This window comes from Schistocerca piceifrons, chromosome 1, assembly GCF_021461385.2.
Source record: "Schistocerca piceifrons isolate TAMUIC-IGC-003096 chromosome 1, iqSchPice1.1, whole genome shotgun sequence".
NCBI classification, from domain to species: Eukaryota; Metazoa; Arthropoda; class Insecta; order Orthoptera; family Acrididae; genus Schistocerca; species Schistocerca piceifrons.
Window position 1 is genome coordinate 241,927,140 of NC_060138.1, and position 144,179 is coordinate 242,071,318.

A 144,179-nucleotide genomic window follows, 5' to 3' on the forward strand; every position below is an offset into this window, starting at 1 on the left:
CTCTAGCTTGGTAGTAAAGGATTTGTGGGCAACATTGGCTCGATTTCAAATAGTACAGTGCACGACCTAAGTTCATGGCTTGTAGAAAATAAATTAACGCTAAATCACAGTAAGACTCCATTTTTACAGTTTCTAACACACAATTCAACAAAACCTGACGTAGTAATTTTAAAGAATGGGCATATGATTAGTGGAACTAAACAGTTCAAATTTCGAGGTGTTCAGATAGATAGTAATCTGACGTAGTAATTTTAAAGAATGGGAATATAATTAGTGGAACTGAACAGTTCAAATTTCGAGGTGTTCAGATAGATAGTAACCTGTCGTGGAAAGCCCACGTTCAGGATCTTTTTCAAAGACTTAATACTGCCATATTTACTGTCCGAAAACTATCTGAAGTTACTGATCGTTCGACACGAAAATGTCTACCTCGCTTATTTTCATTCGCTTATGTCGTATGGAATTATATTGTGGGTAATTCTTCCCATTCTAAAAGGATATTTTTGGCTCAGAAACTGTCGGTTTGAGCAATAAGTGGTGTAACTTCACAAGTTCACAAACCTCTTGTCGATCCCAGTTCACGAGTCTGGGTATATTGACACTGGCCTCTCTCTCCCTCTCTCTTTCTTGTATGTATAATGTACATATAATGTATAATGCCATTTCTTGTTAACAATATTAGCTTATTCCCAAGAATAAGTAGTTTTCACTCAATTAATATTTGGCTGAAATCAAATCTGCATTTGGATCAGACTTTCTTCTCTTGTGCAGAAAGGTGTGCAGTATACTGCTGCATCCATTTTCAATAAGCTACCACTCTAATTAAAAAATCTTAGCAGTAATCCATGCGGTTTCTTATCTAAACTGAAGACTTTCCTCATGGGCCACTCCTATTCTGGCGAGGAATTCCTTGAAAAATCAAGCTGATTCTTGTTGTATTGTTGATTGCATTTACTTACACTTATGGACTGACTTTTTTCGGGTTTATAAACATTTTATTTTTATCAGTTACTAGTTTTATGTTGTAATTTCATGTATTGACACGTTCCATGACCTTGGAGATTTTATCCTCAATTCGGTACTACGGAACATGACAAGTACATAAGTATTTAAGGAAGGTCTGTAGATGCTGAACATGTCTATTATGCGGCGGTCCACCTCTGCCACTTAAGAAAAGAGTTATTCGGCTTGGCATTTTCTCACAGACGTGTTGCCTGTCCTTATGAGGGATATCACTCCAAATTCTATCCAATTGGCGTGTTAGCTCGTCGTAATTCCCAGGGCTCTGCTCATAGTACTCCTAATGTCCTCTTTTTTAGGAGAGATCCGAAGATCTTGTGGGCCAAGGAAGGGTTTGGCACGCACATGGACACACTCTCCCCTAATGAGGGCGGGCATTTTCTTATTGAAATCTAAGCTCGATATAGCTTCACATGAAGGGCAACAAATCGGAACGTAGAATATAGTCGAAGAACAGCTGTGCTTTAAGGGTGCGACGGATGACGAGCAAAGGGCTATCTTCTGTCGGGCCAAAAGGGTGGGAGGGGGGTACATCTACCCTACATGGATACTCTGCAAATCACATTTTAGTGCCTGGCAGAGGGTTCATAGAACCACCTTCACAATTCTCTGATTTCTCTCATTTTATCGTGGTGATCATTCCTCCCTATATAGGTCGGTGTGGACAAAATATTTTCGCATTCGGAGGAAGAATTTGGTGATTTGAATTTCGTGAGAAGGTTCCGTCACGACGAAGAACACTTTTCTTTTATTGATGTCCAGCCCATATCCTGTATCATTTCTGTGACACTGTCTCCCATATTTCGCGATAATACAAAGCGTGTTGCCTTTCTTTGAACTTTTTCGATGTACTCCGTCAGTCCTGTCTGGTAAGGATCCCACACCACGCAGCAGTATTCTGAAAGAGGACGGACAAGCGTAGTGCAGGCCGTCTCCATATTAGATCAGTTATATTTTCTAAGTGTCTTGCCAATGAAACGTAGTCTTTGGTTAGCATTCCCCAAAACATTTTCTATGTGTTCCTTCCAATTTACGTTGTTCGTAATTGTAATACCTAGGTATTTAGTTGAGTTTACGGCTTTTAGATTACACTGATTTATCGCGTAACGGAAGTTTAACGAGTTCCTTTTAGCGCTCATGTGGATGACCTCATACTTTTTGTTATTTAGGGTCAACTGCCATTTTCGCAACAATCAGATATTTTTTCCAAATCGCTTTGCAGAGTGTTTTGATCTTCTGATGACTTTATTAGACGATAAATGACAGTTTCATCGGCAAATAACCGAAGACGGCTGCTAACATTGTCTTCCAAATCGTTTATATAGATGAGGAACCGCAAAGGGCCTATAACACTACCTTGGAGAACGCCATAAATCACTTCTGTTTTACTTGATGACTTTCCGTCAATTGATGTGAACTATAACCCCTCTGACAGGAAATCACAAATCCAGTCACGTAACTGAGACGATATTCCATAAGCACGCAATCTCACTACGAGCCGCGTGTGTGGTACAGTGTCAAAGCCTTCCGGAAAGCCAGAAATACGGAATAGATCTAAAGTCCCTTGCCAATAGCACTCAACACTTCATGTGAATAAAGAGCTAATTGTGCTTCACAGGAATGATGTTTTCTAAACCCTTGTTGACTGTGAGTCAGTAGACCGTTTTCTTCGAGGTAATTCATAATGTTCCAACACAGTATATGTTCCAAAATCCTGCTGCATATCGACGTTATCGATATAGGACTGTAATTTAGTGAATTACTCCTCCTACCTTTCTTGAATATTGGTGTGACCTGTGGAACTTTCCAGTCTTTGGGTACGGATCTTTCGTGTAGCGAACGGTTGTATATGATTAAGTATGGAGCTAATGCATCAGCATACTCAGAATGGAAGCTAACTGGTATACAGTCTGGACCAGAAGACTTGGTTTTATTAAGTGATTTAAGTTGCTTCACTACTCCGATGATATTTATTTCTACGTTACTCATGTTGGCAGCTGTTCTCGATTCGATTTCTGGAATATTTACCTCGTCTTCTTTTGTGAAAGTATTTCGGAAGCTTGTATTTAGTAACTCTGCTTTGGAAGGGCCGTCTTCGATCATATGCCCATTTCTATCGCGCAGAGAAGGCATTGATTGTTTCTTGCCACTAACATACTTCACATACCACCAGAACCTCTTTGCATTTTCTGCCAGGTTTCGAGACAAAGTTTCGTTGTGGAAACTGTTATAAGCATCTCGCATTGAAGTCCGCGCTAAATTTGGAGCTTCTGTAAAAGACCGCCAATCTTGGGGATTTTGCTTCTGTTTAAATTTGGCATGTTTGTTTCGTTGATTCTGCAACAGTGTTCTAACCCGTTTTGTGTACCAAGGAGGATCAGCTCCGTCGTTTGTTAATTTATTTGGTATAAATCTCTCAATTGCTGCCGATACTATTTCTTTGAATTTAAGCCACATCTAGCCTGAACTTACATTATTAATTTGGAATGAGTGGAGATTGTCTCTCAGGAAGGCGTCAAGTGAATTTTTATCTGCTTTTTGAATAGGTATATTTTTCGCTTATTTTTCGAGGATTTGGGGATTACAATATTCAGTCTCGCTACGGCACCCCTGTATTCACTAAACCCTGAATCGGCTTTGATGTTCGTTATTAACTCAGGATTATTTGTTGATAAGAGGTCAAGTGTGTTTTCACAACCGTTTACTATTCGCATGGGCTCATGAACTAACTGCTCGGAATAATTTTCAGATTATGTGTTTATCACAATTTCGGATCATATTTTATGCGTACCTCCAGAATTAAACATCTATTTTAGCCAACATACCGAGAGTAAATTAACGTCACCACCAACTATTATCGTATGAGTCGGGTACGTGTTTGAAATCAAACTCAAGATTTCCTTGAACCTTTCAGCAACTGTATCATCTGAATTGGGAGGTCGGTAGAAGGGTCCTATTATTATTTTATTACGGTTGCCAGCAATGACCTCTGCTCATATTAACTCTCAGGGAGTATCTACTTCAATTTCACGACATGTTAAACTACTTCAAACAGCAAGAGACACGCCAACGCCTATCCTTCGCGAAATCTTCGGGTGAGCTTATATCCGGCTTTAGCCAGCTTTCAGTGCCTATAACGATTTGAGCATCAGTGCTTTTTATCAGCGCTTGGAGCTCTGGAGCTCTGGTACTTTCCCAACACAGCTACGACAATTTACAACTGTTATACCAATGGTTCCCGTACCTACGTTCTTCCTATGTTCAGCCTGCACCCCTTGTCACTGAAGCCCTTCTTGTGTTTTCCCGAGACCCTCTAGCCTCAAATACCGCCCACTCCACGCAACACAGCCAATGTTAGCCGTGTAGCCGCCTCCTGCCTATAGTGGACACCTGACCTGTTCGGCGGAACCCGAAACCCACAGTTAGGTTCGTCTCCGACTGCTGACCAGGTCGTCTCCAGACAAGTCCTCGCTGGTTATCGGGGCTCTTTTCGAAGGAGGACTCATGTTAGGTTCGTCTCCGACTGCTGACCAGGTCGTCTCCAGACAAGTCCTCGCTGGTTATCAGGGCTCTTTTCGAAGGAGGACTCATCACTGAAGACAATTCTACTCCAGTCAGTGAGGTTCCATGCCGAATACGTGCCTGGAGACGTCCTAGTCAGCTGTGGGGTACCAAACGGTCTGTCACCCTTCATACGACCCGACAACCAGGAGTGTGGTGCGCCATTCCTTTTCATAAGATAACCTATTTGGATCTCATCTACAGCACCATTAGAGCACAGCAGTACGTCGGCGATCTTCTATACCCAGTTTTTTGCCGTTCGTGGCTCGCCATTCTAGGCCTACATGTCAGCCAGTTAAAACCCACACAATGCGACTGGTTGTGCTTGCTGAACCCTAATTTGGCCAACAAAATCTCCGGATCTCTTCCCAACAGAGGACTTTGGAGCATTATGGGCAGGGCCTTCCAAGCACCTTGGGATTTTGACGATTTAACACTTCAGTTTTACAATATTTGGCACGATATCCCTCAGGAGGGCATCCAACAACTCTGTCAATCAGTGCAAAGCCGAATAACTGCTTGCTTGAGGGTCAGAATTGGACCAACACGTTACTGACTTGCTCAATTTGTGAAACTCTTTCTCATGAATGAACCATACGATTTACCTGAAACCTTTCTCTGTACATGTACGGCGGATCTACCGATTTCCATCCCATTCGGATAGTTCCTTCATGGTGCATAAACTTGAATTCTGTGCTACGTTTTCGATGATTCTTATCGTATCCTGTACTATCGTGTTTCTATCTTTCTTGGCTGAATGTAGAATGTCATATTCACCCAATATCAACGATTTTATTGTAGAATATATTCAGCAGAAGTTGAACTACTTGTAACTAGCATCCAAATTCTTTAACATTGTGATCGTCAAATTACCAGAAATTAACTGTTCTTGCAATTGATCGAACTCACAACATTTACTGCAGAAGGGCTGATTCGTCTTCAGTAAAATCCCGGATACACTTTTTCTCTTCTCTGTTTCTGCCTTGGTTCTAACTTTCCTCTGAAATCCCGTGTTGGGGCAATACATTTGACGCCACTGTGTCATTCTCTTTAGTACAATCAAGATGTAATTTTGCGAATTTATTATCTGCAGCTTTAAAGCGACTTTAGGTTACACCCATAATATAGGAAGGAACCGTCACAAATAATGCAACGTCATACTGGCTCTTAGTGTAGGAAACTAGCGTACGTTAATTTAGGAGGGTATTTTCCTGTGAAAATGCGGAGACTTTCGACGTTGGTGTGTCTTGTTTGGAGCTAGTAAATCAAAAACTGCACACTGGCTGGAGCATCTAGTGCTATAATTTGTGTCAAATAAGCATCGCAACGTGATGTCATTGGCGAGAACCATAATGAGTTCTTCAAAATTTTCATCATAAAAAGTTTTGTAGGAAAATTACAATCTACCGTAGACCAAATCGATGTTATATCTTAAATGTCCTTTTCAGAAACCCGTTTCCTTAATTTCATCTCTGCGAGAATTGCAGACAGAAATGGAATATCAGCTGCCGATTGGCAGTTGATGTGTGGTACCTTATATCGCTCCTGTCTAGAGCCTGTGTATAAGGAGAATGGCTCGTGTGCACCGTGACAGATGGTATGAAGCGGGTTCAGTCAAGTACGTAGTTGTAATTTTCATTTTCTAGAGGACAGTAGCGAACAGGACTAAACCGAAATAAATATAATGTAGTTACGAATTTGAACACCGGAGTCCAGTAGTGCACAGAGACAGACAATAAACAGGTCAAGATAATGTTTTCTTTGGAATTTTGTTTTTATTTCTTGAAGGTTTTTTTGTGTGTTTATTTATGTTCGTACACTTTTGTATATGATTTCAGTAGTGTGAGTGATGCATGAATGTGGTCTAAACGAAATATGTAACTCATGGTTTGCTTATGAACGCTGTTTGAACTAGTGTGAGAATATCTTAAGACAGTGTGACTGCATATGACGGGGAATTTTGTATCATAATATGTTAAGTAAGTTTATGATAAAAGTAAAGCTAATTCGAGTGCAAGGAAAAAAAGTTAATAAGGTAAGGTATAAACAAAATATCAGAAAGTTAAATATTTATTTCAGGAAAAAATTCATTTCGAAACAGTGTTATTTATTGATGAAAACCGCGGATTATCACAAAAGAATGTTTTTCCATTGGCGTGAAAGAAAACTGACTAATCTACATTAGTTATTTGGAGAGAGTTCATAAGTTGTAGCATGAGGAGGAGCATGCATATCGTAATGTCAGACCACCAAATAATGCAGAACCGCGGGAGAATGCAAACGTTAACAGAAATGGCGTGTACCGTGGAAATAACAGGAGCAGAGGAGCCGGGAGGTGGCGTTATCCAGAAAATGATTGGCGAAATAATGGGGAGCAGGTTTACGGTTATCGACCGTATTTCCCGATGCGAGAGGATGAGGTTGCGCCAAGTTGACAGCAAACGAGGGTACACGTAAGAAATGGTAGAGAACCATAGAACCCGTCAAACTAAATGCCGTCTGCGAAGGGGCCATCATTTACAAGATGGGACGTAGTAAATTGAACCCGCAAGCAGTACGTGTTAGCACTAAACAGACAGGGATTATAAGTGAGGAGTAGAACGAAACGTGGTACATAAAAATCTGTACATTTAATGCAGGTTTAGGAGATGTTTTGGAGACACATAAAAAATGAGTACTGTATTGCAGACTAAATGGGTGATATATTTGCGGAAAATGTGACAGACCCTGATTGCCAGAAAGACATTAGCAACTAAGTTGAAGCCAGCTTTGGGGGAAGGACAAAGTACATATGCTGCAGAATTACGGGAGATAAGTGATGTCGCGTTGAAGAAATACTAGCCTCTGTAAATGAAAACATTAGTGAGGCTATAAGGGACAGACAGGAAAATGGTGACCAAAATGGGGGTCAGTCAATTAATTGTGGAAAAAGGAAGAGAGAGAGAGAAAAGGAAGAATGGCGGAACTCCAAAAAAAATTTTGTGCTGTCATTAGTGAACAGTTATGAGGCTAATTTTGCAAAAATCTGCGTAATACACTCCTGGAAATGGAAAAAAGAACGCATTGACACCGGTGTGTCAGACCCACCATACTTGCTCCGGACACTGCGAGAGGGCTGTACAAGCAATGATCACACGCACGGCACAGCGGACACACCAGGAACCGCGGCGTTGGCCGTCGAATGGCGCTAGCTGCGCAGCATTTGTGCACCGCCGCCGTCAGTGTCAGCCAGTTTGCCGTGGCATACGGAGCTCCATCGCAGTCTTTAACACTGGTAGCATGCCGCGACAGCGTGGACGTGAACCGTATGTGCAGTTGACGGACTTTGAGTGAGGGCGTATAGTGGGCATGCGGGAGGCCGGGTGGACGTACCGCCGAATTGCTCAACATGTGGGGCGTGAGGTCTCCACAGTACATCGATGTTGTCGCCAGTGGTCGGCGGAAGGTGCACGTGCCCGTCGACCTGGGACCGGACCGCAGCGACGCACGGATGCACGCCAAGACCGTAGGATCCTACGCAGTGCCGTAGGGGACCGCACCGCCACTTCCCAGCAAATTAGGGACACTGTTGCTCCTGGGGTATCGGCGAGGACCATTCGCAACCGTCTCCATGAAGCTGGGCTACGGTCCCGCACACCGTTAGGCCGTCTTCCGCTCACGCCCCAACATCGTGCAGCCCGCCTCCAGTGGTGTCGCGACAGGCGTGAATGGAGGGACGAATGGAGACGTGTCATCTTCAGCGATGAGAGTCGCTTCTGCCTTGGTGCCAATGATGGTCGTATGCGTGTTTGGCGCCGTGCAGGTGAGCGCCACAATCAGGACTGCATACGACCGAGGCACACAGGGCCAACACCCGGCATCATGGTGTGGGGAGCGATCTCCTACACTGGCCGTACACCACTGGTGATCGTCGAGGGGACACTGAATAGTGCACGGTACATCCAAACCGTCATCGAACCCATCGTTCTACCATTCCTAGACCGGCAAAGGAACTTGCTGTTCCAACAGGACAATGCACGTCCGCATGTATCCCGTGCCACCCAACGTGCTCTAGAAGGTGTAAGTCAACTACCCTGGCCAGCAAGATCTCCGGATCTGTCCCCCATTGAGCATGTTTGGGACTGGGTGAAGCGTCGTCTCACGCGGTCTGCACGTCCAGCACGAACGCTAGTCCAACTGAGGCGCCAGGTGGAAATGGCATGGCAAGCCGTTCCACAGGACTACATCCAGCATCTCTACGATCGTCTCCATGGGAGAATAGCAGCCTGCATTGCTGCGAAAGGTGGATGTACACTGTACTAGTGCCGACATTGTGCATGCTCTGTTGCCTGCGTCTATGTGCCTGTGGTTCTGTTAGTGTGATCATGTGATGTATCTGACCCCAGGAATGTGTCAATAAAGTTTCCCCTTCCTGGGACAATGAATTCACGGTGTTCTTATTTCAATTTCCAGGAGTGTATCTCGAAACAGAGAAGATTTGTTGGAGGGGGGGGGGGTGAGGGGGTTCTGACCTAGTAGATAGTGTCGGAAGTTCCATGCGGCTTTTCGAGGATGATGCTGTAGTATACAGAGAAGTTGCAGCATTTAAAAATTGCAGCGAAATGCAGGAAGATCTGCAGCGGATAGTCACTTGGTGCAGGGAGTGGCAACTGACCCTTAACATAGACAAATGTGATGTATTGCGAATACATAGAAAGAAGGATCCTTTATTGTATGACTGTATGATAGCGGAACTAACTCTGGCAGCAGTTACTTTTGTAAAATATCTGGTAGTGTGCGTACGGAACAATTTGAAGTGGAATGATCATACAAAATTAATTGTTGGTAAGGCGGGTGCCAGGTTAAGATTCATTGGGAGAGTCGTTAGAAAATGTCGTCCATCAATAAAGGAGGAGGCTTACAAAACGCTCGTTCGACCTATACTTGAGTATTGTTCATCAGTGTGGGATCCGTACCAGGTCTGGTTGACAGAGGAAATAGAGAAGATCCATAGAAGAGCGGCGCGTTTCGTCACAGGGTTATTTGGTAAGCGAGATAGCGTTACGGAGATGTTTAGCAAACTCAAGTGGCAGACTCTCCAAGAGAGGCGCTCTGCATCGTAGTGTAGCTCGTCGTCCAGGTTTCGAAAGGGTGCGTTCCTGGATGAGGTATCGAATATATTGCTTCCCCCTACTTATACCTCCCGAGGAGATCACGAATGTAAAATTAGAGAGATTCGAGCGCGCAAGGAGGCTTTCCGGCAGTCGTTCTTCCCGCGAACCATACGCAACTGGAACAGAAAAGGGAGGTAATGACAGTGGCACGTAAAGAGCCCTCCACCACCACACACCGTTGGGTGGCTTGCGGAGTACAAATCAAGATGTAGATGTAGACACTAGCAATCAAAGGAAGGTGTAGAGTCTGCCAGTAATTAGCCTGCAGGTGTGTAACGAGGAAGTACAGTACAATGAGATTTTCACTCGAACTCGGGACCTGCACCTTTCGCGGGCAAGTGCTCTTCCAAGGGAGAGACAGGAAAATGGTGACAAGGACGGGGGTCCATCAATTAATTGTGGAAAAAAGGAAGAGTGAGCCCTTGCCTGCGAAAGGCAAAGGTCCCGAGTTCGAGTCTCGGTCGAGCACACAGTTTTATTCTTCCAGGAAATTTCAAGAAGTACAGTGTTTAGCAGATAGTGGTAGTGATTTAGGTGCTGTGAGTAAAAGTTGGTTAGAGTCGTTACCGAATAGTAACGAACTTTTTATAATGTTAGCAATGTAGGATCATGTATTTTTAGCTGCAGGAGAAGTTTAAAAACCCGTTAAAATGTTCTGTTGCCAGTGAAAATAATGGTGTGCAAGTACTCCATAACTCCCTTATCATACCTCATCTGTGTATAAAAATGCTAATCGGTATAGATTTCTTTAACCAGTACAAAGGGAGAGTAAATTTTAATGAAAAAGCGATGTTTCGTCGATGTTATTATCATCGTCGTATGCGTCCAAGTGTTTTTAAGGCATGTAAGAGTATTAATATGGCCCCGAGTACTACTGGTGAGGCCCAGATTTTGTCAAGGGCTCATAGGTTGATGGGATATGTTGCAAGGTTTTCTTTGAGGAGTAAAGTTCAGGTTGTAGGTAATGGATGGATTACTATTGCTCTCGTTCGTTCTTCCGATGCCAAGAAATCGTCTTTGGATTCTTTTCCTACACGTGATATAATTTCGTGGAAGACATTTAATATTATTCAACAGTCGAACAAGGATCACGAGGGTCCTATCTGAGCAGTGATGAGCCTATGGTTTTTAGAGAGCTACAATAAGTATTGGGATGATGCAAGGGAAACGTAGATGGTACAAGAAAAAAATAGAACAAAAAGTAAAAGAGGACCCAGACTTTAAGGAGCATCAAAGGGACATATTAAAAGAGGTGTTGCTAGATCACAAAAGTGTTTTCTCTGATCAACTTGGCTTTTATAGACCACCTGGGTAAGGATCTGTAGTTGTAGAGCGCTTCAGACAGAACTCGGAGAATATCATTATTAATTTCCTGATGATACCGTTGTAATAGGGGTGACTTCAATTTGACCGGTATAGGTTGCAAGTGTTATGCCATCAAAACTAGTGCCGGAGACAGGAAATCGTGTGGCATTGTTCTGGATGTCTTGTGCGAAAATTACCTTCAGTTCATAGCTATAGAACCTAATCGTGACGGTAACGTCTTAGACCTCCTGGCAACAAACAGCCTGAACTTATCATATCAGTTAACGTAGAGGAAAATATCAGTGATCATAAGCCTTTGACAGCATATATAACGCCGGGTCCTACAAGGAATGTTAAGAAAGGTATGAGGATATATTTGCTCAGCAAAGGTGACAGGATACAAATTTCAGAATATCTCAGCAGACAGCATCAAATACTCGATGAAGACGACGAGGATATGGAGAACAAATGGAAAAAATTCAAAGGCATCGTTCAATATGCCCTAGACATGTACGTTCGCAGTGAAAGATGCACCATAGTTTAATAGCCGTGTTAGAAAAGTGTTGAGCAAACAGAGAGTACTTCTCATCTCAGATTCAAAAGAAGTAAAAACCTAGCTCAAAAACGAAAGCTGAACAAAGTGAAAATGAGAATAAGGAGAGAAATGAGAGAAGCGTTCAATGATTTTGAAAGTAAAACGTTGTCAACCAATCTGAGTAAAAATCCTAAGAGATTTTGGTCGTATGTAAAATCAGTAAGTGGGTCAAAATCATCTCCTGATTCTCTCAGCGATCACACCGGCACCGAAACGGAAGATAACAGAGAGTAGGACGAAATACTGAATTCGGTCTTCCGAAGTTGTTTCAACGCGGAAGATCGTAACACTGTCCCTCCTTTCAATCGTCGGACGAACATCGGAAAGGCAGATGCTGAGATAACCGATCACGGAATTGAAAAGCAGCTACAGTCGCTTATTAATGGAAAGGGTAGAGAACCCAATGAGATGCCTATAATATTCTATAAAGATTTTTCGAAAGAACATGCTCCCCCTGTAACAGTAATTTATCGTAGAACGCATCAGCAACGAAAGGTAACTAACGGCTGGAAAAACGAGGAGGTCGTTCCTGCTTTTAAGAAAGTTCGAAACACAGATCCACACAACTATATACCTACATCGTTGACGTCAATGTGTTGTGGAATTATGGAACATGTTTTATGCTCAAGAATTACGACATTTTTGGAAAATGAACATCTCCTCTATAAAAATCAACAAGGATTCCGAAAAACAAAGATCTTGCGAAACTCAGCTCGCTCTATTCCTCCATGAAATCCACAGCCCCTGAACAACGGTGCTCAGGTTGATGCCGTGTTCCTTGATTTCAGTAGGGCATTTGACACCGCCCCAAATTGCCGTTTAGCCGGCCGGAGTGCCCGAGCGGTTAAAGGCGCTACAGTCTGGAACCGCACGACCGCTACGGTCGCAGGTTCGAATCCTGCCTCGGGCATGGATGTGTGTGATGTCCTTAGGTTAGTTAGGTTTAAGTAGTTCTAAGTTCAAGGGGACTTATGACCACAGCAGTTGAGTCCCATAGTGCTCAGAGCCATTTGAACCATTTGAACCAAATTGCCGTTTAATGGAAAAAGTACAAACTTACGGAGTATCAGGGCAGACCTGAGATTAGATTAAAGGCTTTCTTGCAGACAGAATTGCACACGTCGCTCTTAACAGAGCTAAATCGACGGATGTAAAGTTAATATCCGGAGCACGACAGGGAAGTGTGACAGAACCGTTGCGGTTTTCAACATATATATATATATATATATATATATATATATATATATATATGGTCAAGTAGAAAGCGTCGGATGGTCTTTAAGGCTATTCGCAGATGCAGATGATACAGTTGTCTACACCAAGGTAGTGACGCCAGAATACAGTAAGAATCTGCAGAACGACCTGCAGAGAATTGATGAATGGTGCAGACTGCGGCAGTTGACCTTAACGTAAATAAATGTAACATATTGCCCATACTTGGGAAAAGAAATCCACTATTGTACAGCTACACTGTTGATGACAAACACCTGGAGACAGCGTCTGCCGTAAAATATTTAGGCGCTCTGGATAGTATAAAACAGAAAGTGGGAAAAGGAGACACCAAAAAACGCAGACACCACACTCAGATTCATCGGAAGAATCTTAAGGAAACGTAACTCATCCATGAAAGAAGTGGCTTATAAGGAGCTTGTTCACCCGAGTCTTGAGTCCTATCTGGGATCCCTGTCAGTTAGGACTGATAGAGAAGATCCAACGAAGAGCGGCGCGTTTCGTCACGGGATCGTTTAGGTTCAGGAATCACAATAGGAGGAGGTCTTCTTGGAAAAGACCGGGTGATACGGGAAGAATCCAGTTAGGTTACATAATGATCAGACAGTGATTCCGAAATCAGATACTGGACTGTAAGGCGTACCCAGGAGGAGATATAGACTCAGATCCCAATATAGAAGTGATGAAGGGTAGGCTGAATTTTAAGATATTTGTCAGGAGGAATGAATACGGAAAGAAGTGGGATACAGAAGTACTAAGGAATGACGAGATACGGTTGAAGTTCTCTAAGGCTATAGATTCAGCGGTAAGGAATTATACAGTAGGCAGTAAAGTTGAAGATGAATGGACCTGTCTAAAGAGGTCCATCATAGAAGTTGGGAAGGAAAACATTGGTACAAAGAACGTAACTGCGAATCAACCATGAGTAACAGAAGAAATACTTCAATTGATAGATGAAAGCAGGAAGAACAAAAATGTTTCGCGAAACTCGGGAATACAGGAAAAAGTCGCTGAGGATTGAAATAAATAGAAAGTGGATTGAAGCAAAGACGAAATGGAAGCAGGAAAAATGTGAAGACATCGAAAAAGAAATGATTGTCGGAAGGAGAGACTCAGCATACAGGAAACTCAAAACAACCTCCAGTTACATTAAAATCAAGGGGGATAACATTAAGAGTGCGACGGTTATTCCACTGAAAAATGCAGAGGAGAGAGCGGATAGGTGGAATGAATACATTGAAAGCCTCTATTAGGTCGAAGATTTGTCTGCTGTGAAAGAAGAAGAAACAGGAGTCGATTTAGAAGAGATAGGGGATCCAGTATTAGAATCAGAATTTAAGAGAGAGCTTCGGAGGAGGTCGAATAATGCAGAAGGGATAGATAAAACTCCATCAAAAATGGTTCAAATGGCTCTGAGCACTATGGGACTCAACTGCTGTGGTCATAAGTCCCCTAGAACTTAGAACTACTTAAACCTAACTAACCTAAGGACAGCACACAACACCCAGCCATCACGAGGCAGAGAAAATCTCTGACCCCGCCGGGAATCGAACCCGGGAACCCGGGCGTGGGAAGCGAGAACGCTACCGCACGACCACGAGATGCGGGCTAAAACTCCATCCGAATTACTAAAATCATTGGGGGAAGTGGCAACAAAACGACTATTCAGTTTGTGTGTAGAATGTATGAGTCTGGAGACATACCATCTGACTTCCGTAAAAGCATCATCTACACAATTCCGACGACGGAAAGAGCTGACAAGAGCGAGAATTATTGCACAATCACCTCAACAGCTCACGAATGGAAAAGAAAATTGAGGGTGCGGTAGGTGAAGATCAGTTTGGCTTTAGGAAAGGTAAAGGCATGAGAGGCAATTCTGACATTCCGGTTGGAATCAGAAGCAAGACTAAAGAAAAATCAAGACACGTTCATACGATCTGTCGAGCTGGAAAATGTCTTAGACAATGTAAAGTGGAGCAAGATGTTGGAAATTCTGAAAATAGTGGGGGTAAGTTATAGGGATAGATGGGTCGTATACAACATGTACAACAGCCAAGAGGGAATAATAAGAGTGAACGACGAAGAACGAAGTGCTCGTATTAAAAAAGGTGTAAGAAAAGGATGTAGTCTTTCGCCCCTACTGTTCAATCAGGAAGGGAGCAATAATGGAAATAAAAGAAAGGTTCAGGAGTGTACTTAAAGTTCAAGGTGAAAGGGTATCAATGATACGATTCGCTGACGATATTGCTGTCCTGAGTGAAAGTGAAGAAGAATTACACGATTTGGTGAACGGAATGAAAAGTCGAATGAGTACACAGTATGGAATGAGAGTAAATTGTAGAAAGACGAAGGTAATGAGAAGCAGTAGAAATGAGAACAGAGAGAAACTTAACATCAGGATTGATGGTAGTGAGGTAGATGAAGTTAAGGAATTCTGCTACCTAAGCAGTAAAATAACCAATGACGGACAGAGCAAGGAGGACGTTAAAAGCAAACCAGTATTGGCAAAAAAAAAAAAAAAAAAATGTTCAAATGGCTCTAAGCACTATGGGTCTTAACAGCTGAGGTCATCAGTCCCCTACTTAAACCTAACTAACCTAAGAAGATCACACACATCCACGCCCGAGGCAGGATTCGAACCTGCGACCGTAGCAGCAGGGCGGTTTCGGACTGAAGCGCCTAGAACCGCTTGGCCACACCGGGCGGCAATGGCACAAAGGGCACTTCTGGACAAGAGAAGTCTACTAATATCAAATATAGGCCTAAATCTCAGGAAGAAGTTTCTGAGAATGTATGTCTGGAGTACATGATTGTATGTTGTGAAACATATACTGTGGGAAAACCGTAGCAGAAAAGAATCGAAGCATTAGGGATGTGGTGGTTCAAACGAATGTTGCAAATTTGGTGGACTGTTAAGGTGAGGATTGAAATTGAGGAGGTTCTGCTTAGAATCTTAGAGGAAAGGACTATATGGGAAACACTGATAAGGAGAAGAGACAGGATGACAGTATATCTGTTAAGACATGACGGAATGACTTCCATGGTACTAGAGGGAGCTGTAGAGAGCAAGAACTGTAAAGGAAGACAGAGATTCGAATACATTCAGCAGATAATTGAGGACGTTGGTACGAGAATTGAATAGCTAATTCACAGGACAAAATTAAAACCGTATAGTCAATTGTGAAGGAAGTGTCTGGTCGGCAGTACATGGTCGACGATTTAAAGTCAGCTCGTAGTGAAAATATTTATGTGAGTGATAAGTCATATATATATGCAGTATTTAACAATCGTTTTCTGAACACTGCTGGCGAATTAAACAAAAATTTGGTTTCTACAGGGAACCATATAACTCTCTTGGAAAATTCCTTTCAAGATTTATGTCTGAAATACTCCTCTGTGATACTGACAAACGGGGAGATTGAGCCAATAATTAAATCTCTGAAGACTACGGACACTCATGGATACGATGGAGTATCTAGCAGAATATTAAAATATTGTGCTGCACACTTTTTCCTTTAAGAATGGTCAGTTTCCTGAACGATTGAAGTGCTCAGTAGTAAAGCTGCTTTACAAAAGGGGAGACAGAGATAATGTAGACAATTTTATGCCATCAGTGATTGCTAAAGTTATCGAAAAGGCTGTGTATGTAAGGATAATTGATTATTTTATTTGCTATCAAATGTACGGTTGGATTTTAGAAATTGTTTAACAACAGAAAATGCAATATTCTCTTCTCTCTATGAGGTACTGGATGTATTAAACAAAATGTTTCGTAAGCTCCGCATGTTTTGTATATTTAACTAAGGCAATTCATTTTGTTGATCACAAAATATTGCTCCTGATTTTGGACATTGTGGAGTAGGGGAAGTACCTCACAATTGGTTCACCTCTTACTTAAACAAGAGACGGCGAAAGGACACATTATTCACAATGTTGAGAATGGCTGTGGTGTGAGGTATGACTGGAGCATGGTGAAATGGGTAGTGCCCAGGGATCAGTGCTGGGGCAACTTCTGTTCCTTATTTATATAAATGAGATGCCTTTTAGTATTACAGGTAATTCTCAAATACCTGTTTGCTGATGACACTAGCTTGGTAGTACGGATGTTATGTGCAACATTGGCTCTGTTTCAAATAGTGCAATTCATGACATACATTCATGGCTCGTAGAAAATAAACTAACGCTGAATCACAGAATATTATACAGTTTCTAACATACAATTCTAGAAAACTCGACGTTTTATTTTCACGGAATGGGCATATGATTAGTGAACTGAATAGTTAGGATTTCTGTGTAGATAGTAGTCTGTCGTGGAGAGCCAATGTTCAGGATCTTGTTCAAGGACTTAATGCTGCCATTACTATTATAACGGTATCTGAAGTAAGTGATCGTTCGACACGAAAATTAGTCTACTTTGCTTATTTTCATTCTCTTATGTCATATGCTATTATACTGTGGGGTAGAGTTACCCATTCTCAAAGGATGTTTTTGGCTCAGAATCGCGAAGTTCGGACAATAAGTGGTGCGAGTCTCGAACCTCTTGTCGACCCTGTTCACTAGTCTGGGCATATACTCCATTTTCGTTTCTTGTTAACAATATTATTATACATCTGGTAAACTGTAGTTTGATCCGAATACATGGCTACAGTTGCAGCAGTACACCGGTAGTGAGATATCGTCGAGAATGTTAACATTCTCTTATTGCCTTAGTACAGTCTAAGGCAGAATTTAGCTGTTATAATTATTTATTTTATGTTCAACGTAACAGTAACACCATTCAGTCATGTTTTGCTCATGATCAGGCGTTTATGCCCATAGTTGGTAGTCACTTAACGATAAATTGTCTTTGCATAGGAGTCTTCTGTTCACTGTTCGCCGCTGTAACGGGGGTTTAGGGAAGCGGTGCCAGTGCGTTACCAGAAAACGATTGCGGTGCGTTCTGTTGGCATGGAGCTGAGTCTCGTTGTTTGTTGTGATTGAAACCCTGGCCTGTGTAAGTTGCGGATAATGTTTCTTCAGCTGCGTGGTGCGATATCATGTGATACAGTTTTTATAAGGTAGTTGTTCAGTTATATCTTCGGCATTCCACACTTTAGCTGCATCCATTGCATACTGGATGAGTGATTTATGACACTACACTGCATCACTGCTTCATTTGACACTCATTTGGACGTAATTATTCCAAACAGTAGCGGTCCTTATACTTACCTGGCATTGAAATAATGAATTATAAAGAAAGAGAAGTTTTCCTTACTGCAAATTATTCACTCGTAAAATGACCACCTTGGCTGCTCTCCCGGTGGTTGTGATGGTATTCTTGACCGAAGCCGCTATTATTCGGTCGAGTAGCTCCTCAATTGGCATCACGAGGCTGAGTGCACCACGAAAAATGGCAACAGCCGATCCAAGTGCCGACCACGCCCAACAGCGCTTAACTTCCATGATCTCACGGGAACCGGTGTATCCACTGCGGCCAACATTTCTGTTGCATAGCAGAACGGAATCTTCGTAAGTAGTTATCTGCACAATTAATGTATTTACCTCCGGCCGGAGTGGCGGAGCGGTTCTAGGCGCTACAGTCTGGAACCACGCGACCGCTACGGTCGCAGGTGCGAATCCTGCCTCGGGCATGGATGTGTGCGATGTCCTTAGGTTAGTTAGGTTTAAGTAGTTCTAAGTTCTAGGGGACTGATGACCTCAGCAGTTAAGTCACATAGTGCTCAGAGCCATTTGAACAAATGTATTTAACATAAAAATTAATTCTGCACCTGCTTAGTACTAATGGAATAGGTACTTCGCATATTGGGCTAAGCAGATTATATGTGTTTACCTTCAAACTTGAAGGGTTTATGGTTCGATTCTCTGCTTGTTCCTGATGGAAACGTGTGGCGGTATAGTAGCGAATGTGTTCTTGTCACAAAGCAGTGCATAGTTTATAGAGTAAAGTGATACAGGCGAAGCCTCATAAGAGCCACTGATCATTAGAAGAGAAGACAACACCACACTACCTTTATTTTTCAGTGCTAGCTTAAGTGCGCTAACATTAATGTCATGCAAAGCCGGTGGACAGCGTGTCAGCGCCCCACTGTCTGAGCATCTATACCATTCTGATTATACTGCTGTCACTGTCATGTATTAGCGATGGTTACAATATAACTGCAGCTGTTGCTTTGCCAAGAAACGTGAAAACCGTCTTAGAGATGAGAATTTACATTTTCAGTGTGTCTCGTTTCTTGCGTATGATCTTAATAAATTGCCGACAGTTTAACACTAACGGGTGCCTTCACCCATAGAATTATGTGTATGGGAATTATCTAAGGGTAACTGCTGGACCACTCGACTGCTTTCTGTAATACTTTATTTTGGGATGAATATCGTTCAGAAATGGACGTTACTTTGATTTTCATTCCATGTTCTGTCGACTTGTTGAATGCCGTGTGAACGATCTGACAATGCGTTGCCTCATGCGTGAATTCTGTAAAGTGTTGTGGTAACTGTAAGTAAGTGCTGCACACAGGCGTTCACAGCTGTAAGGGGGTGAGGGGACTATCCATCCTTACACATCTCCATACCACAATGAGTAAGGTAACACATGGTTCATTCAGAAGAAAAACTCGACGTCAGCAAATCCATAAATAAGAATTTGTGAGCCGTAGTTATGCATAAAAGAAAAAGGCTCTTGGCTCTTAACATATTTCCGATTGGGACTGACATTCGAATCTTGTATTATGTTTCACAAACCTAAAATGTTTCATCACCTCTCACTGAAACGAGAGCTTCGGTGCAACAGAAGTAAATGATATGTATGCGTCTAGAAGAGCAGTAACGTGAACATTGTCCAAAGGTAGTGAGAGTAGCGCAGTGGCCATAGTTCACTGTTGTCCTACTAACGGTACAGGTTCAAATCCAGTTCGTGTACTTTCCTTTTCAATTTCATCGTACGCTATATCTGTCATGCAAAATTAACTCAAAATAGTGGTTTCTGTCATAGTAATTTCATTAATGAAGGAATATGTACCGGAAACGTTCTTCAAATGAGTATTCTATTGTGGTCTATATTTGTTATTCGAAATATTTAGATTACATTCTCTTGATACATGGGGGGGTGCAGACTGTTCAGTTTCGGTTAAAATCTTTTTGATGAAAGAGAAGCAGACACTTGCACTGCAAAAGTTATCCCTCGAACATGTAATCCACTTTGCCAGACCTGTGATATTTTTTTTTTTTTTTTTTTTTTTTTTTTGCAGGCAGGTTAAAAGTTTCACAAAAAAAATTCAAAATGCAACCAACGTTCTAAAGGCTAATATGGAAATTCTTTCGAGGGTAGATTCCATAAAAATATATCCATCAGTGCTGCGCCAGTTAAGTGCCCTGCTTTGACAGTAATGACCTAATATGTGTGGTTCACATCGAAAATGTCGCAGTAATAATAAGGTCCGGAATTCAAGTTAACTGTTTCCCAGTATCACTTCTGAAAAATCTGTGTGCCTGGAAGGCAGTAGCTTTCATCACCTATGCGTGGTACCAATTTGTACTTAAGTTACCTCTACGACAAATACCGTCAGTAATTCTGTACTAGTGCAGCAAGCCATAGTGAGTAAGAAGATTCTGTAATCCATTTCGTAAGAAACGAGTTACACATTTGAAGGCAGTTTCCCGCAATGATTGCTTTATTAATGACGTTACTACGTCTAAAAGGACTATTTTTGGATAACTTTGCGTAACATATACTATTTAATGATATTCTACACGATGAAATAGGAAAAAAGTACTCGGGCAGAATTTGAACCTGATAAACTCGAACTATAGCCGCTGCGCTGCTCTCAGTCGCTTAACTCAGAGATCACGTTACTGGTATAGACAGTGCGTGAAATACTTCAACTACAAGCCGTTGGATGAAAAGCCACTAGCCAGGTATTTAGGACTGTTTCCTTCACAACATGTCTAAGACACATCGGAGTCTGTCTTTATTATGTCCGATGGTTTCCTTGTCAGTTCGATACCACATCGTTTGATCTGATTCAGCCAATCTCTCTCAATCTGGTTTCCCGGCTACAATTCTCATCATATAAGCAACACAGTAACATATGATCGTAATCGGAATGTTTAACTTTCAATAGACATCTGACCTAAGAATGGACTTGAATTCTTAGATACTGTGAAAATCATTCATGCAGTGTGCAAATGACAAGTACGGAACGTTCTTAATAAATAAGTAAATGAAATAATTAGTTACACATTTATTTACAGGATCAAAGCCCCACCCATAAAAAAGCAGGGCCCTTCAGGAATAGTTTCACGGCCAAGACAGAATAAAACTAATGGTATTCGTTCCTCGGTCACAGGACCTCAAACATATTGAGAACATGACAACATGAGGGCGGACGTATCGCGGTCGTTGCCAGTTGGGTCCAGAAATGCAAGCGACCATCGCGAGAATGTAGAAAACACGTGGTGGGAAGTAAATCATCAAAAAATAGACCCATTGGAGAAATCCTACGCAACAATGATGGATGGGTCGGTTACTAGAAGTAAAACCTTAAGTAAAAGCCATGCAATAGCTGTTCTCATTGACAGGCAAGCGTTGCTTTGTAGCATCTTATCGTCATAAGAGTCCATCTTCCAGTTTTCTTCACATAGTTCTTGTACTGCAAGGAAACAAAAATTTTTCTTAGTTGACGGCAATTGACGAATGAATTGGTGCCTATGTTATCGAGCAGACACTGGATGTCTCGTAATGAGGGTAGGCGGAAGTAAAGCAGTGAGGAGGGGTCGTGAGTCGTGCTTGAGTAGCTCAGTCAGTCGCCGTAACAGAAGACACTTAGGTAAGGGATCAACGACGAAATTGAATGGGTGTCTTTCAACGTCCGCCCCAAGCGAATGCAAGGAATAAAATGGATCTAAAAAAAAGTAGATTGAGCATTTACACGTGAGAGGCAAAGGTGCAGAGTTCGAGTCTCAGTCTGTGTGTTTGTGTGTGTGCGTGATTAGAAGACGAGCAACAAAAAATAGCATTAAGTCTCACATTGGCCTGTTTTAATCCGTCGGAAAGCTACAAAATATTTCCCAATCCAAGTTATGCACATTAAGTTAATTAAATTCATGGGACATGTATTACGTATGTAATATATTTAGCAGAACTATTTGAATCAATAGAAGTCACAAGCTTTACACCTCTTTCAGACACATCACAAGACAATGTCAAACGAAAGGATCCCGTTAAAGTCCCATTTCATGTATTGTCTGAAAAACAGTGATATATAAAATACCGGCTGAAATGTATTTGATAACTCAGTGATAGTCGACGGAGTTTCAGGGCTGGAGCTGAATTATCGTACTTCATTAGAATCTTTTTGGAACACCGGTGTCTGAATAATTTGCGGGTGAAACTGAACAGAGCTTTCGAAAATTAACGTTTTCGCCTGGCCTACAAAGTGATCACTTTAGATTAAATTACGTCTGTCGTGATGTACTGTACAGAAAACCATCTTTTTTCTTAATTCATTGTCACTGTGCTGGTTAAGTTTAAGGACTGCGACTGTCTGGAATAATTATGTCCAAATCGGTGCCAAATTAAGCAGTTCAGTGGTGTAATGTCATAAACCACTCATCCAGTATGCCATGGATTCAGATGAAACGTGGGATCCCAAAACTGTATGTGAACAACTGACTTATAAAAACTGTATCACACAATATACCACTACAACAACTGAAGCAACATTATCCGCTACGCGCACACGCCCAGCTCCACAACAACGGAAGGTATCGCTGGCAATCGATTTCTGACCACTCACTGACACTGCTTGCCCTCAAATACTCTGACAGCCACTACAGCGACGAACAGTGAACAAAATAGTTCTATGCTAAGGCAGTTTATCTTTAAGTAACAAACTTGAGTATACGTAAACGCCTGAGACGAGCAAAACGTGATTAAAACAGGATTCTATTACATTAAACGTAAAACAAAATATTAAACTACTCGCCATTAAAATTGCTACACCAAGAAGAAATGCAAATGGTAAACGGGTTTTCATTGGACAAATATATTGTACTAGAACTGACATGTGATTACATTGTCACGCAATTTGGGTGCATAGATCCTGAGAAATCAGTACCCAGAACAACCACCTCTGGCCGTAATAACGGCCTTGATATGCCTGGACATTGAGTCAAACAGAGCTTGGATGGTGTGTACAGGTACAGCTGTCCATGCAGCTTCAACACGATACCACAGTTCATCAAAAGTAGTGACTGGCATAATGTGACAAGCCAGGTGCTCGGCCACCATTGAACAGACGTTTTCAGTTGGTGAGAGGTCTGGAGAATGTGCTAGTCAGGGCAGCAGTCGAACTTTTTCTGTACCCAGAAAGGCCCGTACAGGACCTGCAACATGCGGTCGTACATTATCCTGCTGAAATGTAGGGTTTAGCAGGGATCGAATGGAGGGTAGAGCCACGGGTCGTAACACATCTGAAATGTAACGTCCACTGTTCAAATTGCCGTCAATGCGAACAAGAGGTGCCCGAGACGTGTAAACAATGGCACCCTATACCATCACGCCGGGTGATACCCCAGTATGGCGATGACGAATACACGCTTCCAATGTGCGTTCACTGCGATGTCGCCAAACACGAATGCCACCATCATGATGCTGTAAACAGAACCTGGATTCATCCGAAAAAAAATGAAATTTTGCCATTCGTGCACCCAGGTTCGTCATTGAGTACACCATCGCAGGCTCTCCTGTCTGTGATGCAGCGTCAAGGGTAACAGCAGCCATGGTCTCCGAGCTGATGGTCCATGCTGCTGCAAACGTCGTCGAACTGTTCGTGCAGATAGTTGTTGTCCTGCAAACTTCCCCTTCTGTCGACTGAGGGATCGAGACGTGGCTGCACGATTCGTTACAGCCATGCGGAAAGATGCCTGTCATCTCGACTGCTAGTGATACGAGGCCGTTGGGATCCAGCACAGCGTTCCATATTACCCTCCTGAACCCACCGATTCCATAGTCTGCTAACAGTCATTGGATCTCGACCAACGCGAGCAGCATTATCGAGATACCATAGACCGCAATCGGGCTAAGTTACAATCCGACCTTTATCCTAGTCGGAAACGTGATGGTACGCATCTCTCCTCCTTACACGAGGCATCACAACAACGTTTCACCAGGCAACGCCCGTCAACTGCTGTTTGCGTATGAGAAATTTGTTGGAAACTTTCCTCATGTCAGCGCGTTGTAGGTTTCGCCACCGGCTCTAACCTTGTGTGAATGCTCTTAAAATCTAATCATATCACAGCATCTTCTTCCAGCCAGTTAAATTTTGTGTCTGTAACACGCCATCTTCGTGGTGTAGCAATATTAATGGTCAGTAGTGTATAACAGCTAATTTGTTCCTTAGCCTGTATTAAAGCAATGAGAGAATGTTCACATTCTTGACAACATCTTACTAGCTATATACTGCTGCGACTTTAGCCAATATTCAGATCCCGCTACAAAGGTATGTTTAACGCAAGATACTGCCCCTCTTCTTCTGTTGTAATTGAATACGGCACAACGAAATCAACTACAGGAATCCTATGAAACTCCAGACTTCGTAACTGCCAGTTGACAGAGTTCGGCACACTTTACCAGTTACTACTACAGTATAGTTTAACGGTCATAAACGCTTTTATGCCAGTTTCACTGCTGTTTTAGTGATGGAGATGGAAGAACGGAGACATTGGATGATCACCACAATAAAATCTTACGTACTGATCTTCAGAATAATAGCAGAACAAGCTGACAACAAAAGCTCATAAAGTAGGTATGAATCTGCATACAGAGTCAGATTTTAAGAAACGTAGGCTATGATGTTGTGGTTGGGCAGGGAGGGAGCGTGTGTGTATTGTAGTGTATCAGACTGTAAAACAACTGTTTGCCACTTCGAAATCGAGATGACAGTTACTGCAAAAGCAGAAAAAGGGAAAAAAAGGAGTAAACGACGCTGCCAGAAAGATGCGATCGTATGCCATTCCACTGACAGTAATTGGCATATTACGGGCCTGTGGGGCATACCAAGGTGTGTCAGGCCCGTGTGCAGGCCTGCAACCGCCGTTAAATGGCGATGCCACAGACATAAATACTGGACCAGGTCCATTCGAGGAACAGTGTCAGGACGCATCTGATGAAAGTTACGAGCTATGTTACCGAAATATCGTGTAAGTACGTCGCTGATATCCGACGGAACACCCGACAACTCAAGATGTCATTAGATGACAGGGAAAGCGTGAAGAGTTACAACAGTGGTTATACTTTAATCATTATGAATAGATACTTGTCATTCCATCTGTACCTATAAGTATAATAACAGTTCGTTTGAAGTTGACTTATTCCAGGTATTACTGTAGGCATTTGGTGCTCCCTATTCCTTGTCCTATTGGCAACTGCTTCTTCTTTCAGGTTAGCAGTAATTTGAATAGAACTAACACTACACTGGTGTCAGTTTTTGTAAGACAGAATTCTTAACAAAAACATTTTCAAAGTCTGTAACGATCGAAACATAACGTATCCAGTCCAGCCAATCGAGACGCTCCGAGCATATGTATCGCGTTTGATGGATTAGCTTTTCAGTTTTCAATGTACTTACGGCAGAAAAACAGAAATAACTTTGGCAGTTACTGATTAATGATGTTTAGTCTTTAGTCGGAGCATCTGAGTATTGTTAGTGACTACGCTGTAGTTCAGACACACGAATAAAATCCATTTCACTTTAGTTTTGGTATTGTGGCCTCATTAGCTCTGTCTTTCAGACACAACAAGTGCTAACTTCAGCATCAGGCGTCGCATCGTTTGGTGAAACGAATGCTACCTGCTAATTCTGTCTGCTCGTAGTAAAACTGAAACTCGGTAACAACGTAGAATAGGTTTGACTAAGGTGTGATTGCAAACGTACTTCGTGGATGACATACAGTTATCTTGTCAAATTCACCTGGTATTTGCTTGCAAGTTTTGTTATATAATCCGAGTTATTTTCTATAAAGGTGTGTCATCGGTATATAAAAAAAAATGGTTCAAATGGCTCTGAGCACTATGCGACTTAACTTCTGAGGTCATCAGTCGCCCAGAACTTAGAACTAATTAAACCTAACTAACCTAAGGACATCACACACATCCATGCCCAAGGCAGAATCCGAACCTTCGACCGTAGCGGTCGCTCGGCTCCAGACTGTGCGCCTAGAACCGCACGGCCACTCCGGCCGGCCATCGGTATATCACTTTAAGCTTTTGAGTCGACGGAGATAATTCCACGCGGAAACTGCAACTAATTACGCCTTTTCGTTGCCGTTTATCTGTTATAGTGATCATTGGGACAATAAGGACGAGACACAAACAGCAGTGCTTCAGTACACTGAGGTATCGTGTTTGCTTCTGAAGTGTGGGCTGCTTTTGACCACAGTTCCAGTCTCGCAGATGGCCAGATTTCTTTGCCGTTTCGTGAGAGACGTATAGGCACCCACAAGTAAAATCAGTAAATAAATTATTTCATACGGTGTACGAGGGTGTGTACTTCGCATACCAGTGTCACTCCCTATTTGTTCTGTTACAGTCACGTATGTTCCCAAGAAATGTGAATGCTCGTGAGCCTACGTGTGGGCTCAAATCACTTTAAGTTTATTTTGATGGTCTTTCAACGAGGTATACTTAGGACGCAATATACTAGCTCATTCTTCTGTGAATGCAAACGCTCAAATCGTAAATGGTGATGTAGTGATGTAGTGATTGCGATGCAGGACGCCTCTCATGGAACGTCTGCCACTGGAGTCGGTTGAGCAACTCCGTGACGTTTTCAAACATAGCAAATCATTCGGATATATAAATGAAAATATTCACATGTTTCTCGTGATCACAGAAGTTTAACGACATGTATCACTAGGATTGAACCCATAATTTAAAAAAAAAGTATATTGTAGTAGTTTTGGTTTATTGATTTGTGTATAATAAATGTAATTTCTAATAAAGACCAGTGTTTCCTTTTTTAAGCATGACATTGTTCTGAAAATTTTCTCTTCATATCGATGTACTATTTAGATTTAGGTTATTTCCCGTGTATATTCTAAGTACAAGTCAATATCATTTTAATTCTTCTATATTTATGAAACAGATCATGATGGTTGTCGTTTAACTCACATCCACACGTCGGTCTCACGCACTGCTTCCCGAGGGGGAAGGCGTGCTGGTCCCCGGCACAAATCCGACCGCCGGATTAGTGTCGATGTCCGGTGTGCCGGGTTAAGGCGCTCAGTCCGGAACCGCGTGACTGCTAAGGTCGCAGGTTCGAATCCTGCCTCGGGCATGGATGTGTGTGATGTCCTTAGGTTAGTTAGGTTTAAGTAGTTCTAAGGTCTAGGGGACTGATGACCACAGAAGTTAAGTCCCATAGTGCTCAGAGCCATTTGAACCGGTGTGCCGGCCAGCCTGTGGATCGTTTTTATGGCGGTATTTCATCTACCTCGGGGAATACGGGCTGGTTCCCCTTATTCCGCCTCAGATACACTATGTCGGCGATTGCTATGCAAACACTGTCTCCACATTCGCGTACACCGTAATTACTCTACCACGCAAACATTGGGGTTACACTCATTTGGAATGAGACGTTCAAGGGAATGGGGGTCCACTGGGGGCCGAACCGCACAATAATCCTGGGTTCGGTGTGGGGCACCGGTGTGGACAGCTGTAGGCTGTTATGGGGTTGTGTGCCTCTAAGGGCTACGGCGGGGAGGAAGCCTCTCCATGGTTCTAGGTCCCCAGTTCAATACATACATCCATACAACCTAACATCGGGCGACGAATGCGAACGCGAACATGGTATTGCTATAGCTATAATAAGTGGTGTTACTGTGTTCAAAGTTGGTTAGTTTCTTATATTACGTGCTTGGTACTGTTTCCAAAAAAATGAAAAAAAGCAAGTCTATAGTCAGGCAATTACGACGAGAAAATCGAATCATAAATACGAGCATTCAGATTTAAATTACAAACATGATACAGATTGCACCATAATTTTGATGTTATTGTTTGAAAACCACGTTCTTTGTAAGTCGTTGTCTATATTTAACATACTGCGAGCCTCGTTATTTCTTCTCTCCCTAATATGCCATAAATATTTCTATCCTACAAACGGTACCAAAGTTATGGATTTTAATTATGTATAAAACTGCCTATAATTTTCTGATTTGGACTATATCTTAATGTAGATGCAAATTGTCTTTAATAATGTATTAACAGTTATATGGATTTACATATCTATGTTGCATGCTATGTACAAGATGATAATCCAATCAACTGCCGTAGTGTCACCTAGAGAATACGTTGTGTTTACACCACTTGTCTGGCACTAGCGAGCTAGAGGTGAACATGAACATTTGTAATCAGCATAGTAGTTATGTTACTGTTTGTACACAGTAATTTTATATTTTACATACCGATTTGTAGTGATCTTCATTATACTGAGAAGTGCAATGTGGAACCACTTGCACCACTGATGGACAGTATTTTGTAAATTTTAAAGTGTAAAATATGTCATAGTTTTCCATGGATCGTGTTACAAAATAATTTATCGAGTTATATCATGATGGTAAGTTTCTTTTTTCAATCAATTGCTGTTCATTTTCTTGGAGACCATGTGGTAGCAGAAAAGCTCTATCAAAGCCGGTCATCCCGTAAAAAGGTGTTTTACAGATTGTGGCTTGTGAATTCTTCTTCACTTACGATCCACATTATGGTAAAACGAAAGTTTTGTAAGCTACTTCGTATGTTGTGGACTACATTTTATGATAATACCTCCGATGGATCTCAGCATGGCACCTGTCTTACTCGCGGTTAATTTAACGTGATCGTTCGACTACAAATCACCCCGTACACGTTCTCCTAGATATTTCATGAAAGTAGCTGCTTCCAATCATTATGCTGGAACAGTGTTATCATAAACTAACGGATATTTCTATGTCCTCACAGGAAGTTACATTTCCTAATGGTGAGGGTCAATTGCAAATTGCTGAAACAAGCGTATTCATAAATTTCGCCACAGTTTTCTAGTGTCACGACATCACTATATACAATAGCTTCAGCCTCGAAACGTCTCGTGGAACGTACTAGTAAGCTATTTACTTTCATTTAGCGTCATAGTAAAAATGGATCCAATCGCAATTTATGCACACAATTTAAGTACTTATTGGAATTATCTGTATTCATATTACCAGAGACAAAACGGCCACAACATACAATCACGTTTACTTTTATCTTCATTACAAGGTGGCCGTTTATACCGATTTCCTATGATCATAAGATTTCTGAGTGACACATTGCCAATAATAATAATAATATTAATAGTAATAATAATAACAGTAACGATAAACGTAAAGTAACCAAGTCATGAGGCTGGTGCAAAACGGTTTGTCACAAATTTCATATATCTTCAATAGCTCTAAATAAGTGGTCCTACTGTGCTTCATATAAAAGGAAATGACACCAAAAAGAAGTCAGAAAGAATCGACTGTCATTTTCATGTAGGTCAACCGTTGTCTGACAACAATATTCGGTTCAGTAAATGAAAACCCACAGTAACATTTCTGTACATGATTACATCACTGCCTGTGATTGCTGCTTCAGGATCATCATACTGAAAATAATACAAACAGTTAAATATTTGTAAAGCGGGTCTCTCATATACACACCACGTCATCCAAAAATTACGTAGCACATAAGACAATACCAAAAATACACAAATATATTGCAGTCTTTCAGCTGACAACACAACACAAGTAACTGTAACGATTCTTGCCTATTACAGCGTTTTCCCATAGAGACCCGATTTCACCTTCACAGTGAGCGAAGCAGATGACGCACACAAACGTGGCATTGCGATAGAATTCACAAATATAACTTTAATAATATCTGTCATATGTTTGAAATATCTAGTTTTTGTATTGTTTCATACTACGTAGGTAATTTCACCGCTAAATCAGTTACTACATCACAGGCAAATCATGATTATGACCATCAGCTGAAACCACAGAACCACAGGACATAATAAAAAAGAAAGTTCCAGCGCAAATGTTTCTACGTGATTAATAAAACTCTCATTAACAGGAACTATAGCGGCCACGAACTCTAGCTCTACAGTGTAGCAGTTTGCGACTGTAAAAAGTATGAATGCAGTAAAATCTCATTCGTTATTATATTTCGGCAAGTAAATGCGCTACTTCCGGCAAACACTTTCAGAAACCTCATATGTTCGAAAGACTCTGCAGCTCTCGAAGAGAGAGTTGTAATAAACTGTGTAATTCCATCGATCACCTTACTGAGTGTAGGATATCAAGAAATCTGTACAGAAAGCAACGCAGGACATCCGCTTCAGCAGCGGGAGACCGAGTCGTGGCCCTGTGCCTTAGCACGACTTGCGTCTCTCATCGTATCTCATGGATTGAAATATTAGACAATGGTCTGAACTGTTCCTCTCTTACCTAACTCCAATAACTGATTATATTTATAGGGGTATCTCTGTTTGAATCGTTTTCTTAGTAGCGTGTATCACACCTGATCAACCCAACAGCTTTAGCGACGGATCATTATAATTACTTCTCGAGACACGTTTTACATTGGATAACAGTCCTCGTCTTGGTAACTGACTTCCGGCCACTGCTGACAGAAGCTTTTCACAGCTTTGTATGTATGTATATATGTATTTATTAACCCGGGGAACTAGAAAGGGCAAAGAGGCTTCGTCCCGCCATAGCCCTCAGTGCTTCACAGCCCCAAGCGCCACTACAGGCCACAGCAGTCGACCCACCCCACCGCCGCCCCATACCGAACCCAGGGTTATAGCGCGGTTCGGCCCCCATTGGACACACTCCAGGAACGTCTCGTACCAGACGAGTGTAGCTCCAGATGTTTGCTTGATAGAATGATTATGGTTTACACGTACTTGGAAACTGTGTGTCGCAGTTAAGCACGCCTCCCTAGGTTTTATCTCAGAGCTACACACGAGTAAGGAATTCACCTGACCTGAGGGACTCACAAGCAGCCCCACGTCGGTGCAATGTTCTACAAACAATTCTGACACAATTTGTGGGGTTTAGCGCTGATGTCCCGTCGTGCTGAGAGTTCATATTAGTTAGGAGGCTTCTGTAATGTTAGCCCATTTGAGGTGACATCAGACGTGCCTTCTTTGCATGTCAGAATGATCTTCAAAGCTTCACTATAAAATTACAAAAGTCCATAAAAATTAGAAAATACATTAAAGAGAGATTACAGTTAAACATCTCGTCCACAGCGAAATGTAGACGGAGCACAAATACGATTACGGAAGGATGCGAAAGGAAATGACCATGCCCTTTCCATAGGACCATCCTTGGCAGATAAGCGTTTGAACCAGTGTCCTTCCGAATTAACGTCTAGTGTCAAATTATTAGTGTAGTTCTATATTAGCGAGTTGTAATGCATTTCCGCATGAGTGTCAGTTTTTTTCTCTTTTATGTATGGGCACCATTGTTATGATGTCATGTAGTAGTTCATTTTCCTGTCCACTTACGTCTTCATACAATCTGGCATTATATCTGCTGCTTCTAGTGGCATCTTATGGTACGGTCTTACAAATAAAACAAAGATTAGAAAGTGAACATTTATTGTCTATAATACAAAATACAATCACCTACAATCTTAATCTTACAATTGCCATTACCTACTTCGGCACAAATAAACACATACTTGTCAGAATTAAGCCACTCCTTTTATCTAGCTGAGATGTCAAACGCATTGTCTAGAACCATGGTACCGTAGAGAACATTCGCTAGTAGATTGAGAAAAGTGCGTACGAAATGTCATTCACATCTGTGGGGTGCTGCCCACTCGTCGCTTATAGGGTGCCTAAGAGGATGCTAGATTCTCGAAATGCTATACAATAATTCAAGCAAATCACATTAACAGTTTTTATCACAATAAAGAATATAGACAACACTTAACTTTGAAACTGCAATGGTGCCGCAAGCGAGGGGAGACTTCACAATAATTAGCGCCCTTCGCTACAGACAATCTCCAAGTAAGCAATGGATATGCATAACACGTCACTGCTACCGTAATGCCGCTCTACAACTGTGCTGGTCTGCGAGTCCCGGTCTGGTACTGTCCGAAAACTGTCGGGCCGAGGCTGGCAGGAGCGGCGCTTATATTCTCTTCAGCTAGAGGGCGCTCCTCTCATGGTGCGGTCCTTGACAGCGGGCTATTGGCTGACGACTCACCGCCTTCTTTACTTTTGCGATCTTCGTCTTCGTGCCGGCGCCTGTCGATACGCCGGAACAACGCAGAACGCAAAGTAATTTCGCCATGTCAGAAGTATATTGTATTGGCTTGGTTCAAATGGCTCTGAGCACTATGAGCCTTAACATCTATGGTCATCAGTCCCCTTGAACATAGAACTACTTAAACCCAACTAACCTAAGGACATCACACAACTCCCAGTCATCACGAGGCAGAGAAAATCCCTGATCCCGCCGGGAATCGAACCCGGGAACCCGGGCGCGGGAACCGAGAACGCTACCGCACGACCATGAGCTGCGGACACGCCTGGAGGAACTGCGGCTACTGCAACCATTACGAAATACATGTAATATGTTTGCAGTTACGAATTCACGTCTGTGGGGTCCTCCCCACTCGTCGCTTATAGGGTGCCGATAAGGGATAGGGGGATAAGGGAATGAGGACAGTGAAAATCTGTACCAGACTGAGGCTCGAACCGCTTTACCCGAGCGGCCGCTTAACTGACGTGGAATTTTGGTTCTGGCCGTGAGTTGTGCACAGATAATCAATGCGCTTAATACGACCGCTCGCGTAAAGTGGGAAATCAGGGTTCGAGTCCCAGTCTGACACAGATTTTCACTGTCGTTATTCCTTTATATACCAATTGTTTGTTCGTAGTCACAACTGCGAATGCATTTCATGTATTTATTCCGCGAGTCTTCTGTACAGAAGTTATCTCTGTGGCGTGTCTTGTCATTCAGGCAGCGGTTGCTACCTCAGCCTAATTATCAGCTGCTTGTTCACGTCAGTACACGTGCACTCAAGGCAGTGGTACTTGCCTCAGAAGAAGGCCGTAGCTGGCCCGGCGGCTGTGCTGATGTAAGGTAGAGACGCCTATGGCAGCCACCAGGTTTAGACCACACAGTGTCTGAGAAAAGCAGGCCTTGCGCACCGACGACAAGCGCTGAACTCAGCACTCTTGCAGACTCCTGAAGTGCTGAATGAAGAAACGCTAGAGGAGGTCGTCTCTTGGAGGCCTCAGCTCGACCATGTTAGGAGCAGCAGGCTGTAGACCAGCGACCAGCTTCGCTAACGCTAGGTGAAGTTGAAGCTACTTGGTCCCGCTGTTTCAGCTGTAGTCGGAAGTTCCAGAACTAGTAGAAAAACGAATAAAAGCGCTGTTAGGCGCTGAGATGCGGGTACTTGCAAGCGCTCTTCCCAGCTATGTCGTCACAGATGACCGCTACAGCCCAGTGTTGTGCCACTCTCTCTCCATCCGAACAGGCCTTAAAACGCCCAACAGTACCAACCGACCTCTGAATGATTTCTCACCGACAGGCGTTATTGGATGCTGGTATGGAGGGTCATGTGGTCAGCACACCGCTGTCCCAGCCGTTGTCAGTTTTTGTGAACGGAGCCGTTACTTCTCAATTGGCCGCACCAGGTCTGAGTGCACCCTGTTAGCAAACAGGGATTCACAGACACAAATGGATACCTATACAAGTCCCAGCAACTTCGGTCGTCTGACGGGAACCGGTGTTATTTCTGAAGCAAGGCCTTAATGTTGTGCCAAGGCATGTGAAAATTCAGTCCCCCACTCCTGTGGTATTGCAGCATGCTGTGCCAACAGTATTCCAGCACACAGCGGCAGGATTTCGTAGGCACCTCCCTTGATTACTTCACATCGGGTTACGAAGTCAGAATTATGGTTGTTGGCACGACAACATATCGTGCCATACATGACTACACTCCATACAAATACTTTCAGAAAAGACTTTCTGACACTTAAATCCATACTCGATGTTGACAAATTTCTCTTCTTCGGAGATGTTTCCTTGCAATAGCCAATCTACATTTTATATCCTCTCTACTTCGAACAACATCCGTTATTTTGCTCTCCAAATAACATAACTCATCTACCACTCTAAGTGTCTCAAATATTCAAATATGTGTGAATTTCTAAGGCATCAAACTGCGGAGGCCATCGGTCCCAAAGTTACACACTAGTTAAACTAACTTATGCTAAGAACAACACACACCTACTCATGCCCGAGAGAGGACTCGAACCTCCGGCGGGAGGGGCCTCGCAGTCCGTCGCATGGCGCCTCAGACCGCTCGGCCATATGCACAGCTTAAGTGTCTCATTTCCTAATCTAATCCCCCCCAGCATCACCTGACTTCATTCGACTACCTTCCATTATCCTCGTTTTGCTTTTGTTGATGTTCTTCTTACATCCTCATGTAATGACACTATCCACTCCGTTCAGCTGCTCTTCCGGGTCATTGGCTGTCTCTGACAGAATTACAATGTCATTGGCAAACCTCAAAGTTTTTATTTATTCTCCACGAATTTTAATTCCTGCTCCAAATTTTTCTGTTGTTTCCTTTACTGCTTGCTCAATATACAGCTTGAATAACATCTCTAAGTCTATAAATGTTAGAAACGTAGGTTTGCCTTTCCATAATATAATTCGTAGGGTTAGTATTGTCCCGCGTGTTCCACATTTCTACGGAATCCAAACTCATCATTCCCGAGTTCAGCTTCTACCAGTTTTTCCATTCGTCTGTAAAGAATTCGTGTTAGTATTTTGCAGCTGTGACTTATTAAACTGATAGTTCGGTAATTTTCACATCTGTCGACACCTGCTTTCTTTGGGATTGCAACTATTATATTCTTCTTGAAGTCTGAGGGTATTTCGCCTGTCTCATACAACTTACTAACAAGATGTGAGAGTTTTGTCATTGCTGGCTCTCCCAAGGCTATCAGTCGCGCCAATGGAATGTTGTCTATTCCCGAGGCATTTTATGACTTAGGCATTTCGGTGTTCCGACATATTCTTTATCATATTCTATACGCAGTATCACGTCTCCCATTTCATCTTCATCTACGTCCTCCTCCTTTCCATAATATTGCCCTCAAGTACAGTCGTGGACAAAACGAGCGAGACCCCTCGCCTTTTCGTTATGCAGGTCCGCACAGCTTTAAAGTCTGCTGCACAGCATAACAGGCAAGGCGACGAAGTGCTACCAACATACTATGCAAAGGCGTGACATTGAAAAACTATCCGGGCTTTGTCAGACTGTTTTCAATCATGTGTAATATTAATGGTGACTAGTGTGTTAAACACAACACGTAAATATAAGATATAAATGAAAGAAGAAACGCTAATTAGTATGAACTGTACTAACAAAAATTAATTTCAGCTTATCGAGATAGCATAACTGTTTTAGTAAGACAAAGTACCCCAGATCGTTACGAATTAGCAAAATATTATGCGCATTCGGCCGCGAAACGGTCTGTGTCAACGTTCAGACCAGTCACACTGGATTACCATTGCTGACGTACCGTGAAAGTGTGCAAATTTAGCAATGCGTGAAGATTCATAACGAAATTCAGTTAAAAATCATTCAGCGCCGCATTCAATTCAATTACTGGGGTCATATTGTGGACCGCTTGGTTGCTTGCGCCGTCAGTTCGAATCCTTCCCCTTCCATGGATGTGTGTTAGGTTAGGTAGGACTTTAGCAGTTCTTGTTCTAGGGGAATGATGACCCAAGCAGTTAGGTCACATAGTTCTTAGAGCCATTTTTTGACCTTTCGCGTAAATTTTCTTTCATATACGGCAGTATGTTTAGATTGCGTTGACATAGCTCACTTTTTTACACCACCAAGGGACCGTATACCGCCGAAAGCGCGATACATTTCCGTTTGTTATGTCTGCCCGTACTCGAGGTAAATGGGTTTCAAGGGTTGGGTAGACAGATAGACGGTCAGGAAAGTGAGACTAGCAGGGTTCCGTTTTTACCGATTTAGGTTACGAAATCCTAACAACGAAAATAGGTACGACAGTTACGGAAGATGAGGGCCGCATAAATAATTCCCCCTACTCTTTATTCAAAATGTTCTAGTTGCAGTCGATACATCAGCATATTAATCGTAGCTACGCTTTCGATCCAAATCACGTTTACAGGACTGAACATAAAATCCATTTGCCTATACACGTGGTAATTTAGATCCCAGTATTAATGTCACCGCGTTCTAGAAGTGCGAGCATTTCCATTGCTAGCTAGCTTAAGAAACACTTCGGATAATGAACGTTTTCTGGCTGTGGCGAGTCTAATGGAGAATTCGAAACATTGTAGAATACGTTTGGCAGCTATGTAGCCATTTATTTCCTGGGGTGGTGCAGAATTATCCTACTAAATTTACTCGCTAATAACAGTATTTCGTTATTTCGATAAACATTCCGAATGATTGTCACATAAGCGGTGACATAAAGATAGAAAATTCTTGATTTAGAGTCCAGAAAGCTCTATTCAACAGAAACTGAAGATCATTTTGCCATTTTCATTGCGAAATTGCCGGCTTATTCATGTCGGGGTTAATATTAGAGGGCTGTTTGCCTGGGTTGTCCGCTAGCGTAGTGAAAGATGTTTGCTACTGGAGGGGAGGTCTGGTTTGTTTTCGGTTCTAATCTCGATGGAAGCACAGAGACTATCAGTTAAGCAATTTTAAGAAATTCTTGCACCCCCAATACGTTTTATTGCTACTTTTATTCTGTACCGGCGCCATGTGGATGTAAATAAGAAAATCTTGTAGAATTTCATACTTGTTACTGCCTACATTTCCGTCTCTGTCAGTAACTGAATTGACTTGAGTGCGGCACTGAATATCTTTTAACTGAATTTCTTTATGAATCTTCACGCATTGCTAAATCTGCACACTTTCAGGGTACGTCAGTACCGGTAATCCAGTGTGACTGGTCTGAACGTTGACACAGACCGTTTCGCGGCCGAATGCGCATAATATTTTGCTAATTCATAACGATCTGGGGTCCTTTGTCGTACTAAAACAGTTATGCTATCTCGATAAATTGAAATTCATTTTTCATACTAATTAGCGTTTCTTATATTACTTATATCTTATGTTTACGTGTTGTGTTTAACACAGTAATCAACATTAATATAGTGTTACACATGATTGAAAACAGTCTGAGAAAGTTCGGATAGTTTTTCAATTTCACGCCTGTGCATAGTATGTTGGTAGCACTTCATCGCCTTGCCTGTTATGCTGCGTAGCAGACTTTAAAGCTGTGCGGATCTGCATAACGGAAAGGCGAGGGGTCTCGGTTGTTTTGTCCACGACTGTACATTGCCCTTGTGCAGACCCTGTATATACTCTTTCCATATTTCTACTGTCCCGTATTTGCTTAGGTCTGGTTTTCCATCTGAGCTCTTGATATTCATATACGTGGTTCTCTTTTCTCTAATGGTCTCTTTAATTTTCCTGCAGGCAGTATGTATCTTACCTCCAGTGGTACATGCCTGCACCTCCTTCCTTTTGTCCTCTAGCCATCTCCGCTTAGCCACATTGCACTTCTGGTAGATCTCATTTTTAAGACGTTTGTATTCCTTTTCGCTTGCTTCATTTACTGCATTTTTATATCTCCTCCTTTCATCTATTCAATATCTTTCCTGTTACCCAGGAATTTCTATCACCCCTCGTCTTTATACCTACTTCACCCTCTGCGGCCTGCACAGTTAAATCTCTCAAAGGTACCCATTCATCTTCAATTGTATTTCTTTCCCCAGTTCTTGTCAGTCGTTCCCCAATGCTCTCTCTGAAAATCTCTATAACCTCTGGTTCTTTCAGTTTACCCTAGTCCCATCTCTTTAAATTCCTACCGTTTTGCAGTTTCTTCAGTTTTACTCTGCAGTTCATAACCAATAAATTGTGGTCAGAGTTCACAACTGGCCTTGGAAATGTCTTACAATTTAAAACCTGGTTTCTGAATCTCTGCCTTGCCATTATATAATCTATCTGAAATCTCCAGTGTCACCAGGCCTCTTCCATGTATACAACATTCTATCATGATTCTTAAACCAAGCGTTAGCTATGATTAAGTCACACCCTAAGCAAAATCCGAGCAGGCGGCTTCCTCTTTCATTCCTTGCCCCCAGTCCATATTCACCTACTACTTTTCCTTCTCTTCCTTCGACTACTATCGAATTCCAGTTCCCAAAGACTATTAAAGTTTCATCTCCCTGAACTATTGGAATAATTTCTTTAATCGCATCACATATTTCTTTAATCTCTTCATCATTTATGGAGCTAGTTGGCATATAAACTTGTGCTATTGTGGTATCCGTGGGCTTCGTGTCTATCTTGGCTACAGCAACATGTTCATTATGCTGTTTGTAGTAGCTTATCCATGCTCTGTTGTTTTTTATTCATTATTAAACTTACTTCTGCATTGCCCCTATCTGTATTCATAATCCTGTATTCACCTGAACAGAAGTCTTTTCCCTCCTGCCACCGAACATCACTAATTCCTGCTATATCTAGTTTTAACCTATCCATTTCCCTTTTTAAATTTTCTAACCTACTTGCCCGATTAATGTATATGACATTTCACGCTCCGATCTGTAGAACGCCAGTTTTCTTTCTCCTGAGTAGTCTTCGCCTGGAGATCCAAATGGGGCACTATTTTACCTCTGGAATATTTTACCCAAGAGGAAATCATCATTTAACCATACTGTAAAGCCCCATGCCCTCGTGAAAATTTACAGCTGTAGCTTCCCCCTGCTTTCAGCTGTTCTCAGTACCAGCGCAGAAGGCAGCTTTGGTTAATGTTACAAGGCCAGATCAGTCAATCATCCAGACTGTTGCCCCTGTAACTACTGAAAAGGCTGCTGCCCCTCTTCAGGAACCACACGTTTGTCTGGCCTCTCAACAGATACCCCTCCGTTGTGCTTGCACCTACGGTACGCCTGTGTCACTGAGGCACGCAAGCCTCTCCATCAATGGCGAGATCCAGCTCATGGGGGCAGACGCCCTGTACTAAGTGATACGAATACTAGACGCGTTATTGCTGATATGAGTTAAAGGTCCCAAAAGAGCTAAACTTAAGACATGATACCTATAGGCTTGCTCTTAAAGCAAAGGATATTTTAGAAAAAGAAAAAATTGTATATAATCATGAGATAGCACTTGTTAAAGCAGTCAAGACAAACTTACTAAGTAACAGTCGATAATAATGAATGCGGATGAAGGCCATACTCTCGGTGTAATCACTGTAGGTGACTATATCTGGAAAGTCACAACATTTCTCCGAGAAAATAATATCAATGGAGTAAATAAGCATCCACTTCAAAAATTCCAAGCAAAGATTAGGAAACTAATTGATGAAAATGAAGAATTATTTTCCCCAAAAGAAAAGCAACAACTAAAAATAATGAATCCACAGATGACAAAACTTAGGGCCCAGATAAAGCTTCATAAGAAAGGTTGGCCCACTCGTCCAATAGTGAACTACATTGGTTGTCGCTCATACAATCTCAATAGAAAACTCAATGAAATTTTAAAAGGGTTCTATATTTTTGAACAGAATATCTCCATTAAAAACAGTTACTAACTGGCAGCAAGTATATATAATGTTCCAATCTCTTCAGATGCACTCTTTGTTTCGCTTTACGTAGTAAATCTCTATACAAATATTCCGATAGCTGAAACTATTAATATCACCAGAGAAAATATTGTAAATCACAAGCTGCTTAATCCTGATGAAATCTCCGAAAACATTGACCTTCGAGAGGCATCCTTGAATTTTAATTACTTTTCTTTCAATGATTTAATATTTTTACAAATGAAGTTCTAGCTATGGGGAACTACTTGGCTGGAACCATTGCCGGCATCTTTATCAATCACACTAAATTTTATTTTTTAGAGGTAAACCACATATACATAGAATAATATGCTTCCAAATCTTGTTTTTACTATTGAACATGAACAACAACAACACCATTAACTTTCTGAATATAACAATTTCCAATAATGAAAGGCAACATACTTTTGCCATATACAGAAAACCTACCGCAACTGATGCAATTATACATGCTAAGTCATGTCAGCCAAACAAATATAAAAGAGCTTCTATCTGTTCCACGTTCATTCTATTGAATGAATAAGCTACCTCTCGCGTCAGATCAAAAACCAAAGGAAATTTCTGTTCTCAAACAAATTGCAGTAGCTAATGGTTATGACACTAAAATGGTTGACACTCTTTTTCAGAAGATAAAGTTGGAACAACCGCAAGCAACTAGAAAAAAGTATTTCTCGCAAATGGTCTACTAGGGAACTGCATCTGATAGGATAAACAGGTTATTTAAAAATACTGACATGACGCTCGCTGTCTCTACCACAAATGTACTTGCTGATAAGCGTAAACACAGTACGGGAAATTCCAAATATCGATTCTAAAGATTTGAAGTATATAAAATAACATGCAAGGATTGTCATAAGATTTGTATTGGACAGACTGGTAGGAGTTTTCAAACAAGCTTCAAAGATCATATGGAGGTTTCAGCCCGCAGAAATTCTGCATTTGCACTGCTGACGAGTACTAACCATTCAGAATGTGATATAGAACACGATATGCAAATCCTACATACTGTTCAAAAAGGCTTTCTGTTAGATACCCTGGAAGAACTTAAGATTTTTGTCCGCCAAAGAAACTATCCATCCCTTCTCCTTAACGAACACATAGATTTTCAGGATAAAGCATATTCTGAACTTTTTCAGAAAATCATTTGAACCCAAGGATGCTGCCTTCCCTCTTTTAATTTGCGACTCATGCCATATCTCCTGTCTGATCTTTTTTTGTTTTTAATGAATATTTATCATTATACCTTATTTTATACATGTATCCCAACGCCACTTTGTTATAAACAAGTTTCTTATTTCACATAACATTCATTTTATAGTGTACTTTTAGGCCATCTGAGTTAAAATGTACTGACTCATATCTATCTGTTAGATGTTTTATACTTCGATTCCTGTAAATTAATAGAATAAGATTAATATATCCTAATGCTATTAGCCCTTTACACGATGCCATGTAGGTACTGAAGTTCTTATAAGCCCACGCCATTATAACGTCCACGCACGTTGCTACTCTGTCACTATAGCACCTTGACAGCTACTATCGTGGGTAGTGTATCACCATATCTAGTATCAATAATGACGCTGGAAAATACTAAGTAACCTTTCTACAGCGTTTATTTGAGTCTTCGCCACAAACGTCTTTGATTATACCGATCTGAATCAATACCTTGGCCATTGTCGGCGTACTTCTTTGGTTTGTCGACTGCCACTTCGGCTGTTACGTTATCATGACAGCGGCGTCGTTTTTCAGTACACACTTCTATAATATCATGACGGTCGTCTCAACTTCCACGTTGACTAGGCAACGGCGTCATTTAATTTCCTACCAGAGGCCAATGCCTACTATATATACACGGCGTGTATATATTTTAATGGTTGTCGCTTTAAATATGTTATTACCTCTCATTAGCTATTTATGTAATATCTATGTATATATAATTACCACTCTCTTGTTTAGTCGTTTTATCGACAATAGTTTGTAAGAATGATGTGTTTGTTTTTCACACCAGTGTCAATAGATTACACTGATTCTTCTGTTCCTTTGTAAGTTTTTTTATTTTAACATAAATGATCACTTACCTTTTGCTTGATAATGTTTTATTGTCTTATGCACTCGTATGTGGGCTACGCGAACTTACTGTGCAAATTGCATACAGCTCTTGTGAAGCGTTTATCATTGGCTGGTGATGACTTAAGCCATGTCGGCGCGCGAACTGCACACTTTGTAACCCGACGCTCCACAGCCATCAGCCAGTGTACGATAGCGGTATAGCGAAAAATCTGAGGAGCCGCCAGCACCTGCCATAGGGGTAAACGCTATAACCTTTCTGTTTTTAAGCCATATACAATAGTGCTGTCTGCAATTTTTACTGCAGTTTTTCAGAATATCTTATATTAATACCATATGTAATAGCACAATTTTTAACTTTGCTTTTCGTACCCTTGCAGGGCGAAAAAATTCTGAAGATGGCTTGTAGATAAGCCGAAACTGGTTAATGCAGAAATATTTTTGCGATCTCGACTGTACATTTTTAAATAAATGCAGTAATGAAGAGGTAGTATCTCCTTTCCGCACTCATCTTTTGCCACTAACTGATGGCATAACAGCGACGAAAATACGGTGTGTAGGCGGGACGTCCGACCTTGTGTAACAGATGGTGCCAGGTGCACGACGCTCCTGAAATTCGCCCCTTACAAACTGCGATAGGAATACCAAGTAGCCGCACGGCGGCTAGGAATTTTTCCAAGTCCGCGCTCCTGTTCCAAGTGCCTACCAAATGCAAACTTTAGTTTTCTGAATGTGGCCCGCATCCATTAAGTCGATCCATACACTCACGTACTAGTTCTACCTAGTTATAAGCGGCTAACTATCAAAACGAGTCAGAAGTAAAACATTAAGTAAACCGTTAATACATTTATTCCGTATTAAGACAAAACAATCAATGCCTTTATCGAAACATGTTAACCGCTACCTAGGGAACCATTATTTTATCCATGGGTGCATCTCTTCATCTAAATCAAACCGACAACCAAGAATGTCTTACTTCAGGGCCTCAAAAATACGGGAATCGTATGGGGAGAGAGCGAAATTGCATGTGGGATGTGTAAGAGCTCTTCAGTGTAACTTCTGCTGCAGACCCACATGTTGCCAAGTTTTTTTCGACTACCCAGCAGAGATTTTGCTGTGAAGACCTTACACATCCTCCAAACAGTCCCGATCCCACCCAATGCAATTTACATAATTGTGGAGCCCTGAAGAAACATACTTTGTGCACAACTGGGTTCAATTATGGTTCCGTAGACTACAACAAACATTTTTCCTTGCCGGCCGCGGTGGCCGTGCGGTTCTGTCGCTGCAGTCCGGAACCGCGGGACTGCTACGGTCGCAGGATCGAATCCTGCCTCGGGCATGGGTGTGTGTGTGATGTCCTTAGGTTAGTTAGGTTTAAGTAGTTCTAAGTTCTAGGGGACTTATGACCCAAGATGTTGAGTCCCATAGTGCTCAGAGCCATTTGAACCATTTTTCCGTGGGGGTAATGACCGTCTTATCTCACAGTGTGTTGAATGTATTAACTGTTACGGCGATTACTTTTTTTTACTTACACTTTTTCCTAATACAGTTTATCGACATTTATTATTGTCCGTAACTGCCTGTTCCACCATTAAATATTCTGTACTATCATCAGTACATCATTATCGCTATACTGTAACAAAAACTTCCTTTTTTAGAAGCAACCCTTGTTAGGAAAAAAAAAGCCTCTGACTGAGGTGCTTATTACATCTCTGTTCGTTCCTAAGGTTCCAGGTCCAATGTACAATGAATTATTCATACTTCCAAGTAACAAGCAGATGTACAGAAGCTATCACCTTTGCCTTTCAAGGCTTTCATTGAATCTTTGCCAATGTATCCTCCAACACATACACGCTGTAACGTTACTTTTTCCACAGAGTCACGGCTACGTTTCGTCGTTTCGACCAAATCTATTGTTCAGTACTTCCCTAACACCACGATTTCGTATACACACATTTCTCAAAATTTCTAAAGAACGAATTTTGCTGCAGGCATAAAAGGATCGCATAGGTTAATTATTCCCGAAAGGCGCCGAAACTGATTAATTCTGGTTGTAGCGAAATACATCGTCAACAATATGAGTGAAGTCTCACAAACGTATTCCACACTGAAACGCTCGCGCGGGTAACCTCAGTTCCACTGATGCTAATGAAAGCTAAAAGTTGTATAATAAGCAATGGAACACTTTTGCATGTTGCTAAACATAACAGGAGCGAATCAGTGTTGTCTAATGGCTATCTAGACCCTACTGATCTCAGCAGACACCTATGAATCAAAAAGATAAACGGGCAGCTCGAAAAAAACTCGTTGTCAACGGAACGTGAAACATTAACTTTCCTTCCTGTTCGAAAAAAAAAAAAATAGCAATAGACTGATCTGTAATCGAGTTGCGAATAGATATCGAAGCAATCAGGTGGATGAAAAAGTAGCAAGATATGAAAGAAGCGTTCGGAAGAATGTGTGGTATAGTACCAGAAAGTGTTATTCTCATCCTTTGATATGAAACAGGCAATACCAAGCATCCGAGACGAGAATGAGGTGACCAGTCCTAAAGATCAGTGAGTACATTGTTATGGAGTCGTCTTCAATAGAATGATATCGAACAACATAACTGCACTTTCCACCGACAAATACAGGTTTCCGCAAAAAACGATTCCCACTTTAATTCAGTAATTGCCAGTGAATCTCTCTTCGCAGAAGAGCTTCTGTGAAGTTTGGAAGGAAGGAGACGAGGTACCGATAGAACTGAAGCTGTGAGGACGGGTCGTGAGTCGTGCTTGGCTAGCTCAGATGGTAGAGCACTTGCCCCGGAAAGGCAAAGGTCCCGAGTTCGAGCCTCGGTCTGGTACAAAGTTTTCATCTGCCAGGAAATTTCATAGCAGCGCACACTCCGCTGCAGAGTGAAAATCTCATTCTGGTATCCCTCTTCTTTGCGCACAGTTTCTTCCTGACTAGTGCCCGTAGACTACATGAAACGTGGGTGCGGCAACTCAGAAGATGAGAAAACCAGAGGCTTCATCAAACTACTGAATGCAAAAATGATCACCATAAGATCTAATTTATTACAAGTGCCTGTAGACTTGAGATTAAACACAAGGGACACGAAAACAGGGAACCGTTTGGTAAAGAGTGGGTAATGGGTCTGAGGTAGATACGTCGGAGTCAGCACAACATTTGGAGAATCAACTGTTCACAGAATTCGCTCAGTGATTGCCGAATCTTAGACAGAGAGGAAAGAAAAAGCTACTAAAGGAATCATGCATGAGGCATCAATTATCTAGATTGAGCACATGTTGAACTCGCGATGGCTAATAAACGTACTTGGATATAAATGTGAAATCTTCAACGTCAGTTTGTCGTCCTTGCATGCCTCCTAAGTCTCGGTTTTTCACCATGCCCAGCACTATTGGCGCCCGTGAATGGCTTGTAGTGGCTGCAACATTTGGTCTCCAATGAAGGCTGTTCTCTCTCTGAGCAGCCGGCCGCGGTGACCGGGCGATTCTAGACGCTTCAGTCCGGAACCGAGATACTGCTTCGGTCGCAGCTTTGAATCCTGCGTCGGGCATGGATGTGGTGATGTCCTTAGGTTAGTTAGGTTTAAGTAGTTCTAGGTTCTGGGGGACTGATGACCACAGATGTTAAGTCCCATAGTGCTCAGAGCCATTTGAACTATCTTTCTCTCTGAGTCCACAATAGAAAGATGTCTTCCAAGTGGATCGTCCCCTGGCGATTTTCAGATGGAATAGAAAGATGTCTCCCAAGTGGATTGACCCCTGACGATTTTCAGATGGAAGTAATTTTACAGAGCGCTCCCAGCAAAAACTTAATTTTTAGTCTTGCTTTTTGAGAGAGAGCCTTGTCCCTTTTTCTGGTCACCAATAACCGTGATTCTCTCAAGTGGTGACCCATCATGTATGTTCTAATGAGCCAACACTCTCCCTTCCACCCTCATTTTCAATGTAAGCAATCAGCTGTGACGGTTTGCAGTGCTGGAACTTAGTAATAGGCAACCTCTTACTCCCACTAACTGACCTTCTTCAAGTTTCAGCCTATATTACGTTTTCCATGTAGGCACAAGCGCGTTGTATTCTTCCAACTCCAGCAATAATTTATATTGTCCAACGTTAGCTGCTCTTACTGTTCTTAAGCATAAAATAAACAGATAGTCTCTTCTCTCACGTTTCCGATTCTTGAATTATCCCGTAGCTACCAGTTTTCAGAATATGGGCTTCTTGCAGGGCACCAGTGGACACACAGGATGTCTCTCCTAAGAGCCGTGAACCGCTTTTTCTCTGGTGATACGCAGATATTTCTGTTTCTGCTATGTGTTGCGTAGTACGTCTCAAATGCGACAGGCGACTCCCAGTGTCGACGGAAATCATCGATTTGTTTCCCGGTACAAACAAAATGAGGCCGGCTGGAGTGGCCGTGCGGTTCTAGGCGCTACAGTCTGGAACCGAGCGACCGCTACGGTTAAGTCGCATAGTGCTCAGAGCCATTTGAGAGAAACAAAATGATTTTTAAAGCGGGATTTGACGTGACCATTCGATAGAGTGCCCAGGTTAGTCTAATTCTATATTCGTGTTAAGAGGGACCGTAAAATACTAAGAATAAGCAGTGCTCTAGCAGCGGCAACTCTACCCTGGAGCGCACTAAGCCGCGCGGGATTAACGAAGCGTTCTAAGGCGCTGCAGTCATGGACTGTGCGGCTGGTCCCGGCGGAGGTTCGATTCCTCCCTCGGGTATGGTTGTGTGTTTTTGCCCTTAGGATAATTTAGGTTAAGTAGTGTGTAAGTTTAGGGACTTATGACCTCAGCTGTTAAGTCCCATAAGATTTCACACACATTTGAACATTTTTGATCGCACTGACTGCACCGCCATGCTGTAGCAGCGCTGCTCATTCGCTGCTGGACTACTGGCTGATCTTCGTGATATACTGTTCCTGTTAATAAATACCGATGACACGAATACCGAAATGGATTAATCTGGGGCAGCTCTATGGAGTGGTTACTTAAAATTTCCCTTTAAAACAACAGTAGCAGTTACTTGAAACATGAGTAGTATTTGTTTGGACTAACACCAGCTACACAGTGAAAAACGACATTGCATATACGTGTCTAAACATCTGAGAAAATATACCTGACAATTATTTGTGTGAGCTGAAGACGTTTCTGTATTTGAACAAAACTGGAGATTATAGCCGATATTTGCGCAACAGTTGACTATAATGAACGGCATTATAACAGTTCAGTTGTCGCCGCTACCCGAAAGAGTTCGAAGCTTCCATCACAGGCATAAATATTTCAATTTTTGTAAGACTAGCTCCAATCGGGTTCGCGAGTGCTAAGAATTTAGGTAACCAAATCCGACTTTGGAATGCAGTTGATCGGATACTTAATGCGCCAGTGACTTAAAACAGAACCGCCCGAATTCCCGACCTAATTTGCAAGTCCTCGGAGCCCCCATTAAGCGCTCGCGCCGTGTCGCAGCAGGGCGCCTTAATAAGGCCGATGTTAATAAAGGATGAGGTTGCGCATAATGCCATAACGGCGACAGTGTCTGAACGGGCGTTTGCGGCTAACAACGCCGGCCGATCCGCGGACCGCATGAATCATTCATGGCCCGAGCCGCGCAGCCCTCGCGTTGGATCAGCCGGCGTCGCAGGCCGCAGCCGCAGCCGTCTTTCCGCTCTCCCTTGCGACGACCTCATTCCTCCATCAGCCCTCGCCACAGAAGATAGTAGTGTTAGCAGGCTGAGCGCTATTTGTAGCAAAAGTAAACTGAAGCAAAAGGGCACACGTTTATTCTGCCCCTTTCTCCTCGTTTGGTTTTTCTACATTTCCAGTGAAACGTTTTTGTGCGAGTTGGAGCTCCGAGAAGAAATCTCCACGACGATTGATTTTGATAATGCCTCTGTGGTAAACGAGCATGTGGGGAGAGAAATTAACGACATAAACAAAGTTACTAAAATGTAAACTTTCACGGCCGGAAATATCATGTCCATTATAATTATCCGGGCTGTTATGCCGTGGTCGGTTGATGAATTCTGAGGTGGTTCCCAACGTTTCGTCTCCGACTGCGGGAGACATCTTCAAGGGGGTCGTAGCTTGATGGAAGGTCCAACACACACACTGGCTCGCTACAGACTGCCGCTAAATTCCGTGTCCGCGCGCCCCCGCGCCGCGGCGTGACGTCACGTGTTTTGAAAACGTCAGTGCAATTGGCCGCTGTCCGTCGTGAGGCACCCACGCAGAAATCATACTGACGTACAGGCTACTGCAAAATCTACGGTTTTCCTGCCGTTTGTTAAAAATGTAACGAAAAGAATAGGGAGGATCTTGACGAGGCGGAATACTACCGTAATTTGCAAGCCCACGAGGAAGATACAGGAATACCTTAAGCCTGCCAAGGACGCTCGCAAACCACTGGAAAAAGCTGGAGTGTATAGGATCCCTTGCAGCTGTGGTGATGTTTATGTGGGTACCACTAAAATAACTGTTTCTAAACGTTTGGAAGAGCACCAGGGAAATTGTAGAAGAGGAGAAACGGAACGATCAGCTGTTGCGGAGCATGCTTTCCAGCCAGGGAACCACAATATTCGTTTCGAGGAGACGCAAGTACTAGCGGCCACAAGCGGATATTACGAAAGGCTCTACAGGGAGGCAATCGAAATCGCTAAACACCCTAATAATTTCAACCGTAAGGAGGAGGGTGTGAAATTAAACGGTATATGGATGCCGGTGTTAAAGAAGATGTGTACCACTCGCCCACTACTGGGTGATGGCAACGGCGATCGACGGCGACGGACAGCGGCCAATTGCACTGACGTTTTCAAAACACGTGACGTCACGCCGCGGCGCGGGGGCGCGCGGACACGGAATTTAGCGGCAGTCAGTAGCGAGCCAGTGTGTGTGTTGTACCTTCCATCAAGCTACGGACCCCCTTGAAGATGTCTCCCGCAGTCGGAGACGAAACGTTGGGAATCACCACAGAATTCATCAACCGACCACGGCATAACAGCCCGGATAATTATAATGGACATGATAAACAAAGTTGGTATGCGTTTTTCTACGTCTGAAAGACTACTCAAAATTTCTCGCAAAAGAGTGATGCTAGTAGCTCCACTATGAGTACGCAAATTAGTTTCGCGTTAAATACACACTGTGAAGGTTGTGAGCGTTAGTTGCGTTTGTGATTGGACGTGGCGAGTTGGTGTTAATTAAGAATGCCTTGAGGTGACAAAGAAGCCATTATAAACACCTGCCGCGCGTGATTAGGCGAGCGGTCTAAGGCGCTGCAGTCATGGACTGGGCGGCTGGTCCCGGCGGAGGTTCGAGTCCTCCCTCGGGCATGGGTCTGTATGTTTGTCCTTAGGATAATTTAGGTTAAGTAGTGTGTAAGCTTAGGGACTGATGACCTTAGCAGTTAAGATTTCACACACATTTGAACATTTCTTATAAACACGTGACTGAGTTTGAATGACGTCATGTAACAGCTGCATGTTCCTTCTGTGATTCTGCAGAAAGACTTGGCAGGTATGTGGCCACTGTACATGATTGTAGGCAGCGTTAGGCACGAGAATATACCGCCGCAAGAAAACTGGGCTCGAGACGGCCATGTGGCACTACCATGAGGTAAGACCATCATGTTCGGCGTATCTGTATCTCAAGCAGGAATCTGAGCACAATTTGGCACCACAGTGACACAACGAACTGTTAAAAATCGATTACTTCAGAGGTAGCTTCAAACCAAGCGCCCTGTTGCGTACATTCCACTGACCACAGACAATTACCATTTCCGACTTTACTGGTGCCAAGCCAGATGTCATGGGAGGGCTGGGTGGAGCTCTGTCATGTTTTCTGACGAAAGATGGTTCTGCCTCGATGCCGTGATGGCCGTGTGTTGGTTAGAAAGAGGCCAGTTGACGGCCTGTAACCAACCTGCCTAGATGATAGGCACACTGGATATATACTTTGATTTATAAACGGGGGTTTGATTTCGTGTGAGAGCAGGAGCACTCTCCTGGTTGTCTCACGCACCCTGACTGCCAATATCTGCGTTAATCTGGTGACTCGATTTATTGTCCTCCCATTCATGCACAGCGTTCTAGGGGGAGTTTTCTAACAGTATAACGCTCGCCCACACACCGCTGTTGTAACGCAACACGCTCTAAAGATTATTGACTTGTTGTATAGGCCCACTTGATCCCCATGTAGGTCTCCAGTTGAGTACAAACAGCATTAACCGTCCCGGCGTTGACCAACCAAGTTCAACAGGCAAGGAATTCCATCCCACAAACTGTCAAACAGCATCTGTACAACGCAATGCATGATCCTTTGGATACTTCCACTCAACATTCGTGGCGGTTATACCGGTTATTAATTTGCTAGCGTTTCACATTTTCTATGGTTTATCTTGAGCTTACATTAAGCTGTGCTCCTGTGATGTTAATCACTTAAATATCTTACGTACACAAACGTATTCTAAAAATTTCATTACTTTACATTAATAATTTTTTGGTGTTTCGACTTTTTTCCGGCAGTGTATATACGAACAGTTCTGTTAAATACCAATGTCTGTCATTAGATTTGCCAGCTTGGATGGTGCATTACTTTCTCAGTTTCAGAAACAGAAGTAAAGTTGATGTAATATAAAAATAAAATGATCGTTTGGCATTTATTTGCCGGGATATCCCCTTCCTGGTTCATTTACTGGCGTCACTAACTTCCTGCCTTACTTGACCGTGAGCAGCAGCAGTAGTGCGTATCGATAAGTGCACCATCTCTGGAGCGACCGATAGTATTTCCAGGTCGTCGTGTGTCTGGTAGTCAGGGGGAGATCGGATCTGCAGCGGTTGGAGTTGGACCAGGAGGGCGGTCGGGACGCAGCAGCAGCGCAGTCGGGCACGGAGCCCCAGGGAGGTCCGCACAGCCAGTACCAGCGGTGACCATCGTTGGTTGGTCGTTCGGTCGACGTCCCATCGACGACGTGTATTTGGGTCGGTTCCTTCCTGTGCAGAGGTGTCGGTTGTGTTCCCTCTGCATGGTTGGGTCCGAGCCAGTTTCTCCAGGACGTCGTCCGTCCGAAGGAAGTGAGTGAGTTGGAGACGCACCAGCAGGGCAGTCACGACGGAGCAGCAGTCGCGGGCGGACCAGCAGTCCAGTCGGTCGGTTGGCGTTGGGCAGCAAGCAAGCCCCCATCGCATGCAGTCGGGCTGGAGCAGCTGGCGGCGTTCACCCGCGTTTGGAGTGTGAGGTGCTGCCTGCGAGTGCTACGAAGTTCGTCGCCCACCGATCTTGGACATGAAAGTTGAGTCCTCACCAAACCTACTATCGAGCCTCAACTGTTTGCATTTCTTCGTTTGATCCTGCTAGTCGCCTTGGACATTCCGGCGAGCAACAACGTGTGTGTAAGTTGGCTAAGATTCCACCCTTCTTCATGTGAAATTTAACTTAATTTATTCCTTGTTATTGAAGTTGAGCAGCGGTATCTTCTGCCTTGTGGCCGTTGACGTCCCGGTTACCTGCCATGGTCGTTGACGTAATATTCGCCGGTGTACTTTCCTCGTTGTGTTGTTGTTGTCCAGCGCAGCGTGTAGTTACACAGCTGAGATGTTATTGGTCGTTGTGATGCCAACATTATGTGTATCGTTATGGTCGTTTTGCTCGTTGCGTTGAGCGGAACTGATTACTTCATTGGTGCGTTGGCTGTCTGTCGGTTGGGATGCCTTCAGATGAAGAAGTCATTGGACAGGCTGCTTGTCTTACCTAAACAGGCGTTAGTGTTACAGTACCAGGCCGACCCTTGGAAACTTCTGAGCGCCATTCCTTGTGTGCTACACAGAAGTTTCCCTGTTTGGGTTTAAGTTCTTTGGTTCATGTGTGGCCTTCAGCTGAGTTTTAATATTTTTTAAATTAATGTTCTTGTTTTCCTCTTTGCATGAAAATTTTAAGGTAAGGCCATACGCCTTTTAAATTGAAACACCTTTTCTAGGCCTTAAGCTGTGAAACATATTTGGTTGATATGTGATTTCAGCCGAGTTTCAATGATTCTTAAATTATTGTTCTTGTCTTGCCCTTTTGCATTAAATATGTTAAGATAAGGCATTCTGGCTTTTAAATTGGAACTCTGTTTATTGCTTAATAGTCGGGCTCCCGTCACGTTCCATTAAAATTAAATTGCTAAGGCCTTCAGCCTCTTTAGTTTGAAGATTTAGATAATATCTGGGCGAAACCTTCGGAAGAACCATGTAATTCAATTTCTTGCTTAAGCCTTGTATCTTGGATTTTGAGTGTGGGCTTCAGCGAATCTAAAGTTAATCAAAGGAGGTCGATTAAAGGTTTGAGTGTTTTGTACCCTTGTTGTAATATTGTTGAGCGAAACTGACAGTAACGTATTCTGGCCCCTTTCCACAACCTGATCCGCTCTGTCCTGCTAGCCCTGGCCTTTAAAAAATTTTTAAGTATTGCTTCTATTTTATATAGCTTTCCCACATTATTTTTGCCTGAAAAAGGCAATGTATCTGTAACGTTGTACGGAAGGTGACGCAATATGGTCTCTGACAAAAACAGATCGTGCACTTAGTTTCACCTGTTACAGTATGACGTTTCTTAGATTTATCGAAGCTGTGAAACAATCAACAAAAATTACTTTGACGTATTGATTCTTTTAAGCATATTACTTCTTCTGGATATTGTACTTTTCAGCTAATGACAGACATACTTCATCATTGAAAGCCTCGTTAAAAGACTGAAACCTGAAGCATCTTGTACATTAAATCTGGAGTAAAGCGTTGGAGGAATGTAATATTAGCAACTGATCAACGTATTGTAGACGAGATGTCTTTAACTAAACCAAACATTATTCTGTTGCTTTCTTTGTGTTGCTCCTGCTATTTCATGTTCCCACAGAATAGCTATTCACAGAATCTAGAGCCTGCATTATTTCTGTGCTGTAATGTCCTTCCTATGTCTTCAGCGTTATCGCAAATATAGCTACGGGACAGCAGTATTGAGCACCACATTCAAGCGGGAATAATCGTTAGAGGAATATAACATGACTGTAACTAAACAAAATGAATGTAATTTAACGTAGAATAACATAACATAACATTATTCTGTTTCTTTCCTTGTGTTGCTTATGCTATTTCATTTTTTTATTTTTTTTTATTTTTTATATATTTTTTTTTTTTGTCATCAGTCTACTGACTGGTTTGATGCGGCCCGCCACGAATTCCTTTCTTGTGCTATCCTCTTCATCTCAGAGTAGCACTTGCAACCTACGTCCTCAGTTATTTGCTTGACGTATTCCAATCTCTGTCTTCCTCTACAGTTTTTGCCCTCTAGTACCATGGAAGTCAGTCCCTCATGTCTTAGCAGATGTCCTATCATCCTGTCCCTTCTCCTTATCAGTGTTTTCCACATATTCCTTTCCTCTCCGATTCTGCGTAGAACTTCCTCATTCCTTACCTTATCAGTCCACCTAATTTTCAACATTCGTCTATAGCACCACATCTCAAATGCTTCGATTCTCTTCTGTTCCGGTTTTCCCACAGCCCATGTTTCACTACCATACAGTGCTGTACTCCAGACGTGCATCCTCAGAAATTTCTTCCTCAAATTAAGGCCGGTATTTGATATTAGTAGACTTCTCTTGGCCAGAAATGCCATTTTTGCCATAGCGAGTCTGCTTTTGATGTCCTCCTTGCTCCGTCCGTCATTGGTTATTTTACTGCTTAGGTAGCAGAATTCGTTAACTTCATTGACTTCGTGACCATCAATCCTGATGCTAAGTTCCTCGCTGTTCTCATTTCTACTACTTCTCATTACCTTCGTCTTTCTCCGATTTACTCTCAAACCATACTGTGTACTCATTAGACTGTTCATTCCGTTCAGCAGATCATTTAATTCTTCTTCACTTTCCCTCAGGATAGCAATGTCATCAGCGAATCGTATCATTGATATCCTTTCACCTTGTATTTTAATTCCGCTCCTGAACCTTTCTTTTATTTCCATCATTGCTTCCTCGATGTACAGATTGAAGAGTAGGGGCGAAAGGCTACAGCCTTGTCTTACACCCTTCTTAATACGAGCACTTCGTTCTTGATCGTGCACTCTTATTATTCTCTCTTGGTTGTTGTACATATTGTATATGTCCCGTCTCTCCCTATAGCTTACCCCTACTTTTTTCAGAATCTCGAACAGCTTGCACCATTTTATATTGTCGAACGCTTTTTCTGGGTCGACAAATCCTATGAAAGTGTCTTGATTTTTCTTTAGCCTTGCTTCCATTATTAGCCGTAACGTCAGAATTGTCTCTCTCGTCCCTTTACTTTTCCTAAAGCCAAACTGATCGTCACCTATCACATTCTCAATTTTCTTTTCCATTCTTCTGTATATTATTCTTGTAAGCAGCTTCGATGCCTGAGCTATTAAGCTGATTGTTCGATAATTCTTGCACTTGTCAGCTCTTGCCGTCTTCGGAATTGTGTGGATGATGCTTTTCCGAAAGTCAGATGGTATGTCGCCAGACTCATATATTCTACACACCAACGTGAATAGTCGTTTTGTTGCCACTTCCCCCAATGATTTTAGAAATTCTGATGGAATGTTATCTATCCCTTCTGCCTTATTTGACCGCAAGTCCTCCAAAGCTCTTTTAAATTCCGATTCTAATACTGGATCCCCTATCTCTTCTAAATCGACTCCTGTTTCTTCTTCTATCACATCAGACAAATCTTCACCCTCATAGAAGCTTTTAATGTATTCTTTCCACCTATCTGCTCTCTCCTCTGCATTTAACAGTGGAATTCCCGATGCACTCTTAATGTTGCCACCGTTGCTTTTAATGTCACCAAAGGTTGTTTTGACTTTCCTGTATGCTGAGTCTGTTCTTCCGACAATCATATCTTTTTCGATGTCTTCACATTTTTCCTGCAGCCATTTCGTCTTAGCTTCCCTGCACTGCCTATTTATTTCATTCCTCAGCGACTTGTATTTCTGTATTCCTGATTATCCCGGAACATGTTTGTACTTCCTCCTTTCATCAATCAACTGAAGTATTTCTTCTGTTACCCATGGTTTCTTCGCAGCTACCTTCTTTGTACCTATGTTTTCCTTCCCAACTTCTGTGATGGCCCTTTTTAGAGATGACCATTCCTCTTCAACTGTACTGCCTACTGCGCTATTCCTTATTGCTGTATCTATAGCGTTAGAGACCTTCAAACGTATCTCGTCATTCCTTAGTACTTCCGTATCCCACTTCTTTGCGTATTGATTCTTCCTGACTAATGTCTTGAACTTCAGCCTACTCTTCATCACTACTATATTGTGATCTGAGTCTATATCTGCTCCTGGGTACGCCTTACAATCCAGTATCTGATTTCGGAGTCTTGTCTGACCATGATGTAATCTAATTGAAATCTTCCCATATCTCCCGGCCTTTTCCAGGTATACCTCCTCCTCTTGTGATTATTGAACAGGGTATTCGCTATTACTAGCTGAAACTTGTTACAGAACTCAATTAGTCTTTCTCCTCTCTCATTCCTTGTCCCAAGCCCATATTCTCCTGTAACCTTTTCTTGTACTCCTTCCCCTACAACTGCATTCCAGTCGCCCATGATTATTAGATTTTCGTCCCCCTTTACAAACTGCATTACCCTTTCAATATCCTCATGCACTTTCTCTATCTGTTCATTTTCAGCTTGCGACGTCGGCATGTATACCTGAACTATCGTTGTCGGTGTTGGCCTGCTGTCGATTCTGATTAGAACAACCCGGTCACTGAACTGTTCACAGTAACACACCCTCTGCCCTACCTTCCTATTCATAACGAATCCTACACCTATTATACCATTTTCTGCTGCTGTTGATAATACCCGATACTCATCTGACCAGAAATCCTTGTCGTCCTTCCACTACACTTCACTGACCCCTGCTATATCTAGATTGAGCCTTTGCATTTCCCTTTTCAGATTTTCTAGTTTCCCTACCACGTTCAAGCTTCTGACATTCCCCGTCCCGACTCGTAGAACGTTATTCTTTCGTTGATTATTCAATCTTTTTCTCATGGTAACCTCCCCCTTGGCAGTCCCCTCCCGGAGATCCGAATGGGGGACTATTCCGGAATCTTTTGCGAATGGAGAGATCATCATGACACTTCTTCAATTACAGGCCACATGTTCTGTAATACACGTTACGTTTCTTTAATGCAGTGGTTTCCATTGCTTTCTGTATGCTCATGTCGTTGGTCATTGCTGATTCTTCCGCCTTTAGGGGCAATTTACCACCCCTAAGACAAGAGAGTGCCCTGAACCTCTATCCGCTGCTCCGCCCTCTTTGACAAGGCCGTTGGCAGAATGAGGCTGACTTCTTATGCCGAAAGTCTTCGGCCGCCAATGCTGTTTATTTATCAAAATTTCGGCAGTGGCGGGGATCGAACCCGGGACCGAAGACGTTTTGATTATGAATCGAAGACGCTGCCCCCCCCCCCCTCCCTTTTTTTTTGTGATCTCATGTTGTTCGTTTTCGTTCGTTTTATCTGCTCGGTGCGGACGTCGCAAGACATCCGTTTCAGTTCGTAGTTGATCCATTATCTCAGTTTTTTTATTACAGAGGGCAACTAACCCTCTGACCGAACACGCTGAGTTACCGTGCCGGCCGCCTAGACCTCAGTGCACACAGAAAAGCTGTTCACAGAATCGAGTGTCTACATTTCTTCTGTGCTTTAATGTCCTTCCTCTGTCTTCAGGATCACTGAAAATATGGCTATGGGGCAGCATTCATGCGCACCACATTCCATCGGGAATAAATCGTTGGAGGAATATAATACTAACAACTGATTAAAAAACTGCAAGCGAGATGGCATTAACTAAACATATTATTCTGTTTCTTTCCTTGTGATGCTCCTGCTATTTCTAATACCCACAGAACAGCTATTCATCATGTCTGTTTCTTTCCTTGTGTTGCTCCTGCTGTTTCATATATACATAGAACAGCTGTTCACAGATTCTACAGTTTACATTTTTTTATGTTGTGATGTCCTTCCTCTGTCTTCAGAGTCACCGCAAATGTAGCTACGGGACAGCATTAGTGCGTACCACATTTGCGTGCATCATGTAACGAAAGCTACGTAACTTTACCCTGTGTATTTTGGGTTTGTAACTGTGATCAGGGTGACAGGCAGATCTTGTGCAATGATCACATTGTACCTGTATTGTATTATATTTTTTACTAATGAAATAGAGCTTTTGATTCGTAAATGTTTCCTAGCTTTTAACTGCGAAGTCATTAATGGAAGTTAATGAAATACTCCAGGCTGCCGAACAGACACTACAGCTTTCCAGAAAATTTAACACTGAATGTTCTTAGCTGTATTTTCGTCTCAGTGAGAAACTTTGTCTCATCTTTAGGCTGCCGTCTCGAATGCAACATCCGCAGAAGTGACTAATTATTGACCATGTCGCCTTACGAAAGAAACTCTTACTTCGATGCTACGAACTGTACTGTTTGTCAAACAATTAGAGCGGTACTGTAATTCAGGTTATTTATATTAACCCCAAATTCAACGTTATTGAAAAAGCTGTTACAACAGTGAGAGGGATAATAATATCCGCGCCATCTTTTCATCAAGACATACCACATACTCATCTCTTTTTTCTAATTCAAAAAAGTGACAGTCACATCTCTCCCATCTAACAGCGTCACTACTAGACAGTATCACTCCACTTTTTTTGTACACCCGTGGTGTAGGGCTAGTATATATGATTCATAATCAAAATGTCCTCAGTCCCGTGTTCGAAACCCACCGCCGCTTAAATTTTGATTACTGATCAGCATAGGCGGCCGAAGACTTCCGGCATAACTAGTCAACCTAATTCTGCTAGCGGCCTAGTCATAGAGGGTGGACGAGTGGACGAAGGTTCAGGACACTCTTTTGCCCTTGGGATGGGAAGCTGCCCCTAAAGGCGGAAGGATCAGTATTGATCAACGGCGTGAGGTTGGACAAGGCAATGTAACCACTGCATTAAAGACACATAACGTGTATCTACAGGACATGGGACCTGTAATTGAAACCATGTTATGATGATCTCTCCACTAGCAAAATATTCTGGAATAATTCCCCATTCCGATCTCTGCGAGGGGGACTGCCCATGGGGAGGTGACCATGAGAAATAGATTGAATAATCAACGAAAGGATAACGTGCTACTAGACGGTACGTGGTATGTTAGAAGCTTGTAATCCGTAGGGAAGCTAAAAAATCCGAAAAGGGAAGTGCAAAGGCCTAATATAGATATTGCAGGGATCACTGAAATGAAATGAAATGAAAAGAAGACAAAGATTGCTCGTCAGATGAGTTTAGGGTAATACTCCTATCAACAGCACCAGAAAGTGATATAACGGACGTAGGATTTGTTATGCACAGGAAGTACGTGCAGAGAGTGTGTTACTGTGAACAGTTCACTAATAGTTATTTTTATCAGAATCGACAGCAGATCAACACCGACAGCGATATTCGGTTATACATGCCGATGTCGCAAGCTGAAGATGAAGAGATAGGGGAACTATATGGGGATATTGAAAGGGTAACACAATACGCAATGGGAGATGAAAGTCTAACAGTCCTGGGGGACTGGAATGCAGTTGTACGGGAAGGAGCAAAAGTAAAGGTACAGGAGAGTATGGACATAACACAGGGAATGAGAGAGGAGAAAGACTAATTGAGTTTTGTAACAAATTTCAGCCAGTAATAGCGAAAACTATGTTCAAGAATCGCAAGAGTAGACGGTATACTTGGAGAAGGTATAGAGATACGGGAAGGCATCAGTTAGATGACATCACGGTCAGACAGGGATTCCGAAATTCTGAAGGCGTACCCAGGAGAAGATATATACTCAGATCAGAACGTAGTAGGGATGAAGAGTAGGCTGAAGCTTAATACATTAGTCAGCAAGAATCAATATGCAAAGAAGTGGAATACAGAAGTAATAAGAAATGACGAGATACTCTTGAAGTTCTCTAAGGCTATAGAGATAGCAATAGAGAATAGTTCATTAGGGAGTGCAGTTGAAGGGGAACGGACATATCTAAAAATGGCCATCACAGACGCTGGAAAGAAAAACATGGGTACAAAGAAGGTAACTGCAAAGAAATTATGGGTAACAGGAGAGGTAATTCAGCTGATCGATGAAAGAATGAAGTACAATAATGTTCAGGGAAATTTAGAAACACAGGAATTCAAGTTACTGAGGAATGAAATAAGTAGAAAGTACAGGAAAGCTAAGATAAAATGGCTTCATGAATAATGTGAAGCAGTTGAAAAGAAATGACAGTCGTAAGGACTAACTCAGCATATATGAAATACAAAATAACGTGTGATGAAATTAAAAGCAAGTGTGGTAACGCTAAGAGTCAAACCAGAATTCCGTTGTTAAATGCTGAGGAGAGAGTGGATAGGTAGAAAAAATACATTGTAGGCCTGTATGAGGGGGAAGATTTGTCTGATGTGATAGAAGAAGAAGCAGGAGTCGATTTAGAAGACACAGCGGATCCAGTTTTACGATCTTTGGAGGACGTAACATCAAATAAGGCAGAATGGAGAGATACCATTCCACCAGAATTTAAAAATCAGAAGAGAAAGTGGCAACATATCGACTATTTACGTATAACAGCTCATGCATCAGAGTTTCTGACAAGAATAATATAGTAAAGAGTGGAAAAGAAAATTGAGGATGTTTTAGATGATTAGGTTGGCTTTACGAAAGGTGAAGAGGCCATAATGACGTTATGGCTGATAATGGAAGAAGGACTAAAGAGAAGCCAAGACACGTTCATAGGGTTCTAGACCTGCAAAAATGTGCGACAGTGTAACGTGGAGCTAGATGCTTAAAATTGTGAGAAAATTTGGTATAAGCTTTAGCTAAAAACAGGTAATATGTACAAGAGCCGGTAGGGAATAATGAGTGCATTACTAGGTACGAAATGCTAGGATTTAAAAAGATGTAAGATGGGTATGTAGTCTCTTGCCCCTACTATTCAATCTGCACATCGAAGAAGCAATGTCGGAAATAAAAGAATGATTCAGGAGGGGATTTAAATTCGTGGCAAAAGGGTATCAATGATACCATTCGCTAATGATATTGATATCCGGAATGAAAGTGAAGAAGAATTACATGATCTGCTGACTGGAATGAACAGTTTAATGTGTACAGAATATGGACAGAGTGTAAATCGAAGTAATTCCAAAGTAATGAGACGTAGTAGTAATGAGAACATCGAGAAACTTAACATCAGGATTGCGGTCTATGGGCACGAAGTAGATGAAGTTACGGAATTCTGTTCCCTAGGCAGCAAAATAACCAATGCTAGGCGGAGAAGAAAGACAGCACAAGCAGTTAACACTGGCAAAAAGGGCATTCGTGGCCAATCGAAGTCTGCCAGTATCAAACACAGACCTTAATTTGAGGAAGAAGTTTCTAAGAACGTACGATTGGAGGACAGCATTGTATGGTAGTGAAACATGGATTGTGGGTAAACTCGGAACAGAAGAGAAACGAATCCCCTGAGATGTGACGCCACAGAAGAATGTTGAAAATTAGGTGGACTGATAAGATAAGGAATGAGAAGGTTCTGCCAGAACCGGACAGGAAAAGAAAATGTGGGAAACTGACAAGTAGAAGGGACAGGATGATAGGACACCTATTAAGACATTAACGACTGACTTCCATGTCATTAGAGAGAGCTGTAGAGTGCAAAAACTATAGAGGAAGACAGAGATTGGAATCCATCCAGCAGATAATTGAGAACGTAGGTTGCAAGTGCTACTCTGAGATGAATAAATTGGCACTGGAGAGCATGCAGTCGGGTTCACACCAGTTAGAAGAATTATGACCCAAAAAAAATTTCTTTGGAAAGAACTGGCAAGTGCCATTACGTACCTTGTTCCACAATGTCTGCTATATTCAGAACCTTATTTTAGTAGTGAAATAGCACTAGCCGACACGCTGTAGAACACCTTGCGTCGTGATCGAGCTGCTTCAGATTTTAGAATTTTTATCAGTCATTTATTTATATCTTACAACATTTTACTTTTACAGACTGATTTGAAAATGATCGTTATTGATTTAAACCAAAAATAAAGTAAAATCAAATAGAACACACGTGTGATCAAAGGCTGATACAAATTTCATAGTTTTATCCCCGCTCATGAGATTCTAAGGAAATTACGTAATTCCCTAGAAGAGAGATACATCTAGTCACTTCCACAACGGAAGATGAAATAAGAACACTTCGAAACTAGCTTTTCCAATTCGAATTCTTCTCTCAAAATATAGACGTTAACTCGTAGAATGTCAAGCGGAATCGACTTATACAGTCGTTTGTTGAGTAAGATTTAGGTTTTCAAATAAATGTAAAGTATTCAGCAGAAAATATTGGATAATTTAGCGGTGTTTTACTTCATTTCTTCGAATTGCTTATTTGATTGCTTAATTTTGTAGTACTGTCGTCGCCAGAAGAAAAAAAACTGTAAAATGTCAACGAACAGAAACAAGGGAGCACTCCAATGGTCTTCGGGAGAGATATGTAATAATCTGAGGGTAGAATTATTTGAGATCAGAGCAAGAAAGGCGTAACGTATCATAAACAAAACACGACAGTGAAAATATTAATCTGGCCATCTGATGGATAGTTTTTACAGGTTTTGGTGCGAAAGAAAGTTTCGTCTCCAGTGTCAGAATTCGCGATATTATCCGCAGAGATGCAACAAAAAGTGAGAACAAGGGAGCATTAAGCTGTCATTCACAGACAGATATATGGCAGTTGTACCCGAAGAGTTTGAGATCGTTGTGTCCAGTTACTAGGGTAGTGGTATGCAGGAATGAACACTTACAATAAAAATGTCAGTTTAAATGTTGAATTCGCAAAGCTTCACGTACTCATATTAGGCCAGTGGCTCCAAATGAATGATACTGACAGATAATTTCTGTGGGGTACCAAATGAGATTAGTTGGAAGTGGTGTTCTTCGTAAAAGCCAGGTCAATGCTTCCATGATCACAATCATTCCTTGCAGAGTTCTAAACACACCTGCGTGACGTATTTGCTTCATTGACAATATTTTGTTCAGATAGACAACCACAGCTGGCCGGTAGTATTGTTACATGTTGGCACACCTTTTCCTACAAATAAAAAATAAATAAATAATGATATGAAACAGTACGCAATATTTAGGTCAACTTAGCACTGAGTATTCATTCTGCCATTTTTTGTCTTCGTAATCGAAGGAAACTAAAAGCATTATCATGGCCTTTGAGTGCCTCATGACCGATTCGTTTGTTGGAGAACTGGCGGTACACACCGCAAGGACAGTTCCTTGATTTCTAGGTAGTATGGGAAAATTCACGGTTAACACACAGTAATACCACTTAAAAAGAGGGTTACTCTTTAATCTGTTCCAGAAACCCAGACCAAAATTTCTTTGACCTTGTTCTTTCATTCACTCTGGCGAATTCTTCGTTTCACCGTGCTGTATTGCTGCAGGACTTAGATTGTGTGAACAGTACTTCACTGCAGATGATAGACACAGAAACATTTTCTGCGTACACCTTCCCTCCATAAACTTCTGAGACATTATATTCCTCTCGTAGAAGCGTCGTCAGCGCATTAAATACAACGGCAGTTTGAACTAACAAGCATAAATAGCGTATGTGCCTTCGGCCACTCAGTTGTGAGCAGGTACTGGACGTGCGGCCGTATGTCAGCGTTGATACCTGATTCGCAGTAAACGCGAGAACCTCTCAGCCACGACTTAATTGAAACGAAAAAAGCGGGCAATTCTTTTCTGTAAATAGTCATCACTAGTGATGAGACTTTGTGTCATTAATATTACCCCACCACAAAACGACAAAAGGCAGAAATTTACATGAAGGGTCAACTCCCTGAAGACAGTACCGACTTCCAGGGCACTGTGACGTGCGTTTTGTACGTCCCAAAGAAGGACTTTTCTGACGGTTTCACTTGGTTCTATGAACAGTCTATTCGTTTAACTTTAGTAAGGCCGACTGTAAAACAGATCTGAAGCACTGACACCATCGTCTGAACGGAATCCTTTTTTAAATGTCTCGAAACGTATTGATCTGACGGGAAAAATCGTAATACCATAGTGTAATTCGTGTGGATCACTCTAAACTTGCTAACAATTTTATTAAGTGATACAGATTGTATTCTATGACGCACACTGAACTTCTCGAACTTCGAGCACCAGTTCTCTCATTTTTATTTATTTATTTTTTATTTTTTTTTATTTTTTGTGAACTTCAATTTTCCCTTGGTACAAGGATCCAGAAATTTAAGCTACATTGTCTGATGGCTAGTAAATACTGCAAGTGTTCAGGTGTTTGTTTATTGCTGTAGGTTGCAGAATTGCCAATAATTATATCGAGGATAAAGTATACACAATAGTTCAACGTTTTCAACATTTAGGCCACTGTAATCACACTTGTCTCATACGATTGCACGCCTGAAGTATCAATCTTATAAACCAAATAAGCCTAACATCATCAGCCTCAACTTCTGGTTGCAATAGAACTGTTGAAATTCGATCACAGTTTACCTACAAAATTTTCATATGCGTGTTGACGCTTGTTATATGTCACATAGGCTGGATATAATCTCTCTGAGCTGCACAGCAAAGCAGGAAGCTAACCCCGTAGTTCGAACAGAAACAGTTTCCACAGTGACGTAGACACGAAGTACCGCCTATTTGCAGTGGACTGTTCCAGTATCAACACAAGTTTCGATGCCACAGAGAGTAGACATATTTCCTTCAAAGAAAAACAGCGGTCATATTATGAATAAAATTCTTTTATTCCATATTTCAGTTTCTCGTGGAGTAATTTCACAACTGATTTCAATTTCTTAGCAAACCATAATTAGATGATGTCTTTAAGAAAAGTAAGGTACTAAGAAATTAAATTACAAAACTAAATTTATTTGTATACGTTATGCACTTCATTGGCTTACATAGGAACTGATTAAAGCACACTGAAAGGAGTCATGATAGACGTTTACGATGCAAAAATATGAATGCCTCGGTGACTGCCACTGAGTGTTGGAAACTATCAAGTTCAAAATATAATATTAAAATATTCACAATATACACTGAAGAACCAAAGAAACTGATGCATCTGCATAATTTCGTGTAGGGCTGCCGCAAGAACACAAGTGTCGCAACATAACGTGACCTGGACTCGACTGATGTCTGAAGTAGTGCTGGTGGGCATCCCAGATATGATCAATAATGTTCTTATCTGGCATGTTTAGCAGCCATCGAAAGTGCTTAAGCTCTAAATAGTGTTCCTGGAGCCACTGTGTAGCAATTCTGGATGTGTGGAGTGTCACATTGTCCTATTGGAATTCCCCAAGTTCGTCGGAATTCACAATGGACGTGAATGGATGCAGGTGAACACACAGGACACGTACGTGTTACCTGTCAGAGTCGTATATAGACGTATCAGGGGTCCCATATCACTCGAATCACACACATCCCGTACAATTACAGAGCCTCCACTATCTTGAGCAGTCGTCTGCAGACATGCAAGGTCCTTGGATCCATGAGGTTGTCTCCACACCCATACATGTCCATCCATCCGATATAATTTGAAACGAGACTCGTCCGACGAGGCAACATGTCTCCGCCATCAACAGTCAAATGGAAGTGTTGGCGGGCCCAAGTGAGGCGTAAAGCTTTGTTTCGTGCAGTCATCAAGGGTAGATGAATGGACCTTCGGCTCCGAAAGCCCATATGTATCATATTTCATCGAATGGTTCAAATGCTGACACTTGTTGATGGCCCAACTTTGAAACCTGCAGCAATTTTCGGAAGGGTTGCACTTCTGTCAAGATGGATGATTCTCTGGATGATTCTTGCAGGATCTTTTTCGGCCGCAGCGATGTCGGAGATGTAATGTTTTACCTGATGCCTGACATTCACGGTACAGTCGTGAAATGGTTGTACGGGAAAATCCCCATTTCATTGCTACCCCGGAGATGCTGTGTCGCATCTTTCGTGTGCCGACTAGAACACCACGTTCAAACTCACTTAAATGTTGATTACCTGCCAATGTAGCAGCAGTAACCGATCTAACAACTGCGCCAGACACTTTTTGCCTTGTTTAGGCGCAGCCTACCGCAGCGCCGTATTCTGTCTATCTACATATCTCTGAATACTCGTGCCTATACTAGTTTTTTTTGGCGCTTCAGTGTAAAACATATTATGAGATACATCATTTTCAAAGCGAAATCCTTTAATAAAGTAAAAAGAAACTTTGAAGAAAATTGGTTTTGTGAACTGTGTTCTGTATTCATGCCACGTTACTGTCGTTAAAATATTAGCGTCGAACAATGTGAATACTTTGTAAATGGTGTACAAAAGTTCACGCAAGATTTGTATTTTGCGCCATTTGTGTGTTAGAGTATTGCCAATGCAAAAGAAGACAGCTCCAGACAGTTAAAAACGCAACGCTACGCATAAGAGCAAGACATTTTTATGTTTGTGCTTAATTCTTTATAAATAATGGATATTTATCAGCTATAGTTAACTGTTTTCGTACAACATATGGCCGGAATAATGATTTACCTTCATTAGCTGTTAAAACATAACTTGAAAAATCTAGGAAGACTTGACCCATGAGTGATCTTAACCGCTGTGCCCGTCCTTCAGCAAGTCATTCGAAGCAAAATAACTACTCAGTTCGTGAGAGTGTTGCTGAGAGTCCACGGGCATCAGTTTTTCACCATGATCAAGATCTGGGGATTTCGAGGACATGCTTGCAGTGTATCTTTCTTGTCACAGACTGACTCAAGAACTGCAGTCAAATGACCACGTACAGTGAATAGAGTTCAATGAGTGGATTGTGGAACAATAACAAGTGGAAGGTGATTTTTCGAACAAAATCATCTGCAGTGGTTAGGATCTTTTCATATCTTTGTCAACCGAGAAAATTGAAACATTTACTCTTCAGAAGACCTACGAGCGATCGTTGAGAAACGAAGAAATTAACAATGTGTCACTCTTTGGAGCATATTTTAGGCTGGAGACGACCTAACCTGTTGCACTTTTGACAACTGCTATTCCAGTGCGTATAGTTGTGTAAGAAGTGGTAGGAAGCGTTAGTGATAAAAACTGTGATAGCTGAGGATGGAAAGTATGATATGAGGAGCTATGGCGTGTTTTAGCTCTTTAGTCAAACCACAAAACTTACCATTCTGCAGATTCAATTGTTTTTAATACTGTCACTTTCATTTAGAGAAGATTCATGACAGTTTCACATGTATGTGATAATTTCAAAGTCATTTTGGAGCTGTTCATACTGTTATATGTAAAATTAATCCAAATTAATTTTGAAACACATGTTGACAACATGAGATACAGTGAATGAGAACAGAAAAATTCTTCAGTACTCAAAACGAGCGCACAGTAATACAGTCCCATAACAACGTTATTTTCTGTCTTCTTGTGTAGCATAATATGATATTAAATTTTACACTTGAGAACAGCACAATTGACGAAATTTCCATAGCAAAATAAAAAAGGTAACAGCTAAAAATGAGTCAGACGTCATATAAAAACTCGATCTGCAGTTCCTTTATTTACATGCAAGCTCCTTCACTACTCCACGGAAATGCTAGGATACTAGGGTCTATAACTCTACATAGCTCTAGGATATTGTTGCGAAATACTACGATTTCGTTGTTATAACTGCGGTCCACTTGGTGTCTATACGTCACACAAAGTAAAATGTACTTAAGAAAATATATAAGGTCACCCATATTTCAATATCTCGCTATATATAGTGAATCTTCATTACGGCTGTAACTTGGTAATCGCATCCTGAAACGTAGTCACGATTTATTTATTTATTCATAAAACGAGCCCACATTAACTGGATTTGGCATTATTGTGTACGTTTTAAATACTATCAAGGCTGATATTAAAATTCAAAATATGACTAATAGCAGATATAACCATTAAAACAAGGCATCATGCATTATTCAAAAGCATAAGTTTAAAGGAATTCATGAACTGTGATTATATTTTCATATTGATACCCGACATTGTGAGTCACATTGCAGTATTAAGCCTTTTTACATCTACACAACAAATGTCAATGATATACACCTGAAACGCTTGGTTACATCAAAAAGTACTGTTTCCAAGAGAACTGACAGAGCACACGCCAGACACAAGCTTTTGAAGTCGAAGGCATTGTTTAGCATTAGAAAGCTCCAAGTCCCTGAGGGGTAGGAGTGTTTGGATAGTGCGTCACTGGAGAATGCTAATGTACTCACTCTGTTTTCCCTCATTACGAAAAGATAAGGGGAGTGTGCAAGCGCGGGAACGTCGACACCTGCCACATGGCAGTGGGGAGGAGTCGGTGGGTGCGGTCGGCATCTTACGCCGCGTGGACCACCTGAATGAAGAGTCCGTAGCTTCAAGGTAATTGATAACAAGAAATCTTGCGGAGGGAATTTACATTTGCATAGAATTAACTGATCATGCGGTTACTTTGTCTCCTCTTCTGTTACGCAGGAAGAGGAAGGAAAGCAGTGTATTACTCTCTAATAATATGGATCACCAGTGACAGCCAATGACTGTATTAAAATACTACGATTTCTGTTGTTATAACTGCTGTCCAGTTGGTATCTGTACGTCACACAATGTAATATGTACTTAAGAAAATACATAAGGACACCCATATTTAAACATCTCGTAATGTACAGTGATCCTTCATTATTGCTGTAACTTGGTAATCACATCCTGAAGTATAGACAGGAATTATTCATATAAATACGTAGGCTTCAGTCCCTGGTGTTAGTTTTATTCAACCCCTTTCGGTATACTGCTGTATCATTTTCTAAAATGTTTGGTTGATGTACAAGATCGCAGAGATTTTGTTTTACATGTTGGTATTCAGGTTGCTAAAGGTTTATTTATTTATTGTAATTTTTTATTTGTAGTTCACTCTTCTTGCCTGAGTTTACATGTTGTGAATTTGTCATTTAGAGATAATAAGTGTTGCTGTGGACTCTAGAAAATGCAATGTAAAGTGGAGTAGTCGGAATATTTCCGACATGTTCTTCTGTTGGGGTTCAGTCGGAGAGTTACAGTAGTGGAGGCAGTCAGAAATATTTGTTCTGCTTATGAGATAATGTCATTGTACAGAACTCGGAAAGAAAATGGTTTCCTCGTTAGAACGATCATTTTTCCATTAGTGACGCTGTACGCTCGGGAAGACACATGGAGTTCACTGAAGATCATTTAAACGCATTAATTTACGTTCATCCACGTCATTGTGCTCCGGACCTGGCAAATGTGATGAACTGTGATCATCGCATCGTCGTGCAACATTTGCTTGCAACGGGGATTGTCTAACAACGGATGCCGCATGCTCTAACTCACAATCACAAATGCCAATGGGTCGTACAGGTACACCTCTGCTTGGTAGGCATCGACTGGCTCGTGAACAACACTGACCATTTCTATCCTGTATCGTTATCAGTTACGGGAAATGGTGTCTTAATGCTAACTTAAGGAAAAGGAAGACATGGTTGAGCACAAACAAAGTAGCAACTCCCCGTTCAAAGATCTGCGCGCATCCACAAAAGATAATGTGGTGATCAGTCCAGTCTGTTAGAAGGGGCCGTAAAGTACAGTTCGCAATACGAACCTCTCGATTAAGATCTGAATATCCCGCTGTGTAGAATGCCCTTATACACTCGTAGCTCTGCGCGTAAAGCAGAGAAGAATAGAAGTTTAATTAACTTTGTGAATACAATTTTCCAGTTTGCTTTGTATTCAAGAACTAATTAGTGTTTCCAGCGTAGACTTTGATACATATTCGTAAAGTATATATTCAACAGTTTGAAGCTTTGTCTGAGACGTGATTCGTGTGATAAACAAAAATGCATCGGACATCCTGATTAGAAATTTCTGGTGTCATTCTATAGCGTTGTGAGCCTTAGCCATCTCACTACCTTCCCACATCGTCATCTCAAGGACAACGGATTCGTGACCTGAGTGCTACATCTATGCTGGGACAAAGACAACTTTAGGAGGTAACAGCTTGGTGAATCACCACATAATCTGTGTTATGCTTTGATGCTGCAGAATACACGTAGACCTCTCCCATATCCTGCATTTCCAATCGCAATTGGAACAGTTCCATGTTATATGCGGTAACATAAAGCAGGAATGGAATGAAGTATTGTGGAATGGGCTTTTTGCTATGTACACTGACAGCTTTAATCACATTCGTCTGTTACTTCAATTAAGATCACTTCTACGGTCCCAAATATTCTTTTTCCTTTTTTTTAAATTTTTTTTTTATTTTTTTTTTTTACTGCTTTGTCTGTGGCTTCATACAGGGTGTTCGGAATTTCCCGTTAAAAACTTCTAGGACTTGTACTGAGGAGTGGGTACATAATATCTTGAATTGGAAGGCATGTTCCGTGCTACAGCCATTTGGAAACATGTATGCTTGGTAGCTTTTCAACAGTGTAGTCATTATGAGGGTGATCACGTCGGATCGGGTGATGTTATGTGACGTCTATTATGTCTGAACTGGTTCGAGCCTCATTCGCGTGTCTATGAATGTTGAGAGCAACATGGTTAAGTATTCCTCTGCAGAATACACTGACATGATCCTTCTGTATGACGCAACTGATCGTAATGCAACAACGTCTGACTTCATCCCATACCCTCTTCGCCACAATTAGCTCTTTCTACCAGCCTCATTTTTTATATGTCTGCATTCCCTTCTGTCTTCCTTATTTACTGTATTTTCAGATCTTCTCCGTTCTTCAGTGAGATCCAGTACGTCGTTCGTTATCCAAGGGACTCTACTGAGCTTTGTCTTGTTTGTCCGTTTAATCCATTGTTGCCTTCACTGTATCATCTCTTAACGCTACCCATTCGTTTTATATTATGTTCCTTATCCGTGTTTTAGGCAGCCCTGGCCTACTGCTCACTCTGAAACTCTCAACAACATCTGTTTGTTTTTTTTTTTTTTTTTTCAATTTACCCTGGTCCTCTCTCCTTAAATCCCTCCGTTTCTGCATTTTTTCCTTTTGTATGCAATTAATAACCAACAAATTAGGTCAGAGTTTACACCTGCCCTGCAAATATTATCTATTATCAACCGCAACGTCAGAATTGTTCCTCTGGTACCTTTACTTTTGCAAAAGCCACATTGATTGTCAGCTAATTATTTTGTTCTCCATTTTTCTGTTTATTATTATGGTCAGCAACTTGAATTCATGAGCTGTTAAGCTGGTTTTGCAACAATTCTTTCACTTGTCAGCTCTTGCAGTCTTCGGAATCGTGTGGATGATATTTTTCCGAAAGTCAGAATCATAAATTCTACACACCAACGTGCGACTTCCCCAATGATTCTAGAAATTCTGGTGGAATATTGTCTATTCCTTCTGCCTTATATGATCTTAGGTTCACCAAAGCTCTTTTAAATTCCGATTCTAATACTGGATCCGGTATCTCATCTAACTCGATTCCTGTTTCCTCTTCTGTCACATCATACAAATCTTCCCCTCATAGTGGCTTTCAGTGTATTCTTTCCACCTATACGCTCTCTCCTCTAAAGCAGTGGATTTGCCGTTGCACTCTTAATGTTACAACCCTTGCTTTTACTTTCATCGGAGGTTGTTTCGACTTTCTTGTATGCCGAATCAGTCCATCAGACAATAATTTCTTTTCCGATTTCTTCACATTTTTCCTGGAGCCATTTTGTCTCAGCTTGCCTGCACTTCCTATTTATGTCATTCCTCAGCAACTTGTATTTCTGTATTGCTGAGTTTCCCGCAACGTTCTTGGACTTCCTCCTTTCATCGATCAAATGAAGTATATCTTCTGCTACCCATGGTTTCTTCGCAGTTACCTTCTTTGTACCTATATTAACTTTCCAACGTCTGAGATGGTCCTTTTTGGGCATGTCCATCGCTCTTCAACTGTACCGCCTACTGAGCTATTTGTTATTGCTGTGTCTGTAGCCTTACTACTATATTGTTTTGTGAGTCTATATCTACCCTGGGTACGCCTTAGAATCCAGTATCTGATTTCGGAATCTCTGTCTGACCATGATGTGACTTAGTGGATGATATTTTTTCGTTTTCCATGTATGCGGTAAAAATCATCAATAGATGTCTCTTGAGAAACAAAACGCTTTGGATACGTTGGTTATGGAGGCACGTATCATAGGAGCACCAACACAATATGCCGTCGTTGGAATCGACGTAGCTCCGACGCACTACATTCATAAAGACACAGAACACTGTTCTGAGCACGACTTGAAACGCACTGAACATACTGCGCGGGTGCCGGATGTGGTCAAAGCTGCAGGGTATGCCAACATCTTCATTTACGTTAAAGCATGCATTTCTCGCAGTTTTCTCATATTTTTTCCAACAGTTTTGTCCAACCTCTATATTTCATAGCAGGTCATATTTTGAGTGTGAAAATTTTTTGTACATCACCAACAAGTTTAATATTTATACATACAAGATCGCCTTTGATCCATATACATGGTCCTTATTGGTCATTAATCTTACGATGACTCACGATCCTTAATACCATTGATGTTGTAGATGTAAAGTAGGATTTACCCATATCTCTGCTACATACCTCTCCAGTCTGAAAGGTACGATAGGCAATGACAGCCCTATTATTAAAAGTGTCAAGTCCTGGAATTGTTTTAACTTCATTACCATTACAAAGCACAACTGCAACGGTTAGGCAATCATCAACACATTGGACAGCATCAATTTTAGTAAAGCTGAAACTGAGTATACATGCACAAAATACAGTCGGGCCCTGCAATATAACTTGTGTACCTACACCACTAGCTGTGATTATCTCCAAATCGTCGATAGCCTTGTAAACGGTCATACGAGAACATCTTCTGTGTCTCCTAGAACGGGGCATCTTCTACGTGAGCGGTTCAATACTCTTGCGTGAGCGACTGCACCAAGACTGACGCCTTCTTACCAAATTCATTAATTATACTTTTACTTGTATGCAAATTTATTCGATTTCCAGTTACACGACAGTTTCACGTTCTTCAAATTCCTGAACTCAGCTGGAGGTAGCGATCATTTTTCTATAGCCGTGCTCTAGTGCTCCACCAGGAGCTATAAATGTTTCGAGCATAGAAAGGAAGAAATTCAGACATCTGAGGACTCAGACTTGTCCTGTATTTTAGCCGGCCACCAAAAACAGAACTTCATTGGTAAGAAAGAGTATATGAAGTAAATTGGTAGTGCAAAGGTTTCATTGACGTTAGTCACGTTTGGGCATTGAATAGACATAAAGACTCGGTTTCTGACATGTATATGAAATTACCACACACTAATTTCATGTACCACACAATACGTATATACAGAAGTAAGGAGTGTATTAAACTTCAAAATAATTTGACGTGAATTACGTTAGTGTGTCTTGTTGATTCCACTATTTTGAAAGCAGATTTAATTAATAATATGCCGGGTGTTGATAGGTGTCGCTGCATTGCTTTGTTGGTATTCATATAGGAAATAGTTGTTATTAGTCTCGAAAATAAAGTAACTGCCTCTAAATGTAACCGGGTTTAACGAAACAGTCGGTGCAGCTTCATTTTTGCATTACGTGGTGAATCACTTGCAGTAGTTTCAAAGACCACCAGCTACCAGATATTTACTTGTCATGTGATGGACTCTAACAGTACATTTGTAAACTACTGAACTTAAAGGCAAGCCTACCATACTCACCAATGGAGCAGTTTATTCAGAAGAGCCTACTGGAGGACAACAGCAGCAGAGAAGGGAAGAAAATTATTTTAAGTATGAATATTCCATAGAACCCCAATGTTGTTCGGCGGAGCATTTTGTTGTTTCTTTTGTAACGACAAGAGTCGAAACTGTAGATCATGTCATCCAGTATAAATACACGGCCAATGATCCTGGGAAGGAAATGCTGGTAAGAACTTCCTCGGGAGTTTAGGAAGTCAGTACAACAGGACTGCAGGCGTGTAAGTGCACTACCCATTTCTTACATAAAAAGTTGTCGTTAGCTGACTGAAGTAACTGGAGTGTCTAAAACGAGGGGATAGGCTCATCATCGATGAAGAATGCTTCGAACAGAAGCAGAAGGATGACTAAGGAACCAGAAGGGAAGAGACAGAAAAGGAAACGAGATTTTATAGAGTAGAAAAAAGTCCTTGTTCTCCAGAAGGGAAATTTATCATTGATATTTAGATAACTGATTCCCCAAAATTATGATTTTTACGAAGATTCTGGTGTGATTTTGATGATGAGTGAATGCAAGGTGATAACTGTACACAATGGTGTGACGACTGTACTGGCTACAAAGAACGTGATAACTTCAGAAGAATGTCAAGCTGTACTCTTACCTCACTGAATGGCAGTCCGAATCCGTCTGCGTGGGTGTGAGTGCGCAGATAACTCTTTTGTATTTTCCCACTTATTGTGCCTGTTTTCAGGAAAAAAATGCATTTATTGTTACTCAGTTAAATATGTAGGAGCCTCAATGAGAGATTTGTACATAGATAGATTACAATAAAAGATCAAGTAGATCTCCACATGTTTCCCTTAGGTGCGTACTCTTACTCGAAACTCCTTTATGACATGTACTTTGAACTGATACGTTCCACTAACAATTAGTTTCCACTGAAACGTAATTGTCCTCAAAGAGCCGAGTAGGACGACGCTGAAGTGGTTGCTTTAGTGGTAGCCCGGAGAATAGGGCTGAGATAATCAGTGGATCACACGCAGTACCCTCCCGCAAATAGAGGCCTCACTTTGAAGTGGTCGGGTGCAGAACCACGTAGCCACATCAAACAGACGCAGCTGGTGACAGAACGAATCAGACTACCGCGAAGACCTGCGAGTGTGCTCTCTCCCCCCCCCCCCCCCCCCCCTCGCTCTTCTCTGACCTCTCCCAGAGTCAGGCGCCAATGGAATTCAGTCTGCAGGGACCAAATTACTGCTCTAATCCAATTTTATGTGCCTTTACAACTTTTAATACTCGCACGTGAAACGAGCCCACAAGTTTCAGTAAAGAGACAATTTAAGGGGCATTTTTCTCAAACGGTGACCTAATGGAGTAATTTAATACGAGTAGCACCTGCGATACAACCTAGTCAATCAGTCGCCTACGGGATCGGAAGCATGGTAGAACATAAAAAGTTCGGAATATCAGAGGAACAGTTTTATTTAACCATAGTATGACAATGCAATACAGTAAAAATTCTATTTTCAACTGGAAACACATTCCTGAAATATTGTTCCGTGTTAAAACGAAAAGAAAATGTCGACAAACTACAAAACATAACACGAAAATTTAATGTACAACAGTGCGTGTACTGCAAAATACTGTTAATTATGGTTTAAGGACTGTACTTACCTTATTATAGTACTGCATTAACACACAACAGATTTGCCCTTAACTGTTGAAACGTGGGAAACATGGGAAATCACACAGTAACAAAATGTTCTGTTGCTAAGAAGGACGAAAAAATTCTATAATAATATTTGGCTTTACAAATGGTGTCCGGCCATCTACTAATCCACAGCAAGCATGTTGGGGCAGACGCAGAGCTTTGTTTGATGTACTGAAGGGCTATAAAAATATATTTTTTCATCTGTATGTGACACTCGTGAGGTAGATTGATTGCCTTCGTTCTCCTCGTCATCTTTCTCGTGCTCATTGGCTGTTTGAGCTACAGCGTCAATGTTTCAGTCGCCAGTTACTACGTCTTCCGTTGTGCAGTCAACTTTAGCTGTACTGGTCCACTCACTTACATGACAGGGCTTAACCCACGGGTGTTATGTTTACATATATATCAAAATCACTTAAGTGTCTATTTCTTGGCTTTCATTACTTCTTTCTGGCAACTTACGTCTTGGTTCCCTTTCTCATTATTTTAGGTCGCATTTTGCGCCCGGATTTATCAAGCTTTGTTACTGGCATTTTTTCTTGAGCTTCGGCATTCGTATAACGTACATCTTTTATATTTATTGATTACAATGCGTGAAAAAACTGCTGCCCCATTGTGTTCTTTCTAAAATTGATCGAATGTAATTTCGACGCTATCGCCTATAAAGCCACTCAGATGATCCCCTAAACCATGGGTTGGATTAGTCTTGTAACGTTGGAAAGATGAGAGAGAAGCTTTACTTCACCATTTTCAGAAGAATGATACGACATATTTGTCGAGTAGCAATATGGCACTTTTAGGAATAGCTTTCTTCTTTTTTATGTGTTTTGTAATGGCAGGGACGAATCGGTCTGAACCCATTTTCTTGAGAGGTTGGATTCCATCCATGTCGACGTCTGTTACATTACTGTACCGGTGATGAAGCCATATTAATAGTTTTTAACGCCCTTAATTATTTTTGCTTTTTCAGTCACAAGCAATGTCGTATTGTGACTGACATTAGCGTTACTATAGAAAAGAATAGTTATTCTATCTTTGGCAATTTCTGTGTCTGAGATTGGTTACGTACAGCAGGTGTTCTTGTTGGGAGCATTTTGTAGTTTAAGCGAGATTGATCTATTTTATACAGTTGGTAAGAGCTCAGCTTAAGCTATTTAACTAAGGTTCGAAATTTCGCAACAAATTCTTTGGCAGCTTTTTCGTCACCTGACAGCTCCTCGCTTCAAAGTAATTATACAGAGAATGCCATGTCGTTTTTTTTTTCCACCTATGTAGCCAACCTTCAGTCGCTGTAGGCTTTTCAGTTTCATGGTATTTGTCTAATTTTTCAACGATACTAAGTGCTTTTTCTTTTATGATTACAGTTCTTATTATTCTCTCGTACTCAAACTAATTGCCTCGTGATGACTGGGTGTTGTGTGATGTCCTTAGGTTAGTTAGGTTTAAGTAGTTCTAAGTTCTAGGGGACTGCTGACCGTAGATGTTAAGTCCCATAGTTCTCAGAGCCATTTGAACCATCAAACTAATTTCAATTTTAAGCTTCTTCAATATTCTCTGTGTGTTTGGTCCTTTGTCACGTTCAATCGTCATTGTATGACTTTTAAGGTTTTTTTTATTTTGCTCCAGTCCTTTAACAACTGTTATGCCGACCCGTACCTCATTGAAATGTTTTGAAGGACTCGCCTTTATCTAACCCCTCAAGAAATTTCCATTTATCTGTTAAAGACATCATTTGCGTTTAACTGATAATATAATTTTCTTTTACACACTTCAATAAGTTAGAAAAATACTGTCACTAATCTGAAAAACAGGTGTATATAACGGCACTTACTGATCTAGTCAGGAACAAGTTATTTCATACTGTAACTGGTCTAGCTACCACAACAACCAGCGTTCAGCTGCCTACTGATCCTTATTACAGACGATGAATCCTGGTAAGTCCAAACCCGGCCGCAGCGACAGCTCGAGTACATAAACATATACCAGAAATGGGGTGAACGGACTAAGCGGCGAGTCGGCTATTTGAGATACGAATAGTGAGTTTCTGCGGTACCGCTACTTCAGAAGGTAATACGGAAATAAAAATATTCTACACATGTTCTGTTTTCATTGATGAAGAGTTTCAACCGTTTTGATGTTGCTTGACCTTACAAATTATTAAATAAAAACGTTAAACTGGCTTGTAACACATGAAACTTGGTTACTGTACATATGAACACATTGACTGCAATCGACATGAATGAATTAACAAACAATAAAGAAACAGTTCTCCATCCAGTATATCATTTTATATGGTTTCTTTGTCACCTTCTATTAAGTGGCAATGAACATTTTATCGACAAGTTTACAGTGTGTGCTGGCCAACGTTCCACGAATCAGGGTCCAGAACCTAGTCGGACAAATAGCTTGTTATCTTGTATATTCGCAACACATTCCGCTCGTTGTTGTTGTGGTCTTCAGTCCTAAGACTGGTTTGATGCAGCTCTCCATGCTACTCTATCCTGTCCAAGCTTCTTCATCTCCCACTACTTACTGCAATTTACATCCTTCTGAATCTGCTTGATGTATTCATCTCTTGGTCTCCCTCTACGATTTTTACCCTCCACGCTGCCCTTCAAAACTAAATTGGTGATCCCATGCTGCCTCAGAACATGTCCTACCAACCGATCCCTTCTTCTAGTCAAGTTGACATTCCGCTCAAGAGAGCTAAATTCTTAAGTCAATATTTCTGTGCCGACACTGGGATTTCAATAAGCTGCAACACAAAAATGTTACTCCTACTAGAAATTTAAATCTGAAAGAGAGGAATTAGCACCTCAGTCAGATGAGATGTAAAATAACACCTTAACAAAATTTTACTTGATTTAAGGTGACTCTTCAAACGCCCTCGAAAATAAACCTTAGCTATTAAATGGACGTAATTCAGTTTCTTGTATCTTGAATATCTTACGACTACGAGAATTAAGCGATGCCCGTGGTGATAATTGAAACTACAACGCTTTGTGGCAACAATTTACTCCCTGTGACGTGAAAGAAAAACGAAATCCTTGTAAATCATTCTGACAATTGTCACCCTAGTGTTCTTTGGAGGTATTACTCCCGCTTGTGTTCAGCGACTCCAAATCTTGGAATATATAAGTCGCTAAAGCGAGAGTGGACTGCAGCCACTAGCGTTGTGCACGGTGAGCAGGTTCTGTACTGTGGAGACGAGAGTCTAAAATGATAAAATTTTATGGTAATATTTTTATCATTACCGGACATATATTGGCTGAAAAACGACTTCATCCGACAGATTCATCGGCCATTGATAGTTACAGTGGATGTAATTCGGATGCGCTTTGCATAACACGGAGAACAAAAATTTATCACAAGGAAAATGAAACCGAAATAGAAACGAGCAATTCGATTTCCATTCTGTCGTTACTGTTCCGCCTTTTCTGCCCGTCAAATACGGAGTAGTAATTACGTACTTTATTGAAGTAGTTCACTTGTTCAGATTACTGCAATTCCACATGTTTCTATTGGGATGACCGATCCTATTGACTATGCTACAGCAAAATAGTTCTATCTCTGATATCCTTAGAGCTTCTACAAATGCTACATTAAGTATTACCATGTGACGCTCTGCCGTCCTTTCGTTATTTACCACTGTTTTTAAGACTAGTAAATGTCAATGCTATGATGGTAGTAGACAAAAGAAGATAGAATCTAATTCATAGACATCACAAATGATTCTCGTTTGAAAAGCAACAACTGTATCGATCACCAGAACTATTGCATGTACCGTTTATCTCCTCCACTTTCTCGGACCGATGCCTTATTGTAATATTGATAATACTGACAGCCATTGTTCCTCAGTCGCTGCTTGAACAATGTTCATCATGTAGATACGAATAGTTTCATCTTTTCCAACAAGTAAACGGCCTTATAAAAACCAAGGAAACTCACAGAATCAAAAAGGGAATAACTACAGGTAAGGGGCAATAGCAAAACAAACACTGTGTTGCCCTAATGCTACTAGACGACTTCAAATGAAACTGAAAATCTCATTAAAAATGTCAGAAACTTACTTGTTGTCAAAAAAAGGACGTTTCGTCTATTCATCCTAGTTGTCAGTGGTCTATAATACGAATTGAATTATTTAACTAAATGTTGTTGTTGTATTCAGTCCTGAGACTGGTTTGATGCAGGTCTCCATGCTACTCTATCCCGTGCAAGCTTCTTCATCTCCCAGTACTTACTGCCACCTACATCCTTATGAATCTGCTTAGTTTATTCATCTCTTGGTCTCCCTCTATGATTTTTACCCTCCACGCTGCCCTCCAATGCTAAATTTGTGATCCCTTGATGCCTCAGAACATGTCCTACCAGCCGGTCCCTTCTTCTTGTCAAGTTGTGCCACAAACTCCTCTTCTCCCCAATTCTATTCAATACCTCCTCATTAGTTGTGTGATCTACCCATCTACTCTTCAGCATTCTTCTGTAGCACCACATTTCGAAAGCTTCTATTCTCTTCTTGTCCAAACTATTTATCGTCCATGTTTCACTTCCATACATGGCTACACTCCATACAAATACTTTCAGAAACGACTTCCTGACACTTAAATCTATAATCGATGTTAACAAATTTCTCTTCTTCAGAAACGCTTTCCTTGCCATTGCCAGTCTACATTTTATATCCTCTCTACTTCGACCATCATCAGTTATTTTGCTCTCCATATAGCAAAACTCCTTTACTACTTTCAGTGTCTCATTTCCTAATCCAATTCCCTCAGCATCACCCGACTTAATTCGACTACATTCCATTATCCTCGTTTTGCTTTTGTTGATGTTCATCTTATATCGTCCTTTCAAGACACTTTCCATTCCGTTCAACTGCTCTTCCAAGTCCTTTGCTGTCTCTGACAGAATTACAATGTCATCGGTGAACCTCAACGTTTTTATTTCTTCTCCATGGACTTTAATACCTACTCCGAATTTTTCTTTTGTTTCCTTTACTGTTTGCTCAATATACAGATTGAATAACATCGGGGACAGGCTACAATCCTGTCTCACTCCCTTCCCAACCGCTGCTTCCCTTTCATGCCTCTCAACTCTTATAACTGCCATATGGTTTCTGTACAAATTGTAAATAGCCTTTCGCTCCCTGTATTTTACCCCTGTCACCTTCAGATTTTGAAAGAGAGTATTCCAGTCAACTTTGTAAAAAGCTTTCTCTAAGTCTACAAATGATAGAAATGTAGGTTTGCCTTTCTTTAATCTATTTTCTAAGATAAGTCGTAGGGTCAGTATTGCCTCACGTGTTCCAACATTTCTGCGGAATCCAAACTGATCTTCGCCGAGGTCGGCTTCTACCAGTTTTTCCATTCGTCTGTAAAGAATACGCGTTAGTATTTTGCAGCCGTGACTTATTACACTGATGTCAGGACTGGCTCTCCCAAGGCCATCTGTAGTTCTATTGGAATATTGTCTACTCCCGGGCCTTGTTTCGACTCAGGTCTTTCAGTGCTCTGTTAAACTCTTCACGCAGTATCGTATCCCCCAATTCATCTTCATCTACATCCTCTTCCATTTCCATAATATTGTCTTCAAGTACATCGCCCTTGTATAGACTCTCTATATACCCCTTCTACGTTTCTTCTTTCCCTTCTTTGCTTAGAACTGGGTTTCCATCTGAGCTCTTGATATTCATACATGTGGCTCTCTTTTCTCCAAAGGTCTCTCTAATTTTCCTGTAGGCAGTATCTATCTTACCCTTAGTGAGATAAGCCTCTACATCCTTACATTTGTCCTCTAGCCATCCCTGCTTAGCCATTTTGCACTTCCTGTCGATCTCATTTCTGACGTATGTATTCCCTTTTGCTTTCTTCATTTACTGAGTTTTTATATTATCTCCTTTCATCAATTAAATTCAATATTTCTTCTGTTACCCAAGGATTTCTACTATCCCTCGTCTTTTAACCTACTTGATCCTCTGCTGCCTTCACTACTTCATCCCTCAGAGCTACCCATTCTTCTCCTACTGTATTTCTTTCCCCCATTCCTGTCAATTGTTCCCTTATGCTCTCCCTGATATTCTGTACAACCTCTGATTTAGTCAATTTATCCAGGTCCCATCTCCTTAAATTCCCACCTTTATGCAGTTTCTTCAGTTTTAATCTACAGTTCATATCCAATCGATTGTGATCAGAGTCCACATCTGCCCCTGGAAATATCTTACAATTTAAAACCTGGTTCCTAAATCTCTGTCTTACCATTATATAATCTATCTGATACCTTCTAGTATCTCCAGGATTCTTCCACGCATACAACCTTCTTTTATGATTCTCGAACCAAGTGTTAGGTATGATTAAGTTGTGCTCTGTGCAAAATTCTACCAGGCGGCTTCCTCTTTCCTTTCTCTCCCCCAATCCATATTCACCGACTATGTTTCCTTCTCTCCCTTTTCCTACTCTCGAATTCCAGTCACTCATGACTATTAAATTTTCGTTTCCCTTCACTACCTGAGTAATTTCTTTTATCTCATCATACATTTCATCAATTTCTTCATCATCTGCAGAGCTAGTTGGCATATAAACTTGTACTACTGTAGTAGGCATGGGCTTCGTGTCTATCTTGGCCACAATAATGCGTTCACTATGCTGTTGGTAGTAGCTTACCCGCATTCCAATTTTCCTATTCATTATTAAACCTACTCCTGCATTACCCCTATTTGATTTTGTATTTATAACCCTGTATTCACCTGACCAAAAGTCTTGTTCCTCTTGCCACCGAACTTTACTAATTCCCTCCATATCTAACTTCAACCTATCCATTTCCATTTTTAAATTTTCTAACCTACCTGCCCGATTAAGGGATCTGACATACGACGCTCCGATCCGTAGAACGCCAGTTTTCTTTCTCCTGATGACGACGTCCTCGTGAGTAGTCCCCGCCCGGTGATCCGAATGGGGGACGGTTTCACCTCCGGAATATTTTACCCAAGAGGACGCCATCATCATTTAACCATACAGCAAAGCTGCATGCCATAGGGAAAAATTACGCCTGTAGTTTCCCCTTGCTTTCAGCCGTTCGCAGTACCAGCACAGCAAGGCTGTTTTGGTTAGTGTTGCAAGGCCAAATCAGTCAATCATCCAGACTGTTGCCCCTGCAACTACTGAAGAGGCTGCTGCCCCTCTTCAGGAACCATACGTTTGTCTGGCCTCTCAACAGATACCCCTCCGTTGTGGTTGCACCTACGGTGCGGCCATCTGTATCGCTAAGGCACGCAAGCCTCCCCACCAACGGCAAGGTCCATGGTTCATGGGGGTAGGTTTAACTAAATACTTTTCTTAAAAGATCTGTAGTGTTTCCTAAGAGCAAAATTAAATTACCTAACGGTTGATAGGCGCCTACCTCAGTCACATTTCATACAGTCGTTACTAATACGTAGCTTATTCTGAATAAATCTGGCAGACTAGTCTTCTGCTACTTTTTGTTTCTATATATGTATTCTGCGAGAAATATTGCCTATCGATACATTTTCATTGATTATTATTTTCAGCAGCCAGCAATATTTTTCACGCTTTTTCCACAATAACCATCATGAATAATTCGCACAGTGTAAGGATACACGGGTAATTAAGAAGCTCACATGTATTAGTAATCATCAAGACAGGTTTTTTACTTTGGTTCACGAAGTCTTGGGAGTTTTCGTTGAACCTTGTTAAAACATGCCATGTGGCCTAGAACAACAGACATCTCGCCTTACCTTTTTTGATGTCTGGGACTGTTCAAGCAAGAAAACTTGCGAAATCATAGAAATTTTCCAATGAGCTCATTTCAAACTTCTGTCCAGTAAACTGATGTGGTTTCCGACCAACGACCTCCTGCGCTTGTCTAGCATCCTACAAATTGCGCAATCCTTTAGCCCCTCTTTATCATTTATGTGTCTGATCCACCACCCCCTCTGTGTAAAGATGCATCAGGCAGCGGTGGCTAACGAGGGAATCTGCAAGATATTGGAAAACATAGTTCCCGATAATGGCGTGTTGAGTCAATCGTGGCCTTCTGAATAACCTTTGTGTGAGGTCCTATTTTGGGCAAGATCTGGTAAACATTTCGCTTTCCGATATAGGTTATCACTGCGGTCACTTAAATTACTTACCAAGTGAAATGGACGCAGTGAATAATTATTTAAGTCTGTTGATTCCTTTTTGCGAACAAATAATTTCCTTCATAAATTCATCAATAGCGTGTTTTAAATCACAAAATTGTTTCATGCATTTCGTTTACCTTATGCAGTTGCAAATGCGACTTGAGGATTCTCATCCCTCTCTCCGGTCATTCTCACTCATTTTAAAGGGTTGTGACGATAGATTGCTACATTGACTCTTTCTTTTGTGTTACCACTGGACATGTGAACGTTCTCCGTACCACAGACCGATAGCGGTGGATAAGCAGCACTGACATCACGATTCTGTCGATCTCAGACAGTTGTGTCGCACCGCAACGGTAAATGAAATGTCACTCAGTAGCGGGTACTTCCGAGAAGGACAGTGCAAATCAGAGTGACAGGCTGGGCCTTGGCCCCTCACCCTCTGCACGCGCGAAATTTGGCACGCCGTGGCAGTCCCTAATCCAGTGCCTACAGAATAACAGGTAAACAAGAGAAAAGACTAGAACAATGAAAGTAAACTGCAAAACAAACCATATGCACTGGCGTGCAAAATTTGAGGGCGAAAGTAATTTTTGAATTATGTGTCACTGTCAAGTAACGTATCCCGATAAAACTTGATCCAACGTAGAAAGAACTTCTACTTAGTTTTCCAAAACAGTGTAGTTCTAAGTAGACTAAATGTGCTACCAGGAAATGCTACCGGGTCTCGGAAGGAAAAAATATATGTTTAAATAATTTTCTTGATTTACGTCGTGACGCGACACCTAAGTCTCGCCGGCGACGCCTGGTGAGCCAGCGGCAGCTCCGTGCCGGTCAGAAAATCCGTCGGCGCGTGCGTCCTGAAAGACAGGTGCATGCCCAACTACCTTCTCTTCCGCCGAAGCTGCAATGTCAGCTAACCGAAAACTTTCATCTCTACACCGCGGCCTATTTAGCTCGGCGCAGCGTCCCTCGAAGGCAGAACCATCGCAAGCTATGAAGGAGTATCACCGGGAGTTGGCTGTTTCGGTAACCGCTTCACCACGAGGATCCCCGACCGAATTCTGTTCGGCTCCCTAAAGAGTGGTGATTGCTGACGGTCCCGTACCTCGTCGAGGCTGCAGAAACTATTTTAGATTTAGAAATACTTTTTCACTTATTGACTAAAACTTGAACGTTATCTTAGGCTTCGGACTATTTCGCTGCTTCCTCACCAGGACTCTTTTTTACATTACAAAGGGGCTAATCCAGGTGACTCGCGGAACGAAAATTACAAGCAACCCTTTAGGAGAGTGTTCTTTTAGTTAAGTTTAAGTCAGGAAGAAACATTCTGTTGTATAATTTATATCTGCAACTTAAGCAAAGTGTTTTGTTTCATAGTTATTCTACGTTCAAGACACTGTGTCGGTTGACAAACTGAATAAATGTGTTAAGTGCTGCCTCATTATCCGTGTTGGTTGCCTCTGGAGTATCAGATATAGCACTATAAAAAGCTAATAATTCCCGGCTGGAATAGGTGAAGCACGATTTGTAAAACAAACATTCACTGACAGAAGACGTATTTTTCTTGGCTACATGATAAAAACAATTGGATATCTTGTAATTAAAGTGTCTGACGTCAGCTTGTAAGCAGTCGAAGTTCCGTTGCTTACTCTGCTCAGGGGTTTAAATATTCAGACACAAAATTGGCTATATAATTTGATATGTGGTACTTACTGGAATTAAGGCCAATATGGAAGGGAGGATCCACCAATATAACTTTATTTTCACACAACCTGTTTATTTAACACTATATAACCATAAAATTTTCATTAACAACATGAACAAATTTGCCAAATTCTTTTGACCTTAAAGTTTAATTTGAATAAGCTTTTGCAAAAGAAATGTGACGTGCTGAATTGCAAAACAGCAAACAATGTGACAATCATTACAAGACGTCCGGACCTGCCGCCCGCCCATTAAGGGTGAAACAGCGGAGTTTACTACCGCGCTGGACGCAGTCTCTCTTGTTAATTGCCCTTCTGCAACACATGAAAACTATATAAGAACCGTTGATGACAAGAGTGATTCACTTAAAAACAGAACTTTTAATTTGAAAGAAGAGTGATTCGATTACTCATAACAGAACACCGAACTTTTATTTGAAAGGTGTATGTCGATAGATTCAGTATTAAGATGCGCACCTGTGATAGAGGTTAAACAGATCGGGAAACAATATGACGAGGCTTACCTCAAGGCAACCAAACTCTTAATTTCGGACCCCAACCTGTCCCTTTTGACAATCTTATTTTGACTAAAGACCTGGTGCCAGTTGGCTGTTAATACACACATGAAAAAAATTTTGCATCGCAACGGTTCCCAGAACTCCTGAAGATAGACGTTGACTGTGGATGTTGTATCACAGACACAGTCCCTCTGACTCTTCAGAGGTGTCACTAAACCCGCCCAAAGATGTAAACAACCATGCAAGAGCTGCGCCAATTTAGACCGAGGGAGTTCGACAGCCGATCAGTTCCAGTCATTCCACCAGGAAGGTGGTACACGGCTCGTGTTGTTTGTAGTTAAACAATGCCTAGACGAACAATAGCGCGGTTCGATCGCGTCCGCATTGTTACTTTGTGCCAGGAAGGGCTCTCAACAAGGGAAGTGTCCAGGCGTCTCAGAGTGCACCAGAGCAATGTTGTTCGGACATAGAGGAGATACAGAGAGACAGGAACTGTCGATGGCATGCCTCGCTCAGGCCGCCCGAGAGCTACTACTGCATGGATGACCGCTACCTACGGATAATGGCTCGGAGGAACCCTGACAGCAACGCCACCATGTTCAATAATGCTTTTCGGGCAGCCACGGGATGTCGTGTTACGACTCAAACTGTGCGCAATGCGCTGTACGATGCGCAACTTCACTCACGACGCCCATAGCAAGGTCCATCATTGCAACCACAACAGCATGCAGCAGGGTACAGATGTGCCCAACAACATGCCGAATGGACCGCTCAGGACTGGCATCACGTTCTCTTCACCGATGAGTGTCGCATATGCCTTCAACCAGACAATCGTTGGTGACGTGTTTGGAGGCAACCCGGTCAGGCTGAACGCCTTAGACGCACTGTCCATCGAGTGCCGTACATCGAATTAGCTACATCCGGTTATAATAGTTGTTTCATGTTATTTGTAGCGATCGATGTGTTAAGTATATAAAGTTTGTAGAAATAATCGAGACCTTCCAGTTTTAAGCTTAGTTTGTTAACACAGTTTCCCCATCTTCCCAATACCGACTCTTCGTTATACTAGCATTTATTTGCTGTAGTAAGTCGTATTCGTTTCTAATCCGTTGAAATTCCTAAAGGGTCTCCTTGTGGTAAAAATTGCGCTATGTGAAAGGTAAAGCTGAGCCACTGAGAACCGCAAGGATCCAAAGCACAGAAGCCATATTTTGAGAAAAATAGATGTTTGTGAAAGTCAGATTTATAGACAGACTGCCAGTCTCAAACATCTGTACTTATTTTTTTTTTTGACCAGAACTCAACGTCCTATTATTCCCATAAAAAATAATTTATCCACTTTCAGTTATGAAATGTAAATTAATACTCCAGATTATGTTTATTATAAACGGTAATTCACAAAATTTCCGTGAATAGCCTAGGGACACTAGAGGTTTTCTACGGTTGTAAAGTTTGTAATTAATGTGAAACTAAATAAGAACAGAAATAACACGTCCATGATCCACCTGAAAGCCCACTCCCTCTCTGCCCCCCACTCCCCCCCCACCCCCACCCCCACGCACACACATAATAATGACTTATTCCAACACTTCGTGGTATTCGTTATCGTCATTTTCGTTAAGCACATACTGTGGGTTCAGGTAGTGAAGTATTACTGGTATGCTCTTGGTGTAGACACTAACGTATACTGTGGTCTCTGTATAATAATTGAGCACTGCAGACAAACAAAATGATACTTTGTGTTTTGGGCATATTTGGAAATAAATATCCCAGAAATTCTTATATATAGTGTGGGGCTACAGATATAGATAAATCTGGTCCAACATAAGATCTACAGATATCAGGCGCATCCACACGTACTAAAACCTCAAAATGAACGACAGTGTGACTTAGGCAGTTCTGGTTCTCAGCGCAATTCATCTTCTTCAGTAACGAATATTGTTGAATTCATATAATTAGTACTATTCTATCATCGTCAGTGCAAAATGGAAATCCCCTCATTTAAGAACAGATACCTTTCTATAGCTACGCCACTTCCATTGCCACATACTTCTCTCAGAAAGATCATTAATAAAGAGAGAGAGACAGAAAACGAAATACAACGCTGACAACAGAGCCACAGAAACAACTGTGGACCACAACAGCAGATTTTGGTACGACATTTACCAACCTCAAATCAGCTGAGTGACCAAGAGTTACGAAAGCGTTGCAATGATCGAAGATATGTTGTGTATGAAGTCCGAACGTTACGGCTCGCTGCGGGTTATGGTGTGATATCTAAGAGTCCGCTACGGTCGGACGTGCAGTGAACACGGCAGAATTTCGCGAGTTAACCGATTTTGACGGAATGATAATCGGGGACCTAACAATGTCAGGTGAAACCTATTTTCAGTTGTATAGACCGATGGCCGCGTGAGAGTGGCACCCTGTGAGGCCATGGATCCTCCGTCTCAACAAGGCAGTGTCACGGCACTATGTGCGGTAGTTGAGATCTGGGCTATGTTTCCACCGTAATATTTACATCTTCATTGTCCAGCTGCAGTGTCTAATGACACTTGCACGTTGTGTGAACATTCTTGCTGACGACCTGCATCCCTTCCTGCTACTGAGTACTCTGAGATGCCAACAAGATTAGGCACACAGGTTGCTTAATGAATCCTCCAGCGAATCCACCGCCGTTGGTTCGCCTCAAGATCAAACGAACAGCCCACATCTGCACTTACGCATTGCAGTTGCTGTCTATGTACGGTCGAAGAACCCAGCGCTAACCTCACAAACATAGTTTTTAGTGCCACTACAAGTGCGTGGATCACTATCCTTCCAGAACGACTATAATGCCATGTAGGGTTCAAGTGTCGACACATTACTGCTGTTTTGAGAACTCGTGGAGAGACTCGTTACCGACATCATATCCACAGACTACCCCTGACTCATGGCCACCCAGCGTGATGACTGTATGAGCCTTCTTTAAGGTTACAATGTTTCTGGTATTGTCCTTGATATAGAGCTAGTAGCCACTAGGCGGTAGTTTGCATGATGTGGGAAGTTCTTGCACGGCGCCGCACAAGAAGAGGTAGCCACTTCTGGGCCGAGGCGAAATTCCCGCTAGCGTAATCCCCGGCTCTCTCCGCTGCGAGCCTAGTGAGCTAACGAAGGGCAGTTTGCAGGGCCGACGGCTCATGTCCCTACACAACGAGGCAACTTTCTATACGTTTCCTGGCTCTGTATCAGCGTTCGTTATGTACCTATGATTCATCATAAGAATGAGTGTGACGTTGATAAGGAACTATGCTCATTTCCTTCTTACGAACTATACGTCCGTATAAGAAAGGGATCAGTAATATTCCAGATCTACTTCATTTGTAATTTTAGTGTATACTGTTTCGGGATCCCAGGATGATCTTCTATTTGAAAATAGCATAGAGCCTAAATATTAGCAAGTGAACCCCCATTGGTCTGCTCTGAAGATGTCCAAAAAATGACAAAATCAGGTTAATGGTGAATGAATGGACATCGGAGGGAAATATATGTGCTGGAAGTACAAAAGTACCAAGGGTAACAGATAATATCTAGCTGGATCAGCTTGTAAATGACAGAGAAAGGAAAGTGCGTTGTTATAAATGAACATGTGGAGGGGGAAGTACCAAGTACGAATTCGTCTGCCGGAATTGATGCCAGTACAGAAACACATCCTCCAAACAATGACCTGTAATCTGTGCACAACGGAATAAAATGCAAATCATATGGTGGCCAGACTCACAGACTTTAATATTTCACATCTCTCTCTCTCTCCAATTACCAAACAAATTAAATTATTTCCCCCTAAGCATGATATATTAAAAATGATATCAAGGTAGTAGGCTAGGTATTGCACTGTAGACGAAGCTAGGGATCACGAAAATGTTTATTTTCGATCAAAGACAAGTTCAATAGTTACAAGTACATTGAGAGATAAACGCAACTTACACTCAGTAAAATTAATTAGGCCTGGCGAAATGGAGGAATGATTTCCGTGGCTTTCCCCTTGATGAAATGAATGGTTAACGAAATCTAACAAATTATTCCAAAAGTGAAAACGGGTCAAACTCACTTGCAAGAACAGCAGCTCTCGGTCTTAAAGACGGCTCAACTTTACGCATGAACCAACTTTTGTGTGAAATTACTCTGCATAAACTGCGAGGACCTCACCTCCACCAAACACAAGTTGCGATACAGCTGATACAATGCACAGTGCTTTGTCTCAAAAGCAATCGAACGAACCCCTGGCTGCTCTGGATCCCTCCCAAGTAAGCTCCCGTAGCCGGCGTCTGCTGGCCAAAGTCTCTTTCTTCTACGACACCCACGGCGGACGTCGATACTCTCCGGCTCCCACGACCATATTGTCTTTATCGCACGCAGCCCACGGGTGAAGTGTTTACCCTACGTTTGCTCCGTTAAATTTCGATATTGCACCATGCGGGCTAGTCAGAAAAATGTGTTAGAACACGGATACGAGAATTGTTCCGCATCTCTGCACCATTGGCGCGCGTTCTACAATCCCCCTTTACACAATTTTGAAGCATCGCTTCAAACATGACATAGCGCGTACCCAAATCGTAGGCCGTCCCGTCTATGGGGCACTGCCGAGAGTCGAAGCTATCCTAAAAACTCTCCTAGACGACCGTTCCCACAGCGGACAGCACAGTTCCCCATACCACTCTAACCTGCATTCACTTCTCTTTTCAGAGGATTTTTTCTTGTGAGCTGTCAGCCAGCTAAGAGGATGGGACGTGGCGTCTGTAAGCACACTTTATATGGTCGGAGATTACTGTGCAGATTTTACGGACATTTGCTTTATACATAATTATTTATTTCTGAACAACTTTTAATAAATTTTAGTAAGAAGAACAGAGCAATTATCTGAAATAATAAAGTTAAAATCAACCGAATATTGAATATAAAACACTTTCAAGGAACATATACACTGAAGAGCCAAACAAATTGGTACACCTGCCTAATACCGTGTAGGGCCCCCACGAGCACTCAAAAGTGCCGCAACACGACGTGGCATGGATTTGACTAATGTCTGAAGCAGTGCTAGAGGTAACTGACACAATGAATAATGAAGAGCTGTCATATATCCGTAATAGTACGAGGGGGTGAAGATCTCTTCTGAACAGAACGTTGTAAGACGTACCAGATATGCTCAATAATATTCATGTTTTGAGAGTTTGGTGGCCAGCGGAAGTGTTTAAACTCCGAATTGTGTTGCTGGAGCCCCTCTGTAGCAATTCTGGATTTGTGGAGTGCAGCATTGCCTTGCTGGAATTGCCCAAGTCCGTGGGAATGCGCAGTGGAGATGAATGGATGCAGGTGATCAGACAGGATGCTTACAAACGTGTCACCTGTCAGAGGCGTACGTATCTAGAGGCATCAGGGATCCCATAACACTCCAAATCCACGTGTCCCACACCACTACAGATTCTCCACCGGCTTGTACAGCCTCAGGCGACATGCAGGCCCCATGGGTTTGTTCCCATACCCGTACACGCCCATCCGCTCGATACAATTTGAAACGAGTCTCGTCTCACCAGGCAACATGTTATTATCAACAGTCCAATGTCAGTGCAGACGGGCCCAGGCGAGGCATCGAGGCATAAAGCTTAGTGTCGTGCAGTCATCAAGGGTACATGAGTGGGCCTTCGATTCCGAATGCCCATATTGATGATGCTTCGTTTAGTGCTTTGCACACTGATACTTTTTGATGGCCCAGCACTGAAATCTGCAGCAATTTGCGTAAGGGTTTCACTTCTGTCACACTGAACAATTCTCTTCAGTCGTCGTTGGTTCCGCTCTTGCAGGATCTTTTTCCGGCCGCAGCGATGTCTGAGATTTGATGTTTTACAGGATTCCTGATATTCACCGTACACTCGTGAAACGGTCGTACGAGAAAATCTCCACTTTATCGCTGCCTCGAAGATGCTGTGTCCTGCCTCTCGTGTGCCGACATCACAAGACGATCCAACTCACTTTAATCTTGATAACCTGCATTTGTAGCAACAGTTAACGGATTTAACAACTGCGCCAGACACTTGTTGTCCTGTACGGGCGTTGCCGACTGCAGCACCGTATTCTGCTTGTTTACATTTATATGTATTTGAATACGCATGCCCATTCCAGTTTCTTTGGTGTTTCAGTGTAATCCTATGTTAGTGTGTTATTAAGTTAGTACCTTTATTTTTTCGACTGCTGTTCGACGATCATTGGTACTGCTCCTTGCCAAATGTACGTGATTCTGTGAGCCATGTATACATTGTGAAGTGAACTTTGTGAAAATACATTATAGAAAATATTTCATGGCGTTTTCGTGTTCCGAGTAACTGGAAAATGTAATCTACGAAGAAAGGTCTCTGCTCAACCACGTGCTTATTTAGAAAAAGGAATTGATTGAATAAAATGCCAAACTCAATGGACTATGCCGAACGATAAAGAGTTTTAAATCCGGAAGTTATTTTCTTTCTTCTGAATGATGTTTTGCAACGAAAAACCAGAGACGTAACAAACATTCTATAGTTGAGTCGCAGCGTGCAAGGGATTGATATCTATGATCGCTAACATAAACAATTCTAAATAATTACAAAACAACCCGTTCCAACCTATTCAGCGTGAAGTGAGAGAACTTCTCCAGTCTAGACTTTAAATAGGAAGTGATTTACTGCAGATTTATCACTTTAACTAACTAGCTATCTCTGTCAATACAACTTTATTAACATACGTAAATTATTGCAGTTAATAGAAAGGCAAACGACACAGTTTTCTCAGTCAGATTATAAACCAAAGCTGCATACGGAAGAAGGCATTAGCTCTTTAAGAAACTGAGACGCTTTCGGCTACAATAATTGAGTTAAATTGCGTCCCTCAGATCCCAGTGAGTTCGGGCGGAAGAAATAAACACTGCGTTTATTTAACAAAGTAGGGAGTGGTTTCACGTCGGCATTTTACTTCAGGAATGTTTACCGTGTGCTCAGACCACGAAATTTCGCTGACGGAGCTCTGCCGACGTCTCAGGCTCTGTTTGATAAAATCCCCCCATCACAACAGAGTAGCTCGGTATTGTACTGGCCGCCACAGAGGCGCCATGATAACTCAGACCTCCTGCGGTGCCAGACGCAACGCCTGCTCACACACCTCCGTCCAGGGAGATCGGAGTTGATGTTACAATATGCGACTAACGACGTTCTGGTACCTGGCTGCAAGAGCGCCGCCGACCCCACTAGGGGTAATAAATTCTGTTCTCTCCATGGTGAGGCAAAGTGCTTCTGTTCGTCCCACGGCAATTACCAGAAATATACATTACGCTCAGCAAAATGCGTTCATCCATCAACCACATCTAGAAATATACCATTGCTCAATAACGTCTGGGATACGCACCCAAACGTGCAGAAAAATTGATTACCGAATTAACTGAAGCTGACAAACCGATTATGACCTTGAAGTGAAACGAAAGCAACTCTAAACAACATGCTATCTTTCAAAATCTCCACATGAGATAAATTAATACGCAGGGAGTGTCACAAACAGTTCAGAAAGTGTGGCATGTACAACCAATTCGTCCCACCACGGAACATCTGGATCAAGTGGAATGGTAACGTTGCTAATATTAAGAAAACCTGATTTAACTAAACCACTTTCATGCAGCAAGCATTACAGTGAAACGCACGCACACACACACACACACACACACACACACACACACACACACACACACAAACACACACACACACACACACGTCTTCTCAGGAATACAGGAATACACTGAAGCTACAAAGAAACTGATAAAGGGGTGCGTATTCAAATAAAGATATATGTAAACGGGCACAATACGACTCTGCGGTCGGCAACGCCTATGTAAGTGTCTGGCGCAGTTGTAGATCGGTTACTGCTGCTACAATGTCAGGTTATCAAGATATAAGTGAGTTTGAACATCGTGTTATAATCAGCGCACGAACGATGGGACACAGCATCTCCGAGGTAGCGGTGAAGTGGGGATTTTCTCGTACTACCAATTCACGATTGTACAATGAATGTCAGGAATCCGGTAAAATATCAAATCTCCGACGTTGCTGCGGCCGGAATAAGATCCTGCAAGAACGACGACTGAAGGGAATCGCTCAAAGTGACAGAACTGAAACCCTTACGCAAATTGCTGCAGATTTCAGAACTGGGCCGTCTACAAGTGTGAGCGTGCGAGCCATTCAACGAAACAACATCGATATGGGATTTCAGAGCTGAGGGCCCACTCGTGTATCTTTGATGACTGCACGACACAAAGCTTTTCGTCTCGCCTGGACCCGTGAACACGGATATTGCACTGTTGATGACTGTAAACATGTTGCCTTGTCGGACGAGTCAACTCTTAAATTGTTTCGAACCGACGAACGTATAAGGGTATGGAGACAACCTGATAAATCCATTGACCGTGCATGTGCAGTGGGGGACCGTTCAAGCGTGTGGAGGCTCTGTAATGGAATAGGGCGTATGCAGTTGAAGTTGGGCAATTCTAGTAGGACAATGCGACACCCCATACTTCTGTTGGCCAGCAAACCCACCAGATGTGAACATTGTTGAGCGTATCTAGGCTACCTTGCAACGTGCTGTTCAGGAGAGATCTCCACACCTCGTACTATTACGGATTTCTGGACATACCTGCAGTATTCTTTATGTCATTTCCCTTCAGCACTACTTCAGACATTAGTCGGGTATATGCCACGTCGTATAGCGCCACTTCTGAGTGCTCGTGGGGGTACTATAAGATATTAGGCAGGTGTACCAGTTTCTTTGGCTCTTGAGTGTAAAAAGAATTGTGATGGGTGGTGTTCATAGAAAATTGCAGCTTATGATCAGCAAAGAGTTAAGATCCAGCAGAAAGCAAGTACCGAGTTAAATTTAACTATTTCGTATTCAAATTCACGTGACTAATGAGGACAAATTACTTATACTTCTGTATTTGAATAAATTTGCCTATCTCCCTGAGTTCACATATGCACAAATTAACAAATAAGTGAAGCATTCAATTCCGTAACTTTATTAGTGTCAATGATTTGAAACTGCCTGCATTTAACAGCATTCATATACAACAGACTTTAAATCAATTACATCTATGTGACATCTTATTGACTGAAGTGATACAAATCATGTATACTGCTAAATTTGGTGTGAAATTTACGTACAATACTAAAGAACATTTGCTAATGAAAAATATTATGGTGCGTGACATAATATACAGTATTTCAAAATATTTAAATGACCACTTGTACTTTGGCAATGACAAGTGGCCGGCCGGTGCGACCGAGCGGTTCTAGGCGCTACAGTCTGGAACCGCGCGACCGCTACGAGCATGGATGTGTGTGATGTCCTTAGGTTAGTTAGGTTTAAGTAGTTCTAAGTTCTAGGGGACTGATGACCGCAGCAGAAAATAAGTCCCATAGTCCTCAGAGCCATTTATTTGACAACAAGTGTGAAGGAATCATATTCAAATTAATCATGTGTTCCTACGAGCACTAGAAAGATGTCAGCGTAACCTCTGTTAATTGAGTCAGTGTTTGTGCTGTCGTGTCAAGAATTATTAAAACTAACTAATTTATCAAAAGAGTTATATCGACCATTACAGTGTGCCACCACAGAGATATGATTTCAAAAATACTACTGAATACAGAGGAAAGTAACAAATTCATTACAACAATGAAATTATCTAAACTTTCACAAAAACAATTCGAATGGTAACTTCATAGTCCTACTGAAAGAGAAATTAGGTTAGAAAATGTGTGTCAGATCACTACCGTGAGAGCACTTTCCTAACAAACATTGGCTTTACAACTTCACATAATCACAATGAATTCGCAACATTTCAGGACCTGTTTTGATTGGCTCTGTGGGTCTGAAGTTGCTGATAGCGCAGTTGTGGCGTCGTAGGAGCATGGGGGAGGACCTTCCCTCACAAGTGCCTCTGGGCAGCGACAGCGTTGTGTGCAGTGTGCAGCTAATATCCGCCTAGGACGTGGTGCGATGGGGTCGATCAGGATGGTCTTCATAGTGTCGACCTGGGGCTATAGCTCTATTATGCGGCCTACAAGACAAATAGTTTGGAACAGGTATTGTAGCTACTGATGTGCCCCATATGGGCGGTTAATAGAGGGTTGTTATTGTGGCTCAGTGCAGGAGCATGTCAATAGAGTAGCACAACTGGCGAGTCGTTGCTGTCTTACATCCATGTAGATGTGTTGGTGTCCCGATCGGATCTGTTTGTGTGGGTGATAGTAAGTGACAGCTCTCATGACGAGAAAATAGAGGCCCAAATAACCTGTTCATCCTTGGCACAGCACTGGTTGGATATAGTGTACATGTCTGAACGAGATCCGAAAACTCGTTGGCTATGACTTGAGGTAAGAATCACAGTCGAGCATCATTTAGCAGAGAAATATGCAACTATCAACCAAGGACTGATCAAGGCAAGGCATTGTGGCACTACAGACACCCGATGAAGTCTCTGTTCATGAGAACTGTGTTAGCTGACCTTCGGCCCTAAAGTGGTCTCCTTCGGCTCGTGCTGTGAACACGTGCTTGATCCCGGGGACTCTCGCTTCCCGCTACGGTCTGTTGTCGTCTTGCACGTAAGGTGAGGCGCACGGTGGACAAGGACCACTTTCTGCGACAGCTGCTCCGCCGCCGCCTGCTGAGTATTGGGGCGTCGCTAGGTAGCCCATCAGTTTGCCTTGGCACAGTTGAATGCGTGGTTTGTAGCTGTCGGTCCAGGCCACTGCCCCCCCACCTCCTCCGCCCCACCCCCCTCCACCTGCCCTTGGCTGGTGTGGTGCCGTAGTTGCAAGTGCTCGTATCGAAAAATCTGCACACATCTCAAAACGGATGTTTTACAAGCGTGGATTTGCAATATCCTTTCAGTATTGCTGCCTCATAGAACAGTAATGTTTTACAAAAGTAATATGTTGATAAATTCAAAAAGAATCTTCTACTACTTTTCCGCACCACATTATTACATAAATAAACAGTAAAATTCTTCCTTAAATCATCTTAGAGCTCTGTTGATGTTGATGGAGCCAGGTGTGGTGTCGTGTGTATCTGTTGCACTAGACCTCATTAGTCTTACTTCTCGTTCTAATTACTTCCTCAAACAGATGGATTTCGGGCGACAAGACGTACTGTCTCCATACTGGCGGTCTATCAGTACTTTACAATTCTGATTACCTTTCACCATCTTACAAAACTATTTAATAGTTAATCATGGTAATGCAATGGACAAATTAAAATAACTACAGAGATCTCAGGCCTCACTCGTTCGGTCTGCAGTTGGGACGAAACTACCTATGAAAATAATTTTTTTGAATTGAATCACAGTTTTAGCAACTGCTCCCGCTGCTACTGAAAGAAAACTACCGCAGTGTTCTAGCAGTAGTGAGACCAGAAGATCCTGATGAAGATCCCAGCAGATGGATCGAAACGTCGATCATTTTAGAAGAAATATGACGCGACCTAATAACCCAGAAAATTTTGACTTCAAAGATTCTACTTGATCTTCATAAATTTCCCTCTCAGAAAACTGTGTGGTTATTTTTAAATCTGCTGCTTGATCAACTGCCTCCTTCGATGTACCTAATCATCATGTGATTATGACATGTACTCTGAGTGCAATGCATATGAGTCCTCTCATATAATAGCAAATCAAACCGCCTCTTCCAGGTCCGATGACGTGGGGCTACAACAACTAGAACATGCCACACAATCGTATCACGACGTCGGGGCTACTCCAGCGAAAACAGGATACACTACTGACACAGTGTGGCCCAGACTCACTCAAACGAATGGTATCATACGCCTCTTTGCATGGGCACTATACACTAACTGACATGATCCAATACTGCCAAAGAAGTATAGGTTTGACCCTGGCGAAATAGATGACCAGGACTTTAAAATCACCCACTCTCAGTTCTTCCAAAAAATTGGTTCAAATGGCTCTGAGCACTATGGGTCTTAACAACTGTGGTCATCAGTCCCCTAGAACTTAGAACTACTTAAACCTAACTAACCTAAGGACGTCACACACATCCATGCCCGAGGCAGGATTCGAACCAGCGACCGGAGCGGTCACGTGGTTCCAGACTGAAGCGCCTAGACCGCACGGCCACACCGGCCGGCTCAGTTCTTCCAAACTGAAAAAAGCTCTACAGTGATATCAATCGAAATAATGACGTACCGTATACAGTAGTTATCTCATTTGCAAATTTCATTGGTCTGCTTTCGAATATCAGGACAATATTCACAGAATTACCATATGCTATATTAGGTGACAAGTCTACTGTTAGTACCTAAGGGACACATTATTAGACGGCCAAATTTTATTACCTGTGTTCTATTCATATTTAGAACTATATACACTTAACGATTACAAATCTTAATACTGATTATTTTGTATAGGATTCGTGACAAATATGGTGAACGCCCATTGAATTCTTATTCTGAATGGATTCAAGTTCAAAGGCATGAATCGAAGAAAAACTTATAGTGAGTGTGTTTTCGCTTGTTTCATACTATGAAGGATTTCACCAAAACTTTTTGTCCCAGACAGAAATTTCCAGCGATCCCCCATTTGTCACGCCTATCCTTGCGCTTCCTCGCAGCTTCTTAAATTCTGTTTAGAGCCTGCTCAGTTACCTTTCAGTGTTGTTCTCTCGTTCCCTGAGGGAAATCAAGAGCCTTTCTAGTCAAGTTCTTCGGCTGCTGGTTTCGCATTACAGTCTGAGTAGCCTGCATTGTGACAATGAGTAGGCCGTGTTAGTTACATCCTGAAAATCATGGAAAAAGGCGATCCAAGACCGGTGTTGATTTGAGCAAAAAATCTGACAGAAATTTCCAAGATCCTTCATCACACATTCCGCGACATTTTCCGGGAGGGCGGGGGCCATTCCGAGATGATTTACATATTTATATATCGGCAGGATTTTGCGACTTTGCAGTATGGGTTTCTATCTGCCTCAACGAAATTCAGGTCCGTCGCTTAAATGGACACGTGGACCACCTGTAGGAGAAGATCATTGCACAATGCTCTTGAAACTATCGGACCCATCACCTTTTCAGTAGCGTGAGCGTGGTGAACTTCGACGTGAGTTTTGTCACCACCACAGCATAGCAGAAGACACTCCTTTATATAATGGCAATGAGCGTTTGGGGTCATTGGCCGGGAGGCCCCTTACGGGGCAGATCGGCGACCTTGGTGCAGGTCTTACTACACTCGACGCCACATTGTGCGACCTGCGCGCCGGATGGGGATGAAATGATGATGAAAACAACAAAACACCCCGTCTCTGAGTGGACGGCAATCCGTCATGCTGACCACTCAGGTATCGGGGCGGACACTCTTTGTACATAGAGGCGGCCCCATTAGAAGCGTCACCGCAACTTTTTGTAATTTCTCTGGAGCGATCGAGTATGATGGGGCCCGCGTGGATAGTGTGGTGTAAAATTCTTGTGGCACTACTTACAGGTGAACAACACTCACCTTATTTTTCGCTCCATGTGAGTGAGATTCCACGACATGCTTAACTTGATATAACACTTCCTAGCGCCAAAATGCGCGTAGGAGAAATGTGTGTGCCAGATAACTTTATTTATAAGTTCCTCAGTGATACACTAACACCATAGCAAATCGTCTGTGTTACGTCGGAGAAAGGATTAAGTTTCTTAGGAGATAGGATTATGCTCTAGCGTAACCACAAACGCCGGAACGAAGATGCGAAACGAAAGACCAGAGAATGCAGTGAAGAATCGGCGGTCAATGGTGCGCGGAATCGGGCCGCGCCGCACCAGGGTCACCCAAAGCAGCTACATACAAACGCAGGTCCTGCCAGCATCGGCCGCACATTATCGGCCCGAGTCTTGAACGAAATTAGTGCTATGCTGACAGATCCGTAACGAGTGGTTCCTTGGACTCAGTGTACAGCAAGAACTGTTCTGTTTTCGCGTCCCCTCGCGCTAGCGACATTTGCTGTAAAGAAAAGGTTAGGAATTGCCAGTCTGCTTTCTGGAAATAAAACTACTAATTTTGTTTGTTTGAAATTGTTGTACAGCATACTGAGAACGCTACATCGCGTAGACACCCTATTAGCGACGAGTAGGCAATACCACACAGACATCTAATAGCAGTTTGGGTGTGGTCTCTCGTGAAAGGTGGGGTCACGATCCTGTTCTCCAGGAACATCTTTCATGGTCACTGTGATATAGTTCTCAAATGCGACATTACGGATGCAGAACAAGGTAAAGTGGTTGTGTTCTGTTTCTTCACTTACTTGTTCCTCCAGTCGTAAGGGTGATTTGGAGCCAGCATCCTGTATTACTCTCTATTTTCCAGGTACATATGTGAAGGTGAAATTGTACTCCTGGAGACAGAGTGCCCATCTTATCCACAACTTGTCCCTAAGTTTTGCCGTGAGAAGCAACTCGAGTACTTTTTGGAGAGTGAAGATACGTGTTCTTCTCTCAAACAGAAAGAAACCTAAACTTTTTGAAACCAAGGGCTCAGTGACTGAGTGATTCTTTTCACAATTCGACAACACTCAGCTACTGAATCCAATTGTCTTATACACCATGTTTCCATCCCCTTCGTATGGTTGAAACCTTATAACCCTTATTCAAGATTAGGCACTGTTCATCGCCATACAGAAATCTTGTCACAGTTTTCGGTGTGAGAGTTTGGGGATAACGATTAATGCGGACTTCAGCGACTGGAATTCCCTTTCAACACTTTCTTCCCAGAGTATAGTTTTCCCAGTCAGCTGCACAGTCGTAGTGATGTCAAAATATGGATATTTTTAAATCTTTTGTAAAAATTTATGATTCCAGGGAATCCTCTAAGTTGAAAACTTATCAATAGCTTCGAGTTTATCTTGACTGGGGTATATCCCCTCTACCAAAATGTTGTGTACAAGGAATTTGACTCCAGAACAACCAAAAGGTGATTTACTAGTATTGTGACACCTTGTTCCTTAAGTTTCTAGAACTTGACTGAGAATTCTATTGTGGTCACTCCATGAGGCTTCCCCAGTCAGTAGGCTGTCCCCATATGCTGTCAAGAGTCGTTCGATTGTCACTTAGGACGTCACTTAGGACGTTGAAACTATATACTCGTAGAATCTTCCAAATGTCATAAAGGCAGTATATTTTTGGCAAAAGGGTGGAGAGTGATTTGGCAGAAACTGAAATGCAAAGCAGTTGACGATAATACTGGCAATGGAATTCTGTACCAGGTCGTCCAGTTTGTCTGGTCTATCCATCTCTGTCTAAATAACAGTCTTTATTTGACGGAAATCCAGTACCAGACAAATAGAACCATCAGCGTTTAGACCATACGGAGTGGGCCCTTACGGGCTGATGTTGCCAGTTTTGTAATGGCATCATCCAACATTCTGCCGACCGAGCGAGGTGGCGCAGTGGTTAGACACTGGACTCGCATTCGGGAGGACGACGGTTCAATCCCGCGTCCGGCCATCCTGATTTAGGTTTTCCGTGATTTCCCTAAATCACTCCAGGCAAATGCCGGGCTGGTTCCTTTAAAAAGGGCACGGCCGACTTCCTTCCCCGTCCTTCCCCAATCCAATGAGACCGATGACCTCGCTGTCTGGTCTCCTTCCTCAAAACCAACCAACCAACATTCTGCCAATTTCTAGGAATACTTTGTGCCAGTACTAATGTGGAATCGTATGCGGTTGAACGAAGAATCTTTTGCTCGGCTTTACTCTGAATGAGTATAAAAAGTTTGCCGAGAACAACTCTGCATTATCTCTTAGAATGCCACACAGATCCTGCTGTTGCCAGTCCAGGATGTACTGAACATCTTGCATTTTCTCTACTGTATCTTCCAAAACGTCCCCCTGCAGCTTTTTCTTTTCCAGTTCGCGTATTTCCCGCCTATAATGTCGTGATCTTTTCGGTCCTAAAAAATTAACCTCAAACTTTCCGTGTGTACGAATGACATGAGCTTCGAGAGCTTTGTGTTTTATTCCATCCATTTGTAGAGTAACTATTACTCATCTTCCTCTTCCAGTGTATAAGATAGCTAGCTGTTCGCTTAAAAAACCAGTGCCGAAAATTAAGTCTATTTCCCAATTTTGGGACGATTAGGAGGTTCGATTCCATAGTATGTTCTTGGGATGTATATTGAAGACGTGCCTGTAGGTGCATTTTCGTATGTTTTCCAATAAGTGCACCTTTGATGCGAGTCTCATTCGTTAATAGAACTGGCCAACTTTGATTTTCTGTGCAGTTATTATGAGCTATTTCGGAAATCGCAGTGATGTGGCAACCACTACCCAGTTTGACAGTTTAACGTCTCCAATCGTCACTATTAAGATCGGCTCCTGATCCTCGCTTGTGGTCAAGCCCTCTTCGTGTAATAACGTCTGACCTGGATCCTCGTACTTCAACATATTACTTGACTCTTACCGGATGGCACTGCAGAGGAATTATGAGCCAGATGTGCATTAATGGCTGTACTTCAATAATTTCGAAAAGCTTTCGGGGCACGTCTGGTTTGTGGCTGTTTCTTTTGAAATGTCTTCGATGGTTGATCCCGCAAACTGATTCCAGTACGTCCTCCTACCACCTGGCGGACCGTCTCCACATTACTAGTCGTTATCGCCACATCTGACCCCTAATACATGCTGGTGGTGAAATGGTAGTTTCATCTAACAGGAACGTATGAATTCACTTGCACAGTCGGTTGCATGGAGAAACTGGTCTTTCTTAATGAGTAATTCAAATACTTTTAAATGGCTCTAGAAACCCGATGATTCCAAGTCTAAGGTCTCTACAAAATGTTACCTCTAACTTTATCGTTTCCTTTGCCTCTCTAGACCAATAATCGATGACGAAAGCGTTTCTAAATTCCTGATATATACTAAAATCTGTTCTGATTGACCACGTCTTCTCTGCGATCAAACGTACTGTGTGCCCGCAAATAAATTCTAATTTGTAATCTACTGGCCAAGATGGCGACAAAGACCGGTCGGTTCAAAAAAATGGCTCTGAGCACTATGGGACTTAACATCTTAGGTCATCAGTCCCCTAGAACTTAGAACTACTTAAACCTAACTAACCTAAAGACATCACACAAAACCCAGCCATCACGAGGCAGAGAAAATCCCTGACCCCGTCGGGAATCGAACCCGGGCACCCGGGCGCGGGAAGCGAGAACGCTACCGCACGACCACGAGATGCGGGCAAAGACCGGTCGAATTGAGCTATCCAAGACTTGGTATGTAATGAGATCCACGTGTCTTGGTATGTCTGGAAATTCTGGACCCACTATAAACGTATGTGGTCAAAACCCCAGTGTTGGTTCCCATTTGTAAGTTCTCGATATTTGGACAAATACACTTCTTCTCAATGAGTAACCACATTTTGCGACATGCTGTCACTACAGTTATCACTATTCCCTCCATAAATATGAGAATTACATCTCATCAGTGAGATGCGATTATGCACAGGCGCAACCTCCGTGTTGTTAGTAATTACAGGTGCCACACCTATCCGCACAGAACTCACATCTGCTGACGTATAAGCCAGTGTGTCAGCCATATGCGGAATCTCCACCACGTCTGAATATAGGCCTCTCGTTTGTGCTTCGTCTTCCATACGTTCTGACCGCACTTCCTCTGCCTGTTGGCGTCTGCCACAATGGATTTCAACTTTGTCGATGTTCCTGTGTTGATGTGGTATCTTTGAAAATCTCAGAGTACTTAGCATTAATGCACGTCTGCTCTCCCTTTATTTGTCATGTTTTCCCATTCGTGTTCCAAAAACTCTATACTTCCTGAAATCCGTGATTTTTTTTAAATCTCTGTTTCATGTACGATCTTATTTCCATGCTCATGGAGAGTTAGGTAAGATTATTTTCGTTTGTGTCACAGCACACCTGGCTGCTTTAGCCTGTCTCTCCGTTACATGTGGTTTCTTTCTTGCGTCCGCTGCTTCTAGTCTAGATAATCTTGCGTTTTTCTATCGAGTCTGATGAAATCTTCTTTGTTTTGATGATTTCATCCGTAACCTTATCATTCGGTCATCGAATCTTCAAATTAATTCTTTTTCTTTTCACGCTTAGCAACATTTCTTCAGTTCTTTTTCAGGCTTGTCATTTATTTTTTCCTCTTTCTTCTTCTTTCTTACTCTTTTCCTCAAGGCCAACAATAACTGCAAAACTGTATCTATACATTTGTTACTATATGTGCAACTCGTGCACCAGCATGAAAACTTCACGCACTGCATCTTTGCTGTGGTGAAACTAATCTATCAGTGTCTTTGTCGGAAAAATTTCTGATCAGAACTACAACATCATTATGCTTCGAACCTACCATTACAAAATCGATACTGACATCCATCTCTCCCACCGGAACTTCTCCCTCTGTATCAGACGTACTTGTCACATCACCGCATCTGCTTGATCTTTCTGATCGGAAATTAATTTTTATCATAAGTCCCGTTTTAAACGCGGTTCGCTCCTGGTTAACCTTCATTCAAATACATGCTGTAACTAAAATTGTACAGTAATCACGTGCCAATCCACATAACACTTCACTAACACAACATAAAATATCAGTAACCCATCCAAAATGACCAATGCTGTCACCAACTCTGAACATATCAAACACGGACCAAACAACTAAAGGCAAAAAAAAAAAAAAAAAATACACACTCTAAGAAATGCACCAACACTAAAAATAAATTCTGACGTCGTCTCAATAGATTCTAACGCTCTGAATCCTAACCAAGAGTCGCCAATTTACGAGAAGTGCGGTGTTTGAAATGGGACTTGGAGCATACCTACTGCAAATGTCTATCCCAGAATTTACGTCGACACAGAAAAAAACCTCCAAACAATGACTTACGTGCACAATGGAATTAAACGCAAATCGTAACATGGCCAGGTTCACTGACTGGAGTATTTCACATCTCTCTCCAATTATTAACTTAATGTGTGTGTGAAAGCTTATGGGACTTAACTGCTAAGGTCATCAGTTCCTAAGCTTACACACTACTTAACCTAAATTATCCTAAGGACAAACACACACACATGCCCGAGGGAGGACTCGAACCTCCGCCGGAACCAGCAGCACAGTCCATGACTGCAGCGCCCTAGAACGCTCCGCCAATCCCGCGCGTCTATTAACTTAATCAAATTATATCCCCCGATAACAAGATATTTCGAAAACAGTGACATCAAAATACTATCTACTTCAATCATAGACCGTACTAAGTTTAACGAAGATGTTTATTCCAATCAAAGACAAGTTTGATAATTTGCTTAAGAAACTTAACGAAGATACATCGAGTAAAATTACTTAGAATTGACAAATCGGAGGAATGATTTTCGTAGCTTACCCCTTGATGAAATGAACGGATAAAGAAATGTAACACATTAATGCTATACTGAAAATGGTTGGACCTCCCTGGTTGATGACCGCTCAAATCGATGTTAAAAGGGTCAGCTTAACCCGTGAACAAGCTCCTGTGAGACATTACTCTGCCTAAGTTTAGAGGATCTCATTTGCATTCAACACCAGTTGCAAGATACCTTATAGAAACCAGTGCGTTGTCTCAAAAGTAATCTCTAATGGACAGGTGGCTCATCCGGAACCAATACAAGCAGGCCTCACTAACCGGCGTCTTTACTCGATGGCTCTGCTGGCAGAAGCCTCGTTTTTCTACGACGCCCACTGCGGAAGTCGTTACTTTCTTGCTTCCACGGCCATATTTTCTTTACTAGACTCCGCCAACAGGCGGTGTTTACGTTCGATCTGTTAAATTTCGATATTTCTCTACGTCGAACACTCACAAAAATATGTTAGAACACCAATGCAAGCGACGATCCGCATCTCTGCTACAATCGCTCGCATTCTATCATCCGAAATCGTGAGCAGTCGCCGAGCTAAGGGGACAGGGATTTCTCCCCGCATGTGTCGACGTCCCTGGCACCGTTTGACAAAATATGACCATCACAACAGAATAGATTCGTATTTTACGGCCGTTCGAAATGCGCCATGTTAATGCTGACCTCATACTTTGCCACACGCAGTGCCTGGTCGCACCCCTGCGTCCAGCGAGCCCCTGTGCGACCTAAGACACAGGGAGGCTGCAGGTGCGCCGCCGCCCCCACCAGGTGTCACAAATAATCTTCTCTCCCTGGTAAGGCATAATACCTCTGTTCATCGCTTGACTATTCCCAGCTAGCGATATTATGCTCAGCAAAATACTTTCATCCACCAATCGAATCCAGAAACCAATTATTGTTAACAACATTTAAGATATCCACCTAATAGTGCACCACAATTAATTACCGAATGAACTTCTCCCATAAAAGCGTCTGATAGCCCGTTTATTATTTTAAATAGAAACGAAAGAGAGACTAAATGATGAAATACATTTCATGGTCATATTGCACTGGGCTGGCAAGCTTACGAAAGATCAGTTTTAAGTATAAAATGTTGATCCCGCAGAAGAGAAAAGTTCTGGACTAGTATATACTTCCAGAAATAACTTACGGATGTGAGACATGAACATTAAATGAGTTAATTGTCATAAAAATTAAAGCAACTCAAAGATACACTCCTGGAAATTGAAATAAGAACACCGTGAATTCATTGTCCCAGGAAGGGGAAACTTTATTGACACATTCCTGGGGTCAGATACATCACATGATCACACTGACAGAACCACAGGCACATAGACACAGGCAACAGAGCATGCACAATGTCGGCACTAGTACAGTGTATACCCACCATTCGCAGCAATGCAGGCTGCTATTCTCCCATGGAGACGATCGTAGAGATGCTGGATGTAGTCCTGTGGAACGGCTTGCCATGCCATTTCCACCTGGCGCCTCAGTTGGACCAGCGTTCGTGCTGGACGTGCAGACCGCGTGAGACGACGCTTCATCCAGTCCCAAACATGCTCAATGGGAGACAGATCCGGAGATCTTGCTGGCCAGGTTAGTTGACTTACACCTTCTAGAGCACGTTGGGTGGCACGGGATACATGCGGACGTGCATTGTCCTGTTGGAACAGCCAGTTCCCTTGCCGGTCTAGGAATGGTAGAACGATGGGTTCGATGACGGTTTGGATGTACCGTGCACTATTCAGTGTCCCCTCGACGATCACCAGTGGTGTACGGCCAGTGTAGGAGACCGCTCCCCACACCATGATGCCAGGTGTTGGCCCTGTGTGCCTCGGTCGTATGCAGTCCTGATTGTGGCGCTCACCTGCACGGCGCCAAACACGCATACGACCATCATTGGCACCAAGGCAGAAGCGACTCTCATCGCTGAAGACGACACGTCTCCATTCGTCCCTCCATTCACGCCTGTCGCGACACCACTGGAGGCGGGCTGCACGATGTTGGGGCGTGAGCGGAAGACGGCCTAACGGTGTGTAGGACCGTAGCCCAGCTTCATGGAGACGGTTGCGAATGGTCCTCGCCGATACCCCAGGAGCAACAGTGTCCCTAATTTGCTGGGAAGTGGCGGTGCGGTCCCCTACGGCACTGCGTAGGATCCTACGGTCTTGGCGCGCATCCGTGCGTCGCTGCGGTCCGGTCCCAGGTCGACGGGCACGTGCACCTTCCTCCGACCACTGGCGACAACATCGATGTACTGTGGAGACCTCACGCCCCACGTGTTGAGCAATTCGGCGGTACGTCCACCCGGCCTCCCGCATGCCCACTATACGCCCTCGCTCAAAGTCCGTCTAATGCACATACGGTTCACGTCCATGCTGTCGCGGCATGCTACCAGTGTTAAAGACTGCGATGGAGCTCCGTATGCCACGGAAAACTGGCTGACACTGACGGCGGCGGTGCACAAATGCTGCGCAGCTAGCGCCATTCGACGGCCAACACCGCGGTTCCTGGTGTGTCCGCTGTGCCGTGCGTGTGATCATTGCTTGTACAGCCCTCTAGCAGTGTCCGGAGCAAGTATGGTGGGTCTGACACACCGGTGTCAATGTGTTCTTTTTTCCATTTCCAGGAGTGTAAATAAATGAGTCAGTGGTGGTGTACATAAAGAAAGACAAGAAGAAAGCAGTAATTATCAGACACACAATAAAGGTCATTGGCATAATGAAAGATTATATACCTGGTTAAGCTATTCGATGAAAATCCGGCACACGTTCAGAATAAATACCATGTTGGAGTCCGATTCACCAAAAAACGTTTAGGGGAAGCCCGTCATAGAGATGAGACAGACCCCCACTAAAGGCGGCTGAACTCAGTAGGCAACGAGATGCTCAATATAGACAGAATTGGATGTCTTGGTGAACAGACCTTAATAAAGATTGACAGTCGCCCGAAATTAATTCGAAATAAATTCGTTGAATAGCAATTGATTGGCATCAACTCCCTTTGATGTAGACCCCAATTAGACATTGTATAAAATGCAGACATTGTGACTTATAGACGTCGGGTCAGCCGGAAGGTGTGCATAATTAGCGGGAAATCCGGGTTCGAGCCGAGGTCCGGCGCAAATTTTCGTACTACGCTAATGGGTAACAAATCTATACCAACACAGCTGATGCTAAGATATTAGCACTCAGCGAATTTATTTCGAATTAGTAGTGAAAGAGCATGCTGTAATCCTCTGTTGTACGCTGACTAAAAGAGGTCACATTTTCAAATAGTTGAATTGCCTGAGGGTGGTTGAAAAGACTGAGCACAAATTGAAGGAAATCATAGAGGAGCCTAAATAAAATTTTGCAGTAGGATGTTAGCTGCAGGCAACCATACTTACAAACAAAAGAGTGTTTTGGACGTAACCTTCAATTTGTCTATGACGTTTTGAACCATCAAATGACATATTCTACAAAGTAAATCAGCCACTAGCCTTTTCTTTAAAATCACGACATGGTATTTTTATTGTGACACGAAGGCAGACCTGACAAGAAATTAAAGAGTAAATATAAATTAAATTTCAGGATTGTTGTGTTTTTCTTGTGGCCGTTTAGTGTGCCATTCGGAAGTTTATTCCACTATCCACAATCACGACACGGTTACCCCCATACCGTAGTTACCAAGGACTAAGGCCTAAACATCTAGGTGGAGCGCAGTTTATATGGCTGTAACAACATCAGAAAAATTGTAATGTTTAATGTATTTTTACTGCGTAATTTTTTGTTACACATACAAAAGACTTATATTGCTGAACCTGTCTCAAACAGATCTTACATTAAATAATCAACTTACTAGCTGTATTTTTACAGTTAATGAAGCATTAAACATCTGTTTGCCTTTGAAACTATTCGTCTAACAAGTGACGTTACAGACGTACTTTATAAAACACAAAGTTTGGAGTGAAAGTGTTAGGCGACTCACGAGTTTCCGCTAATGTTGTATATCCTTTCATTATGTCCTCTGTAAGCGAAAAAAAAAAAAAACTCTGAGAGAATTTCTAATGATACAGTGTTATTTATTTTATGGTCGCCTCCAGACAGAGAGTATTTGAATGATTGCACTTTGAGTGTCAGATATCATTATTGTTTCATTCTTTATTCTGTGCTTGCATGTACGCACATATGTTGATGTAACATTTTATTCCGATACCGTTTAATGCGGTTGTCATGGGTGTGAAAGCCGTTACAGAGCGGTCGGCGTTTATATCATTTTCTCGCCCATCACGTGTAAATATCTTCTCAACAGCAAGGTGTTCGACACTCTCTGACTCTGCCTGGAGAGGTTATTTGCAGAGGAATCGGCAGGTACTTCCTAGGAGCATGTGACAGATGGCAACCAACCATAGCACTTGGCACATATGTTCCGGCGTAGAACCCTCTTGCAGCTACCTACGAAGTATTGCTGTTCCTGGCAACATTTTGGTTGGACATGATTAAGACACTTATCTTGTGCTTTCGAGATGGGCGTATTCAACGAACACCTATTCACAATACGGTGAGATCGCAGTAAATGACATGTATTCGGGTTGCATTTATGAGGTTAGAACTTACGCGCTTTAGGATATGCAGAATGCGTAGTACTCCTTTCCGCGTTGCATTTCTATTTGGACATACTGGTGGGAACGATTTGCCTTTGTTATCTCTTTCGATCTCATCAGAACACATGATGTTCGGTGTTTGCTTCTACTTTAACCATCCATAAATTGAAGTGACTTGCAAAGTGGTCCTGCATCTTACATACACATCTACATCTACGCCAAGACTGCAATTATCAATTAAGTTCCTGGCAGAGGGTTTATCGAACCACATTCAAGCTAATTCTCTACATTTCCACACTCGAACAACTCTCAGCAAAAACCAACAATAACATCTTTCCGTGTAAGCTCTGATTTCACTTATCTTGTATGTGGTCGAGCTATTCTAGGCGCTTCAGTCCGGAACCACGCTGCTGCTACGGTTGCAGGTTCGAATCCTGCCTCGGGCACGGATGTGTGTGATGTCCTTAGATTAGTTAGGTTTAAGCAGTTCTAAGTTCTAAGGGACTGATGACCTCAGATGTTAAGTCCCATAGTGCTCAGAGCCATTTGAACTTATTTTATAAAGATGACCATTTCTCCCTATGTAGGTGACTACGAATAAAATATTTTCGCATTCGGAGAAGAAAGTTGGTGAGTGATATTTCATGAGAAGATCCTACCACAATGAAAAGCACCTTTGTTCTCCTGAATGACGTCACAATTCGCGTATCATATCCATGGCACTCTCTCCCTCTTATTTCGCAATAATACGTAACGAGCTGCCTTTCTTTGAACTTTTTCGATATCCTCCATCGATTGTATCTGATGCGAAACCCATACCTCGGAGCAGTACTCCGTAACAGGATGGGTAAGCGCAATGTAGGCAGTCCCTTTAGTACACCTGCTGCATATTCTAGGTTTTCTGCCCAAAAAATGCAGTCTTTGATTCGTTCCTCACAAGAACGTCGTCCATGTCCTCGTTCCCATTTAAGTTATTCGTAATTGTAATCCGAAAGCATTTAGTTGAATTCACAGGCCTTACATTGTTGATCGAAATTTAGTCGATTCCTTTTGGTATTCATGTGGATGAATTCACACTTTTCATTATTTAGAGTCAATTGTCACTTTTCGCGCCAGGCGAAATTATTTTGCAGTTTATAATTGGTTTAGATCATCTGATTACGTTAAAAGATGGTAAGTGACAGGATCATCTAAGATCCCTGACATCCACTCACTCGCAAGAACGCGTGTCAGAAGCTTCTAATATTATTTTGAATTTCCTTTCTGCTATAATATCGGGCAGGGATGTTAAACAGTATGATGTGATAATTAGTATTTACCAATAACAAATAACTTTACGAACGTTGTCTTTTTTAAAAACTATATTACATTTTCATTTGTTTGATGGTTACCAATTCATTATGTGGCACCTTTTTTTCTGTTTAGCTGTTTCACCACGTGTTCCAAATACCTTTACATCGATGCTTAGGATATGCTTCATACAAACAGGCCCCGTCCACATACTTTACTTTCAATTCAATGTAATGTGGCATACGTACGCAGTGCTTGCAATTATGTTCTGTAAGAATTTTACATCACCACAGCTGACCCCACGTAATGGAGTACCTCAAGACACGCGGCGATAAAGACGACATCATCGATACTTATTTCTTCCACCGCACCATCTCATAGATTCACATGTTCTTAAGCAGCTTTGGTCACAAAAAACATACGTATTTGTTTTGAACTCTTGAAGCAACATAGTACAGTGTTTTCACACAATGTTCTAACTTGGGTCTCGCTTGTATTACTTCCGAGCAGTCCTCGTCCCATTTCGCTGCACCTGTGAAAGTTTTTCCACAGCCGAAACATCGCCAGTCAGACTGTTGCTACTGGGTCATATTGAGCTTATGTGGCATGTATCAGGACAGAAACCAGGTTAAATTTCAAATATGTGTCGGGTGTTAACTAATTCTAATGGTGTACACACTCACGTAACTATAGACCCTGTAGCTTATCAACATGCCTTGAGACTGCGCGGTTGACTGCATATACTAAGTTGTGTCATACAGCGGGAATGACAAACTTCACATATTACGTGAACTTCTTATATGATAATGACTTTCAGTTAACAAACGAGGATTGAATTTGACAAGTATCTCGTACACATCTCCTGTTCCAGTAATATCCTGGAGAACTAGCGAGAAACTCCGAACAATTTTACATAATGAAAGAGTAAGAGTACAACCAATCAAATATTCTTCGCATGAATTTGAAATGTATTGTTATTGAATAATAAAGACAACAGAATAATGAGCTGTTACAAGAGACAGGTGACAATAAACTCTTTGAAAATACTTCCTCACAGGAAAATATTTTCTAAGAAAAGTGTAATAGTAGAGGAAAACAAAAACGGTAGGACGATAAAGGATGTTCAGTGTAGTAAACGCGCGAAGTTAAAAGTTTGGGCAACGGATGTAAACGAAAAATATCGAAACACTTAAATGTTTAACCATTTAAATTATAATTTGTTAGCTACCGAAAATGTCACCTGTCTCACTACTATCTTCGCCACGTTGCACTTTTGCAATACATCAATAAACATTTTTATTTTGTTGTTGATACAACTTTATCCATATTCTTTAAAAACGGAATGAAATGCTTTCTGCTGTTTGAACTCAGTCTGACGAGCGCATTAAATTAATTCCTTTGTAGTAATATGGCAAATTGAAATTTATGACTACGTCATGTGGCTCTGATAACACTGAGAGTAATATTCACGTGGAAGCAAATGTCGGATTTTAATAAATATATAGGTCGCCATAGGACACAGAGAAAATTGAACTACTATTAATGCATACACACGGCATGAGAAACCTGTTATAAATAACTAACTTATTAAAGGAATCTGGTAAAATAAATCATCATTATTTTCTTATATATAATTTCACGAGAGAAATGTCCGACCGGACAACCTCGTTACATACTGAAAATGACCAGTTGACACCATATTGACACCCAGCAAATATAATTTAATCTCCAGTGAGGAAAGGAACAATAATTCCATTTTATCCGCGCGTTCCGCTTCGAAAGATCGGTGATATGAAAGGAAGATATCCCTGTGGAAAATGTCAGACAATGAATGTAAATTAAAACGTTTAATTGAATGTTGGTTTACAATTGCGCTGAGGGATTAACGTGAGCGGATAGGCAGTATGCCGATAAGGGAAACGAGTGGAAATTTTCATTAATGTTAATATTCTGGGATACGAATTAATGAAACCTTGCTACTGGGAATTACGCTATGAATTGAAAGAAATTCATGTATATTTCACTCTGACCGTTCCTGAATCCTCTGCCACGCATTTAAGTGAAAATAATAGAATAGACATGTGGCTATCATGCAAATATTGTTAAAGCAGTGCCTAAAAGGAGTTCCGTCCGCAAAGACAGGTTTAGGAGAAACAACACCCGTTGAGATGATTGCAATGCGTAAGATGTTAAAGTGAAACAACTGATTATAATAAGAATTTCAACATTCGGGGAGTTTTGAGTATTCGAAATTAAGAGCACCAACACAATTAGGAATGTCGTCACGTTAAAAGCTTGGAATTTCAACAGTGTTACACTTAGTACTATCTATTAATTGCATTGCCACTAATGTCACTGCTTTTGTTATTAGTCGTACAATAACATTCGAAACTAGCGTTCTTACTCTCATGAAATACCAAATTCCCTTATTGTAGAGTGTGTCCTCTATCAATTTTGTGTTATGAAACGGTCGTATGTAACACAGAAAGAATTAATGGCATCTCATGTCAGTTCAAGGACCCACAACTACTGACTACGTTCTTCAGTTACCTACAGAATAACATTAAGTGTCGGAACGGATGTGGACATACCTTTCGGCGGGTATCTTTACACTCCATGATCCAATAAACCAAAGATTGGCCCGTAATGGATGTCATGATATTTCGTGATTATGACCCTCCGACAAATCCTGATAACCTCCGCTACGTGTGACCTGTGCAACACAGCACAGGAGGGGCTGAGCTGAACAACGTGCTTGGCAAATCATGTCACCTTGAATTTCCCCAGAGTGGGCTGATGCAGAATTTTTTCCTGAAGGGTTGATGGGGAATCTTGTTTACGTGGCCTCTTTGCTGTAGGAGGAAGAACTGGTTTCACAAGTTGCGGATATAACAAGTTTCAGCACAAGCAAACCAGTTCTCAGTCTGAAGGTTGGTTTGAACTTATAATTACTTACAATGTATGGTCCTGTTAAAAATGGGTTGACCTTGCCTTCCAGAAACCGCTCACGTGAGCGCAGAACAGGGAGTTCGTAGCGCAGAACAGGGAGTTCATAGGCAGCACACTGCGCCTGGTGCACGCGGCGCTCTGGGACCACAGCACAGCTACAACGCCAGAGGATGGGCTTATCACATTCCGAAACCGGTTGTGTGAAAATAAAGTAATTTACAACTGAAGCGGTGTTTTCAACCTCTGCGACAGAATATTGTAATGGAGACTTCTGCGGAATGGCATCCTTACAGGTGGGAGTGACGGAGGCCACTACAAAATTGCAATTGCAAAGAAGTGTTGCTAGTTTTTCATTGTGACGAACAAGGGTAGTTAGTTTTATAGATATGATACATGGCGTGGAAATTGTTAAATAAAGTCATTTTCCGTTGGTATGATATCGTTTCAGGAAATTGCAACCATCAACTATCTCCTCCCAATGCCAAAATATTTTTCTTTTCGACTATATCAAAAGAAAAGGGAAATCAGAGCTCACAGGAAAACGTTTAGGCTTTCATGTATCCCCACTTGCTATTCGAGAGCTATTCGAGACTATGGAACGTTGGATCGATGCTGGAGGCGTGCTCGGCGGACTAGGGCGGTCAAGGCCGCTCGCGTAAAGCGAGAAATCCGGCTTCGATTCCTGGTATGGCACCAATTTCAATTTTAGAGTATTCAAGTGGATGGACAACTTACTGCGAAAAGAACATGGTGGTAGTCATATTCAGTATTTCTATAACAGTTAACTGCATAAGAGTCTTTAATATTAACACGACAGCTGAAAACGAGAGTCGGCCGTGTTTCCCCTGTACGAATATCTATTCCTACATTTATATTCACACTCCACAAGCACCATATGACGTGTGGAGGAGGGTACTTTGTACCAGACGTGTGGCGGAGGGTACCTTGCACCACTATTAGTCACTTCCTTTCCTGTTCCACTGGCAAATGGAGCGAGGGAAAAACTGTTATGTATATACCTCAGTACGAGCCACACTATCTCATATCTTCATGGTACGGCAGTACACTTGTTCTTCAGTCTTCTTCAAATGTCGGTTCTCTAAACTTTCTCAATAATGATCTACCAAAGCACGTCTCTCGCCCTCCAAAAATTCCCATTAGAAACCCCGAAGCATCTCCACAACACTTGAGTGTCATTCGAACCTACCGGTGACAAACTTAGCAAAGTTCCTTCGCTCTGGTTCTTGCATCCTATACACCTCTCTTTTACGAATGAACTACACTTCCCTAAAACTCTCCTAATAAACCGAAATCGACCATTCCCCTTCCCCACTACCGTCCTTAAACGTTCGATCCATTTCATATCGCTTTCCAACTTTTCACCTAGCTGATTAACGAACGTGACTGTGCTGAGAAGTAGAAAACTGATGCCTTATTCGAAAATGACGAGAATGTTTTTCCTGCTCATCTGCATTAACTTACGCTTTTCCATATTTAGATCCAGCTGCCACTCATTCCACCACTTAAAAATTCTATCTGAGTCACTGTGTATCTTCCTATAGTTACTTAACGACGACCTCACATCATCAGTTAACAGCCGCCGATTTCTGCTCACGCTGTTCGTCGAATCAGTTATGTATGGAGAGAGTAACAGTGTCGCTTGCTTGAGACATCCAAACAATGCCTTTGTCACTGGTACATACTCGCCATTGAGGACCACGTACTATATGCATACCGTGTTTCAAAGAAATACTTCCGATTTCAGAGTACTGTGTCTTTTACCTGATTGGAGACAGAAACGTGTGATAAATTTTAACATACGTAGAAACCTTGTGACACAATTGCTCTGTATTACCTACGACTGTCTTATCCAACTTCTTTGTCTGCTTTTACGGAATGTGATTTGTGTATAAACATGCTCTTTGATGTCAAATTAACTTAATTGTTTTATTCACTACTTACTGTAATTTATATAATTATAATTAATCTATGAATGTAATGTCAAAAACAATGTGCTGTAAGGGAATGGAAAAGTTTAAAATTTACTTTTAATACTGTTTCATGTATAGGGTTTCTAGATTTGTAATCACGTAAAACATGTCGGGTAGTATCCGTGCAAAGATACTGACTTGGAGGGAACAGAAAAGGTGGATCTGGCGGTCGAACTGCAAAGCTCTTTTGTGGCATGAGTCTGTCGGTGACTAGCAGGGGATGTGTGCGCATCTTGTGAACTGAAAGTGATGCGAAGAACTGCAACATTATATTTTATAGCCTCGGATGCAGAAGTAATTACGCTTATTATTCGTGGCATATTTTGATTAGCTCTTTAGTACGAAAATCCGACCCTAAGACGAGAATTTTCAGAGCTTGTTAGACATCAAGAGCCATGAATACTATTCCCGCCTTTTTTTAATAACACTGGCGATAGACACTGCAACAACCTTTATCTCAAATTACCAGTTGAGTATCAGTTGACTACTGTATAGTTGCATGGAACACTTTTCTTTTTCAATAATAAGTTTACGTTCGGTAAACTTTGTGTTAAGTCATTAAGCACGATCTCTGTCAAATAAGTGTGCTTTCACAGGAGTAACATTATCGGTGTACTGCTATTTTAGTAGTAGTCGATAGTGTTACATACGACCTTAATTTGCGAGAGTATATCCTTTACGTGCACTCACATATAACATTGGGGTACGTATCACAGCCACGTTCAGGATGTAAGTTTGCATTTGTCTTTCACAACTGTTTAATATGCTCTCCACTGGATGCAAGGCAAACCCCTTGCAAGCATATCTGCAATTACTGCAGTCACTGTTATTTTTGTACGGTTTCGCAATTTAGGCACAATTTAGGGCGCAGTGACAAACCTTAAATTAAGCAAAATTACATCCAGTCAGGCAAACTTGGAGGCCACTCGTATATCCGTATATCCTTTAGGTCTAACCCACCACTGAGCCAGCTAATTAATCTTAAATGATGATACATTGCGACATAGCAACGCCATGTTAAAAAATTACATTTGAAACAGGGTCTAGTGATTATAAAAAAGCAGGATGTCAAATTCGTCCAGCTTAATCCATGCCGGTGACACGCGCTCAAACCTGCTTCATAAAGCCAAATACTCTGCACAAGCGCGCCGAGGGGAGTCGCTTGTTTGCAAAGTAACGTGTGGTAGTAAAATATAAAATTTCAGGGTCGGATATGTCACAGTTAATAAAATATTCCGGGCTATTATACGGTGGTGTAACGAAAATATGAAAATTCAAAGAAACTACACTCTTTCTCGAAAACTGTCATCCGCAGATGGTGGCGAAAGTTGGGTTTTGATATGAAATCCATTCGGCCACGGCAAAGTAGTCCATAACGTTTTATTAACTGTGAGAGAACATTGAGCCTTGGGAGACGATAGCTCAATGGCAGATATTTCCGCATCGCGTCGCATGTTATCTCTCTGCCAGGCGGCGAACTTTATCCAGTGCGAAGCGCTGAGCGTGCTGGACCCAAAAACTGGAGTTGTAACTGAAAGGGTAAGTGTTACACACTTGCTTCTGATCCTGATTTGGCACGGTTTATACGCTGTGGCTGAAGATGATTTTGCTTCGGTGCTTCTTCAAGATGTCTGGTACAACTCAGTGAGAATGCTGTACGAGCGTAGATCACAGCAGCGCAATTCAGTCATGTCCCGTTGAATGTTCTTGTGTTTCAAATGCACTACAAAACAATTTCTATTCAGAGTAGCTTTTCGTTCCACGTACCGCGTGGAGTGACCGCGCGGTTACAGCACCATGTCAAATATTGCGCAGCCCCTACCGTCGGAGGTTCGAGTCCTCCCTCGGGCACTGGTATGTGTGTTGTTCTTAGCATAAGTTTGTTTAAGTTAATCTAATTAGTGTGTAGGTTCAGGGACCAATGACCTCAGCAGTTTGGTCCCTTAGAAATTCACACACACATATTTTCGTGCCACGTATATGTTGATTTGCAATGGAACTTCAGTGTTCCTTGGTGACCCATTTGAATTCAAGTAAACACATCCAAAACGAAAATATAAATTGTTTGTAATATCTCCTTCTCTCTCAATCTGTCTCTGTCTTTTTAAAAGATGCAAGAAGCAATTTGTTGCTCTCCTTATGAATTCCATCAACTGCTACATGCTCAGAAACTTATGCTTCACTTGTATGGGCGATTTACGTTGTCATTTATGTACTATTATTTCGAACACTATAACATTGATTTATCACATTTTCGAACGCATACTTATTGCCACGTGGATATATTCATTCATATTGATAGTAGGTGGCCTCATCGCACCTTGCCCCATTTTCCATTGTGGTTTGTTTTGAAAGCACGGCGTCTTTAAACTTTTCATTGCGCTGCCTGTTGTCTTTCGTAATGTTTTTCAATTATCAGGTACGGACGCCACGCTGCAATTTTTGCGATGCAGGAGACAGAACAGAGGTTAGGACTCCGTCAAGGACGGGGATAGAAACCGGCAGTGCCCTTTCAGAGGAACCCACAAGGCATTTGCCGGAAACGATTTAGCGAAATCACGGAAAGCTTAAATCTGTGTCCTCGTACGTGGGTTTTAACAGCCTTACTCCCGAATGCGAGTTCAATGAGTCGTGGCGAGCTGGTGCCAGTGTTATTTTGTAATTGTCAAATTCCTTAAAAGGCGTAATGTTAATAAACCGTCTTAATCATAAATTGTGACTATCAACCATGGTTCCATCCGTCTTCACGTTTTAGGGTATCTAAGATATGGTGGGTAAGTGTGGTAGGAAATGGGATCCACGTACCACTTGGTGGCAGAGACAGAAGGGGGGGAGGGGGGAGGGGGAGGAATTTGCTTTTCCGGTCCTCTCCTACGGTTGATAGTGCTTGCGTGGTAAGTTGTAAAATTGTTATTATTGTGTTTTGAAACTTGTCTGCCTGTTTCAGGAAGTTACGTAACGTAAGTCTCCGAGCTTGCCCTGGCATAACTTATTTACGGAAAGAGCAACTGATGCATGAACTACGTGTGCACGGGCTGCCGGTAGACGGAAATGTGTTTGACTTGGTGGCCAGGCTTCGTGCAGCGGTCGACACTAACTTTGCCCTTCCGACAGACATCGTTAGCGAGGTAGCCGACTTATTGTCGAATATCGAAACAGCTTTAAGTGATGTAGGTCTGACAATTGAATTTCTGGCCTCTACTCAGCTGACGCATAAACAAATTGTTCGCGTGCAGGTGCATTTAGCCCATTACTGTAATTGTTTATCGGATATCGCTTCAATCGATCTCGATGGTGCAATGGGTGCTCTCCGTCATAAGTTGCTTGGTGTTGCCGGAGGTTTGCAGTCCCGCACCGTAGCGCCTGCTTTTAAGTTCAAAATGGTTCAAATGGCTCTGAGCACTATGGGACTCAACTGCTGAGGTCATTAGTCCCCTACAACTTAGAACTAGTTAAACCTAACTAACCTAAGGACATCACAAACATCCATGCCCGAGGCAGGATTCGAACCTGCGACCGTAGCGGTCTTGCGGTTCCAGACTTGCTTTTAAGTGGGGGAGGTTTAAATATTAATTGTGAGCCTGAAAATGTGAGTGAGGTCACACGCGTTAAGGGTAACGAAGAATATTTGAGTTTATTTCCCAAGTTACCTTATCCAATTGTGAATGTATTGAAAGATATATCTGTCTTGTATATCGAAAATTTGAGCCTTCCTATGGTTGTTAGTCCGTCTCCAGATTCATTCTGATGCGTTGCATGTTCCGCAGTCTTTCGTATTAGTATTATTATATGCGATGGCTAAGGGTGTGTTTAATAGCATGATAGCCGAGGAATTGGAACAGGGGGCCTTAGTTCAGCTCCGTCAGCGAGCATGCGCGTCGAATTAGAGCGGGAATGTTTTTGGAAGGTCCAAGCGTGTAACGGAACCTTAGCGAATTATTTTGAGAGGGTTCGCACGGCCGTAGGGGCGTTGGATATGCGTGTGTCCGACCTTGATTGTATGCAACATATGTTGGAAGGCATGCGGGTACAGCATCGCGCCACGTTGAACCTTGTACAGTGCCCTTGCTCTATGGAACAGTTTCAACATTTGGTTGATTCATTCATGCGATTTCTTGGGAGGATGAACAAGAAAGAGTAATGTGAGGCACCAACGTGTAGTAACTCTATTAATACTAGTTCTAATTCAGTAGTTTCGTGTTGTTACGTTGCCATGCGGTTGATCATTTAGTACGGGATTATCCGGTACCTAGGAGCCCTCGTTCAAATAGCTGCTACCAGAGGATGGGAAAAGAGGGGGAGTCTACTAACTGGCCAGTGAATTGTAAAGCCATTCAGGCTTGAAACGTCCCCTTTGAAATATTATACAAGACTGTGCTTAAACTGACACACAATATTTTTAGCGCAACGCAATCTGACTTTCAAAAATCCCTACAAAAGAATGGCCCTGACTAACATTAACCTATACCTTTCACAAATCACGTACCTCACCAAAAATCTTCGTCACTCGAACTACTGCAATACAGCGAGCGCCACTACTGCCAGCTAAATAAAAGATTCAAACTGCTGAAGGCACTAACTACTAATAGGCATAGTTAGCAAATGAAAGATTTTAATAGAGAACAAACAATGTATTTACCTTAAAAGTGTTGAAAAATCATAATATACATAGCAGTTGATGACATCCAGTCGTACAAATTTCAAATCTCCGCCATTTCTCTCCCCACATCCACCGCTGCTGGCGGCTCACCTCCAACTGCGCCACGCTACGCGCTGTTAACATCCACCTGCCCAACACTACAATGGCAGACATCAATGCAAACTAGCCACAGACTGCACACAGTACAGCCCGTGATTTTCATACAGAGCGCTACGTCTCGTTACCAATAAAAAAACCTAAACAGCCTACTGACATAGCCCCCATGCTCCCCACAAAACAATTTGCAAATTGTTTTGTGCAGTGGCCAATACAGATTTGAAAAAAATTTTCATAATTACAATAACAAAGAAATCAAATGCACACACTTATTGATACAATGTTGGTCAAGAGCTAAAATTTTCTCACAGTCCATAAAGAAAGTCCTGATCGTTCATCACAGTAAAATAGCAGTGTTTTTCTCAAAGTCTGAGTAGTAAAAGAAAATGCACACGGAAGCAGTGGATTTCCATGCAGTCTTGAAGAAGTAGTGTTGTCCTTCCAACGGAAAGACAGTACAGACTCTTGACACACAGACAGGTAATAGGCCACAACAGAGCAAACCCACAGCAGAGTCAGTCGAAGAGCAGACCCACTGTAGTCCTGATAGAGATTATGGTATTGGTGGGCCACCAGAGGTGCAGACCCACTGCAGTCCTTGTAGAAATAATGGTACTGGTGAGTCATCAAAGGTGTAGAACCACAGTAGTCCTTGTAGAGATGGCCAGCAGCCATCTGCTGCGACTGTGCAGGTGCACAATCACCATCGAAGAGTCTTGCGGACAATATAGCAAAGTTTCTGGAATTGTCCTTAGAACCAGCAATGCTGTTATCCAGTCCCTTGCTGAATTATTAACACATGTGCAAACACTATCAGTCCCTGCTTATCACATATTGTCCGTATACTATGACCAACAGAAATGTGTGCAGTGAAATGTAACTTACAAGTTACTTAATTTGATGAATTGGTGTCAATTACAATTTCATAACATAAGAATACAATAACAAAGGTACAAAAGACATCATTAAAGAACATAACAATATAGATAACATTTGTAGTAAAACAGGCTTTAAAAAAGAATGGAAATACACATGTACATCAGTGTTACAAGAATTAAGACATAAGTGAATATATAAAATAATGAGAATAGTTTTCGAAACATTAATTTCACACATGAGCGTTAAAACAGAACAGAATAAATAATGTATAAACGTCTTTACAAAGAAAATAACATAGTATTTGAAAAATTCTACAACATAAATCTTATTAGCTAAACACATAAAGATAGGAAAAACGCAAATACACAAGGATACATAAACACATAGCGGAATAATACAAAAGGAAAGACAGGGTTCGTTTTCAGGGTAACATTTGGTACTGGAGTCCAACCCAAAACTTCGTTCTGTACATCTTTCCTCTTATTTCAACATTTGTTTCCACCAAAAAATTCTATCCAAGCATGCATTCTGTATTTATATGTTCACACATTTCTTACCTCATTATTTATTGTCCATTATCTTACCTCATCATTTATTTCCAAGAAAATCCTACCTAAACCTGTTGACCCCAAACCCTACTTTTTTGGTTCATATCCTCTTTGAAAATACTTTTTTTGACCAAACCAATTTCTTATAGCTTCTTAATGCATTTCTTCCAATTCATCACAACTTGTTCTCTTATATGGCCTTCCCCATCTTAAGCTAACTTAAATCTACTGAGCTCAGATGCTAAACTAAGAGACGAGTCAATGCAGCAGCACAAAACAATTAACACAAACAGCAATGACAAAAAAAAATGCAAATTGGTAAAGCAAGCAGCAATATTACAACTAATACAAGGCAATGAGCAGCAAACAAGGAAAATGAATCAGTAGTAAAACTGGCTTAACAGAGTAATGTAAAGTGAAATTTAGTAGCACTATGCCTGGCAAACAGCAGCAGCAAATGCAATAACTTATATATAAACATGACATAGCTCACGCAGAAAAATTATTACAGTAAAAATGGCCATGTTTAATACCTATGTCACATCTTAACACCAGAGTGATGCCTCACAAAAACTTACTCTGCAAGAAAGTTACCAAGTCATTAAAAAAATTATTTATGCAATTCCTGTGAAGGGAATTGTCTATTTGTGCTCTCTTTTCTAGGAAAGTACATCATAAACGTATTCATTACTGGATCTCTAGACAGAAAATAGTGATATTAGTACTTCTATTAAATTTTATAATAACCAATGTTGCAGTGCAGCTAGAAACTAGATATTAAAGAAAATGAGCAAATATGTACAAAGGAAGGCATGAAACATCATTCATTAGCCATATGGCATTTCATAAGGTAGTAAAAAAATCTCTCAACTAGAAAGACAGTAGTCATAATCAGGTGTATAGACATAAAAATATTTCTCGTCATTTCATTAGGCATTTCAGTAAATATCATAAATTAAGAGCTCCACAGTGTTATAATTTGTTTTCAAGTTTGAGCGTGTCATATTTGCGATGCTTTCTACAAAGGAATGTCAATAGCGACGATAATGGCCCCCTTTTTTTTTCACCTGTGCCTCTGAAAGGCACACACTAATGGTTTTTTTCCAGGCGACTGTCGCACAGCTGGGTGCCCATGACTCATTACGTGAAGGTGGTCACTTAACTTTCTTACTGAAATATTTACGACGCCAGTTTGCATTACAGTGACAGTCTCATATAAAAAATTTCACAGGTCGGGAATTTGCGTTGCAAATGTGTAGAAACAAAATCCTATGAATATAACAGTGTTCAAAAAGTTTTCGTCGGCACTGTGATACATTTGCGCATTTACACACATTTCATAACTCTTAAAGTACGATTCTTGGTTTCCAACATCCTTTTCCGCAAATCAGAGTCCCTAACCACTACTCATTATTCATATACGTATTCGTCGACACTTCTTCAATATTTCATCAAAATAAATACGTAGCATAGTCAAATTCCCATTTATGGTAGCATCATCTTATTGATCATAAACATACCTCAACAGCATAATACACATCGTCGTCGTGAAAATAACATCATAACACCTCAGTCAAATCTCAAAAACGTTGTAGCTCTCTGCAATAATGTCAAAACCTAAAAAAAATTCTCTGCTCATTTCAATAGTATCATCTACCTCAAACGTACTTTAAAATCATGCTCCCTTACCAAATACATCATTCAAAGCTCTCATAGTATCATAATGGCTCCAAAAAACTATGAACAGTTCACTAAGTACAGACAAAATACAATTTCATAAGTGTGAAGTTACCCAACTGTGTAATTGCGTAAACATGTGTCACTGATGTAGTAAAAAAATGTTTATCTCTCAGTTAAATGATCAGATAGCTGTGTAACTTGTGTGTTACAGAAATATGGTACCGATGTGTAAAGTTGTATAAGCAAATACCATATTAGCTAGGGCTCCTTGTGCTTGCCAAACACATGGTACACAAAGTAAACGTGTACCCTCCTGAGGATTAATGAATAATACCCTCAGGTGTTACAGATTACAGCAATGGAATGAATTGTATCACGGAAAACCTTTGTATCATTGTACTTCAAATATCTTTAAAAATAAATGTTTTAAGTACAAAATTAATCACTCAAATACGTGTACTGTAGCGCTAAACTGTGCGTCTTGTTGTAAGATAATCTCTGTGGAAGTGTCGCAGTTATCGTCCTCCGAAAGCTAAGTTCCGCAAAAGTCAATGTACTTACCTCATGATAAACAAAAATGAAATGCTTTGTGTATAGATATCTTAGTTATTACACTTATTGCCGTGATGAAGAAAGTACTGTGCTGTAATGTATTGTTGTGCTACGGAAAAGGCAGTCTCATTGTAGCTACACCACAAAAGTTACTACTAAAACATGTGTTACATTCCAGAATATTTCAGAAAAACTGTGCAGATATGAAACAGAAACACCGCAAAAGCAACATTGTAAATTGTCACTCATTAGTAGCGCCGTGATACAATCGTGTAGCTGTCACATAAACTAACCACTGTGTCATCTGTTATCTCACAGAAAGTACTTTCAATCCAGAATGTATTTTCAAGTAAACCAAAATGTTGCATTAAAATCTCATTAGCAGTACCAGTATATGTTCTAAGTATGTAATCCTTATAGTCGTTACGTAATCGTGCAACTAACAAGCCAGAATGTACACACACAATAACACTGTGACGTCTGTTCACTATTACAATGCATTCGTAATTTCTGTTTAAATAAGTTCTCTTGGTTCTTGACTGGATAGTTAACTACAAAACATTGTTGCATGTTAACAGTTTCTCAGTGTGACAAATTGTACCAGTAGCGTGAAGTGAAAAGTTTTATAGCAAAGACTAAGTTAAAAAGCAGATTATCTCTCAATAAATGGTTTTACATGTGAAATGTGGTGTAAACATTTACTCTTCCTAGTACGCAGAGTTTCAACATCAACGCTATTATCATGTGGTATACGTCGAATTCTGTAAGGTCCATTGTAAACTAGAAAGAACTTGTGACTCAAGTGTTTCTTCTTATGTGACAATGAATGAGCTATAATGAGAACTTTCTGACCAATATATAATTTCTTTGCATTTGCTTTACCGTGTAGTTTTCTCCATTTGTCTGCTGCAGATTTTATATTTTTAATAGCCAAATCAATTATGTCATTGTGTCGAAGTTTACGTGTATTTGGGAAAGGTACAAGCTCTCTGATTCTGTTTGGTGATTCTTCATTCTTCAGTACAAGAGTAGGTGGTAAAGCGGTGGAGTCATGAGGCATTTCATTCAGCACATTTTGAAATAAGTGTAAATATCTGTCTCAATGCTGATGCTTTCTGTGACAATAAAGTCTGCAAAGCTTATTGATTTCTTTCATAATCCGTTCAGACAGGTTACAATGTGGTGAGTACAATGAAATAAAAACAGGTTTGATTTTATTATTCCGAAGCATGCGTCACCGAACAGCAGATCTGAATTGCGGTCCGTTATCTGAAATGACTTTACTAACGTGTCCAACTTCACGTAAGAAATTTTTAACAAAGGCGTTGGATACAGGCCGTCCAGTGGGTTTATGTAACGGAGTGAAAGAAACAAGTTCAACAGCGACTAGAACGTACGAAAATCCATTAGATGTTCTGACAAGCGGTCCCAAGAGATCAACAGCAGCAAATTCTTTTAATTTAGAAGGAATAATAGGAAACAACGGAGCACGATGTGAGATAGTAGATGGTTTCGCCTTTTGACAAAGTTTACAAATAGACAAGACTCTTCGAATTCTCTTTTCCATATTGTTAAAATAACAAGTCGCTCGAAGAATATGATAACATTTTCGAGGGCCAAAATGTGCGTAGCTGAAATGAATGTACCAAATGAGCTTATTAACAAAATCGGCTGGAATGCAAAGTACCCATAGCTTGTCATCAGCAGTGCAGCGTTTGAAGAGTATGTTGTTTCTAACCAGGTAATAATGCCGAATCTGAGTGTGTGTCTTTTCATTCCATTTACCTTTGATGTCTTTCCAAATCGGATCTTTATCTTGTTCATGAGCAATGTCCTTTAAAGAGGTGGTGATGAAGTTTTCAAAGGCGACTTTCTGAATGTAAAGAATACTGAAATTTTTCTGGAGGTTGCCTTCTGTGTTACTTTTCTCAAGCCCAGCCGGTGCGCGTGACAGCACGTCCGCAACAATGTTCTCCTTGCCGGGTTGTAGACTATTGTGAAGTGGAATTCTTGCAGAAACAATGCCCAACGTTTTAATCTGTCATGATTTAATTTTGAAGACATGAGAAATTGTAATGCACGATGATCACTGTATACTTTTACGTGCTTACCAGAAAGAAGGAAACGGAATTTGTTAAATGCCCAAACGATAGCTAAAGCTTCTAATTCAGTAATAGAATAATTTTTTTCAGATTTTGTTAGCACTCGGCTAGCAAAAGCAATGGTTTTCTGAACAGTAGTGTCATTTTCTATGGCTTCTTGAAAGAAATGGGCACCAAGACCGACTTTAGAAGAATCCGTGCTAAGGCAGAAATCTTGTGACAGATCTGGATGAGCTAGTATTGGCGCGTTAACTAATGCTTCTTTCAAAGATTTGAATTCCAACTGTGCTTGTTCGTCCCAGTTCCAAATAGTATTTTTTCCAGTGAGAGAACAAAGTTTTGGTGTAACAAGAATTTGCATATTCAGAAAACGATGGTAAAAATTTACGAGACCTAGAAAACTGCGGACTTGTTTTTTTGTGGATGGAACTGGAATGGCTCTGATTGCTTCTATCTTTTCAGGATCCGGCTGAATGCCTTCAGAAGAAATAATATGTCCCAAAAACCTCATCTTTGACCTACCGAATTCAGACTTTTCCAAGTTAACTGTAAATTCAGATTCTACAAAAATATGTAACACGCTGTTGACGATGCAATTGTGTTGTTCCCATGAGGCTTCTGCTATCAGAATATCGTCCACATATAAGGTGATGTGACGTTTCAAGAAGTCAGGTAATATGGAATTTAGCTCGCGAATGAATGCTGCCGAAGAAATGTTCAAACCAAAAGGAAGTTTCCGAAACTGATAACAAACGCCGAAACAAAGGAAAGCTGTGTATTTTCTACATTCTGGATGAAGTTCGATCTGATAAAAGCTGGATCTGAGATCAATAGAAGACAACACTTTTACACCATTAAAATTTTGAAGAAGTTCTTCCAACGTTTGCGGCCTGTCTGTTTCAGGAATAATGATAGTATTGATTTGTCTCGAATCTAAGACAAGCCTGATCGATCCATTTTTCTTCTCAACAACATCTAATGGATTGTTGTATGAGCTTACTGCAGGCTCAATAATGCCCTCGTCAAGCATAGATTGTATTTCTATTCTAACACGGTCCCTATAATGTGCTGGAATTACGTATGGTCTAACACAAAATTTAGTATGCTCACGAACACGAAATTGGTATTGAAATCCCTTGATTGATCCTGCTTTGTGAGTAAAAACTGTGGAATGTGCTTGTAAAATCTCGAAAAGGTCCTGCCTATCAGTGTCATTACAATTCTCAATTGTTTGAATTTTATTCTGAATTAACTCATTAGTTTCAAATATGCCGTCGATATCATCCCTGTCAGTACTTGCAGAGTGATTGTTAGTGTCTAGTTCTTTAGAAAATTCCGAACTGTTGTCTAACAGAAGGTAAAGCCGATTAATTTCCTCGTCATGGTTTGAGAGCCAATCTTCAAATTTCAAAGCTATTGACTTACCTTCTTTCTGTAAACTTATTTCAGCATCGTGAAAGTTTAAGAATACTTTGTATTCACTCAAAAAGTCTACTCCCAATATAATTTCCGTCGACAATAATGGAACAATAAGAAAGTTCATAGAGAAGCTGTGGCTTTGACAAAAGAATTCTAAGTTGGTTTGTTGGCGTACATCTACACTTTTTCCAAAGATTGCACCTTGTAATTTAATCTTACGTAACGGAAGTGTGGGACAATCGTTCGATTTGTTGCATTTTCTAAAAGCTGTTTCACTAATTACTGGAATGGAACTGCCAGAGTCAAGTACTGCCGTAAATTTTACGTCATTTACTGTAATGTGAATCACAGAACATGCAATGTTGTTATGTTTTACGTCGTGTTCCTGGAGTAAGATGTCCCTAATGTCTTCCATTTTTAGTAATTACTAACTACGGCAGCTGCGTCGTCAGTTTCAGAAGTACGTTTTGTGGCTGCCAGCGGTATGAGTCATTGCCTATTGTGTCTTTGTTGGCGCGCATCGTTATTATGATTTGGAGACCTAACTTCTACAAATTCACCTTGTCGAGAGGGCCCTGCTCTGTTTGAATCCCGCCAGTTCTGATGCAATTCAAGTCTGTCGTTACGATCATATCGTCTGTCGTCATGTCGGTAGATTCCATAGTTTCTTTCTTGTCCGTCACGTGGTGGAGAATTTCTCCCTGAATCGTAACTGCGCGCTGGAACGTTGCATCTGAAGTTATTCTGTCTCCCTTGATAATAATTATTTTGGTTCCCATATTGTCTGTTTCTCTGATTGTCTCTGTGATAGTCATTACCGCGGAGAGGTGATGTTTCCCTGTAATTATTACTACTCTGCCAACGGTTGTCATACGGGTGGTGTCTGGTTTGGTCACGATTTACGTTGTAAGAATAACCTTGTCGTGTATTATTTCTGTCATCGCGGAATTGTGACAGATGTGACCTGTAATTGTTGTGCTCCTGTTTTCGCGTTCCACGATTGTCAGTGTCAATTTCCAGTTCTTGTAACAGTCCCTGAAAAGATTCCATGTCGTCTTTGCAACGTCCTGCTAAAATCATATGTCGTAAATGTTCAGGCAGTTTGATTAAGCAAATGCGGATGAGTTCTGAGGGGCTGTATGGGTTTGAAAGATACTGGAAAATTCAGATTGTTCGAAACGTTTCATCATTATGATGCTATTTTTACTCGGTCTTGTGTAGCTTGAGAGGAATACGCTGAGAGGAAGGCATGATAAAATTCTCCTTCATTGAGACAATCGTAAATGACCGATTGCATTCTTACAGCTGGTTCATTCTCTAAATAGCCACACATAAATTCTAATCTGTGCTCTAATGACCAGATGGGAGGAAAACAATGAGAGAATTGATGGAGCCACGCTTGTGGATGAATGTCGTTGCCAGAATTCTTAAATGTTTTAAATTTACGTGCAGTAATGAACAGCTTATAGTCAAAATCATCATGTCAGCGAGTCGCATATCGGTCATTGTTACGTCGTTTCGGCGGTCCCATTTCAAAATTCGGTGCACCTTGCCAATTTCTTTCATAATTTCCGAAATGTCCTGTGTAATTATTTTGTGGTTGTTCCGTATTTCTATGTCCCTCTTCCCATACTCGAGCGCGAGTGTCCTCTGAAATATGTCATTCTTGTATTACTTGTGCCAACTGATCTTGTACTTCCCGGATTTCTCTTTTGTACTGTGTATTGATTTGATTTTGATTTTGTTTGAATTTTCTAATTTGTTCATACTCTTCAGTGTCCGTGAAGGCTAAAGGTCTTGTGTCATTCAGATCATCATCTACCTTTGTAGATAAGTTAGTGAACTTATCTGAAAGTTCGGCTACTTTATCCGATAGTGAAATTATTTCCTCTGTGTGTTTTTCTGAACCAAGTTTCAGAGAGTCCATTTGTGTTGAAATCGTATCTACTGGGTCCTTTAAGTTTTCCTGAGTTTTTGAGAGATGCGTAACCGAATCGGTAGATGCAACTGAGTCAATTTTAGCTTGCAAGGTGTCGTGATTTTCATGAACAATAGTTTGCAGTTCTTTTATGGCTGCTTCGTGATTCTGTAATACATTTTCATGACGCGAAAAAATAGGTTGGAAATGCTCACAAATTTGTGTTTTTACGTCATTACAGACTTTTTGACATTTCGATTCAATGTTATGTAACTCAGTTGTTAAACGTTCACGTGTTTGTTCAAGTGTGGTGTCTAACTTCCGAAGATTTTGTTCCATTGTGTCTAACTGTTGCTGTGTTTGTCTCTGGTGTTGTTCCATTGTGCCTAACTTTTGAAGATTTTGTTCCATTATGTCTAACTTTTGAAGCTTTTGCTGTGGTTGTCTCTGATTTTGTTCCACTGTGTCTAACTATTGAAGATTTTGTCCCATTTCTTTCTCATTTTGTTCAAGCGTTGTGTGTAACTTTTGTAGCCTTTGTCCCATTTATTGCATTAACTGTAATAACAGGGCACTGGTGTCTGAAACATGTTCCTCAGTGCTATTCGGCAGTGCATTTGAACCGACAATATTCGCATTTTGAAAAGCAGAAAATGTGTCTTGATTTATTTGAGGAAACAGTGAGGACGCAAAACCTGAATCTACAGTATTTGCAAGATTGTGTCCTGTCATTTCGGAATCCTGAGTCGAGCTGTTGGAGACCGATCGATCGATAATGCTTCCCTGTTCACTAATTGTTTCACTGCCTACATTATTTGTAGCCCACTTCATTTCGCACAATTACCAAATTACTGCTTTGAACATTAGTTAATTCATTACATGGTGGCGCTAACACACTGCTTTCGTCTTCACTGTCATTTCTCAGTTTACTTTAGAGCCTAGTATTACGTTTTTCACACGCCATTATTGTCACAAGATTTCACACGACAACACAGAAAAACACAATTTGAAGAGCAAAAATAAGAGAACACATTAGCATAGCACTGAAAATAATATCTAGTTAATTGCAAGCGCAGCTGCGAAATACTTGGTGCAAATCTACATGTATGCCACAACAACATTGAAAGACTGCAACTACAAAGGAAATTCTCTCTACAATTACGCGCTAGCAATAAACAATAGCTACACTAATTACACAAACTACAAGAAAAAAATCAGAAGATTCCAGTGAGGTATCCTCGGCTAAGGGTCGACATATGAAACGTCCCCTTTGAAATATTATAAAAGACTGTGCTTAAACTGACACACAATATTTTTAGCGCAACGCAGTCTGACTTTCAAAAATCCCTACAAAAGAATGGCCCTGACTAAAATTAACCTATACCTTTCACAAATCACTTACCTCACCAAAAATCTTCGTTACTCGAACTACTGCAATACAGGGAGCGCCACTACTGCCAGCTAAATAAAAGATTCAAACTACTGAAGGCACTAACTACTAATAAGCATAGTTTGCAAATGAAAGATTTTAATAGAGAACAAACAATGTATTTACCTTAATAGTGTTGAAAAATCATAATATACATAGCAGTTCATGACATCCAGTCTTACAAACTTCAAAACGCCGCCATTTCTCTCCCCACATCCACCACTGCTGGCGGCTCACCTCCAACTGCGCCACGCTACGCGCTGTTAATATCCAGCTGCCCAACACTACAATGGCAGACAACAATGCAAACTAGCCACAGACTGCACACAGCACAGCCAGTGATTTTCATACAGAGCGCTACATGGCGTTACCAATAAAAAAACCTAAACAGCCTACTTACAAGGCGACGCATGTTCCAGCGCTCCCTATTGTCTGTGGTAGAGTAGGACAGGAACCAGGTGTGCATTGCTGGATTCGGGTAGTTCCGTATCCTTAGTCGATTATGACTGGTACATAGAATATAGATATTCGTGCAGGTTTTCGTCTCTGCAGTCTCCGGGTCAGAGATGCCGGGTCGCCGATGGCCGAGAGTTACCTCTAGTAGGGGAGGTGCGGGAGTTGTTACACCTCGATAAATTCTCGTGGTCTCATAGATTTTCCATAGCTAAGAATATGAGGGTCCCTTTGTTGGTCAGGTGTGATATCATCCAGCATGCCGGTTTGGTATTCGATTACGCTGGGAGTGCCTTTTATTTTCAGTTAGCGCCTCACCACCGTCTCTTTGTGTTCGTGTCAACAGTCTTGTGCAGGGAATGTGAGCTTTGTGTGCAATGTGCGGGCTGAAACAGGTTGTCTTACGGCGTATCAAGTGCAGGCTCTCAACCCCGTCTGGGATAGCTGTCCTGAGGTCTTATCGGATAAGTTGGGGGGAGACAGAAATTCATCCAATTAACTGATAGTGTCAGTACCCTTATATGCTGTTTCCACCGAAGATGAAGATTTTGAGAGCCAAACACGATAAGATGCTTCAAGAGGGGGTGGTTAGACCATAAACTTCGCCCTATACTTCGTCTGCATTTCTACTGCCCAAAGACCAGGGTAGCGATTTTCGTATGGCAGTTGATTACTGGAGGCTTAACAAAAAGGTGGTGTTGGAGTCAGTTCCCTTGCCTGATTTGCACAATTGCTTGACCTGGTTTGCAGGTGCTAATGTGTTCACCATCTGAGATCTCAATCAGGCATATTACCAGATCCCCCTTTCCGAGTCATCCAAGCCTATGACAGCGTTTTGCACAGATTGGAATTTATTTGAGTTCCCCCGGGTCCCTTTTGGGTTGGCCACTGGCGCGGCTGTGTTGTCCTGTTTGTTGGACGTGGTCTTAGGGGACTTGAAGTTCGACTGTGTCTACAAATATTTAGATGACGTAGTTACCTTCAGTCACACCTTGTTCACATGGAACAGGTTTTCCTAAGATTGCGTTCGGCTGGCCTCATCGTTAAACCATCTAAGATTACCTTGTGTAAACAATAGATTTCTTTCTTAGCGAATTTCTTCCGTAAATTCATTGTCATTTTCACCCATCTTGCAGCTCCCCTTAATGATCTTCAGAAGAAGAATAGCGATTTCGCATGGGGAGAAAATCTGCAGTGAGCCTTCGCACAGATTAAGACTGCAATTACTAATCCCCCGTTGTTAGCTGTACTTTAGTGAAGAACGTTAAGTGTGGCCACCTTGATATAATAACTGGCTTTAAGGAGTTCATGAAGTAGCTATGTGAAGTAATTGATAATTGCTATGCTTAATGTTCCTATAAATGCCTGGTACATTACATTTTTTATAAATCTTAAGGGACTGTTTACTTGAGTACTGAGTACGTTGAGTTTCTAACTGTATTTGCAAACCTTTATCTAGTGGCTCGTCCACAATTTGTAATTCTCAAATTCCTTAAAAGGCGTAATGTCAATAAATTGTCTTAATTACAAATTGTGACTACCAATCATGATTCCATCCCGCTTCCCCTTTTATGGTATCTAAGATATGGTGGGTAAGTGTGGTATGAAAAGGGATCCAATGTCCTAACCATTTCTCCACCTCGCTCGTTAAGCCATATTACGTTCCTCCAGGATTCCGTACTTGACAAGTACGCATAAAATCAGGGCGAAGCTTGTACGAAATTTCGTTTGAACTTGCAGTTCAGTGGGAGGCTTTCTAGGTACGTGAGTTCTATGAGTCCGTGCCTTGGGAAACAGAAGGATCCGTAGATCTTTTCTCTGGAAATGGCGTAAAAGACACGAGGATCTGAAGAGTCCCTCTCATGCTCGACCATGGTTTGAAATACAAACGTTGCCACAAAGCGCGCCACAAAGTTAGGTACGTGCGAAACTCTGTTGTATTCTCCACTCATATAAATAACCAGTGTCTTTAAATTGCTGCTACCACTGTAGATTGCGACGAAATGTCTAAGGTTGCCGACATGTTCCTATGAGTATTTTGTTACAGATCCTACATACAGTCCCGACTCTCCTTATTCGATTTCCGTGTTTTTGGAGCACTGGAGAAAGATATCGGTGGCTGTTGATTTGCTTAGAATAAAAAGGTACAAGCCTGTGTACAGTCATTTTTCCTCAGGCAACCTCAAACATTTTGCCCGGAAAGTACTGGCCGTCTTGTCTCACAGTGGCATGAATGTAGCAACCGTTATGGCATTACTATTGAAATAATAAAGTTTCATGACGTCAGCTGTAATGTGTATAAATGCATTACCCAATTCTTTTTTTTATAGATAATGTAGATGTTTCTTTTCTCTTAAACACCATATTACGTAGTTATACTGACACATTTTGAGGAGAATCAGTCAGTAGCGTGTATGACATTGCAGTTGACAGCAGAAGTGCAAAACCTGCCCCCACCACACTTGCAGTCAACTGCCATTTGCTATATAAAGCAAATGTGCTAAAGTGATGTCAGGGAAATGACTCAGCTTAAGTTTAGAGATGTCTTTAACGCGAAGGAAGCGAAGGTCCACTGTAGTCACATGGGTAATTTTTGAACTACATAAACAACATTTCGTTATAGAATGGACCTTGTTCTTCTTAATGATGGGTGCTCTGGCCATGGCAAATAATAGTTTGTGGTTCAGTTGCTGATCAGTGAAATGCACATCTTAAAGGTCTGTAACAGGATCATATATTTGTTTCAAGAGTCAGGGAAAAATTCATTATAGACTGTATCTACATCTACATCTACATCCATACTCCGCAAGCCACCTGACGGTGTGTGGCGGAGGGTACCTTGAGTACCTCTATCGGTTCTCCCTTCTATTCCAGTCTCATATTGTTCGTGGAAAGAAAGATTGTCGGTATGCCTCTGTGTGGGCTCTAATCTCTCTGATTTTATCATCATGGTCTTTTCGCGAGATATACGTAGGAGGGAGCAATATACTGCTTGACTCCTCGGTGAAGGTACGTTCTCGAAACTTCAGCAAAAGCCCGTACCGAGCTACTGAGCGTCTCTCCTGCAGAGTCTTCCACAGGAGTTTATCATCTCCGTAACGCTTTCGCGATTATTAAATGATCCTGTAACGAAGCGCACTGCTCTCCGTCGGATCTTGTCTATCTCTTCTATCAACCCTATCTGGTACGGATCCCACACTGGTGAGCAATATTCAAGCAGTGGGCGAACTAGTGTACTGTAACCTACTTCCTTTGTTTTCGGATTGCATTTCTTTAGGATTTTTCCAATGAATCTCGGCCTGACATCTGCTTTACCGACGATCAACTTTATATGATCATTCCATTTTAAATCATCCCTAATGCCTAGTCCCAGATAATTTATGGAATTAACTTCTTTCAGTTGCTGACCTGCTATATTGTAGCTAAATGATAAGGGATCTTTCTTTCTGTGTATTCGCAGCACATTACACTTGTCTACATTGAGATTCAATTGCCATTCCCTGCACCATGCGTCAATTCGCTGCTGATCCTCCTGCATTTCAGTACAGTTTTCCACTGTTACAACCTCTCGATATACCACAGCATCATCCGCAAAAATCCTCAGTGAACTTCCGATGCTATCCACAAGGTCATTTATGTATATTGTGAATAGCGACGATCCTACGACACTCCCCTGCGGCACACCTGAAATCACTCTTACTTCAGAAGACTTCTCTCCATTGAGAATGACATGCTGCTTTCTGTTATCTAGGAATTCTTCGATCCACACTGTGCACTTCCAAAAGACCATTAATGAAACATGTGTTGCTATTTAACAATGCTATGAATATCGTTTGAACCCATTTGATGCCTCAGCTTGTACAATGGAAAGTTTGTTTTATTTTTTCCGAAAAAAATCACAATATAGAAATTGTTTGGTTCTTGTCATAGGCTCCTCAATTATACTGATCTTCTGCTTTTTACGGTGAACGTTTAGCCTTCGCTTCATGTTAATTGATACTGGAATATCATCACTGAAGAACACAGTATGTGTTTCCTCACATAAAAGAACAATACAGGGGACATAAAAATATAGATTACCATAGCGGTTGTGTTCCTAGTGCTGCACAGGACCTAGGGAGCGTGAATGCTGCAGCTGCGGCGCCGGGTGAGGCAGCCGCAGGGTTGTTGTGTGGCCGACAGTGCGTTACGGAGGGAGGGATTGGGGGCGGAGGAGTGCTACAGACGGCCCACAAACAGCCTGCGGCACACCGCCCGGTGGCGGCGGCGCGCTGCTGTTTGCTTAGGATAAATAGGTGGCGTATAATTAACACCCACCCACTCCACGGACGTCCGCTGCCGGTCCGCATCTGCCTTTCAGTGGGCACAGGCTCTGCAGATGCCTTACACCGCAAAGTGCCACCAGCTTCCTGCATACAGATTCTTGTAGGATGATGTTGTTTCGGTCACCAATCCTATGGTTGATCTGATGCAGATCTTCTGTCCTGTCACGTCTCAGCTGCTCTCTTCCTTTCTACGTGGCTGCTAGGTCTCACATCATACCCCATACATACCCAGACACAAGTGTTACCAGCCGTTCTGATTGATCAGTTAAGTTCTTCATTAGGGATATTTTACCGATTGCCAACTCAAGGCCTTCATCATTCTCTACTCTTTTAATCCCATTGTCTTGAGCAGTCGCTTGTAACCGTAAATAGCCGGCACCCCTGTGTTACTCCCATATAAATCTGTGTTCCATACGTTACTTTCCAGCATTCCATTTCTGTTTTAAATTTTAAATTTTGGGGTATTACCAGCTATTTCTATACGTAGAAAGACTTTTCACGTGAAAAATCCCTGCTGCTTATTTGCTATTGTGTCTTCTTTCTTTGTTGAACCCACTTGGGAGATAGAAAACGACGTCTTCCTTTTCAAGGGTCTCTCGCCCAGAGTTGAACGTATACGCGTCGAACATGACCATCTCGTTAGCACACCATATACACAATTATTGTATGTGTGAGGGGCGGAATTTGTTGTGGGACGTCGTGGGTATTCCCGTTTCGGCCCTTATAGTTTTTTGTGAAGTTCCGATAGATGGCGGCGCTATTCGTAGCATTTAAAACGGCGTCTGTAACGCAGAAGCGTTCCAGGCAGAGATCTGTCACTGATTTTTTTTTTCATTGAAAACCAGAGCATCGAAAGTATTCATAGGCACTTACAGAATGTTAACGTAGACTTGGCATCAAACAAAAGAGTGGTGAGTCGTTGGGCGAGCCGTCTGTCATCATCGCTACGATGTCGCACAAATCCGTCATCACCCGCGTGCGGTCGGCCTTACACGTCTGGGACTGCTGCAGTGTTGGAACGTGAGGACACCCTCATTCGAGTTCATCGACGGATCACAATGAAACACCTCGCTGCTCTGCTGGACGTTTATGTTGGTAGTGCTGACACACTCGTCCACCTGTTGACGTACTCGAAGTTGTATGACAGCTGGTTTCTCGCTGCGTAGCAGATGACCATAAAAACAACGAAGAATCAGCCGTTATGAGGCTGATCGTAAGAGTCTTTTGTGCAACATAGTCACAGGCGATGAAACGTGGGTTTACCACTTCGCATCGGAAACAAATCCGCCATCCATGTAGTGGCACCACACCAGGTCTTCTCCGAAGAAAAATGACAAAGCCACGCCATCAACGGGCAATGTCATGCCGACGGTCTTCCTGGACTCTGGAGGGGCTGTTCTGTTTGTCTCCCTTCATGGTGCGACGATCAGCCGTCAAGTGTGTTGTTCCACCTTCAGAAATTCAGCGTGTTCATTGCCACAAAATGGCAAACTAACTTCTCCATCTCCATGAAAACGCAAGGCCTCACACGAGTCTGCGCACGTGAGAGGTTCTTCAGCCCGAATGTCACACGTTCCGACTTCCATTTCTTTGGCCCAATGAAACACGCACTCCGCGGGAGGCAGTGCGTGGATGGTGGGAAGGTTATTGATGGAGCAAGACGTTGGCTCCGACGTCGACCAGTAAAGTAGTACATTGCGGGCATACAGGCCCTTCCAGGAAGGTGGTGTAAGGCCGTCACGTAGAATTGAGATTATGTTGAGAAATAGGGTTTTGTAGTCAAAAGAATGAGAAATAATGTTGTCTTTGGAATTCCAAAAAATACCAGTCTGCTTTCAGGAAATAATGTGTCTCATCACATATTGAATGCCCTTCTCACATGTACGGTAGTACCTACTTAACTGAAGTCAGTTATCATGTTGAAGTTCGTGCGGTAGGCCACTTTTTCTCTGACTTGATGAGGCATGCGAAAATGTTCAACAGAAGTGACATAACGATGCGTACACCGGCCCGGTACATTAAATTTCAAAAATATCAGACACCAGGGAGTTCCTGGAATTCGCACGAGCTGCAGATCCCGCCGTTCGTAACACATTTATCGCCATCAAGAGATCAGAAAGGGAAATAATTTTGCGTCTCATTAGTTTTACGCAGGAAGAAGTCCTCCTACCATTTATAACACAGTAATGCATGTACTACGAAAGATGAGATGTCTTCCGTACCGCATTACTGGAGACATTGAAGTCATCTGACACTGCCGTGCGAATCTTCTCAAACTGTGACTTCTGGATGATCTATTACCATCCTCCTGGGGAAGCTTCTCGGTGCACACCCGTAACAGGTCTGTAGATATGGTCAGCTGATCCAGTATAGCGTATGTAGAGAAGTACAGGTCCTTGAACAACCCTGTCATCTCATACACCATTTTTGTCTCAAAAGTAACTACGGCAAGAGCCCTTTATCAGCTACTACAGGCTGGACCAGTTAGATAAATAGTTTCCAAGAAGGTAATGTCCTCACCACTCCTCTTTTATAATTCATCGTGGCAGGTAGAACTTGGCCTCCCAAGTAATATCAGGTTGCAGAGTACTTCAAGAACACGCTCACGGATTTTGGGCAATCATAGGATGCAAATAGAGCATCAGTTTCTCGTCAGAAATCTATTGTTTTTAAAAATTCACTTATGCACTATGGACGTGTAACACTCGTGAAGTTTTGAGAGCCGACAACACATGTATGCAAAGTGATGTCATTAAAACTATGTTCGAATAAACATGCAATAGATGCAGAAACAGTTAACCTTGAGCCTTACCAAATATTTCGTACCTTCGTATCGATGACGATTCAACTCTGTCGATACTGACAGAACTGCGCCACATGTCATAAAAAGCAAAATTTATTCACTGATATAAGTGTATCAAAGTGTATCAAAGTTATGACTACCCTACAACAAAATTATCAAGTGATGCTAATTCAGACGAACGCGGTGGCATTGAAAAAATGCCTGGCTAGAAGTAGATACGACGCCAAAATTCTGGCTGATATCGTTCCTGAATACTGAAATGTGCCGAGGCTCTGTTGTGGTGGTGTTAGAGAATACTGCGAACTGTATGTGAGACCACATCCAGCAGAATGTTATGCTGAAATTGGCAGCTGATCCACGACAGCACATATAAAGAGCCGGCCAGTGTGACCGAGCGGTTCTAGGCGCTGCAGTCTGGTACCGCGCGACCGCTACGGTCGCAGATTCGAATCCTGCCTCGGGCATGGTTGTGTGTGATGTCCTTGGGTTAGTTAGGTTTAAGTAGTTCTAGGGGACTGATGACCTCAGATGTTAAGTCCCATAGTGCTCAGAGCCATTTGAACCATTTTTGAACGTATAAAGAAGCACAGGTCCTAGATTGGGTCTTATTCTTGTTAAAAATAGAACGCTTAAAGGAAACTGTCAAACGAAAGGTAAGTCACACCCGTGAATAACACGTTAGCGTGTGTGTGTGTGTGTGTGTGTGTGTGTGTGTGTGTGTGTGTGTGTGTGTGTGTGTGTTTATGTTTAAGGCGGCACATATTAATGAAGAAATCATTGGTCTAAATATATACTAGGTAGAAACTCGGCAGTACAAATGTCTGTACCGTCTGAAGGTGTAACATTTGCAGGTTGAGCTCCTACAGTACTCAAGAAATGGTTCTGTGTGGGTAATACGCACGCAATTCTGGTTCAAGGTGCATTCCTAAACCTATTACTCAGAATGCGATGTTCTGAAGTCATATCATTCATCCTCAACCTATTGCGCTACTTGGCAAAAGAGAATCAAGTTCTGTAAAAAGGCGTCCAAGGTACCAAAAAATTAATAAGTAAAATAAATTCACCGCCTGCATCTTAGAACGAACTTGCGCAGTTTGGGAGGGGGCAATTAAGAAGCTGCACTCTATACATACGATGAGTGTGAGTATTATGGAATACATTAAAATTACGAGTATAGACTATACTGAGATAAATACACAATATTGTGTTCCCATGACCAGTAAAAATCACGGTCTCAGTACTTGAATCAGGGTAGGTTTGTGAATAGCAAGGTATTATTTATATATATACTGGGTGATCAAAAAGTCAGTATAAATTTGAAAACTGAATAAATCATGGAGTAATGTAGATAGATAGGTACAAATTGACGCACATGCTTGGAATGACATGCGGTTTTATTAGAACGAAAATAATACAAATGTTCAAAAAATGTCCGACAGATGGCGCTTCATCTGATCAGAATAGCAATAATTAGCATAACAAAGTACGACAAGGCAAAGATGATGTTCTTTACAGGAAATGCTCAATATGTCTACCATCATTCCTCAACAATAGCTGTAGTCGAGGAATAATGTTGTGAACAGCACTGTAAAGCATGTCCGGAGTTATGGTGAGGCATTGGCGTCGGATGTTGTCTTTCAGCATCCCTAGAGATGTCGGTCGATCACGATACACTTGCGACTTCAGGTACCCCAAAGCCAATAATCCCACGGACTGAGGTCTGGGGACCTGGGAGGCCAAGCATGACGAAAGTGGCGGCTGAGCACACGACGCGCGCAAGATATCTTTCACGCGTCTACCAATATGGGGTGGAGCGCCATCCTGCATAAACATCGTACGTTCCAGCAGGTGTTTATCAGCCAGGCTGGCGATGATGCGATTCTGTAACATATCGGCGTACCTCTCACCCGTCACCGTAGCAGTTACAAAACCAGAATCACGCATTTCCTCGAAGAAAAAAGGCCCGATGACGGTAGATGTGGTAAATTCAACCCATACCGTAAGTTTTTCGTCGTACAATGAAGGTTCCACGACAGTTCTATGATTTTCGGTAGCCCAAATTCTGTAGTTGTGGGCGTCGACAGGCCCCCGGAGCGTGAAATGAGCTTCGCCGGTCCACAACCCGTTACTCAACCAATCGTCATCTTTCTTCATCTTTTGAAACGCCCACACCGCAAATGCCCTCCGCTTCACTAAATCGCCAGGTAACAGTTCATCATGCCGATGGATTTTGTACCGGATAGCATCGGAGGGTACGCACAAGTGCCAACCCAACAGTAGTGTATGGAATGCCGGTGCGACGTGCGACTGCACGAGCGCTGACTTCCCTGTGCATAGACGAACCCGCTACAGTCGCCATTTCTTCCTGAACTGCCTCAGCAGCATTACGCCTTGTGCTCGGTCGGCCACTACTGGGTCTATCGTCTAAACAACCCGTGGCTTCGAACTTCGAAATTATTCTTTCCACAGCTGCATTTGTCAACGGACCTTTACCCGTTCGAATCCCCTTCCTATGGCGATAGGATCGTAACGCTGAACTAGCACATTCCCCATTCTGATAATACAGCTTCACTAAAAGCGCCTTTTCAGGTAACGTCAACATGCTGCGACTGCTGACGCATCTGATTCTCTCTCTCATTACAGCTCCTTTTATACACGATTGTCATGCGCAGTCACTGACGTTTTACTGTCCAGCGCCATCTGTCGGACATTTTGTGAACTTTCTTTTTTTCTGTTCTAATAATAACCCATGTCATTCCAAGCATGTGTGTCAATTTTTACGTCTCTACCTACATTATTCCGTGGTTTATTAAGTTTTCAAATTTATACTGACTTTTTGATCACCCGGTACATTTTATTGTCCGCTGCTTAGCTGAGTCAGTTGGGCAGTTGGGTGGGGGGGGGGGGGGGGGGGTAGAAGGCAGTCGCAGCGCTCCGCGAGCGGACCGTTGTTTACCTGCGCGGGTAGTAGTGGTACTGCAGTGCCAACGGGTCACCGCGAACGACGATGTCACTATGTTACAGAAAGGCCACGAAGAAATTAAGGTTCAACGCCCAGTGTGCTCGACCTAAGGCATACGAAGTAAATCGATTACTGCACGTCGAGCCACAGGTATCTTTAGATCGTCTCCAGCACAGTTTACCTGAAATTTGTCGATGAAGCAGCAAGCGAACGGCTTTTTTGTCGTTCAGTAGACGGGTAGACGGATATCGTTTCCACTACTCGGACGCCAATGTGCGTGTAGTGACTGTCGTCCATGCAGGCTGCGACGCTCGGAACATACGAATCTTCGAGCTGTCGTTTGGAGTTCCGGCCACGCTTCTCGTGGACGCGCTGCGGCCTCACGGGGAAGTACTGAGTGACGTGTAAGAAAAATGGCACATGCTAGAGACGTATCCTGTTCTGAACGGAGTGCGTCAGGTGCGAATCGAACTGCACAAACACATCCCGACGTACGTGACCGTTGGTGGCTCTCGAGCGGTCTTTACTTACGATGGTCAACCATCGACTTGTTCGGGTGCGGACAGGAAGGTCATGTTCGCTCTGTATGCCTGCAGAGACGCTTCGTGCAGTCACGACGCCTACATCGCAGCCGACGATGCTGCGTATTACATACGTTGAGGCATCGAGGAACGTAACGGAACAAGACGTTGAACCATTTCAGTTACCAACTACACAGGCCCGGTTTTCACGCCCACGACGCCACGGCCTGCATCGGAACCGTCAACGTGATCGACAGGAGGGACCACGTTTGCAATCCAGGCTTGTGAGGCAGAAGAGCGCCAGAAGATAAATTCAAGCTCGGACACAGAGATGAATGAGGTGTCTACTGTTCGCCGTGATCCACAATACGCGGAAACGCGTTCCCCAAACGACGAAACAAGAGGAGGCTGTCCGCAGGTAATGCTTCACGAGGTGGTGACATAATGCAGGAGGAAAACAGCATGTCAGATTTAAAAGAACGGAAATTCCTCAAATTTGGCAAAGCTTTTCAGAAGTTCGATATATAGTGCGTACTTGAATGCGAGATGCTTTTAATAATTTTCACAACGAAACTATGTCTAGGAATCCGGTAGAAAACACAAAGAGATTCTGGTCATACATAAAGCACACTAGTGGCAAGACACAATCAATATCTTCACTGCGTTGTAACAACGGTGAAGTCACTGATGACGATGTCACTAAAGAAGAGTTATTAAACACGGTTTTCCGAAACTCCTTCACCAAAGCATATGAAGTAAGTATTCCCGAATTCCAGTCAAGAACAACTGCCAAGATGAGAAACATAGAAGTAAATGTCCTCGGTGTAGCAAAGCAGCTTAAATCACTTACTAAAGGCAATGTCTCCGGTCCAGATTGTATACCAGTCAGGTTCCTTTCAGAGTATGCTGATTCAATAGCTCCATATTCAGCAATTATGTACGACGGCTCGCTCATACAAATATCCGTACCTAAAGACTGGCTTGGGAGTGTGAGTTGTCCTTAGCGTAAGTTAGATTAACTTACCTTACGTAGTGTGTAAGCTTAGGGAGCGATGACCTCAGCAGTTTCCTCCCGTAGGAACTTACCACAAATTTCCAAAATTATCCGAAGAAGATCTACTCATCCTGAACTTTCAAAACTCCTCTAACAACTCCATCATGAATCAAATTAAATCTTATACACTCTTGACACATTCGTCTCAGTTGATAAAACAGTTTCTGCCCACTCGTGAGGATATGAAACGCATTCTGTTACAATATGGCGCACAGAAATCAGGTACCACTGCGTTGGAAGTTAAAATGGGTCTTCAGAAATAAGAAACCGGACTGGAAGAAAATGCAAGTTTCAGCGACATTTAATTTGATCGGCTAACAAATTTGACAGTGTGCACGTCTGTCTGTCAAACAAAAATCAGACACTTTGCAGACTTAGCGATGGCATACCATATCAATTTTTCCTTCCACCAGGCATTTTGAATAAAAACGACATTTTCCTACTATTTATCCTCACGTATCCTTTTCTTCCACATTTGTGTAATGTAAAATCAAAGGATTATGTGAACAAATACAAAAGATCACAGAGCATTACTGAGACGATAGAGATGATACGTCTTTCCCGTCCAAATATTTCGTAGGATATCGTACACAAGAAATTAAACAGTCTATGTACAACGTATAAGCGGGAGCTCAACAGGACAATATTGTCATTCGATTACTATGTTTATTGATCCCCATCTTTCCATAATACTCGTAATTTAATTGCCAAAGATCTGAAAGCTATGGATAATCGTTGAGACTAGAATAACTTTCCGCGTAACTGCGTCTTTTTTTCAGTGTGAGTGGGCAGTAATTCTACAAATTATTCAACAGTTGGTTGTTCATTCGGAGAAAGCTGCTGTAGTTAGCAATTTCTGAGCGTAAATACACTACTGGCCATTAAAATTGTCACACCAAGAAGAAATGCAGATGATAGACGGCTATTCATTGGAAAAATATATTATAGTAGAACTGACATGTGATTACATTTTCACGCAATTTGGGTGCATAGATCCTGAGAAATCAGTACCCAAAGCAATCACCTCTGGCCGTAATAACGGCCTTGATACGCCTGGGCATTGAGTCAAACAGAGATTGGATGGCGTGTACAGGTACAGCTGCCCACCCAGCTTCAACACGATACCTCAGTTCATCAAGAGTAGTGACTGGCGTAATGGGACGAGCCAGTTGCTCGGCCACCCTTGACCAGACGTTTTCAATTGGTGAGAGATCTGGAGGATGTGTTGACCAGGGCAGCAGTCGAACATTTTCTGTATCCAGAAAGGCCCGTACAAAACCTGCAACATGCGGTCGTGCATTATCCTGCTGAAATGTAGGGTTTCGAAGCGATCGAATAATGGGTGGAGCCACGGGTCGTAATACATCTGAAATGTAACGTCCACTGTCCAAAGTGCCGTCAATGCGAACAAGAGGTGAACGAGATGTATAACCAATGGCAACCCATACCATCACGCCTGGTGATACTCCAGTGTGGCGATGACGAATACACGCTTCCAATGTGCGTTCACCGCGATGTCGCCAAACACGGATGCGACCATCATGATACTGTAAACAGAACCTGTATTCATCCGAATAAATGACGTTTTGCCATTCGTGCACCCAGGTTCGCCGTTGAGTACACCATCTCAGACACTCCTGTCTGTGATGCAGCGTCAAGGGGAACCGCAGCCATGGACTCCGATGTGATAGTCCATGCTGCTGCAAACGTCGTCGAACTGTTCGTGCACATGGTTCTGTCTTTCAAACGTCCCCATCTGTTGACTCAGGGATCGAGACGTGGCTGCACGATCCGTTATAGCCATGCGGATAAGATGCATGTCATCTCGACTGCCAGTGATGCGAGGCCGTTGGGATCCAGCACGGCCTTCCGTATTACCCTCCTGGACCCACCGATTCCATATTCTGCTAACAGTCATTGGATCTCGACCAACGCGAGCAGAAATGTCGCAATACAATAAACCGCAATCGCGATAGGCTACAATCCGACCTTTATCAAAGTCGGAAACGGTATGGTACGCATT